The sequence below is a fragment of the Arctopsyche grandis genome, chromosome 7 (genome assembly GCF_051622035.1).
Source record: "Arctopsyche grandis isolate Sample6627 chromosome 7, ASM5162203v2, whole genome shotgun sequence".
In the NCBI taxonomy this organism is placed as follows: Eukaryota; Metazoa; Arthropoda; class Insecta; order Trichoptera; family Hydropsychidae; genus Arctopsyche; species Arctopsyche grandis.
In genome coordinates this window covers 29,654,429-29,798,607 of record NC_135361.1, presented here as the reverse complement: position 1 = coordinate 29,798,607, position 144,179 = coordinate 29,654,429, and the positions used below count along the sequence as shown (strand labels likewise).

Sequence of the window (144,179 nt, the reverse complement as noted above, 5' to 3'; positions counted from 1 at the left end):
TACAAGGTATCATGATTCCAAACATGATTATTGGACTTTTATGGTTATTATTGTTAAAACTCATTATAACAATGGTGAAAGTTTGCTGTATGTATAAAATTATGCAGCTAATTATAATTTACAAATTAGTGGAAAAAAACAGCTCATCGAGCAGTAAACTTTTCCAAGATGACGATCCTCCAGAATGATGCACACTACTACTTACTATACATAAAAGAATTTGAGTGGAGGCAGTTGCTATCATCACAACAGTTTGATGACACCCCAAAGTTGGCGATGCCATCAAAATCAAATCCACCAACGAAAATTATGACATTTATTTCATTACTATGGGAAGCAGCCCAACGGAGCATTGAGGAGTTACTGAGAAATCAATAACTGCCGTTTTGAAAACGGCTGTAGGTATTCGTACTCCAAAAGTATAAATTTAGATACTTTTAAAGAAATATACATAGACCTGAAAACTTTCAATGTTTATCATGCTAATCTATGCAATGGCGATGTACTTTATTCATCGAATACAAGGTATCATGATTCCAAACATGATTATTGGACTTTTATGATTATTATTGTTAAAACTCATTATAACAATGGTGAAAGTTTGCTGTATGTATAAAATTATGCAGCTAATTATAATTTACAAATTAGTGGAAAAAAACAGCTCATCGAGCAGTAAACTTTTCCAAGATGACGATCCTCCAGAATGATGCACACTACTACTTACTATACATAAAAGAATTTGAGTGGAGGCAGTTGCTATCATCACAACAGTTTGATGACACCCCAAAGTTGGCGATGCCATCAAAATCAAATCCACCAACGAAAATTATGACATTTATTTCATTACTATGGGAAGCAGCCCAACGGAGCATTGAGGAGTTACTGAGAAATCAATAACTGCCGTTTTGAAAACGGCTGTAGGTATTCGTACTCCAAAAGTATAAATTTAGATACTTTTAAAGAAATATACATAGACCTGAAAACTTTCAATGTTTATCATGCTAATCTATGCAATGGCGATGTACTTTATTCATCGAATACAAGGTATCATGATTCCAAACATGATTATTGGACTTTTATGGTTATTATTGTTAAAACTCATTATAACAATGGTGAAAGTTTGCTGTATGTATAAAATTATGCAGCTAATTATAATTTACAAATTAGTGGAAAAAAACAGCTCATCGAGCAGTAAACTTTTCCAAGATGACGATCCTCCAGAATGATGCACACTACTACTTACTATACATAAAAGAATTTGAGTGGAGGCAGTTGCTATCATCACAACAGTTTGATGACACCCCAAAGTTGGCGATGCCATCAAAATCAAATCCACCAACGAAAATTATGACATTTATTTCATTACTATGGGAAGCAGCCCAACGGAGCATTGAGGAGTTACTGAGAAATCAATAACTGCCGTTTTGAAAACGGCTGTAGGTATTCGTACTCCAAAAGTATAAATTTAGATACTTTTAAAGAAATATACATAGACCTGAAAACTTTCAATGTTTATCATGCTAATCTATGCAATGGCGATGTACTTTATTCATCGAATACAAGGTATCATGATTCCAAACATGATTATTGGACTTTTATGATTATTATTGTTAAAACTCATTATAACAATGGTGAAAGTTTGCTGTATGTATAAAATTATGCAGCTAATTATAATTTACAAATTAGTGGAAAAAAACAGCTCATCGAGCAGTAAACTTTTCCAAGATGACGATCCTCCAGAATGATGCACACTACTACTTACTATACATAAAAGAATTTGAGTGGAGGCAGTTGCTATCATCACAACAGTTTGATGACACCCCAAAGTTGGCGATGCCATCAAAATCAAATCCACCAACGAAAATTATGACATTTATTTCATTACTATGGGAAGCAGCCCAACGGAGCATTGAGGAGTTACTGAGAAATCAATAACTGCCGTTTTGAAAACGGCTGTAGGTATTCGTACTCCAAAAGTATAAATTTAGATACTTTTAAAGAAATATACATAGACCTGAAAACTTTCAATGTTTATCATGCTAATCTATGCAATGGCGATGTACTTTATTCATCGAATACAAGGTATCATGATTCCAAACATGATTATTGGACTTTTATTATTATTAGCTCATTATAACAATGGTGAAAGTTGGCTGTATGTATAAATGTATGCAGCTAATTATAATTTACAAATTAGTGGAAAAAAACAGCTTATCAAGCAGTAAACTTTTCCAAGATGACGATCCTCCAGAATGATGCACACTACTACTTACTATACATAAAAGAATTTGAGTGGAGGCAGTTGCTATCATCACAACAGTTTGATGACACCCCAAAGTTGGCGATGCCATCAAAATCAAATCCACCAACGAAAATTATGACATTTATTTCATTACTATGGGAAGCAGCCCAACGGAGCATTGAGGAGTTACTGAGAAATCAATAACTGCCGTTTTGAAAACGGCTGTAGGTATTCGTACTCCAAAAGTATAAATTTAGATACTTTTAAAGAAATATACATAGACCTGAAAACTTTCAATGTTTATCATGCTAATCTATGCAATGGCGATGTACTTTATTCATCGAATACAAGGTATCATGATTCCAAACATGATTATTGGACTTTTATGATTATTATTGTTAAAACTCATTATAACAATGGTGAAAGTTTGCTATATGTATAAAATTATGCAGCTAATTATAATTTACAAATTAGTGGAAAAAAACAGCTTATCAAGCAGTAAACTTTTCCAAGATGACGATCCTCCAGAATGATGCACACTACTACTTACTATACATAAAAGAATTTGAGTGGAGGCAGTTGCTATCATCACAACAGTTAGATGACACCCCAAAGTTGGCGATGCCATCAAAATCAAATCCACCAACGAAAATTATGACATTTATTTCATTACTATGGGAAGCAGCCCAACGGAGCATTGAGGAGTTACTGAGAAATCAATAACTGCCGTTTTGAAAGCGGCTGTAGGTATTCGTACTCCAAAAGTGTAAATTTAGATACTTTTAAAGAAATATACATAGACCTGAAAACTTTCAATGTTTATCATGCTAATCTATGCAATGGCGATGTACTTTATTCATCGAATACAAGGTATCATGATTCCAAACATGATTATTGGACTTTTATGATTATTATTGTTAAAACTCATTATAACAATGGTGAAAGTTTGCTGTATGTATAAAATTATGCAGCTAATTATAATTTACAAATTAGTGGAAAAAAACAGCTCATCGAGCAGTAAACTTTTCCAAGATGACGATCCTCCAGAATGATGCACACTACTACTTACTATACATAAAAGAATTTGAGTGGAGGCAGTTGCTATCATCACAACAGTTTGATGACACCCCAAAGTTGGCGATGCCATCAAAATCAAATCCACCAACGAAAATTATGACATTTATTTCATTACTATGGGAAGCAGCCCAACGGAGCATTGAGGAGTTACTGAGAAATCAATAACTGCCGTTTTGAAAACGGCTGTAGGTATTCGTACTCCAAAAGTATAAATTTAGATACTTTTAAAGAAATATACATAGACCTGAAAACTTTCAATGTTTATCATGCTAATCTATGCAATGGCGATGTACTTTATTCATCGAATACAAGGTATCATGATTCCAAACATGATTATTGGACTTTTATGATTATTATTGTTAAAACTCATTATAACAATGGTGAAAGTTTGCTGTATGTATAAAATTATGCAGCGAATTATAATCTACTAGTAAGTGAAAAAAAACAGCTTATCAAGCAGTAAACTTTTCCAAGATGACGATCCTCCAGAATGATGCACACTACTACTTACTATACATAAAAGAATTTGAGTGGAGGCAGTTGCTATCATCACAACAGTTTGATGACACCCCAAAGTTGGCGATGCCATCAAAATCAAATCCACCAACGAAAATTATGACATTTATTTCATTACTATGGGAAGCAGCCCAACGGAGCATTGAGGAGTTACTGAGAAATCAATAACTGCCGTTTTGAAAACGGCTGTAGGTATTCGTACTCCAAAAGTATAAATTTAGATACTTTTAAAGAAATATACATAGACCTGAAAACTTTCAATGTTTATCATGCTAATCTATGCAATGGCGATGTACTCTATTCATCGAATACAAGGTATCATGATTCCAAACATGATTATTGGACTTTTATTATTATTAGCTCATTATAACAATGGTGAAAGTTTGCTGTATGTATAAATGTATGCAGCGAATTTTAACGATCCTCAGGAATGATGCACACTACTACTTCCTATTCATAAAAGAATTTGAATGGTGGCTGTTGCTATCATCACAACAGTTTGATGACACCACTAAAGATTGCAATGCCATTATAATCAATACTACGTTGTCCATTTCACCACCTTGATGAAGGCAGTTACATAAAGTAATACAATAGAGATATACTATGTTGCATCTTCATCAGGCAGTTGTAAACGATATTGGCATAAAGAAACACCACGTCTTCGAAAAATAAGATACGCGATGTAGTCCTGCCAAAGTAAAGGTGATACCCAGCAACTCTGGGGTCACTCACATGTGCATACATTTGCACTGGTTACAGAACTAACCGCCCAACCAAAGTGAATATATGCCATGAATAATACTAGTGGCTTGCAATGGAATTATAATGAGGATAAAATGCAAAGGACACCATTGGACTACAAATGTCCAAAAGCGCGCACATGTAAAAGTAAGTGAACGAATTCGATAATTTATGGTTTAATAGTTTCAACACGCAAGATAACTATTGGACTTTTATTACTGCTGTTCTTTGTTCAGCATGCGATAAAAATGTTGAAAGTTAGCTGGTTGGAAGACGGTCTGGATGGCTGTCACTATCATTGTCACAGTTTGACGACACCACAAAATTAGTGATACCATCAAAATCAAATCTCCTGACGACAATTGTGTCATTTATATCACCACTATGGGAAGTAACCCAATAGTGCATCGAAGAGTTACTGAGAAATCAATGACTCTGCCGTTTTGAAAACGGGTGTAGGTATTCATACTCCAAAAGCATATACTTTTGAAGAAATATACTCAGACCTGAAAACTCCCAATGTTTAGGAGAGTTGATTTAGTCATTGTATATTTAAAAGTGAGTAAAATTCAGAATTTAGTATCCTTTTATTAGACCAGAAAAATGAATGAAAGTTCAGTACCGATTTTTATACATATTTGTAGAGTTGTAATTGAACGAGAAGCTGATGTATGGGTTATGGCTGAGAAAGAGTATGTTATGAGGATGATGACTGATTGTGAGGAGGGGATGAAAGTAGCAAAGAATGAAAGCAGCAGTGGCAATAGGACCTGCAATCGATACTTTTCACCGAATAGTATTGTTACAATAAACGATTTGATTGAAAACCGAACGTGTTTGGTCTTCATCTCACCCACCAAATCTCAACCGAGGTGCTGGGCGGCGCTATGCCATAAGAAGTAAAACAATTATTAAGTATAAGATTGTCGATTCAACCTTCACAAACTTTATGTGAAGGTTTATCCTTTATCTTGGCAAGATTCAATCCAAGAAAATCCTATCAGAAAAGATGTACAAATGTGCATTGTCAAAAAAAAAAAAAAAAAAAAACAATTAAAGCCAAATATATACATACATACATATATAAAGTATTTTCCAAACTTTGATGCGGTTTCTCGAATGTACGCTCAGTCGTACTATGCACTTAGTGACTGTAGGGTACGTACGCTTAGTATCTGTACGTGTGTAGCGGCACTCGCTTATATGTACTACTAACAAACCACATTAAAGTTTGAAAAAAAATATGTATGTGTATATATATAATTATATTTCCGATTCGAAAATTTCAATAACTAGATAAATACAATTTTTCATCTAAGACACAGTTAACTTCAATAACCTAAAAATACAGATTTACAAACTAATATTAACAGTATTCATATTTACAATATGCTTTAACCAATTAAAACGATAATACAACTTATCGTATTGGCATTTTTGTGAATTAAATGTTATTTATATTTTTATAATTCAAACTCTGTATTTTTTTAAGAAACGATAAGCAAATAATTAAAATAAAATACGTTGAACATTCAGCTGATTGACAGATGAAAAAGAAAGCTTCGATATTTCAAGACATATATCAAGTATAAAGATCGAAGTCGAATTAATGCTGTAAAATCAATGTTGAATCCCAGGGAATACATGGGCAGATCAAGTGGGAAAGACGCAAACATAAGTAAGCCAAAATACCAATTATGGTCAGAAGCATGAAAGGGAAGAGGCATATCAGACACTGTATTTAATATAAACTCTCCATTAAATACAGACTGCCCACCTTATGAAGATGAAGGACAGGTTCTAAAAGATGCCACTGAAAGATATATATGAACCATTTGGATTGTTATAAAACAGATTGTAAATAAAAACAGAAAAATCCAGAATACAGATATATACATATGATATATAAACAACACATTCACAACTTAACTCAATACAGTTCATCATAAGCTACATATATACAAATTATACTAATATAATACAGGTAAAGGTTGATTACACTTTCGTTATTGCAACGGATTTCGACCACGTGTAAGAGTTGCACATAAAACTGACATTTCGAGCTCGTTCGATGGAAGCCTATGTTAAAATAACCCCAATCAAGTTTCCGCAAACTGAACATTTTCAACTCATACAAGGATCCATCTCGAGCGATCGTTAACTCTTAATAGAACACAAAGTCAGAATCAACCTTTTTTGGGTTTACTCAATTTTTTCGATTGCCTTTGCGCCGCATGTTGTTCAGACATTGAGGGCAGTACCACTTGCCCTTTGGAGGGGCTGTCACGCCGACGCAAGGATAATGAAACCACTCGTACGGACACTGAAATACACACATGTATTCAAATGAAAATTTGAGATGTGAAAGAATTATAATATACGCAAAAAAAGCAGTTCGGAGCGAAGGTTTACCTCTTCGTTATCGCAGGCGACCATGTCGCCATAGGAAACCTGGTTGCAAACGCAATAACGAGGCTCGTTCGGATCGAGAGCCCAATCGCCGTCCACCATGGATTCTTCCAAAGGCATTGAAGTTATCGGAGCCGCATTCGAAACTCCAACATTTCCCACACTGAAAGCCGAATCGAATAATGATGGTGAGGCTAAAATTAATTGTTATAAAGAACTAACAAATTTTTTTATCGTTCCATTCAATTGAATATTTTGCTTATATATAAATGAGCAGACCTATTCTTGGAACTGTAAGTCTAAATTAGATGATAAATCGAACCTTCAGTCAGTATGGAAGAATTCATTATAGTGAACTATGATTGAAAACCATTGGACTCGTAACATCCCCATACATTTGAAATACCATATGATCAACAATCAATTATTGAAATTTGGTTTATATAACATTAAAATCTACCTTTGAAGAAAATCTATTCTAATTTCTAATAGCTTCATGGTTTTTTTTTTCAATTTCATATTTTTTCCCCATTTACCACATAATCAGGAACCTAGTATGTATATCCTATAAACATTACCTTTGCGTAGGCGATGACGATCTACTAACTGAAGATGCTAGAGTCTGCTGTGATTGAATCATACTACTGCTTCCAGTTGACGAGCCTCCATAACTAGATTTCCTGAAAGAAAGACAACAATAACTATAACATTGTACTACACACAATGCAAAATCCAACATGAAACACTCCATACTTTTTATGCCTCCTGTTCGAGGAAGACGATGACCCTTGTGAATGGGAGTGTGAGTGCGTAGCCGGCGATGCCACTGAGGGAAGAGAAGATATGCTATCATGATGTTGAACAGCCTGCAGCGCTTGCTGAGCAGCTCCGGCCAAATCTCTTCCCAACTGCAGCTCACCGGGTCCGAGCACGGCTGCGCTAATTCCGACTCCGACACCAGCATTACCAGCATGTATAGCCTCGTAAGATGCCTTCAAAGACGCAGTTCGGCGACCCTGTTGCATCTGCAATTGCCACGATCATAAACACAAATGCGGCAGACTTTGCATCAGCGACTCGGCAAATATTGTACCTGTTGAGTGGCGACAATGGCTTGACTGGCAGCGGCAGCGATGGCGGTCCCAGCTCCCATGTGCCCCAAAGAATACGTGCCCGGTGTATTACTTTCGATTACGGCCCGACCGACAGCAGCCTAATCAAATCCGTTAATGTATCACAATGTACGGGTATCGAACCACAACCTCACCGACTGCCGCTTTACCTGTATCGCTAGATCGGTTCTCGACAGTGCTAAAGGTGCGGTGGCTGCAACCAAAGTGCGTCCTTCTCCGCTGCGAGTGCTGCCCCCGCCTCCACAGCCAACCATGCCAGATTCGCTAGTTCTGTTATTACTGTTGCCGGTCATGGAGCTTACACTTCCGGCCCAACTGTCTCTGCGCTTCTCTGGACGCACCCGATATCTGATTCACAAATTCAATCTTTATTGCTAGAAAATTACACGTAACACCAAGCGTATCGATGCTGATCGACAGCAGTTAGTGCACCTGCTATCTTTGTTCTGGTGAGAAGTCGGCGTAGTCGGAACTATAGTTTGCGGGGCGTCCAATTCGAGCGATCTCTTTTCAAGCACTTCCGTTATACCCTTATTGTCGGCTTCTAATTCGCACTTAAATTTATAAAGCTCAGTATCTGAAATCAAATTAATTCCTTCGTTACATACTGAATTCTTTTTACATAATATACGTATAAAATTAAAGCAAAAACCCAATACCTAATCTTCGTACATAACGTTCAACTAAGTCGTGCAATTCGTTGGCGATTTGCACCTTCTCGTCAGCATCTTCAAGTGTTTTACTGTAACCACGACGAATTTCAGCAAACTCAGCATTGGCTTGGTCTGTCGATACGTCGTTTCTTCTACACGCGCCAAAAAGCACTCTGACTCTCTTTTCTAAAGCGTCCATATTATCTAAAATACATACATATGTTTATATTAAAATGATATTAAAATAAAATACGCAAATTTTGATTAGTTTGTGTATATTGCAGGCATACTTTGAACAGACAGATCTAGTTCCCTGATTTCCGTAGAACGATCACGAAACTCTTGAGGCAGATGTTCGATCACTGCAATTGAATAAAAATTTTTATATTAGTTACATATACATACATACATATATGTATATATCAATCATATATATATAATATCGCTATTCTGTGTGTCTGTCTGAGATAACGCTCGCCGTACTATAATAATCATTTCAATTCGACATACATACATATACGTCACAACTAAACCACTGCCAAAATGTATATACGAATACGATAACAACAGAAAACATAGATAAAGTAAAAACTTCTATATATACTATTTGCTAGAATTTACCGCCATCTATTGAAAATTTGGTTAAGTAATTATTTTTTCTATGTGTGTTATGTTGTTTACATGTAGGTAGGTAGTTTTTACCCAAAGAAATGTTATAATAATAGAAGCGCCCTTTTGAATACATTTCTTATTTCAATAAACGCGAACCGTTTCCATAACTACGCAATATTGTACGCGTATACGTATGCTATTGCCGAATGCTAGCTGTCGCCATGACGCTTTCATGAAAACTGTCTAACTACGATGGGCGCTGGGGGCGAAGGCCCCGGGGCATCGGAGGCGCTGGGGGCATAGGCCCCGGGGCGCCGGGGCCCTAGGGGCGAAGGCCCGGGGTGCCGAAGGCATCGGGGGCGCTGGAGGCGAAGGCCCCGGGGCGTCGGAGGCGCTGAGGGCATAGGACCCGGGGCGTCGGGGGCGCTAGGGGCGAAGGCGTCAGGGCGTTGGCGATGCACAAAACGTAATTCATAATTCGTAATCACTTCGTGATTTGTAATTTGTAATTTCTAATTCGTGCATCAATTTCTTTTCGAAACCAGTCGTTTCGATGTCTTTAACTTTATTTTTATTCGTGTTTCAATTCCTTTTCGAAACCACCCGTTGAAATCAACGGGCATAACACTAGTACATTATATATGGACGAATATGAATGCGTGAATGCGCATGCGCTAAAGGAATATATGAATGTGTATATATGTATGAACATACCCCAAATTTATATGTATTAATTTATCAGTTTTTTACTTCATTTATGTTCGACGAGCGTTATTGGCAAACACACTCTGGGGGATGCAATATACCGGTAAACGGGACACCAGGAAAACGATGTTAATAGTCGTAAAAAATACTGTTAATTCATTTTCATTAACATTTTATTCATTTTTGACCTTTAACACTGAATACAAACATATTCCAGACTACTTAAACCACAATACGCTATTTGCATGGCGTAGCGACAAAGCCGCGCAACCGTAAGCGCGCCGCGCCGTCATTGGCGCGCATAAATAATAAAATAAATTTAATATTTAATAATATTTTAGATTTCAGTACCAGGTGCGTACGTCGGTAACTGAGGTTAAGCTATCCTGGACGCAGTTAGTAAGTGGATGGGTCACCACAGAACTACCACAAACGACACTTGGTGACTTGTATATAACGAACAGGGCGTTATTAATAAATCGAATTAAAATAAAAAAAAAATCATATAGCTATTATATAGTAGCGCGGAAGTGGGGGGGGAGGTGTGGCGCGTCATGTGACGTCGGGCTGAGCGACGGATGACACACACACACACTTCATCATTTAGAACGGGCTCGATTGGTGAACGTGCAATACGCGCACTTTTTATTACGATTAATATTACTTGCGCGCGCGCCTATAAATTACCTTACACTACATTTATACACAGTGGCGGACTGGCCATACAAGCGAACATGCCCGATGGCATGTGGGCCCCACTATCTGTTAGAAAATATGGGCCCTCAGAAAAATTAAATAACTTTGTAACTATTTCATGTGTGTAAAAATTTATAAGATATTGCACTTTGGGACCTAAAGTTTGGGTATTTCAACAAAACAAATTTCTTACGATATACACAAACAACTAATACCTGCTTTAATAGCCCAAGGATCGGTTAACTTTTTTTATTAGGCTCGAAATGGATGTTTCTACATTTGCGTGGGCCCTTTTGCCGGGCCCATTTCCAACCTCAAGATTATGTATATACCAATACCTATGTATCAACTACCTACTGAAATAAAAATGGGAATAAACAAATTTCCGTGAATAATATAAACTGAATTGCTTAAAACAATTTTGATAGGACGATTCATCATCAACCAGCGATTTAAATTTACTTCATACTTTCAAAATAACATTTGATTATACTTCGACGATATAGTAAGATTTAAATACACAATTTTAAAAAGTTTCCGAATATAAAATCTATTCCTAATCTAAACTATCTATATAGAAATATAGGATAGGGGCCCCCTCCCCAAAATCACGATTTTCGATTAATATTAATTGAAAATATTAAGAGGGCTGGACAGCAGCGCCTTGTCCATACAAACGTACTATACTTCTACCTTCCTCAATTATGGCACTAGAGAAATTATTTTTTAATATGCTATGGATATCCACCATTGGGGTGCATCTATCGTTTTATTTTTTTGATTAATTATTTTTTATATGAGCTAGGAGCCGCCAAACATCTATAAAATCGCCTCTTTTTTACACCCACGAAACGATTCCAGCGTGCTTATTTAAGTCGATTTTAAAAAAAATACGCCGATAGATGCACAGAAAGTATCTTTCTCATAACGATGATGAATTTTTTTTGGGATTTTCCTGTAAGGCCTTCCTGGTATATATGTAAAATAAAAAAATAAAATAAATAATAAAAATTTATCGAAGAAAGGAACGGTAACAAAATTAAGGTTTCAGGTGTACAGCCCTCTTAAGCATTGTTTTCAGGGACGTCATTTGGGGGGGGGGCGTAGGGGGACGCTCGCCTCCCTAAATTAAGGTATAGTGTGAATTTATAAAATATTATGAATTTAATGATTAATGAGATACTATGGATCTATGAATGCTACGTTTATTTCTTATGTATGTAACTAATAAAATAATTTGGCTAACTAATAAAATAATGGCTGCTATGTGCTTTGAAAACAAAATATTTTATTATTTCGAAGCAAGTATATTTTGGTTTTTAAGTGGTATGCCTTGGGTAAAATTCTTAGAAATTGTTCATCCAATGGAGCGAATCGTTAGAAAGGTCCCCTTTACTTTATTTTGTCTCAAAAACGAAAACGGTGTTCACGAAATTTTATATATAACTTGGCATTAGGTTTATAATTCTAGATATGAAATGTCAGTTCGATACGCCGAAAAGTTTCCGAGAAAAACATAAATATACCTCGATCTTATAGGCTAAAAGTACTACTTCCGATAAAAATAATTTGATATATACATATATAAAAATAATAAAAAGACACACAGAAACAGTGGCGTAGCCAGGATTTTGTCAAGGGGGGGGTTTTGACAGGAAAAAAGGCAAGACAATTTATATTTAATTAATATAAAATCACAACATATAAAAATAAAGTAAATACGTAATAAACATATGGTATGAACAAAATTCAAATAAAATAAAAATAATGAATACTTTAAAAAAGTACGAAATTCACAGATCCAATCTTCGCGTATTTATCTAATATTTTTTCTGCACTAAAATTTATATCCCTATGAATATCTAATAAAGCAGGTCCATTTAGTCGATTTTCCGACATCGTATTTTTTAAATATGTTTTTAGTCATCGTAATGTGGAAAAGCTCCGTTCACTTGTGTCTGTTGTCACCGGAAGTGTAGCTAGAATTTTTAGAAGTATGTAAATATTGAAGGATTGCAAATTGCAATTGCAGCTAGTGCATTTTTTGGTCGATTTTCACTAGTACTTATATATTGCCACCACATTTCCAACTCTCCAGTTAGAATGCAAGGCCCATAAAATATATCTTGGTTGTAAATTTTCCCCGAAGTCTTTATCTTATTTTTTAAAACACTTGATGGTTGAGAGCTTTTTCCATCAGGAAGCAAACATTGGAAATTTTCAAGTACATACATATATGTATGTTTACGTCCTAAAAATCTGTCATGGATTTGGGATAGAAAACTATCCAAAAATGGTACAAACGATCAATTGCGACAGGAGTGGGATATTTTGCTGCCGACTGCACTCCGCCAAGGGGGGGGTCCAGACCCCCTGGACCCCCCCCCCTTCGCTACGCCACTGCACAGAAACACACACAGAGCCACACACATTTTTCTATGTTATGTAAACGTGATCAGCGATAGATTCTGAGTTCGAATTTCCGCATGATCACAAAACTTTATTTATTGTCATTACGTTACATATGTTCATAGATAAAGTGAAAAGATAGTCGGTAGAAATTAAGTTAATTGATAGTTTTTTTGTGACACAGTTTGATGGTGGATTTTCGTTGATCATGTGAAGATTTTTGGAAAAAAAAAATTTCATATTTTATAACTCAATAAGATGTATGCAAAGAATATTTTCCAATTTTATTCCGATATAAAAGATTTTTTGAAAAAAAATTCAATTTGACCAATCTGAATCTTTTTCTTCAATTTGACCAAAGAAAAAGCTGAAATGACGTGAAATGATAGTTTTCTACCGAGAGCTAAAGCCGCTTTTATGCCGCATTATTTTATGATACATTCTATTTACCTAGAACAAGGGTTAATACGAAATATATGTGCAATGTAATTTATGGATTTATTTTGCTTTTGCCATTTTTCTTGTACCTAAATTTGTTTATTCCCGTTTTTGAAAATTTTATTAATTTTTTACCCTTGATTTTTAGCGTGATGGAAAGAAGAAAATTTTGTTATATGAGGGGGGGGGGACATTTTTTTTAACCCTGGGTAGGCCCCCTTTGACTCCTGGCATGCACTGATTTCAGTCCCAGTCCGCCACTGTTTATACATATATAACTACGCTGATCATACGTCTTTTATTTAAGAGGACAGTCCTTTATTTCACTGCTCTATTCTTTAGATTAATTTATATTCTAACATTGCCCTTTTGTCATTTATTTTATATCTATCGTTAAAATATCAACGCCAAAATATTTAAAGATGCAATTTATAAATCTTATCAAACTTGTATTGACTACACTGAGCAACAAATACAAATAACGGAAGCGGAGATTAATCAATACTTATCAAGTTTAAACTACTGAATTCGAATATGAAAATGATTTTTGTTGGTTCCTTTTTGTTTCTGAGATTTGAGCGTTTTTGAGAATTTTTACAGTTTTACAGTATTTAACTCAAAATCTAGTATTGCTACGCCAAAAGTGAGTATTGAAATGAGTCAGATGTTTTCCTATTGATTGTAAATTTTCGATGCTTTAAAATATTTATAATTGGTTATCTAGCAAATTTCAGAAGTCAAAAATATAATCCAAAACTCTGTTACAAAATTTAAAAACCAAAGCCGACAGTCCAATTAAAAGTTTTGGCGATGAGCAGTTCTGTGAAATCAAATAAAAATAAAAAAGCTTATTCTTTCATTATTTTCCAGTTTGGTTTTGCGCGCTTATGTCGAGATATCCTACTGCGCGCTTAGTGTTACGCGCCTACGTCGGCGCGCTTAGGTCGGGGTGCCCATTTGCATCGATTTTTAATATTACAAGGTTCCTTTTATTTGTTTCACTTCACAAACTATTGAGCTGAAATTCCTACAATCTTCCGATCGTTTTGAAACTTTGCCATTTTGAGCGAGTTACGATCCGCCCCAAGTGATCGTCACACAATCAGCGTAAATCCCACGCATTTCTTATCTCGAATGTATTCTAATAAATGCAGTGACCAGTGATTATACATGTGAATCCGGCACTGCGTACGCCCCACGTACTTCCCACACATCGCATATCCCAAGGGTATTCCCAAATGTGCAAGAGATTAGTGATTGTGCATGTACACTGCCAAAAGATAAACATTTCGAACACCCCGTTACTCTGGGAACAATACATCCCATTATTCCCAATGAAAAATTGTTTTAAAAAAAAATACTACTTCCGGTTTACAAATTCTGACCAAAACGTTACCAAATCTAAGTTAGTACATAAAGAATACAAATATAATTTTTCAGCTTAATACGTTCAGGGGTGTGGACAGGATCCAGGCGACAACATTTTTGACATTTCTAAGAGGAGAAAAATCCACTTCCGGTTCATTAAATTTGGTGATTTTATTTTTTATTTTTACTTAAAATCACTATCTTTATTATACACAATTAATATCACGGCGCTTAAATTAATTTTAAAGGTCAAAATAAAATAATGAAAAAATAATTAAATATTGTTTTAAAAAAAAATACTACTTCCGGTTTACGAATTCTGACCAAAACGTTACCAAATCTAAGTTAGTACATAAAGAATACAAATATAATTTTTCAGCTTAATACGTTCGGGGGTGTGGACAGGATCCAGGCGACAACATTTTTGACCTTTCTATAGAGATATAATCCCACTTCCGGTTCATTAAATTTGATGATTTTATTTTTTATTACTTTATCTATGTACCTAGTAACAATAGATGAAGTTTTGTGATCATGCGAAAATTCGAACTCGAGATTTTGACTGATTCGAACTCAAAATCGATTACTGATTCAATTTGTATCGAAGCGCTCAATTTGTATCGAAAATGCTGTCATAGTTATTAGTATTTGATAATTTGTCTGTACGGTTCAATATCGAATTTTGTTTAGTAACTTTCTTATATTCCTCAAATACATAGATAAAGTCATGGGTTGGTCACACCCGAATTTTTTTTTAGGTTTATACGAGTATATAATAATTTTATACCCATGCGATGATGTTTCATCGGGCTATTCACTAGTGGTATAATATTCATCGACTATCTTAACACTTTACTGTCCGCTCACGCGTATATGCGTGAATAAAAACTTTGCATAAACGTCCGCTCACGCGTATATACGTGAATAAAATTAGCTTGCACTTTGTGTACATACACGCACACAAAAGCAAATTCCCATACATATATGTATGCATACATATCTATATGTGTATATGTATATCTATATGTATTTATTTTAACGCTGAGATGATCATCTGAAAATCTTGATTTACATTTTTTATATAATAAAATTTTTGAATTGAGAGAAATTTTTTTTAAATATTCTCATCATCTAAACGATATAATTAATTGCAAAATTTAAAATGCAATATTTTTTTGTACCAGGGTAACCATCCTTTTTTTATAGAAAAAATTTTTTGAAGTGGGAAAAAAAAATCTAAAAATATAGCATCGTCTTTTAGCTATAAATAATTGTAAAAATTAAAATAAAATAATTTTTTGGACTGGGGTGACCAAACTTTTTTTATACAACAAAATCAGATGAAGTCAGAAAAAAAGAAAAATATTAAAATCATTTTTGGGCTATAAATGATTGCAAAATTTTTAATATAATAATATTTTGACTAGGGTAACCAGCCTTTTTTTATTCAAAAAATTTCTTCAAGTTGAAAATTAAATTTAAAAATATTCCTATAGTTTTAATGCTATAAATGATGACAAAATTTAAAATAAAATAGTTTTTTGGAGTAGGGTAACCAAACATTTTATATAACTTTTTTTTTAAAGCTAGAAAACATCTAAAAATATTACCATCATCTCTGTGATATAAATTATTGCAAAATTAAAAATAAGATAATTTTTTGACTAGGGTAACCAGGCTTTTTATACAAAAAAATTTTTTGAGTTGGAAATAAAATTTAAAAGTCTTAATGCTATAAATATTGCAAGCTTAAAATATTATTTTTGAGACAAGGCTTACCAATCATTTCATACAACAATTTTTAATGTAAAAAAACAATCAATATAATATGTAAGTAATGTTTAATGACAATTTATTATTATTTTAATTTAAAAAATAAATAAACTTAATTTAAATTTTAAAATTTGTATATCGTTGTTAAAAAATTATTTTTTAAAAAATTTGAATATTTAATAATTTTAAAATAAAATTAGATCAAATCAAGATACAGTTAATAATGTATGTATGTTTAACTTTAAGCGAGAAAAAATCCAAAAATATTCCCATCGTTTAAATGCTTTCAATTATTCTAAAATATAAAATAAAAAAATAAAATACTATAATTTTTTGACTACAGTAACCAGCCTTTTTTATACAACTAAAAAAATATTTAAATATTCCCACCGTTCTTATACAAAATTTAAAATAAAATAGATTTTCAAAATAAATTAGATTATTTTGTCAATTAAAAAAATTCGTTGTATAAAAAAAGCTGGTTACCCTAATAAAATTTATAGTATATTAAATTTTAATCATAAAGATGGGAATATTTTGAGATGTTTTCTACCTTAAAAAAAAATTGTTGTATAACAAGGTTGGTTGCCCTAGTCAAAAAATCTATTTTATTTTAAATTTTGCATAGGGACGATGGGAATATTTTTCGATTTTAATCTCATTACAAAAATTTTGCTGTATAAAAAAGCCTGGTTACCCTAATCAAAATTTATAGTATTTTAAATTTTAATCATAAAGAAGATGGGAATATTTGTAGATGTTTTCTCGCTTAAAAAAAAATGTTGTATAAAAAGGATGGTTACCTTAGTCCAAAAAATTATTTTATTTTAAATTTTGTCATCATTCATAGGCCATAGCATAAAAACAATGAGAATATTTTTAGATTTTATTTACAACTTGAAAATATTGTTGCGTAGGGGTGGGTGGAGTAAAAGGCCAAAGTCGTTTCACAGCATTTATTGGTGATTAAGGAGATACACGCACTGGCAGTGATCCGTCCAGAATGTCTTGATATCGCCTTATAACGGATAGGTCTCTCAGGGCATCTTCAACGTCCGATTTGCTTGCCTATTGTTATGGACACGTACTAGATGTCCCACACTACCGCTGTGGGTTCTGAGAACTCTACCGGAATGCGATCCCGAGTTACCGCTACTCTCGCTAAGTGCATTCGGGGGAGATAATCCTCGAAACCAATTATAACGGTCACACAGTCTCTGGGATGCTACTCGGCCTAATCCGATTGCACTTACTCGCCCTAATCCGAGTGTACGTAACAATATTTTTTGTATAAAAAAAGGCTGGTTACCCTAGTCAATATTTAATCATATTTTAAATATTGCAACTTCTTCAGTGGGATTCATCTTTGTTGAGTATGAATGTAAGTGATTAAAAATATGGTTTGTACGTTCAACCAGCTCACTCACTTCTGGGGTATGCTGGTATCACTTCTGGGGTATGGTGGATGCTGGTGTTGTCTAACACTAACCATACTTTTTCAAGATTCTTGAACTTTCGCAATTTACAAAAAAAAATAAAATGTCGTCTCGTAATTATTAATGGCAAAAGAGTATTTTTTAAATAAAAAAGTTAGAGAATCACCGAATCAAAATTGTTAATGTATTTACATAAAAAATGCAGTTTGAGAATAATTCTTGGAAAATAAATTTTATGACCTCTTAAAAATAGTTGCCTTTTTTAAAACCAAAATATCGCTTAACAAAAATGCAAGTTAAAGAAACACTGGATCTTTAAAAAATTTAAAACACAGATGATACTGTTCTCAAGGATTCACTAGTTGATTTTGGATACTAAAAAAATATACTTATACTTTACAGTTAATTTAAATTAAACCCAAATATCCTATTTAAACATTATTCTAAGCAATTATTTTTCCGAAGTTATCACAAATTGTCTCATTTTCAAATGTGTGAAAAATGATTTTATTCTTCACATTTTTGGAATTTTGATTTACCATGATCTGTCTATTACTGTCCACTACTACAAACTTCAGTTTTATGCTATTTTTATATTCAAAGGCTATTCGGATGACATTTACGTAATTTATTATTTTTTAACATTAATTCGCGTACTCCAGTTTAAAATCCCTGGTTTTAATTTTTAGATGTTTGCAGAGTGATATAATGAACACTGTTTCAAAATATCACTACAATACGATCATTATTCTAGAAGTAATCAAATGCACAAAAAAGGCTTTTTTTCTATTGAAACTGAAATCGGCCCGGATTCTGGTGAAAAAAGTCGCGCACATTTCCGGACATGGGTGAAAACAATCCACGCGTCAAAGCGGATGGTAAGGTGTTAAAAAGGGAAAAACCATAAATAGCGACTATTACGTAGCGTTATTGGAGCGTTTGAAGGACGAAATCGCGGAAAAACGGCTCCATTTGAAGAAGAAGAAAGTGATGTTTCATCAAGACAATGCACCGTGTCACAAATCAATGAAAACGATGGCAAAATTGCATGAATTGGCCTTCGAATTGCTTCTGCATCCACCGTATTTTTCCTGTTCTCAGACCTCAAGAGGATGCTTGCTGGACAGAAATTTTGCGCCGATGAAAAGGTAATCGTCGAAACTGAAGCCTATTTTGAGGCTAAAGACAAATCGTACTATAAAAATAGTATCGAAAAATTGTATGACCGCTATAATCGTTGTATCGCCCTCGAAGGCAACTATATATACTATATATAAAAACGGACTGTCGCTAAATATATATATTTGTATGTGACGGACGATCAACCGTCAACCAGTATGGGGAACAATTTTTTTTTTCTTCATATTTTCCATTTTTGTGCTACGGGCGCCGGAGGCGTCCGGAGCACTGGGGGCGAAGGCCCCGGGGTTCCGGAGGCATCGGGGGTGCTGGGGACTCCGGGGGCGAAGCCCCCAGGGTGCCAAAGGTATCGGGGGCGCCGGAGGCGTCGGCGGCGCTGGGGGGCGAAGCCCCCGGGGTGCCGAAGGCATCGCGGGCGATGGGGGCGAAGCCCCCGGGGTGCCGAAGGTATCGGGGGCGCCGGAGGCGTCGGGGGCGAAGTCCCCGGGGTGATCGGGGGCGATAGGGGGCGCTGGAGGCGTCAGCGGCGCTGAGGCCGAAGGCATCGGGGGCGCTGGGGGCGCTGGGGGCGCCAAAGGCGTCGGCGGTGCTGGGGGCGAAGGCCCCGGGGTGCCGAAGGCATCGGGGGCGCTGGGTGCGCTGCGGGCGCCGGAGGCGTCGGCGGCGCTGGGGCCGAAGGCCCCGGAGCGACGGAAGCGCCGGGGGCGAAGGCCCCGGGGTGCCGGAGGCATCGGGGGCAAAGGCGTCGGGGCGTCGGCGATGCACAAAACGTAATTCGTAATCACTTCGTAATTTGTCATTCGTAATTCGTGCATCAATTTCTTTCCGAAACCAGTCGATTCAATATCTTTAACTTTATATTTATTCGAGATTCAATTCCTTTTCGATACCACCCGTTGAAATCAACGGGCCGAACACTAGTCTAATATATAATTTGGAAAGAGACTTTGTATGTATGTATGTATCCTTCGTTCGTCGTCGTCGTCCGTAGATCGCTGACGTCACCGAACACGTGATTCGATTTTTTTTTTTTCGATCCATAGGCGCCGAATTATTTTTTTCGATTCAAGGGATTCACCCCCGCGGGGGCGCAAGGCGAGTAGTCTCATGGGGCCCCGCCAGGGGCGCCATAAGGGGCGCAGCCGCGTGGGGCCCCGAAGGGGCCGCAGCCTAATGGGGCGCAGCCGCATGGGGCCCCGAAGGAGGCGCAGCCCCATGGGGCCCCAAAGGGGGCGCAGCCTTATGGGGCGCTGCCTTATGGAGCTCAGCCGCATGGGGCCCCGAAGGGGGCGCAGCCCCATGGGGACCCAAAAGGGGCGCAGCTTTATGGGGCGCAGTCTTATTGGGCGCAGCCTTATGGGGCGCAGCATTATGGGGCCCAAAAGGGGGCGCAGCTTTATGGGGCGCAGCCTTATGGGGCGAAGCCCTAAAAGGCATTAGCTAAGGTGGGCGAAGCCCTAAACGGCATTTAATCATGGGGGCTGCGGAGGGGCGACGCCCCAAAAGGCATTAGCTAAGGGAGGCGAAGCCCTAAACGGCATTTAATCATGGGGGCGCGGAGGGGCGAAGCCCTAAAAAGCATTAACTAAGGGGGGCGAAGCCCTAAACGGCAATTAATCATGGGGGTGCGGAGGGGCGAAGCCCTAAAAGGCAACTGATCATGGGGGCGAAGCCCTAGACGGCATTCAATCATGGGGGCGCGGAGAGGCGAAGCCCTAAAAGGCATCAGCTAAGGGGGGCGAAGCCCTAAACGGCAATTGCTCATGGGGGCGTGGAGGGGCGAAGCCCTAGAAGGCAAAGGCTCAGGGGGGCGCCGAGGGCGAAGCCCTAGAAGGCAAAAAAATGTTTGTTTTTTTTTATTTATTTATTTTTTTTTTAATAAAATGTTTACTATTAGATTAGTCATGTTTAAGTGGTTTATATTATAAATACTGAGCGAAGCTGGGTAATACAGCTAGTTGAATAATAAAATCAAATTCTAAAAAAAAAAGATTTTTTCTATGCTAGCCTACGAACTTTTCAGACCAACTGTTATATATGTACTAATGGCCTGAGTGCACACACTTGTGCATTCGGTCAAAGATCGCAATTCGGATCAACGAAAGCCGCCATTTGATCGGGCGACATAAACAAAATAATTACTAATTATAAAAATGATATTATATTTCTAACGCAAACACAAATCCACCACCGTTCCCGCTACCCTCTTTCTTCTACCCGCTGCCCTAAGTGACAGCGGCATCGCGCATGCGCAAGCCCACCCTTATGCCGCGTCTTTTTCCACGATTCCAAGGGGAGAAAGAGAGACGGAGCATGCGTGAATACCGAACGAAGCCGGGTAAAAACACTAGTTTTAAATAAAGAAAAGAAAAAAGGAAAAAAAGTACAATAAAATACAAATAAAGTTAGTTATATATCCACATTATCTACATTTGTATATAATATGCACTTCGGCAGCTGAAGGACAACATAAGGCAGCTGAAGGACAACTGAAAGACAACAAAAGGCAGCTGAAGGACAACTGAAAGACACCAAAAGGCAGCTGAAGGACAACTGAAGGACAGCAGAAGTGCGCAGAAACCGAAAACGCTAAACGTTAAGTATAGGGGACACGATTGTGCGAGACAGAAAATGGACGCCCATTTGCATGACATAATAAATGCATTTCGCTAGCTGAAGGGCAAAATTTGCGCAGAAACCTTGCTTGCAACGTAACGTAAACGTAAGCTTGCAAATGGACGCCATTTGCAAGCATACGTTTAATTTAATACTAAAATATTAAAAACAAAAATTATTCAATATTACAACGCCTTCGTGATATTTGTACATTATGTACAGCGTAAATGTGAAAAAGAATGGATTTATTGTTCAATTTAACCCTTGACGATTTTGCAAGCTACGATTCGAAGATCAGGGATATGAATTTCAACAGGGTGTATAAATCACTGAAATCGATGCATTACCAAATTATTATTTTGATGAAAAGTCAAAACACCATCTCAGATGGGCACGACTTAATCCAAAAAATTATCCAACATATGTACCTATGTCAGTATCATCTGTAATGCGAGACCTAAATCTAATATTTTAATTTATTCGGAATAGTGTATTCAGATTTTTCATCTAGTCTTTGTTAATTGTAAATATGTATTTATATTAATGGATGAGTAAAGCTTTATACTACTACTGCTGAAACAAAAAAAAATTCCAGCTGAAACAAAATGGCGACCCTTTGTTCTATCATGTGGCGTAAAATGAAATTAAAGAAAATTGAAAGCTGAAACTATGTACTATGTGCAATAATTTTATTACGTAGTAATAATTTAACCAATATGCTGCCAATTGAAAGTAAATAGTACATGGGTGTGGCCTGAAAATATACATATGTAGGTATGTTAAGTTGAAACAAAATGGCGTCCCCGTTCCAGGTTCCGTTTCGTTATATAATTAGAACTACGAGTTATCGATTACGGGCTGGGTGAATTATTAAAACCGGGCCAACGACAAATCTATATTCATTAATAATTCAACATTATTGATTAATGATGTAATACATATGTCAACCTGAAATATATCGACCTTGGAAAATAGTCGTAGTCTATCCGTCGCCATTTTGATTATTCATCCGATGGTGAAAATCTTATCCGTCTATAATTGCATTTAAAATATTTTTACTTTATCTACATAATATACATATACGAAGAATAAATTAAGTATTGATATATTTTCAGAGACACATAAAACAGGTTCCGCCCAAGACGTCTTTGTTAGAACAAAGACTTGCGCATGCGCGAACAGATTTTCATCACAGGATGAAGAATCAAAATGGCGACGGATAGTCTACAGCTATTTTCAGAAATTTATATGTAATAAAAATTAAAGATAAATATCTCAAAATAACTGTAGTCTATCTGTCGCAATTAAGATTCTTCATCCGATGATGAAAATTTTATCCGTCCTATAATTGCATTTAAAATATTTTTACTTTATCTACCTACACAATATACATATAAGGACAATAAATTGAGTATTGATTTATTTTCAGAGACACAGAAAACAGATTCCGCCCAAGATTCAGTCGTCTTTGTTAGAACAGACTTGCGCATGCGCGAACAGATTTTCATCACCGGATGAAGAATCAAAATGGCGACGAATAGACTACAGCTATTTTCATAAATTTATATGTAATCAGAATTACAGATAAATATTTCAAAATAGCTGTCACCATTTTGATTCTTCATCCGGTGATGAAAATCTTATCCGTTCATAATATTTTTACTTTATCTACATAATATACGTATAAGAAGAATAAATTGACTATTGATTTATTTTCAGAGATACAGAAAACGGGTGATGGCAAGATTCAGTCTTTGTTCAAGTTTTATCAAGTCTTCGTTCTAATTACAGATAAATTTCTGAAAATAGGTGTAGTCTATCCGTCGCCATTTTGAATCTTCATCTAGTGATGAAAATCTTATCCGTCCATAATTGGATTAAAATATTTTACTTTAACATACGTATGTATATACGAAGGATAAATTAAGTATTGATTTATTTTCAGAGATACAGCAAACATGTTACGCCCAAGATTCAGTCAAGTATTTGTCAGAACAAAGACTTGCGCATGCGCGAACAGATTTTCATCACCGGATGAAAATTTCAAAATGGCGACGGATAGACTACAGCAATTTTCAGAAATTTATCTGTAATTAAATTTACAGATAAATATTTTACGACCAAGATTCAGTCAAGTCTTTGTTCTAATTACAGATAAATTTCTGAAAATAGCTATATGTAGTCTATCCGTCGCCATTTTGATTATTCATCTAGTGATGAAAATCTTCTAGAATACATATGTTCCATAATGGCTAATGAGAGTAATCATAATTTGAATTTAATTAATTTATAAATGTAGCCCAACAAGCTTTGTAAATTATATTGATGACCAAAATGAGCAATATGGATCGGATAAGAGGCAAATTTTTTTCAGAATTGTAATCGTAAGTGATACATAAAAGAGTTTTGTAAAAAAATAGATCGCATTTTAATAACAAAAAAAAAACTGGCAAAGATTTGGTCCCAGATGGTGAACGGTTTTTTATTAAATATTAAAAGTGTATACGAAAAAGTATAAACGTAGGGGGAATTAAAATATTTGTATGTGTGGAATATGGTGAAACGGTCATGGGCGACGTTATCGACGTTGGGGCCGTGCGCGCGCAGTCGACGCGTCAGACGCAGAAAGAGCCGGGTTGTTTCGCATACTCACTTTCGAGGTAATCTTCCAGGTACAGCATTTTGGCGGCCGGTTCCGGTTGACTGTCAGTGTCGGTGTCGGTGTCGGTGTCGGAGTCAGTGTCGGTGTCAGTGTCAGAGTCAGAGTCAGTGCAGTGGAGTTTCAGCTATCGAAGTAGTTGCGGTGACCGGTCGTCGAGCTCCGAACGCGAGAACCGCCAGACAACGAGTGCTCTCTTCCGACCCCTTCGGTGGAAGAGCCCCGGGTCGGCCCTTCATTCGTACCAACTGCGTTGCGCGTTCGCAACCGACCCATCTCTCGTGTTCGCCAACACCTTTCTATACTACAAGCATAATATAACACATACAAAATTGATATTTCATTTTAATTCTGCATGCCTTTTGATAATATCAACACACTATAATGTTTTTAATACTTTTCACAAGCAAAGCTGAATTTAAAAATTCTTTTTGCGTCGGAAGCCTTATACTTATACTTAAGAGGGCTGGACAGCAGCGCCTTGTCCATACAAACGTACTATACTTCTCCCTACCTCAATTATGGCACTAGAGAAATTATTGTTTAATATGCTATGGATATCCACCATTGGGGTGCATCTATCGTTTTATTTTTTTGATTAATTATTTTTTATAGGAGCTAGGAGCCGCCAAACATCTATAAAATCGCCTCTTTTTTACACCCACGAAAAGAGTCTAGCGTGGTTATTTAACGGTCGATTTTAAAAAAAATACGCCGATAGATGCACAGAAAATATCTTTCTCATACCGATGATGAGATTTTTTTAAAAATTGGTCCAGTTTTGGAGGAGAAAATAGTTGAATACGAAACCTCGATTTTGTCAATTTAAAACACGTTTTATCTGGTCGAAGCGCAACTGTCGCATTCACTCAATATATATATTGATATATATTGTCACATTCACTCAATATATACATAACAAAATTAAGGTTTCGGGTGTACAGGCCTCTTAATGGCCGCTTTAGAATGCCTCCCCGTACTACTTCACCTTTTTATTATTATTATTACTAACCTCTTATACGTTTCACATGGTTTTCGTGTAAGCGGTAATTTTTTATATCCCTTATCTCTTATCCGATCGTTTTCATACTTTGCCATATTGCTCATTTTGGTCATCAATATAAGTTAAGGTATCATCCGCAATTACGATGGTAAAAAAATATCGTATCGGGACGTTTATCTGTCACATTCATCATTCACATCGGTAGTTTAATTACTTCTCGCCCTGCCATCTCGCTGTCAAATTTTAATTATTTAAACGCCTATAACTTTTTCTTTTTTCACTCTATATTTTATTTATATATGTACATACTAGCTGAAATCGTTGCGTGCTGGCATGCGTTGCAATGCCAGAATAAGGCACGCAATTCCCGTTCCCGTTTCAAGTTATGGTTGGAGATCAAATAACGTATCTTCAAAGCCTTGTCGTCATAAACCAACTGGTAACGTGGTTACCAACGAACACATTTCCTTGACTACACAATGGCGCTTCAAACTTTCGCGTCGGTAAAATTTGCAATTACGAATATTATTATTAGGAGGTTTTTTTTTCACAGTAAGCTTCCCGGACATGCTATTATGCTTAAACTTCTAGATAAACTTTCAGTGTAATAAACCAAAAGGTTTCTGAGAAAAACATAAAAAACCTCGATTCTCTAGAGTAAAAGTACTACTTCTGGTTCAGATAAAAATATTTAAAAATATAAAGGTTATTATTTCTAGTACATGTAAAAAAAATTCAGTCCGATTCAGTTAACAGCTTGGGAGATAATTGAATTCAAAAACTTAAAAAAAAAGAGGACATCTATAAGGGGAGGTACCATTTCCAGTCAACTTAAAAATTTGAAAAAAATTTACGTCGTGTCGATAAGAATTTCAGTAACCGATACTACGTTTCAGTTCGATAGGACTAACGGTATTCAAAAAATCCCCAAAATACACAGACATACACACACATTTTTTCTAAACCACGAAAACGTGATCAGTAATCGATTCTGAGTTCGAATCAGTCAAAATCTCGTGTTCGAATTTTCGCATGAACACAAAACTTCATCTATTGTTACTAAGTATGTACATAGATAAAGTCAAAATTTGAAGTACAAGCTTTTACAAGCTGTACAAGGTTTTACAAGCTTTTTATTAGCTTCGCTCGGTTATTTACCAGTACTGAGATTGGGGGTTCAAATATGATGTTTATGAGTATGTCTATCGCTGCTGGAAAGATCTGAATGATTTTTAAATGGATCATCTCTGTTAGAGTTTTCCCATTTTATTTAACTTACTAATTGTGAACGGTACCAATGAAATAAATACCATATATTTTTAGAAATTGTATATTCCGTATATAATTCTAATATCATTAATATTATACTGGATCGTATCGACAGATCGATACATCGCGAAGGTCCCTTCCTCACAAGGTTTGCCGGCCAGTAAGCTCCACTGGCATTTCAAATTGTACTTATCCTTGACAATATACTATACGGAAATACAAACTCACTTCGATCAGAGACTAACTTTTGATTTATTTAAACGAGAATGTTATTTTATTGGTTCATTTGAGTGATTATATAAGAGTTCTAAAGATTGTGGGATTTCTCAACGCTATCTACCTACAATATAGAAACTCGCAGCTCGGCCGTGTTCGGAAACTTCTATTCGTCTGATAAAATCAATAATATCCGGTGCTAACAGTGCTGCAAACGCAAGCTAGAATATATTGTCTATTATTAGAATTTATTGTCTAGGTATTATTTTAGAATATACTACGTCTTATATGTGTTTTTAAAAATTAGCATTTCATCTAAAGTATTATTCAAATCATATTCATTGCTTTTATTTTTTTGTAGTCTTAAAGAATATATTATATAGTACAATGTTATTTTTTTTTCTTTCAGATAAAGGAATATGATTCGTCGACCGATTACAGTTATTGACTTGAAGTTGGACGATCTGCAAGAATACGATGCGATGAAAAGAGAACAAGCTAACATGAGCCAATCTGGTCAAGATCCGAATAATACGTCCCTGCATAAGCCGCCCACTTGGAATATAGGAAAAAAATCAACAAAAGAAATCCGTGATCGAATAGGACTAACGCAGCAAGGAAAACGAAGCAATTGAATATATTATATATTTTTTTTATTTTAATTTTTATTATGTAATCAAATAAATCGTGAATGTCATTCCTTTATCTTGTCGTTTTTTTTTTACAAATACTCATTGCCTAATGCCCAAATCGTCAATATTCAAAAGGGCCACTTCGTCCCTTTGATAATAAATATTGGTCACGGTAAAATGTGTACCAAATTCATTTCACGTACATATGTACATACATACGTACTAGATAAAATATATATATATATACATATGTACCTAATAGACAACAGCATAATTACAATTATATATATTAAGTATGACAGATCAAATGTGGCGATATACGTTTTAATTATGCAAATTCTTTTTATAATTGGCTTACATAACGGTTTAATCTCGGAGGTATGATTAGTACCCAGTAAAGATAACTATAATTGTCTCAGCAATGTAGCATTATCGAGTTGAAACTCGTAAAATTTTTTTTTCATAAACGCATAAAAATAAATTAATTTTCTTTCAAGCTTAATTTAAAATAAAGTATGCAAATTGTAAACTTTTCATTTGACTCTAAATTTTATAAGTATAGATGAGTCAAATATTTTTGAATTATTTATAAATTTTTTGCACATTTCTACGATTAAATTTCGTGAATCATTCGAATAAACCTCATTTTCCAACCGTATCTGAAAAATTTTACATTGACATACAGAGCTCTACAACTAGACATAAAATCCACGAATTGTTTTAGCCCGCATATTGTATTTTTATCTCGAAACACAATTTATTTTAAATATAAAAGGGTTACGATGTCCTGCATCTATCATTCATTGCACAATTATTAGTGTTGAAACATTAGCTTTGCAATGAACGCTTTAACGACTGCTTTTCTGCTGGGCGAATTACTTTTATTAGTAAATGGTGAGTTTCCAACCACTTATTTAGTTTTCAACTGCAACCTCAAACGCAGCACAATCACCACAGATGGTTATATTTTGTATTTTAGGTGGGTTTGTTAATAGATTTCAAGATAATAAAATTGTGGGTGGATGGGAGGCTGAGCCCCATTCACATCCATATATAGTCTCGCTCCAGAACAAATATCTGTGGATGCACCGTCACACCTGTGCTGGGTCTATTTTGAACGAATATTGGGTAGGTTCTAATCAAACTCATCGATTTGTGTATCCTTTTGCTTCCCTTCATAGTATATTTTGAATCATAGATCCTAACAGCTGCTCATTGCGTCAGAGACAATGATTCCTTCTGGAACTATATCATACCTATGGATATCGTTGCTGGTATTCATTCTGTGAAAGGAAAGGAATCTTCAGCTCAAACGATACGAGTCGTAGAAAGGATCATACATCCTGATTATGAGGGGTAAATATATTAAATAAAGTTTAATTATGAACTAATGATGAAATGGTTTCTGATTTTGTGATTTTTACTTTATTGATCTAGGGGAGTGAATCCTAACGATATTGCCTTGCTGAGACTAGCAAAACCAATTTTTTTCAATAGTAGAGTTCAACCGATTCGTTTAGCTGAACAGGACACGACTCCAATTGGAGAGTCCAGGTTGGCTGGTTGGGGTCTTCTGAAATCGGCACCAAATAGCAAAGCTCCAGAAAAACTTCAAGAGATCGACCTGCCTATATTGACTTTCAAAGGTACCTAATTGTTGAAAAATTATCAGAACATGTAATGTAAATGATTGATTGAAACATTTAATTTTGTTTTAGAATGCAACGACTCCGTCGAATCGTTCAGAGACAGTGAGGAGGATAGAAATCCTCTGGATGAAAGGTCCAATGTTTGCACTGGTCCTCTTACTGGTGGTAAATCTGCTTGCAATGGTGATTCCGGAGGCCCTTTGGTTCAAATTGAAAACAATAAAACTGTTCAGGTTGCGTTTGGTTTTTGATCGTGAAATATGTCTGAATTAAGAGCGAAAGATTAAATTAAAATTATTTTTCACAGATTGGAATCGTATCTTGGGGCTACAATCCTTGTGGAACAAAAGGAGCTCCATCCGTGTACACTAAGGTGTCGTCCTTTGTCGATTTTATCACGGAGCATCTTGATTTAGACGATGACTATTTCAACGTAGATTATTGATTTTTGCTGTAATACATATATGCGGCCATTTTAAATAAAATATGAATGTGATTAAACTGTTGTCTGATTCACCATCCATCTATGTACAAACATATCTGCTTTTACATACATACATATGTATGTAGTTCGCAATAAAATCAATACTTTCAATCTCGAAATAATGTTCTCATCACTCTACGTCGAAATCGAACACTTTCATTTACACATTGACATTTTCTGTTCGCTATCTTTTCAATTTATATTTAATTAGTAAAAAAGATAAACCCGAAGTAAAACAAAATACTAACGATAGTAATAAATATTATATATTGCCAATCAATAAATATGGAACAGCAGCACAAAACGTTTTAAATATTTTAAATATCAAGTGGCCTATAAATTTGCACTGGCCAACAACAATAGCAGTTCCGCTCTTTGCAATTAGATAAACGATATTTATAGTTTGTGCGTAAATTCGCAGTGATAATTTAAGATAACGGGTAGCATATTGTTTGTATTTGTAATTATACAAATGCAGGGCATTTTATTTTAGAATAAGAAGGCGATAAAAGAGGAGGGATCAAAAACATTCACTCTACCCAGAGACTCATCTATGTACATACTTCTTATTATGTTATAATTAGTCACCGGACCAAGAAGGTGCCACGTATTGTTCAAAGGTTGTAAATGCATTGTTAAAGGTTTGCCGAACCTTTTTTACAAAGGATTTACAACAATGGAACAATGGATAGCACTGTGACTATCCTACCTCTAGTTATAATAATTATTACTAAGGATGAGCGCTCGAATGCTATTTCCCAGGAAAGAGAGGTTGCTTATTGTAAATTTCTATTGTCAACATTTTATTATTCTCTCTAGCTTTGTAGGACAATAGAAATTGACTAACGGCAACCTCTGTTTCCTGGGGAATAGCACTCGGCAGCGTTCGGATGATGCTTCATACATAAAAAAATGGTTTACTATTGTCAACCATGTTTTTTTACTCTCTTGCTTTGTATGACAATGGAAAGGTCTATTGTTATTTAACGAGCACTAAGCCAACGTCTAAGTCTGGTTATTGTTCAATGGGATCAGGGAGTAATTACTTAATACTAACAAGTAGGTACATTTGGAATTCCAAAAATTGAGACAAAAAAATAACCCCTTCAAAAGCAAAGGCGATAACCAGAGATAGGGGTTGGCTCGATGCTTTTCGCACAAAAAATGGTTCACTATCGTCAATTTCTTAGAAAAACCACGATTTTTTGCTTTCTTACTTTGAATACTAATGGAGAGGTGTATTTTTATTTGAAAAGCATCAAGCCAACAACTAACACTGGTGATAACTTACTATCTGGATAATGCAATGGAAGACGATCGAACACCTTCGAAACCGATCGCAAAATATCGTAACCGTGGAACGCTGATCCAAATTTTTGTATGGAAATATATGTATCTGTTTCACGTGTCGAGAACACTTGAATATTCTCTTTATCTTTCTGACATTTTGTATGGAGAATTTTTCAATGGGAGTGCCAAGCAAAATGCACTAAACGAAATATGTAGGTCGTTGACGCACCAAATTCCATGCGAACAATCATATAACATAAATATACTATTGTCCCACCATATGTTTCATCAGTATATAATACGCATGCCTTCCTGGAATATACCCACTCATTTTTTTTTACTTTATCTATGTACGTAGTAACAATAAATGAAGTTTTGTGATCATGCGAAAATTCGAACTCAAGATTTTGACTGATTCGAACTCAGAATCGATTACTGATCACGTTTTCATGATTTAGAAAAAAAATGTGTGTGTGTCTGTGTATTTTGGGGATTTTTTTATTTTACTGCTAGCATATTCATATAAATTTAATGATTTTGACTGGGGAGTTCAACGCACCAGCGCTCCTTAGAACGAGCCATTTAAAGACTTGTAAGAAAGAGGAAGCCTTTCAGGAGGTTAACACTGCCTATGCGTTATTTTTAGAAACTACTTAACAGTCAACAGAAAAGTGGTCTCTAAATATTATGTGAGAGAATTAAAAATATTTCAGATTACAAAAACAATCCAATGGGTGAAATCAGGAGCAACAGTTTCAAGCATCGATGATTTCTCAAACACATATTTTGTCCGGCTGGCGGAAAAACTATCAAGGGGGAAGATATAGACAATAATCAGAATAAGAATACTGGAATAATTTCGAATAATTTTAAAAATAAATTATTCAAAGTGTGGATAGCCAGGCTTTGGAAGATTGACCAAGTGATCGGTGCACCTGTCCAAAATATTTGTTTAAAGTAATAATTAATCGAGTTATGAGCAGATATCGGCGAAAAAGTTGCTTTTGCCCACAAAAAATGGTTCACTATTGTCCTACAAAGCAAGAGAGCAAAAAAAAAAGGCTAAAAGTAGTGAACCATTCTTTGTATGCAAAAGCAACCAGTCCGCCGATCTCTGATTATGAGTCTATTATTTATTTATTTATTTTTCAGCGAAATTCAGTAAATATATATCCGATCCCGTGATTTGGCCTCGATTTAAAAGAATTTATTCTGAGTAATGCTAATGGTCAACTTGGATATTTGTGACTCCAGGTCAATGGTTTCCTATCAGAGTTTGTCAATTTTTCTGATGTCATTGTTGAAACGGTTCCTCGATTAAATTGGCTAAATAACTTCCTACCTACTATGCCACCGCTGTTTGCTTATGATTAACGTACAGTAAAATGTATCTATAAGCAGTGGTGTCGCCCCAATTTTTTTTTAATTTATATATATATGTACATACATCTTTTCTCTTTAACTGCTATGTAGTCGACTGCGACCTTTTCGAAGTTGTAACCGTCAACAACAATTTTCAAGGTATGTATAATTTTGGACAAAAATTATATGAATTTTAAGATTTCTAACGGGTTTCCGGAAACTTTTAATTTTTAACAACGGGTTTCCGGAAACCCATGGAAACCATTAGGGTGACACCACTGAAATTCATAGATGTCTCGTAATTCGGCGACTTGGGTAATAAAAATGCTGCATTATTTGTAATTGACCAGGAAGGCGCATTGGGGTTTTGGCACATCTGTATTTAAAAAAGAAAATAAATAAATGAATTCAATTTGTTGGGGTGTGGAATTAGCGGTAAACGGACTACTAGTCATTTATTTATTTAATAGTTTTGGACCATTGTGGCATTACAGGAAGAACCTAATGCGCCATAATGGCCTACATTTGAAAAATATATAAAAACATGATATAAAAACAAGTAAACTGTAAATAAAGGAAAAAAGCAAAAGCAGAAAACATGGTAAAATAAAATAATAAAAAAAAAGTAACAAAAGGAAAATAATACATCATTCAGAGAGAAAAAAAATAATAAAAGTGTAAAAATTAAAAATAAAATCCATAAATCCCATTCTTTGTTTACACTGAACAAAATTAAAATAGTATATAAAAATATACAAAGGAGAAAGAAAAAGTAAAATAAAATAAAACAAAATATAAATAAAAATAAAATCACAGCGAGGCCCAAATGGAAGAGAGTAGATTAAGATTCCACTCATTCATCACATTCAAATTAAGAAAGTAATTATGAGCGCAGGTTACCAGATAAATATGTTAAAATAATATCCGATAATCTACGCTCCCCAAGGTGGAAAATATCACATTCAGGGACAGCAGCAACGATTTCATTGAGAAGTCGAATAGCTCTTGGAATAGGAGCCATTCGAAAAGGAACTGTGCGAGCAGCAGGTACAACCATCAAATGATGATGTCTACCACGCACATAATTATTAGGGACATAAAATCCCAACTGTTCCAGCAACAACGGGCATGACGTATTACCACGCAATAGCTGGAGAACGAAACGAATTAACGAGAAGTTTCTCCGAAGTTCAAGGGAATTATATCCAAGCATGCCCAAAAGGAAAGGAGTAGGATAGAGATATGGATAGTACCCATACTCTTTCTAGTCATATTTAAACCAGTCACAGGACTGGTCACACCTGAAAACTGGTCACAAGAAAACTGGTCACACCCTAAAATCGATCACGAGAAAACTGATTGACCAAATTTAGGATGTGACCAGTTTTATTGTGACGGGTGATCACGTGTGACCGATCTAGAGCGACTGGTTGTCTTGTGACCGGTTCACATGTGACTAGTAATCACCGAACCGGAATTAGCATCGTACATTCGAGTGTTACGACCAGCGTTGAAATATTCAAACGTCAAATTGACAGGTGTGTGTTCGCGAATCCGTTGCCTTCGTTGAATCTGTGTTGTTTGCGGTCGCATGGTGGAGCGCGGGTGTGGGTTCCCATGGCAGCGGCGGCCGCCGTAGTGGACAGGGGGCGCAGTCCCTCCACCGACGCCTCCGCCCGCTCCATGCAACACTTCCTCGTACAGGAGAGCTTCTGCGCGGCCTCCACCAACCACACCGACACCGACATCGCCGACTTGCTGCAGGAGATTTCGCGTCTCCAAGCCGACGGGAACCACTCCGAACACAACACTGACAGAGACATCGAAGACATTATCTCCGAGGCCGAGACCCTCGTATCAGAGCGCTCCAACAAGATTGATCTCGCCCCCGCTTCCACTTCCACGTCCACCTCTTCCAGTCTCGTCAAAAGGGACACTTATCTTCCATACCGCACCTTATTGAGGCACAACACGAATCTGAAGAAAGCAAAGCAGTCTCATAGTAAATCGGGCCCGGATACCAAACGAGAAATGCCAAAACAGAACGATGTACTACCAAATCAAGTAAGTGATGTTTACATATTTTAATATATTAGCAGGGCGTGTGCACTAAAAATAATATACACTACGCCAACTCCGATTTTAAAATATTAAAAATGTAAAATTCAATATTTTTCTCGAGTACTAATACAAGGTTCCACATACATATACAGTGCCGGTCACTGAAATTGCAACCCCTTACAAAAACACGAAGAGACCATTTTACGCGTTTATTTAGATTTAAAGTCACGCCCAAATGATTTAAAATGATGGTAAATATCATTTTAGTTATTTGTGGGTTAATATTGTTGCGTATGGGTGGGTGGAGGATCCAAGTAAAAGGCCAACAGTCGTTTCACAGCATTTATTGATGATTAAGGAGATACACGCAGTGTCACGGCTAAGTCCAGAATGAATTATATCGCCTACGTACCGCCTTATAAAGGGTAGATCTCTCAGGACGCCTAATCTGTTTACCTGTTGTATAGTCACGTATTCGGATATGTATTTCCAAGACATTGGGTCTTCCCATACCGATTCTGAGAAATAACTAATAACGGTCATTGTTTAGCCTAAATGCACTTAGAGTCCAGATATAATCTTTGGAAGTAAGTGCATGCATTTAGTTAATCCGATAACAGATATCCCTTGGTCTAAGTGCAATTCGCTCAATCCGCGGCGTACGTAACAATATGTATGTTAGAAAAATGTAATAAAAACGAACTACGACAAATTAAGCGTGAAGGATATTTTACGTCCAATGTCTTCTTCACGCATTATTGCTGTAGAAAATAAAGCCCAACACTTTTTTTTAATTGAATAACAACGTATAGACACATAAGAATAAGATAATAAAATATTTAAAAATTAGTTGCTCCCCCTTTTGTTTTAATGATTGCGACAATTCCCCAAAGCATGGAATTTACGAATTCCTCGAGGATTTGTAATGGAAATTTCTCAAATCATATTTTTTGGATAGTATTTTGTAATGATTGAAGGTTTGGAATGATGTTTTTGCTGATTTTTTGTTTAATTATACTCCATAGATTCTTAATGGGGTTCAAATCGGGGCTTTTTCCAGGCCAAGTTAATGTTGGTACTCGTGAGTTGTTGTAAATAAGTCTTCTCCTTTGAAAAACTTATTAAAATATCACATCTTTTTTATTTATTATTATTGTACACATTCAAATGCATAAAATAAAGAAAAAAAATTGGCGATTTTGCACTATGGGAAGGTGCATAATCGTCTTGAAATATGACGTCATGACACCTAGAAAAGTGTTTTTCTATTGATAGTATGAGATGATCTTTTAAAATATTTTTGTAAATTTCAACATTCACGAACCCTTTCAAAAATGTAATTCTTCCAACTCCATAATAAAAAAACATCCCCAGATGATTATACTCTGAGGGTGCTTTGCTGTATTCCGGGTGCAATTTTTCTTGTAGCGTTCTCAACATTTACGCCGGAAATTCTGCAACCCACCCGAGCCAACCATGTTGAATTTGGATTCATTCGAGAATATGACTCTTCGCCAATCCATTTCAATCCAAATTTTGTGTGTTTTGGCCCATTCCAAGCGTGCACGCATCATTTTCTTCATGAGGAGCGGTTTATTCGTCGGTCTCCTTGCGAAAAGTCCACTATCTATAAAGTGTCAACGTATAGTTTCCACACTAATGTCGTTTGAAAACCTTTCAGGAGCATCTCGTCTAATTTCTGTAGCAGTTTTGAACCTGTCGTGTAATGATTCGCTTGTCAATAAACAATTCTTTCCTCCTAGATGCCTGTCGTTTCGATCCAGTTCCCTTTTTTCGTTGTAACGTTCCAAATTCCCGTTCTTTCTTCAAGATTCTGAAGACAGTGGATTTGGAACATCCTACTCTAGCGGAAATTTCTCCAAATGATAAAAGCAAATTTATCACCATATTCGATATAATTAGCTGCACTTCGTATGTGTTTTTCTGTTCTGCGGCATGTTTCTTCAAATTATATTGTTTCCACTCCGAAACCACACACGAAAATGAGCTCAAATCGAAGAAAGGTTGTGTATTTAAATAACTAAGTAGTAAAAAATCCTAATATATAACGATTATAGGTTTTATTACCCGAAAATCGTAAAATTTAAGGGGTTGCGATTTCAGTGACCGGCACTGTATAGTTAGTTGATGTAAATCATTAACTTTTTGTCTTTTAATATTTTGTATTTTTTATTTATGAATGATACTGATAACATGTACTCATTTGGCGTAGCAAATTTGTCAAATATCGGAGGTTTCCTTAACATGACCTAAATTTGAGAAAAAGATAAAGATATTTTTGAAACGCTGTGTCTCAAATCTGTACATGTTGGGTATTGGTGAGTTACTCTTAGTTAGTAATTCAATATTCATATACATTATTAATTAAAAAGTAAATGCGATTTAAAATCAAAGTAAAGTATAGCTCGTGCAGCGTAAGCTGGCACGTACCAATACAAACACGTATATTGTGTCCGTGAAGATATGAATAAGATTGTTTGTATCTGTTTTCTAGGACAATCAGTTGGTCCCTTTCATACGCACCCACTTTCCGAGCATGACAGAAACGACAATTATTTTTTGTATTGCTCAAAGTGTGCACTACAGGTTGATTTTTTCCAGTTTCACTGGTCAGTCACCGATCAACCCCCACAAACTGACGTAACGCGTTCTTATATTGTTTGCGAATTGGTTAATTGGAGTTAGTTCATTAGAATTAGTGGATATATGATAGTAAAATGCTTTGTAATAAAATTGGATCTGGGAAAACACTAACGGGACAATCTTGCGAAATTGTATATAATGTTTTCAACTATTTCATGCATCGTATGGTGAATAGTGAAAGTGACGAAAGAAATAGTTTTATGAAAAATTTATATACTTCAACTGCGGAAGCGACTGGTGTTTCTAAAAAAAGTGTTCAGCGAATTGTTTGTGAAGTACGAAATCAATTTGTGGTGGCTAATAAACCGCCAACATCGTAACCTTCAATATCGGAGCCATCAACGACACAACCTTTATCATCAGAGTCATCAGATCCAGCAGCATCCACATCTTCATCGACTGTGCGAGTTGTTTTAAGGACTTTTATTTATGACAAGTTCTGACTTGGCCAAGAAATTCTGAAGCTGACAATCAATTCTATGCAAAATAATGAAAAAATATTTTGGTCTAGGCACCCAACAGTAAAAAAATTTGAAGTCAGCAAATAAACAACAAAGTGTAGCGCTTTCTTTGCGAATTTATTTTATTATCTTTGTAACGGTCGGGACTTAATACTAGCCGACAAAGAAGAATGTCTATACATAATAATGAAAAGGACTGCATTATTATCAAAATTCGAACACTTTTAAAATCACTTATTTCCTGTTTAATATAATTTATATCCTATATTTTTTTCTCATTTTTTAATTCGTATTAATTTTTGCATACGTACGTTTGTTTTACTTACATATAATTAAAAAAAAATGCTATTTATCATTTTATTCGTGGCACGTATTCAAATATTAAATAAATCTGCCATCCAAATTATATCATAGATCTTAAAAACATTACACGATCGGTTGAAATAAAATTTATAAATATTAGCGTGTTTCTTTCAACAGCCTGTATATGAAAAATGCATTTGTGTGAGTACTGTGCACGCGCCTTCTGTAGCTAATATACCTATAAAAGTTGTTATTATATGTATTATACATATATCTAGTATGAAAGCATTGAAAAACTTTTCCTAATGAAATTAAGACACGTTAATAATACAAAAAAGATTTACAAATTTGTATAAAATTATAATAATCAGGTCTTTGCTACGATACAAATAAAAACGAGTTCGAATTTTCGCATGATCACAAAACTTCATCTATTGTTACGACGTACATAGATAAAGTAAAAATAGTCGACTGCGATTCAAAGATAGATATGTGCCATGGTAATTTGAAACATTGCTTGGTCTTCCAGGTACTCTTTAAAGAGCTTTAAAGTACAAACAAATAGTTGTATTATTTAACTATTTTGCTTCTCTTTATATCGTCATAATCTATGTACAGCCACTCAACCATCCACTTCTGGATGAAGGCCTCTCTGACAAGCTTCTACTCGTCTCTCTTGTTTTGCGCAACTCTCATCCATCTCATCCCACACATTTTCTTAATTTCATCTACACATCTTCCCTGCGGTCTTCCTTTTACCCTTTTGCATTCTCTCAGGCACCACTTCTACTTCTACATTCACATTCTAGCACTTCTTTTGTCCACCTTTCGTCCATTCTTCTAGCCACGTGGCCCGCCTATTGCCATTTCAATCTCTTTACTCTATCCACTATATCCACTACCATTGTCATACTTCTCACCTATGTATTCCGGTTCCTGTCCTTCCTCGTTATGCCAAGCATACAAAGCATTGGGCTTTGAATAGCATCTTTGCGTTCAATGTCCAAGTTTCACATCCGTACGTCATTATTGGCAAAATGCATTGATCAAATATCTTTTTCTTCAGGCAGAGTGGCATTTTTGATTTAAAAAACAACATTCGTCCAAATGCACTCCATCTTAATTTCATACGTCTCTTTATTTCTTCTTCTTTACTACCGGACCTGTCTATTGTTTTACCTAAATGTAAATAATCATTTACTACTTCTATTTCTTTTTATATATGTATTTATACAAAATGATGATGTGTTATGTACCGGTCTCCATGACGAGCCGGAATGTGAAATTACCGAAAACGCAAATATCGGAATGCAAAGATCAAAAAAAAAAAGAGTGCATGGTAAACGGTACATACTCACTTAATTTGCGCGAGCAGGATACAACAGGAACAAGAGGAGCAGGCTTTTCCTCCCGTATTAATGTGCGCGCGCAGAATACGGGAGGAAAAGCCTGTTCCTCTTGTTCCTGTTGTATCCTGCTCGCGCAAATTAAGTGAGTATGTACCGTTTACCATGCACCCTTTTTTTTTGATCTTTCGACTTAAGATCTTTCGATTTTCGATCTTTGCCTTCCGATATTTGCATTTTCGGTAATTTCACATTCTGGCCCGTGAGGTAGACTCGTTATGTACATATTATATATGGTAGTTGTCTATTTTTTAGTCTTAAGAAATTAGGAAATTTATCTTGTATGGGTAATCTTTTATGAAGCATTTTTTTAACCGGAATATTTCCATGGAATCGTTCGTATCAAATCTAAATTCAATTCACACATGAGGTTTGTAATAGTTTATTATAATAAATATATAGTATTTTAAATCTTATATAGTCATATTACATATCACGCAGCGTTGGCAGCGCTTGCCATAACTCTCAGCGCAGCCAATGACTCCTTCGCCACCTTTATAATGTAATTGGCCGGCAATATGAAGCCGTACCGTCCCGTGTCACTGAGCTCTATCGTGTACGAATACTTGATCTTTCCCACGGCCTTAGCCCAGTCGTCTGATCCACCGGCGGCCGGATACAAGACGATGCTGGAAGCACCGACTTTGTACGGAGTCCCGCCGGTCTTTTGTATCGCCTGAGCGGCCTGCTTGCCCACCAAATCCAAGTCTGCGTGATCCGGAGGCACCACTTTATCATAGCCCCATGGATACAGGATGTACTGTCCGTAACTGTGGTACGATACGTACAATTTGAAGTTCGCCGACGAGGTCATGATGAAGTTCTGCAATGGCATAATCAATTTTTACTCTCAGTTTGAATTGTTGTTGCCATTTGAGATTGGTTTTGTACTTACGGCTATGGCTTTGCTTTCTGGTTCGGAAAACGCGCTACTGCCGGCGTATACTTCGCTGCATGGATTTTTCGAGGTGCCCTGTCCTCCCCAATGGTGTCTAAAATCACATGTGTATTTGTAAAAAAAATGATGGATTGTTTATCGTTATACATATTTACGAATGATTTTGTAAATTTACCCAAAGTTTCTGTTGAGGTCTACCCCGGAACATGAACCTTTTCCTTTTCTGTTCTTCCTCCAAAGACGGTCGATCGTGTGTGTGTATTCATACCCGTCAGGATTCACTACTGGTAGGAAATACCTGAAATTTATTGGTTTGTGTCAAATTACTACATTATTATTAGTCATGTTTAGCCAGCAGTATGGCCCAGTGGTAGCCTGGATGTTTAGCACCAAGTGATTATTGGGTTCGATCCCTCTATACTTGGATATTTGTGACTCCAAATCGATCGTTTCTTGTCAGAGTTTGCCAATTTTATCTGATCAATGTTGAAATGGTTCCTCAAAATTGGCAAAAAAATCATCCTACCTGCTGTCACAAATCTTCTGTATTTAATGTAAAAATTATGTACAAAACTAAAATGCATAGATGTCTCAATGGATTAATCAATTAATTTTTAATTTCGTGTTCTTCAACTTCTCGAAATACAGTGATTTACGTAATAAAAATGCTGCATTGTTTGCAATTAATTGTCCAAGAAGGCGCATTGGAGTCTTCCTGTCAAGCCTTCCTGGTATATGTATATCTATGTAAAATAAAAAATGTTAATAAATGCAATCAATCTCGTGTATAGGGTTGTTAGATTTCTTGCAATTCAAACCAGGACAACAATATTAGAGCACTTAATTTTTAATTTATATTAAATAAAATATAAATTATAAATGTAAATAGGAAAAAAGCAGTCATTGCTAAAACTAAAAATTAATTAAATAATATTTAATAAATTTTAAATATATTATAGCGTAAGGTAGAGGTAGTTAGACATCGACATTTTATTTATAAATGCTAACATATTTTTAAACTATGAGTTATACGTTGGTGGGTATCTAAAAAGTGGTATATCGGGACTTTAGGGCGTCCCAAAAGGTTTATTCTAGACACGAGACTTGAAAATTGGGACAATTTCGATTAATCGGGACGTCTAACAACCCCACTCGTGTCATTTAATTTGTAACTTTTTTGGTCCATGGAATCTTTAGCATACTCTGTGTAGAAAAAGCTTCAATGTAGCTGATCATCCTGGTCTTCAGCATAAAGCAATACTTACTTTTAAGTTCATACATATGTATTTTATTTTATTTTTACATAAATATATATACCAGGAAAGTCTAACAGGTAAACCCAATGCGTCTTCCTAGCCAATTACAAATATCGCAGCATTTTTATTACATAAATCGCTGAATTTCGAGATACTGAAGAACACGAAATTAACTATTAATTTATCCATAGAAACATCTATAGATTTAGACTTGTACATATTATTTAACATATTGTACATACATCTAATTCAGATATTGGTGACATAGTAAGTAGGAATGTTTTTGCCAATTTGATGTAGGAACCGTTTCAACAATGAAATCATATAAATTTGCAAACTCTGATAGGAAACAATCGACTTGGAGTCACAAATATCCAAGTCTGAGCATTAAAAATTAGCATGAGATCGAACCCAGTGACCTCTCGGTACTTAACATAAACGCAACCACCGTGCCGCCATACTGCTATGTCTAGAACTGGTAGTTCATAACAAACGTTTTTTTTTTGTTTTTTGGCATTTTATGTCTTAATTGCATGTTTAAAAAGGAAAACCAAAATGAATAAGCAAGGGGGGGGGGGGGTTGATAAGGTTTTTGGTTAGAATTCGTAAGCCGGAAGTAGTATTTTTTTTTAAAACAATATTTCATTATTTTTTGACCTTTTAAATTATTTTAATCTTCTTGATATTTATTGTGTATAATACTGATAGTGATTTTAAGTAATAGAAAAAAATTGAACAAAATCCGATAACCGGAAAGTAGAACTTTTGTCTTGTGCAAGTTTCCATACATTTGTGTCGAAAATGCTGTCATAGCTATTAGTATTTCATAATGCTGCCGGTTCAATATCGAATTTTGTTTTGTGACCTTATATTCCTCAAATACATAGATAAAGTCATGGGTTGGTCACACCCAAAACTTTTTGTAACTAAAATAAGACATTTTTATATGTATATTGAAAAAACCCTGCTAGACGGTCGTCAAAAAGTGAACGTGGGATAACTTACCAGTCAATATTGCGTATTAAGTCTGATTCGTTGTCATAATCTTCGACGAACTGATTGATGATGTACGTGACGGTTGCGGGACTAATCCATTCACGGGCATGTATTCCACCGTCGATCCACGCAGCCTTGTTATTTCCTCCGTTAGATATCCTCAGAACCTGACGAGTACCAAACAGTTTAAAAATTCAGTCTTATGACGTACAATATATATAGTTTGTATGAAATTCAACGGGGACCTTCAACGGTCTGCCTTCGTGAGACGTTCCGATGGTGTGAACGCTGCATATCGAAGGGTATGTGGTCGCCAAGTAGTCTAAGAATCCATGTATATCCGACACTCGATGGTACTGCTTCCACGTCAAACGGTGTCCTGGATTGGTAATGGTGAATTTAAACCGTGTTTTGTTTTGTAATATACATATGTACATGCACTGTATTATGTACACGTGTTGCGTTGAATATTTTACAAAGTTTGTTGTATTTTTCATGCTGTTATACATATATATATTATATATATTATTATACATAAACGGTGACATGCATTTTTGCTTAGGATCTTGTAGTGTGTGTGTGTGTGTGTGTGTGTGTGTGTGTGTGTGTGTGTGTGTGTTATCTACAGCGGTTCCCAAATTTTATTTGCACATATTATAGGATTGGTCTTGTCAGATTTTGGTGTGTGTTAAGCGACATATATTTTCAAGATTTAGTAGTAGTTGTGTGCACTGTTATTATGTACAGGTGGGAATGAAGGTACTCTCTGATTTAAATTATTATTTTTTTCAGTTATAATGTACTGGGGGTATATTGTATAATTTTTAATTTAATATTTCGACTCAACTTCGTATGCAAATATATTCAATTTGATCTTTTTGATGCTCCCAGTTCATCATTGTATTTTTCCGTTGATTTTCAGTGCTTTAGAATTTCTCTAACGTTTAAAGTTGTTTTTAATATTTACTATCCTTCCCAAAAAAAAAAAAATGCTCTACAATACAAGGTCAAAAATATTTAATACACTTAAAGCAATATCTTATATTCTTTTAGAAAATTATTACCGCATGTTTTATTGCTGTTTTTAATTTAAATAAAAACAAAACGTGATCTGGGATCGTCGCTGATTACATATTGATCAAAATTTCAAGGTCAAATTTCTTCCTTTGGTCACAAAAGTTCATCTATTGATACTTCGTATACATGTTACAATGAATCTTTATTTCCCAGTGAAATTATACATTCATTAATTAAATTATACTCAGTCGGTCAAAGTATCACACAAACCAGCACATTAAAATCATGCTGTATACTTGAATGCTAGATTATAACAGCACCAATTGGACGAAAGAACTGTGGAATGTTCAAATTATGAAAAAAAGGCATTCGTTTCAGGAATTAAACGGTCTCCATATGAAATACTATTGGGACAAACTGCAAAAGTTGGTCTGACATCATCAATTTGCCTTCAGATGTAATTAAATATTTATACACTGACGAATATATCGTAAATTTTAAGTATTGACTATGAACGCCAGTCAAAGTATACTTTCATTGCTAGTATGAAATCACTGTAACACATAGATAAAGGTTTTTATTTCCAGGTCAAACACATTTGTTTGATAATCATATATTTTTTAGGAACGAATCATATGTTTTACTGCCATAATTTAAATAAAATTGCGAATGACTGTAACTCTTTGAGCCTCCCCTTGCTAAATATTGGAATCATAGCAAGCAGATTAAATTAAATTACACGCAATATGCTATTTTTTACCTAAAGGTTCTGTTCAGTACTGTTTAAGAAATGGTCAGTAAACTGCTATTTACTGTTGGTATATTTTTGAAAAATTCAAATCAAGCAAGTTACTGACCGACTCAATATACATAATTTGAGGACTTTAATTGTATAAAGGTACGTATATACTGTATCTATTTCACAATGTTCATTATTCTTTAACCAATCAAAAAGTTGAAAATAAGATGTCTAAAAATCAGAAAGCGACTTCGGTTCCACACATTGGTTCAAAGTGAAAATTTTTAACGAACGCCATTGACACCACATAAGCCGTTCATTTTTTGTGTGTTGTGTTTTAAAATCATGCATTGGTCCTGTGACAAACCCCAATTGGCCGCGGGCCAGTATTCCATGTGCTCGTCGAGGGAATTGTAGCCCATGTACGCACCGAGCATCGCCATTCTACGGCTAGCCGGCTTTACCACGGGCATGGCGGTGTGGCCCTTGATTCTGTAACTGTTCCAAAATTTGTAAGCCCTCGCTGCAAATTAAAACATTCAGTGCTGATGCGATCGTGTCGACGACGTACTCTCTGTGGTCGTGTTTTTTTGTTTTTGTTATGCCTTCGATTTGACACGGGCTGTTTGTACGAGTGTGTGAGTACCTTAAAACGGTGACAAGTCATTTACATATGTTTTGACTTGATCAGTATCGATTCTTACATACATATGAATGTATTTTAGTATTTTTTTCTAGTGTTATATGTGTAGTAGTATGACGGTTGAAATTAATAAAGGTTCGATGAGCTATTAGATGTCATATATTACATATGTATGAATTTGTAAATTATTGTTTGGTGATTAGGAGTTATCTATAATATATGATCAAAGCTTTTTTAATTTATCAAATGTCATTTGGTTTGGGTATGCTAGATTTTTTGTTCCTTCATTACATTTTTCGTTATAATTTAAACAGTGGTACATATGTACATACATGGCGTTCAACTTTTAATCGATTTTTATCCCCTGAGACTCATATAATGGCTTGTATTTTATTCATATATACCATACATGGCCATGGGAGCCGTGTACTTTTTTATTTCGACCAATAAAGGACGAATACCGGTCGAAAAATTGGGCGAACGGAATAATGCACTCGATATAGTTGCACTTTCGTGACATCCAAACTTTCAAAGATGCTCAAGGAGTACTAACGCAATAGAATTCCACAAAAAAGCGTCAAGGGATATTTGTATGCTATACGAGGGAGCTAACCTTTTGGGAACAATTTAAACTTCCATTCCAAAAAAAGTTTCTGTACATTGCAAAAAAAATTGTGCGCATTTTTAAATGACGGATACAGATTGTATTAGAAACTTTGCTTTGATCGTTGAAAAAAATAGTTGCTATTTAAAAAGCGGATGAAATGTGTATAAAATGACAGATGAACTCTATCGGCAATGTCGCGAATTCCAAAATATGAACCGACATCGACCAACGCTTCTCTCTAGTGGATTCCTTATGTTTTACTCTTCGGCTTGCGACCTTCGACACCTACGAGCTTGGCTTCGACTCTGCGACCTGACCATCATTCATATTCATACGTAATACGTAAACAAAAGTAAACACTTTTGACAGTTGACAGTTGTCAATAGCAACGCAACTGCAACATTGCCACTTTTTGTATCTATTCTAATGCTAAAATCTATTTTTTTTAATTATCGTTTCATATTTTTTAATCCGTGCCGGCCTTACACTCTATGGCGCCCTCGGGAAATTTGATCTAAGCGGCCCTAGAAAATTGTGACAAATTATTTTGTGACATTGTAGACCGGAGATAAGTTTCAATTTCAAATAATCAATTTAAGTTTCGCCTTTGGCATTCTGATCTAAAAATTTTTAGGGTCTTTGGCGCCCTAATTTTAAATTTTAAAGCGCCTTCGGTGCATGGAGTAGCGCCCCAACATACTAAGCGCCCTTGGGCGCCGCCCGACACAGCCCCCCCTTAAAACCGGCACTGTTTTTAATGTTCACTTTATAATGCCAAAATATTTTATTATATACGAAATTTTTTAATGCACAAACATTTTTTTTAAGAAAAAGTATTTTTCTCAATGTACAGTTAAATCGCACCCTAACCTTTTTAGTGGAATTCTATTGCGTCAGTTCTTTTTGAGCGCCTTTGAAAATTAGCATTTCTCGAAACTGCGCTACTATTCAGTGCAATTTAGTGCATTTTTCCGGGAGCTAAAAAATTGATATTGTTCTCTCATTCTTTTCAAAGGATGGAAAGGAAAGGAAAAAAAAACCTTGTAAAAAAAAGGTTCACGCCCAAAAATTTACCATCGAATATATATTTTATATACATACATATGTATATTGCAATTTCTTTTCAAAATATACCACTTGTAGAAATATCAATGGGCCAAATACTGATTTATATATATGTATAATATATTGTAACATGGGAACATTATGGGGATTATCTGCTGTCTGGGTGCATTCGGGGGTTAACAATGGAGACCCCCGAATTGACCTAACGGGACGCAGTAAGTGGCCGGTAGAATTCTCAGAACGTGAGAGCGTGAGACTCACTTAAAACTGTACGCGCTTAAACAGTGGGTAAATAAATAGATCGGGGAAGCTGTGGTGGGCAACTTGCCCTTTACAAGGAAGTACACTTGGTACAGTGATTATACTTGAGCGAGCGCTGGCTTTGGATCATTCAATAAATGCTGTGAAGCGACTTTGGCCTTTCATTTGGGTCCTCAATCAACCCCTACGCAACAGTATTATGAGAAATGCTGCAGATTTCGGCCTAGGTACATATGTGTAGTTATTGGCCACTTGACGTCACATTTTAAGGGAGGGGTCTTATGTATATTATCTATGGTCTTATGTATAGTATCTTACGTATTTGGTTTAAAATGAACTATAGTGGATTTTACTCCGGACAAACATACATACAGCCAACTTCTAACTCGACTATTATAGACTTTTAGAAACTTTTAGCTCGATATTACACTCTCGTGCTCATTTTCGATTCCCGTAAACGTTATATTATGTAATTATTCAATAAAATTTCCATTAGTGTATACCTTTTCGTTCTTGCAATTCAGTCTCTTCGTCGCTGAGTGGTGGATTTTCATTGTCTATGTACTGCTGTAGATCTGGAATGACAATACTGTACGGTATATTGTTGTTCCGCAGCACCTTCGACACTCTGTCCAATTTGTGCGGCTTGATCATGAAGTCGACTGCATCGTGATCACCGCCCCAAGCTGCCACTTCTGAAATTCCATATCACAAACTGTGTACATGTGTGCATAATTAGCTTAATAATATATGTTAATGGTCGATTGCTATACCTCGATATCTGGTCAAGTTACCGACGATGCGTAGCCTATCGTTGCTATCGACGGCCACATTCCACACTTGAGCACCTTCGTATGTCACTCGTCCTTGTGCTTCGATGTCCGCTTCATAGTTTGAGTATTCATCGGCTTTTGTCAACTGCTCGTCGTTTAATTTCGCTGGAAATAATGCAAACGTTGGCGAATTAGTTGGTCTGTCAGTCTTTTTTTATAATATTTGTTCTTTATGATTGTATTCAAATCAACGTTGAAATCGCACTACGTATGCGTGTATGCTAATGATATATTTTTCGTACGTTTATTTCAATTCAACGGCTGATAAAATCATTATTTGGTCGATTATGGTGTTTATTATGGCGGTGAAAAGTTCATATACGTAATATGGTTTTTTTCTAAATGGCCTTATGATAATTTTGTGACTATTCATTTAACGAGTTATCTTTGAAAAGCATATTTATTCTCGTTTGAATGATATGTTGAAAAATGATGACTGTTTATTTTACTTCAGAACGGGTGTTTAGTTTATAATAATTAGCACGTTATCGTTTGTTTATAATAATTAGTGGTTATACAAGATTTTCCAGTATTTTTCAACGGAATAACACAGGCTGTTGAGAATTGTATATTTTATGTAAACTAATTTTAGTGTTAAAGCTGTTATGGATATGTTGAAGGCTCAGAACGCATCTTCGGAATGGAAAATAAAAAAAAATTTATCAATTTTCTGATTGCATTATTATTATAATTATATATTTTCATATAACTACTTTTTTTTTGAATTTTTCTAGTGTTAACGGTTTTTTTTTAAATTTATACGTGTTTATTGACTATTGAAAGAAAAAAAGACATATATTTCACACATTAATGCTTTCTTTAGAACAATATCTAACAGATACAAAACGGAACTGTATATGAGCCGTTTGTTTTGAAAGTGGGGTCAGTCCACTTTCCAAAAGGAAAACAAAATATGCGAGCATGCACTGTATAATGTAATATTTTCATATTAAAAATTGATAGATATCCATTCTGTCAAATAATGCATGCGAAAGGCCAGATTGCTTTTTAATATTTTTAAAAGCTTTTACTTATGTAAATAGTTTGAAATCCAACTTTTTAAAATATACAGAAAGGGTCTAATGATTTTTTCTTATTTATATTTACATACATAGTATGTATGTAGATTTTTTTAGGGGGGACTGAAACTCAGGCGCACCCCCACCCTAAGCGTTTTTTCAAAAGAAAAAATACTTTTTATAAGCTTTTTTCCAAAATTATCAAATTAATTAATCATGCTAATTTTTCGAAAAAAATTTCTCCCGCGGCGCATTAATTTCACCCAAAACGTTGAATTAAAATAAAAATTTGTAAATTTGATTTTATGTTTATTATTCTAAATATGTAATATATATATTTTTTAATTTAGTGGGTTTGGCGCTCCCATACCATAGCCCCCTCTGACCGGCCTCGATGTACCTAATATGCTTTAATTTATCACCAGGAAATTATTATTTTAATTTCAGTTTATAGAGAAAATATTTATATACGATTTTTTGAATTGAAAAATATTCGTAAAGAGGAGCATGTAAATATATTCACGGTAAAATACTGGAAGTTTCTTCATTAAAAAAATCGGTTTGGTTGAGGTACTGCAGTACCTCAGTTTCCATGCACGAACCGTGTCTGGTTATCGAATGAAAAATAGTTGCCTATTTTTTAAACTCAATAAATATTATTAGGTTATTAGCGGTAGAGCATCTAGAGGGGGGGGGGGGAGAAGGCGCTTCTCTTGGACTGCAGTACCTCAGTTCCGATTCAAGAACCAGATATTTTCACTGTGACATATATTATATATGGCAGAACGTGGGGACAGTTTGGGGATTTCGATTTTAACAAATAACAAATTTTAGAATACCAGGAGCATATTTTCAGTTCCGGATACCGATCCCTGTTTTAGTTCCGATTCCCGATTAATTATTACTATACGTATTGTAACTTTATTTTAAATCACGTATTAATTTGTTTCCGAAACCACCCATTGATATTTCAACGGGCACAACACTAGTATTTAATAAAAATATCAGAATTTTTTTCAAAACTGCTGTTTTATACAAAACCCAGGCTTCCAAAAATTTTTTTTTTCCACTTTCGATTAAAAATAGTACCTACTATTTATCAATAAGCACATGCTTGAGTGTAAAAGAAACACAACGTCATAATCTTATTACTATTTTTGCAGTAACTAAAATCTTCCATTGTTTCAAGTTATCTAAAACTAATTTAATTTCAATACAACAGGCAAATTTTTCAAAACCACCACGTATCGTTGCTCGATTCACTGAACCATTTTTTTTTTCACACAAATTTCGCACGTATGAGAGCACATCACTAATGTCCCATACAACAATGTATCGATCGCACACATATTATATCGATATATCATAATCTACATATTATGAGGGGTGGTTGTTCGCGTCGTACGTGTTCTGTTCGGCTGGTCGTCGTCCAGGAAGACCACCTTGTCGAGGTATCCGGGACCGAAACTGGGCGACGCCGGTCGATCTGGCGCACCCTGGGCTACGGCTATCACCAGCGCCACGACTGAACACCACGAGGAGTGCATGTCGACTGGTTCCAGTGGCGTCGCCAATAATCGTTTTATACTCACTAACCGAATCAACGGTACTGGCAAAGTTCTCACTTTTAAAATTCGACTTGGGAAGTGTTGAATAAATGGACTCATCATCGCCAGCATCCACAGCCTGGTGAAGGTCTTCGTTTCATGTGTGTTTTTATCTTGGGTACCACTCGAGCACCGATTATGCTTCTATAATCCATGCTAGTAGTACTCTTTCGATCTACTATACATACTCTACATACTGGCTTTTTAGAACACGAAGTTAAATTACATTGATCTTAAGGAAAAAGCCTACTACATATAATTACAGCTTAGTGCCCTTGATAGAAGCTTTGCATCGTCTTGTTAACCCTTTGAGTGCTGACGTCTTTTCTGTTGAATGCTCGCCACGCTGAAAATTTCGCCAACATTTCCAACTAGAAATATTTAGAAATCCAATAGAATGCATGTATAAAAATTTAAGCTAATCCAAACAAACCCTAGATAACTACCGCCGAGGATTTCGAGTTTTGTAAAGGTGTGTTTAGACTCTAATATATCTTGCAACAATAAACAATAAACAAAAGAAGTCTATTAATTAATGTATTTTTCCAAAACTAATTTCATCGTCTTCATTGTTGCTAAAGTGTAATGCTCACAATCTAAATGCCAAGCCACAATCTAAAATACTCAGCAGCTAGGGATTTATGTTGAGAAATTCTGCTATGGTTATAAATTCAGAAATTCCGGTGTAAACCAGTCTTTATAAACGTTGACAAATTAATGGCACGCATTACACGACCCATGTTCAATGTATTTTTATTAATTTATCTATGTTTTTCAATGCTACCTGGAAAGGCTTAGCTGGTAGTATTCTTGTTTACTTTGTACATGCTCAAAATACAACGCCTATCGGCGTTTTTCAGGCCCATGGTTTCGTTGGCAAATCGCCGATCGGCGTTGGTCAGCATTCAAAGGGTTAAGGAAGCTGTATAAGTTTTATACTCTTTTGAAATACAAAGCATATACGAACCGGGATTTTCAACTAAGTAACTATAAAAAAAAAAAAAAAGGTTGAGCATGACATGCGTGTTGCCTTATCGAATTTTTAATTTATATTTTACCATGATGCCATTACGGGTTTTATCCCCGAGTGAAACATGTCAATATATATGTACATTTATAGGTTATAAATTTGAAATCATATTAAAAATTTTAATGAGGAACCGTTTCAATAATGAAATAAAATAAATTGGCAAGCTCTGATAGGAAGCGACCGACTTGGAACTTGAATATCTAAGTCTTACCCGCAGCACTGCAGAAATACTCGAGGTCAACGTTGGGCTTGAACCCGGGAACCTTTCGGTGGTTAGCATTAACGCAGGGCCGCGCCTAGGAGTTCGACCGCCTTCGTGAAAACTTAAATCGGTCGCTCTTTAATTTCAACAGCATTTGTATAAATCATATTAATAAAAAAAATTAATTGCATGCGAGTAGTGCAAAAATATAAACTTGTGATATATTGTATATTGTGTGAGAAATATAGTGTTGAAAATTATAATCACAATAAAAATTAACCAGGAAAACGGATAAAAACCAAAACGTTTAGTTCTGAACAGGACCAGACGACAAGAGAGAGTGTTTTTACCCCCAATCCCACATATAGAACATTGTTCTTTCGATGACCAACCAATACTCAACATCCTTGAAAAAATGGCAGTTGCAAAGATAATAGAACATAACCAGCAGCGTGGTCTGGTGGTTAGCATCGTATACTTTTGTGCTGGGTGTCACGGGTTCGACTCCCACTAGAGTATTGTTGTCGGCCAGACCTTGATTTGTCAAGGTCGATTGTTTCTTATTAGAATTTGTCAATTTTTATGATCTTCACTGAAACGGTTTCTGTAAAAATTGGCATTCCCTCCCCAATTTCTATCGCAAACCTTGAGCTGTTGTGTCTCATGGTTTGCCGATTGTATACAAAAATGCTGCTTTTTTTCTCCATAGATGTCTCTGTGGATGATTAATGTACAAAAATATTCGTACTGTATTAAAATGCTTATTTATCGTATTATATAATTAAAAAAAAATGTTTGCAATGTTTGACCATAGATGTCGTCTACAAAAATGTAAGAAAGTATATAATGGTTATGTATTATATGTAATTTGATATGTTTCTTGATCTGTAAAAAGTTCACTCGTTGCTTTGGATGCAATCTGTTAGACGAGTGTACATGATTAATTGAATAAATAAAAATAAAAATGAAATACCTAGCTCTATGCGGACCGAAGCTATACCTGCTGTCCCGTATTTCCCTGAATTATAGTTCGGGTGTGTTATAAGTAGAGGTAGGACCGGAAGCGTGCTTTTTCCAGGAAACAGGGCAAACTACAAAGTTAGAGAGCATAAAAAAAGGTTCATCATAAAAATGAACAAAGCACAGCGAACAATGAACAATGAACGGCGCAAAGTTGGTCCGCTCTTTAGTTATAAGTTGTAACTTGCAACAGCAATCCACAACAACAACAACAAGATAACCTAATGCAATTTAAAAAGTACGATGTCTTTTTTCGTATTTCTTAAGGATTATAATTTTTTCGACTGTCATTTCTTTCGGCCGCCTATGTGCGTTGCTCACAACAACCGAGCTATAATGTAAAAATTAAACACATCACACTTTAATGTTCTTATTCAAGATAAACAACAACAACATAATTTTTTGTAAATTTATTTTAACGAAATCGGTTTTGTGATTTTTTTTATGCATTTAATAAAATCATTCTGAGAAGGCTTCTGTGGTTTGCATTTAATTGGAAAAGATTTTCATAGAACACTAAAAGGTTAAGATTTCCTAGTTTTAAAAAAAAAAACTGATAAACTTTGAAGTTTCCTCATTATTACAATTAAGTAAATAATAATAATGCTCATAAATAATAAATTGCTTATACATTTAATGATATTGTGTTTTGTCACATATAAAATACTAGTGGTTTTACCCGGCTTCGCTCAGTATTTGTAATATAAACCGCTTAAACATGACTAATCTTAAAATAATCAGTTTATTAAATTTATTTGAATAGCTTTATTTTTATAAATTTATTTTAATATTATTTTTTTTTTATTAAATTGACTGTCACGAACAAACAAACATATATACTAAGTCTCTTTCAAAATTATACGTATACCAGAATCCGGCGCCTTTGCCCCCGGGGACTTCGAATCCTTTGAATCGAAAAAAATCGAATTGGCGCCTATGAATCGAAAACAAAATAAATCGAATGTGTTGTTTACGAACCAACCAACCAAGGCTACATATACAATATATACAAAGTCTCTTTCCAAATTATATATTATAATTATTAAGTTTGATTTATATGCATTTAGTCGAGTGAAAATACGTATGTAATAACTGGCTAACGCACTCGACTAAAATGCGCCGTATATACGCGTTTAGTTGCTCTACGAGTTGGTTATTTAGTTTGTCTTTCAATTGAATTATTATATATGTACATATGTATGTATGTATGCAAGTCGACTAAATCTCGATTGGTATTTTTGCGATACTCGACTAAATGACTGGCTTTTTGAAAATAATTTGAAAAATAATTACCACATCTAATTTAAATACAAAGTGTAAGTATAGTAGAATGAACTGTAAAATTTGACCTCTGTTAGACAAACGACGATTCCAACAGTCGTGAAAATTCACAATCAAGAATGACTTTCGTTCGCTTGTACGATTCGTTTTGTTTACAATGACGATTGCATGATAATTTCATTCCACTTTCCGAGAATCGATTATTTTTGCATATGATAGCTGTGTGCATAATTTCAGCCGCTTGCCAAGTCGACTTGGCAATGTTTTTTTATTATTATTTATGTACTTAGATAATATATGCTTGTATCAGTTTCGATATGATTCAATACTACATCTTCATGTTGTGTTTTAAATTCTCGGTACATACTAGTTCGCGAGTATTGGAATGTCTAATGTCCGATTATGTCTTATCAATATGAAGATCTAAGTACTTACTTACATACGTACCGATTTGATGATTTCGTCGCCTGTTGCCAGGGGCATTAACCTCCTCAACCAGATTTCTATTAACTTGGATTCGTTTGATCTGAAATATGCTGATTTGGTTGAGGGATTGTTTAATTTGAGATGTTAACGTGTATTATTGTTGTTTTTTTTATATTTATACTAGTTTTTTTAATTCATTTTATTTGCATCTTATTGTATAATTTTTCGATTTTTCTTCCACTATTTTATTCGACCCCTTAAACGTGTGATCTTCACGAATTTTTTTTCCTCTTAGAAAGGTCAAAAATGTTGTCGCCACTACTCTGTCCACACCACTGAATATATCAATCTGAAACTTTATATTTGTATTCTTTGTGTACTAACTTAGAGCTGATAAGATTTTGGTCAGAATTCGTAAACCGCAAGTAGTATTTTTTTTTAAATATTATTTCATTATTTTTTTTTGATTTTTTAAATTATTTTTATTTTCTTGATATTTAATGTGTATAATACTGATAGTGATTTTAATTAATAAGAAAAAAATGAACAAAATCCGACAACCGGAAGTAGAACTTTTGTCTTGTGTAAGTTTCCCTACATTTGCGCTCAATTTGTATCGAAAATGCTGTCATAGCTACTAGTATCTCATAATGCTGCCGGTATGTGTGAATGTGTCTGTACGGTTCAATATTGTTTTGTGACCTTCTTATATTCCTCAAATATATAGATAGAGTCATGGGTTGGTCACATCCGAATTTTTTTACAAGGCTCTTATATGTTTCACTTTTATTACAAATAAATTTCCTACAGTCTTCCGATTGTTTTGAAACTTTGCCATTTTGCGTGGTTTGGTCAACGATGTAAATTTCAATCGATTTTTATAGTTCGATAGTGAAAAATAATCGTAATAGACGTTTAAAAATGCCAAAATTTTGGACATCTTTATGTTTAGTGGTCATTAACCTTATCTTATTTTATATGTTTGACTGTCTGCCACCCAATCGTCTTGTCAGATTTTAATTGTTTAAACGGCTATAACGTTTTCTTTTTCACACTATATAACGTTTAGCCATATTGATGACTTGGAACTACTTTGTAATGTCATTATGGCAAAATTGTAATAAATAAATATGTATGTATGTATGTACTTGAAATTAAATATATATCTACGTATAGTAAACGTGAGAATTTAACTTTAGAGGGGGAGCAGAATATTGCAAGTGATGAAATTTTTCATTTCAAAATCATTTTCCACCTTGTTTAATGATTTTGAATATGTTGTGTTATTTTGAATACATTGCGAGTATATTATATTTTAGATTATTGTAAATAGGTTTTTGAGCTCTTTTTCCTATTATGCTGTAGATTAACAATAGAATAATATAATACTATGATTACTAACCAAATTAAATTAAATTGTAAAATAGAAAATGATCAGTAGATCAGTAGCTATTAAAATAGATATATGTAAGATGTATTGTGAACATATTTTCGTAATAATAATAAGCATTTAAAAATCAAAATTATTTTAGACATCGTTAATATAATATGAAACTTTCCGTACTTAAAATTAAGCATTCTACATATTTGAATATGTATTCAAATACATATGTACATATGTGAATCTATTATATTTATTTTTAACATATTAACCACAGTGACATTACAGAGATCTCTAACGCGTCACTGTGGCCAGTCATACAATCATAACCTTAATCATCATAATAACAACCTTTTATATTTATTTTGACCTTATTTGATATTCAATAAAATTTTATTATAAAAAAAATAAAGTATTGGGATTCGTATTAAAATAATTCGAACGTTTATATTTGGGTTTCGCGTTTAATCGTGCGTTCATCTCTCTCCGCTGCGGAAAATTGCTCGCAATACAATTATTGAAATAATAGCTTTTCTATACAAATTGAAGCGCAATTTGGGCAATTTCCGTTTAATTGCTCTGTACTTTATTTTTTAGAATACTATTTCAGTGCAATGTAGTTATTTTTATGGCGCTATCACTCGTATAAAAAGCGTACGTGTCGATCCGCTCGAAGGCAACTACAATAGATTAAAAATAGTTCAGACGGAGCTTTCTTTTCGGATCGAGAATATATTAATCGCCGATTCCATTAACGATAACTTAAATTTGCTCGTTATGTGAATCGGTGTTTCAAACGGTCGTTTCTACTGTTTTAATTCCGTGCGGAAACATACTTATTTTGCTTTGTTCATTGTTGTCGTCTTCGTTCAAAATTGTATCAACACGTAAATATGTATGTGCTTCTTCTTTGGTTTCTTCGAGGATTGTGTGCGTTTGAATGGGTGCAATTCAGCAAACGGATACGAGGAACTCGTTCTCCATCCGTGTGCATCATTCGTTCTTATCTCTTCAGAAGATAGTAGTCCCTGTACGACTGGTTCTATGGCTTTCAAAAGTAGTTCACACCGTTTGATACGTCTCTTCATATCGTTGTGTTTCAAATGATAATGATTTCTATTATTGAATCGCATCGCTTTCTCTTCCTGCTTTACGTCCTTATCTCTACTTTGCTCTCCTAAAATCTGATCGGCAAGAAACTTGGTCAATTAATCTGAAACGCGATGAAAAAATGTCTCAAGCTTTTCTTCTTGTATTGATGTATTGTATGTAGGTATATATTGATACTTCAGTATTATTTATCGAGCTGATAGTGTATAATATCAATTATTTTGGTTTTTATGTGTGTTGTCAAATTAAATTTGATTTATTGTAGCTTGTAACTTGTTTTGATTTGTTCATTTTTTCTATCATTGCCACTACATATGTATGATGTAATAGTTTTCCGAATTAATGTTTAACATTATCTAGTTAATATCAAAATGTATTCAAATTTGATCAATTCATATATTTTCCGGAGGTCATATTTTAATTTTATAGATTTGTACATATGTATGAACGTTGTTACCAATCAATATAAAAATAAATTCTATTAAGCGAAAATGAGAAGTGTCGTATCATTGTCTTCTAGAGAAAATGATCCCAGTAGAGGCTTTAGGACTTTAGGCCAAAGATATTTATTTTACATAGATATAATCCAGGAAGGTCTGACAGGTAGACCCTAATGCGCCTTCCTAGACAATTAATTACAAAAATTGTATCATTTTTATTACACAAATCACTATTTCGAGAGACTGAAGAACACAAAATTAACAATGAATTAATTCATGAATCCATTGAGACATCTATGGATTTAGACTTGTACATACATTTTTACATATTGTGCATAAATCAAATTCAGATATTTGTGTCAGCGGGTAGGATGATTTTTGCCAATTTGAGGAACCGTCTCAACAATGAAAATCAAATAAATTGGCAAACTCTGATAAGAAACGATCGACTTGGAGTCATAAATATCTAAGTCTAACCAGCAGTATTAAAAATTAGCACAGGATCGAACCCAGTAATCTCTCGGTGCTCTCTGTGTCATACTGTTGGCTTTATTATATTGTACATATGAGCAAATCTTTTGATAGCTTATCGTTATCTACAGTACAAATACTGTTCTGTGTGCGAGTCCTATTAGATGCCTGTTAAGATGGATTCGTTAGAGTTTGGTCGAACAGTTAGGGCCGGGCCGCACCGTGCAACTTTGTCGGCCGACTTGTTGCGCGACACGAAGAAATGTATGGAAATGTATGCGACAAACAAGTTGACGAGTGTGGCATGTCCCATCTACCTGCATGCATTGGTCTGGTCGCCCTCAACCAAGTTGTTCGCGAGTTGAGCGGTGCGGCCCGGCCCTTAGTGAGATCACAATTGCTGTAAATTTAGTCATAATATGCTACCCTTCAACTCCCCCAATACACATATGACTTTGGGTCAATGGATTAGAAGTGAATTGTATTTTATTTTTCACATATTGATATCTAATATATAATTTCGAAATAGTCTGTATAATATATATATATATATATATATATATATATATATATATATATATATATATATATATTCCTTTTTTGTTTCGGATCCCGATTCTTTTTTCAGTTTTGTATCTGAAATCCTTTTTCAGTTCCGGTTCCAGAATCCTTTTTCAGTTCCGGATCCCGATTCCTTTTTCAGTTCCGGATACTGATTCCCTTTTCAGTTCCGATTCCGGATTCCTTCGTCAGTTCCGGATCCGGATTCCTGTTTCAGTTCCGGATCAGGATTATTTTTTTAGTTCCGGTTCACTTATACATACATATTTATATAAAAAAAACCATTGGCTGTCATTAAATATTATTTTTTTTCGATTTAAATAAATTTAATAAAAAAACAAAAGAATGTTTACTATAAGATTTACCATGTTTAAACGGTTTATATTATAAATACCGAGTGAAGCCGGGTAAAACCACAAGTATACATATAATTTTATATTGGATTAGTCATGGGTACTGCATTTGACCAATGTGTTTTTCGATTCCATACAAAATACATGCTGTATAAATCTTCGGAGGGGGAGAGAGGCTATCTCGTTGGCCCATCTAGTGAAGATGAAACACGAAGCGAAAACAAGATGAATCAAAAGAAGAAAAAAAAGTGAAAAAGAGCAAAGTGACCCGAGACGGTGACTGTGCAGTGGTTCGATAGTAAAATTACAAAGCCATAACCGGAGCAAGAAACAAAAGCAAACGAGCGGTTTCACATGATTGGGTATTCAGCGCAAGAGGAGACGTGTAACGGGACATTGTTTGCTCGCACTTGGGAGCCCAGGCCACTTATCGAGGACACTTTTACACGTCGACTGTCTTCTGTGAATGTTAAATGACGACAATCGATAGCGAATTTCGTTTGGAGCCTTGTTCTTAATTGTAATTTGTTTTGATTGATTGATTGTTCATTGGAAATGGAAATGATCGAATCCTCTGTGTGGAAATTTTTGCGGTTTTGAATACTTATTTTGAAGGTCTTACCTCTTATATAATTTAATATGTAAATACGTTTTTTTTGAGGAGCATTTTATGATGATTTGCCTTGTATATTTCGATCCTTGGCATTTAATTCAAATTGACTTGTATGGTTGCTGTTTTAGTTTTAGGGGTTAGCTAAGTGTTGCTTGGGTGTCGGTTTGATGATTGATCTCACTAAAAAAACGTTTTCCTACAAGCTATATAGGAGGGGAAATTTGTCCATATAGCTAGTAGCATGCTTCAGTGGTTGCGTTCATACTAAGCACTGAGAGGTCGTCGGGTTCGATCCCGTGAGCAGGCCGCGATTGAAAATAATTTATTCTGCGTATAATATGTAATGCTGCTGGTCAGACTTGGATATTTGTGACTCCAAGTCGATCGTTTCCTATTAGAGTTTGCCAATTTATCTGATTGCATTGTTGAAGCAGTTCCTTTATCAAATTGACAAAAACCATCTTACTCACTATGTCACCACTATTTGAATATGATTTAAATTTTTTTTTATCTGTAACATAGATGCCTCCCTAATTTTCTTATATATAGTATTTGTATTACACTTATATGTATGTATGGTCACAGTGACGCGTTAGATAATATGTAAATAAATAAATTAATTATATGTACATACATATACCTACATACATAGTATATACCTATGTACTAGTTGTAAAATAAAAAGTATTTAAACAGTATTTTATGCTTCTGTGAAGAATTCGATTTGAAAATATAACCAGTAAATTTCATTAGAAAATATGTACACGTGTGCCATCATATTTAATCAAGCAAAAAATCTGCCATGACCAAGAATTTTTGGAAAAGTAATGAGAAAGATCTTGGTTTTTTTTTTGTTTCAATGGTATTATACTTTTCACGTCTTCATTTAGATTGAAAACAATAAAATTAAAAAGCACAGTTTCAAGTAAAGAAAATTAAAATACGAATTTAATAAAATGTGCATTTTTGACACAATGGTTTCGGAATGTATGTACATATGTATAGGTAGTACCCAGGGAATACAGAATCTATATTTAGAAGATGTATGTTCTTTGGGTATGGGAATTGTACTTGAACAAAGGATTCGAGGGGTTCAAAAGTGCAATAACTTTCAGCTGGCTTCAGTCACGTAACTCGATACAAAATTTTATCTACAACTGCGTTTTTAAAATGCACTTAATAATATTTTACAATTTGAAAAATATCAAATAACCCAAATCGTGAGTAAACGTCTCGGAATCTTCAGACCAAATACATATGTATGTATCTAGAGTTCAATACTCTCAAAAAACTTGCGACTCTAATGTATAGATATAAGACAGTATGTATAATTGTTGACCGGTTATTCGCATAAATTATTAATCAGTCTTTTTTCTTTGACCCTATTCAAAAACCTGTATCTTAAGCGTAAACAAGGAAAATATTTTGTTTATACTTTTTTATTTATGAATTGCATTTATGGTAGATGCTTCAATATTAATGATAGATTGCTACGTGGAAATATTTGTGTAATTTATTGATTGCTGCTTTTTGTTAATATTGAAAATCATTTAATTGTTCCAGGTAAAGTCTGCAGATGCTGTCAGTTCAGATGATATTGATGTAAAGGCTATATTGGCCAATAAGATTCCGAGTAGGGAGAGCTTGAACGTTTCTGATGAAAGATTTGCGTCGTCATTTTTACAAATTAACGAGGTGTCAAATTCAGCAGAGCCTGTTCAATCGTCTAAGCCCAAACAACCAGATGCTGTGCAAAAGAAGCTGAATGTGGTACTCGACGAGTTGAAAGATGCTAAGGAGAAGCTCAAGAGTGTTCAAGTTCAGTGTGAACTCGCCACGGGTTCTTGTAAAGAGCTCAAAAAGTCAAATGAAGACTTCTCGAGGGAGAAAAAAGCTTTAGAATTGAAGACTTTGGAGAAAGACAATATTATTGTGAAGCTGCGAAAAGATTTAGAACTGTCCAAGTCTAAATCGTCTAAGTTTGAAGAAGACGTGACTCGTTTAAAGGACGATGCTGCTCGTTTGAAAGATGAAAAGCAAAATCTCACTGCTCAAGTCAATAAAGATAAAGCTACTATTCAAGACTTGCAAAGGCAGTGCAAGGAAATGGACGGTATTCTGACGAGGAAACATCCTGATTCAGTTTCAGCACTCATTGGTAACTTTCTTAATGTATTTATATAGCTGTAAACTCAAATTGAGATAATGATTTTAAATGAAATGGAATCTATTGTTTAAATTAATTCATGAGAGGCTTTCATCGATTCTGCTTAATATTCTTCTTACGCATTCATTGTCCCTTTCTTTTATCCTTTCTATCCCCTCCAGAAGGCATTGATATACCAGCTTAGAATTTCTAATTTGTAATTAAATCACTATGACGGTAAAAGTGTTATACTTAAAGTATGATGCTTTACGAAGAATGTTGTATTGTCTTTATTAGAAAGTAAGAATTAATTATGTATGTATGTAGTTTTTATTTTAAATTGATTTTTCAGTTGCATCTAAACAGCCCTCGTTTGAGCTTGAAACGAAAAAACTCTTGGAAAAACGCATATCAGAGTTGGAAAATGATCTGAAAATGGAAGAGGAGCGATATCAAAAGACGCTATCGAACATTCAAGGAAAAGTGAACTCTATGAAAGAAAATTACGAGACTCACATAGGCGATTTAGAGAAGCAGGTGATCAATCTTCAACTGATAAACTCTGAGATAAAGGAAAAAATCAAACACAGAGATTTTAACGAGCTGTCTACGCAAACGGGTACCAATAATATTTCGGTAGCCGTTCAAACGTTGAACGCCAGGCCGACTTCGGGTAAGGCAAAGAATCAAAATGCCGCCACGTCTAATTCAAACGTTCACGCTAAAGATGACAGTCATCTGATGGCTACGGTGAGAGGCCTCAACTCCGAGCTGGTGCTGAAAGAGAAGCACGTCTCCAAATTGAACAAGGAATTGGACGAAGCTAAGAGACTCGTTCAAAAATTACAAAAGACTAAAGATTCAGGTAGTTTTACATGTGGAGTATATTCCTCGGTGTTTTGTGGGTTTTTTTTATTTCGTTTTTGTTATATTTTAGGTGCAGTTGCTAAAGTACAAACTGTGGAGAAGCCTAATGTTCGCAAATCGAGACCCGCAAGCGTCAAGGTCATGAGAATATCAACCGACGTGTTGAATAACAATTCGGCGCCCAATAAGCAAGAAAAGGATAAGGTCAATTCTAAAACTGAAATGGCAGCGCTTCAAAAAGATTTTGAGAATTTGAAAAAGAAAAGAATCGACGATGTAAGAGTATGATCGATTTTTTAAAAGTTTTAATGACGTTTTATGTTATTTTTGATACTCAGATTGTTTGTGTCTGATTTTAGTTGGTGGAACTACAGACGAGTCATGAAAAGGAGTTGATGAGTTTGAATTTGAAGGTTTTGCCATTGCAGCATGACGTCGAATCTCTCAATTCCACTGTGGAAACTCTTCGGAGTCAGATCAAATTGATGGACGAGCAGCTGTCGACTATAATGACCGAAAGGGATCATTTCAAATGTCGCGCCGAGCAGTTGAACTCCAAGTTGGGTCAAACGAATAATGTGGACAGTAACCGTTTGGGTAAAGTCAACATCAAAACCAACGATAGAGACTACGACGATTTGAGAATAAAGGTATCTAAGTAAACTGATTGAAATTTTTATGTGTGACTTGTTCAGCGTAGTTCTCACGCGTGTATTTTGACTGCAGGTTATGGAATTGGAGAAACGTTACGAAGGGAGAGAAGTGAGGTTGAAGTCGCTCATCAACTCGTTGGCAAAGATCAGGGACGCTCACACCGGCAGCTCTATTTTGGATTCTGGACATTGTACTGAAGGATCCGCACCGTCTCAGACATATCGCTCTTGTTGATCCGACTATCGAACTGTGCTTTATATTATAGATAGTAATTCATTTTCATTTGTCTCTCTATGTGTGTATGTCTTAGCGGCTAGATAAAGGGGTTGTGTCACTCTTAGAAATGAGTTAGGGTTGTATGCGATCGTACATCATACATATGTACTATATGGCAAATGTGAATATACAATATTTAAGAGAATCTACACACTGGTGCTGTAATCCAATAGTTTAAAGAAGATAATGTTGTTTGTATCCTGTCATGATTGAATTTGTATTGAAGAGGAATATGAACACTTTTGGAAGAGTGTTCACATATTATTTGCTTGAGGTATCATATTGGGAAACTAAAGAGGATTGAACTGAAGCCATTCAGGTGACCGAGTAATTTTACCTAGTTAAGGACAGGTGGTTCTAATTGGGATAAGGTTACATTTAGCATGAAGAAGACAACGATAGATAGATGTAGAAGATCTAATTTGATGTATAAATAAAAGTTTAGGCGATCTTTAGTATTGATTTGTGACTTCTTCGGGATAAAAAAATGGACAGGCGTTCATTGGAGCAAGTATTATATATTGTCACGTTGCAGAGGTTGTTTGTATTTTTAAATACATTGATTAGAATGATGACGATTCAGTCAATCAATATTTATTTAAAGTTTTAAATTTATTAATAAAATAGATTCTTAAATACTGAATGCTTATATTACATTTTGAAAGATACACTTTTAATAATCACTGATATTTTCGAAGAACACTTTAATATTGGAACGATGAACTTGAGAGATGCGTAGAACTGTTTATAATTTACTGCACTGGTTGTTAAGAGCTTATGTTCATGCTGGTTGAATCGATGTATTGACTATACTGTCGGGGTCTGATGTTCTGACTGTCTCTCGTATTAAGGTACGGTTTATATGTATACTGAATCTGATGATAACAGTGTTTATTTTATCGCTTTTATGGTTTTATATTCCCCATGTACGATTTATGTATTATGTATATTTATTTACAATTAGATCAAGGCAGGCTATAGCGGCATGGGATACGTAACAATGTGTATAATACATAAATGCTCTCATGAATTGGAAGAATATATAGTTAAAATAAATATTAGAAGAGAAGAATTTTCCTATATTAGGAAGAAGTGGACTAGATTTGAGTTGGTGCAAATGTTTTGACTATTCACTTTATTCATTTTAAGAAACCACTACCAATTTTTTACTAATTGTGACTTCAAGGCTATTTTTAGAATCATCAACTTGTATGTATGTTCATATAATTTAAGCTGAACAATCAATAGATATATTTCAGTAGTGCGTATTTGAATCTGTATTCCAAAATTCAATTTAGAAATTATTTGAATGTGTTACACTCATATGGAAGTATGTAAATAGGAAAGATACTGTATGGTGTTTCACGTAAGTTGAAAAGCTTCAAGTGCCATATTTTTCGATTCGATGAACTGAAAGATGTGATTTTAAATGAACATAGTAACTGTTTCGAGCTGTGCTTTAGTCAAGTTGCAAATAAAGAAGCATATGAATTGGCCTTTGTCTGGCTTTTATGTGAGAGAGAGCTCTTGTTACATATGTATGTTTGTATGTATGTATATTCACATTTGTCGTATGAAGTACATAAAATATGAAGTCGATCGCAATAAGCCTTATTGGATATTGAAGTGATTGCCTTTCTAAATGTGAACTTGGTATTGAGACTGGATGTTTGAATCATTGTAGTAATAATACGAGTAGTTTCAATTTTTCATCATCTAGTGTGTTTTAAAAAAATCTACTATTGAATTTCATCGGTTTAGATCGAATTTTGCATTCGTAAATATTTTATATGTATTTTTACAATTGTTAAATAAATGATAGTTATATTTCAGACTTGTCTCGGGCGTTTTTTGATTAGATTTTTTGGAATTTATAAGTGTAATTATTAATCCTAACGAAACATATCTCTTCCATAACGCGATTCCTTGCTCACGTTTAATATTGCCAACGTAATCTTATTTTAAGTCAACGTATTTATATAAAAATAAGCTTCGTAATATTTATTTTTATGGAAGAAAACTGAAACGAATAGATAGATATTATATTATATTTTCAACGAAAGATCTTTATTTTCTAGTCAATTATGATATATTATGTAAGATTGAGCTTTTATGGTTTGTGTGCTTGTAGGTGCCTTAAAATAAAAATATTTAATGTTGTATTGAAATCTATATCATATTTTATATCCGTATTGACAGCTATATATATATATATATATTTTTAATTAAACTGAATTACAATTTATGATTATTCTTGCTGCTTTATTGTTATTATTTTCTAATTAATTACTTTTTACATCTTTTATAATTTTGGGACCATTTTATCGTTTTATTGCATTCCATATTTGATCTATGAATATTATTGAAATTGAAATAAATTATATTTAAATATAAAATGAAAGTGTGTGTATTTTTTTAAACATTAATTATATTTTTATTCACATTTACATTTCAACTACAATATGTTTGTTTTTAAAATTTTAAAATTTTCTATTATATTATACAATGATGGCGAGAAAATTTTTTGTCTTTTTTATAAATGGTGAGTAACAAAATAAATTAAATTCGTTATTGTTGAATATACAATAGTTGATGCTAACATTTTTCTTTTTTTTTAAATCTAATTCTAATTACATTTTCTAATCTCTACCTTAAAACTACAAATATAAGATTTGTTTACATTTATCACTTCTTGAAATTTGGTCATGCCTGTTTTGTATGTCGACAGTTGATCAGGAGAAGAGGGAATTTAGTTGTGCTTGACTTTTATCATAGGCACGATGCTTTGGAGACGATTGAAGAATCTGAAAATGAAGAAAATTGGAGTCATACAAATGTACCTACATACATATTATATGGTGTGCTATGAATAAAGTTTAAATAATTTTTTTACCCGATTTTTCCCTTGGAGCTTTTGCCATATTCAGCGATTTGAAGCAGCAAAGAGCACATGCAGATCGTTTGAACCAACTGCACCACCAAGCTGCCGAAATTGAAGGTCGACTTGTCTTCCAAGGCATATTCGAGAGCTGGGATCTCTTCAGATTTTTCCACTGAACGAGCTGAAGGAAGTGTTATTGAAAAGCGTCGCTCGTCTCCTTTGAGGTATTGGTTAGTGGCTCTGGATTTGTCCACACGTTCGGAGACAAATCTCACGTTTCGTCTTTCAGCATCCATACGACGATCTGCTGACCTGGTTTCCCTGGCCATTCTGTCGACGGATTCTCGCTGGAATCTTCTAGTGGTGTCTTCAGCTGCTCTTCGGGAGTTGTCTGTCAGTCTTGAAATTTCACGACTGTTTGTTGATCGGCGTTCTTCAGATTGTCGCCTTTCTACTGATCGACGTTCCTCAGATAATCGTCTTTCTGATTGTCGCTCTTCCGATAGACGCCTGTTTACCAAACGATTTTCCGCAGATAAGCGCCTTTCCGATTGACGCTCTTCTGATGATCGGCGCTCCTCAGATTGTCGTCGTTCTAAAGATAGTCGTCTTTCTGATTGACGCTCATCGGCTGATCGTTTCTCAACTGATCTTCGCTCTTCAGATTGTTGTCGTTCTGATTGACGCTCTTCTGTCAATCGTCGTTCTGCTGATAGACGTCTTTCAGATTGCCGGTCTTCAGACAGTCGTCGTTCACCAGATAAACGTATCTCCGATTGACGTTCCTCTGGTAATCGCCTATCTGCCTTTTGACGTACTCCAGCCAGTCGTCGTTCTTCAGTTGCACGCCTTTCTGATTGACGTTGTTCTGATAATCGTCTTTCTACCGTGAGACGTTTCTCAGATAGTCGTCTTTCGGCTACTCGTCTTTCTGATTGACGTTCTTCTGGTAATCGTCTTTCGACTGATCGTCGTTCTTCAGACAAACGCCCTTCAGACAGTCGTCTGTCAATTGTAAGACGTTCCTCGGATGACCGTCTCTCAGCTACTCGTCGTTCACCAGCTACTCGTCTTTCCGATTGACGTTCTTCTGGTAATCGTATTTCGACTGATCGTCGTTCTTCAGACAAACGCCCCTCAGACAGTCGTCTGTCAATTGTAAGCCGTTCCTCGGATGACCGTCTCTCAGCTACTCGTCGTTCACCAGCTACTCGTCTTTCCGATTGACGTTCTTCTGGTAATCGTCTTTCGACTGATCGTCGTTCTTCAGACAAACGCCCTTCAGACAGTCGCCTGTCAATTAGACGTTCTTCTGGTAGTCGCCTTTCGACAACTCGTCGTTCACCAGCAACTCGTCGTTCTGATTGCCGTTCTTCTGGCAGTCGCCTTTCGACAACTCGACGTTCATCAGCTAAACGTCTTTCTGATTGACGTTCTTCTGGTAGTCGTCTTTCAGTCGTCAAGCGTTCTTCAGATACTCGTCGTTCACCAGTTAATCGCCTTTCTGTTACGCGTTGCTCTGATAATCGTCTTTCGACTGTTAAACGTTCTTCGGCTTGTCGTCTCTCAGTTACTCGTCTTCCTGATTGACGTTCTTCGGGCAATCGTCTCTCAGCCGTTATACGTTTTTCGCCAAGGAGTCGTTCACCAACTAATCGCCGTTCAGATTGACGTTCTTCTGATACTCGTCTGTCGGCAACTAGTCGTTCACCAGCTAGTCGTCGTTCGGATTGACGTTCTTCTGATACTCGTCTTTCGACAACTCCAGATAAACGTCTTTCCAATTGACGTTCTTCTGGTAATCGTCTTTCGACAGTTAGACGTTCTTTAGATTGTCGTTTCTCAGATTCACGCCGTTCATCAGCAACTCGTCTTTCCGGTTGATGTTGTTCTGACAATCGTCTTTCAACTGTTAGACGTTCTTCAGAAAATCGTCTCTCAGCTACTCGTCTCTCTGATTGACGTTCTTCTGGTAGACGTGTGTTGACAGCTCGACGTTCAGCAGCTAGACGCCTTTCTGGTTGACGATTTTCTGATACTCGTCGTTCACCAGCAACTCGTCTTTCAGATTGACGCTCTTCCAGTAATCGTCTTTCGACTGTTAGACGGTCTTCAGATACTCGTCTTTCAGCTACTCGTCGCTCACCAGTTACTCGCCTTTCGGACTGACGTACTTCTGGTAGTCGCCTGTCGACTGTTAGACGTTCTTCAGACAACCTTCTTTCGGCTACTCGTCGTTCTGATTGACGTTCTTCGGGTAGTCTTCTGTCGACAGTTAGTCGTTCTTCAGACAACCTTCTTTCGGCTACTCGTCGTTCTGATTGGCGTTCTTCAGGTAGTCGTCTTTCTGATTGACGTTCTTCTGGTAGTCGTCTGTCGACTGTTAGACGTTCTTCAGACAGTCTTCTCTCGACTACTCGTCGTTCCGTTTGACGTTCTTCAGGTAGTCGTCTGTCAACTAGACATCGTTCTGATTGACGCTCTATTAATCGTCGTTCACCAGCCAATCGTCTTTCAACTTGACGTTCTTCTGGCAATCGTCTTTCCACAGACCGTCGTTCTACAGAAATTCGGCGTTCTTCAGACAGTCGCCTGTCAGCAGATTGGCGTTCTTCTGGCACTCGACTATCCACTGATCGTGCTCGTCTCTCCAAAAGCGTCATCCTGGAGCGATTCAGTACGTTTCTAGTAGAATCGCGCTGAGCTGCTACTCTTCGTTCACCTTGGAAACGTCTATTATTGTCGATTTCTCGTCTTTCTTCGACCAAGTTGCGACTTTGCCTCATTTCCCGGCCGGGTAGAGACCTTGCAATCCTGGAGAAGATGTTGCGTCGATTCTCAGCAATGGTTGTCATGCGCCTGTTGTCAGAGGTAATGAGCCGGCCGGAAGCTTCCTTGCCGGAACTTCTCTCGCGGTAGATTCTGCTGTTCTCAGTGCCGAGATGGTATCTGGATAGTGCAACTCGAGTTTCGGTTAGGCCTATGTTGTTCCTGACTGCGTTTTCCTTAGCTTGGATGATGATGTCGTTGGAATTGTCGCTCTTGCCGTTGCTATGGCAGAATTGACCGTTCGGCTGGTGGCCACTGCAAGCGTTCTCCACAAAACTCCTCGAAGGATGCACCGCAAGCAGCAACACCACTCCGAGAACCATCAGTGTTTCTTTACCCATGGCGATGGGTCTCCTGTGTCTTCGTAGCTGGGGGTTCTGGAGCTCGGATTGGAGCTGAGACTGCCCGGTTCGAAGTGAATCTACAATCCGATGCGAGGGTCTTATATACCTCGAAGGATCCGATGGGGAGTGGTTTAATCGTGGGGTGGGTGGGGGAGGTTTTCAATTTTCACCCACGCCAATGGGCCATTATCTGCGTATCCCAGGGACGATGCTGCTGGTGCGGTTATACGAACAATTTGTCGCGTTTGTGGTTAGCGAAATGGGATTTTCACGGTTCTCGGGACTAGATTGGAATTGAATTTATGTTCTCGTTCGTCCCCGTTTGAAGTATTGCCGTCTAAATCTGTCGGTTAATGCAATTTGTACGAAGCAGCGCACGCGAACCTTGGCTAGGGTGGTAACCAAACAATGTCGTTCGATATGAATGAAAAATATTTGAATTTCATATTGTCGAAGGTAGGAGAAACTTTACATATGTGCCACTCGATTTACGAAGGTAACGGATTATGTAATTGTATGCAGAAAGTGGAAGGCTATCGCCCAAGTTTAAAAATAGCACAGTGTCAAGGTCATTTGCAATGGCTTACAAAATGTTAAATTATGTACATATTTATGTGAGATCTAATTGTAAGTTAATTTGTTGATTCGAGGTAAAATCAATCATATCTAATTTAAAACCCAAATAATAATCAGATTCAGTCGTGATCTCGGAAAACTATTCAATAGATATGCAGGAACTATTTGGTTTTTCTTTTTGATATATATTTCATTTTTGTACCTATTTCATTATCATATTAAAAAAAATGAAAACCCGGAATCGCCCAGTCAAAAAAATTTGCTAATTCTTCCTTTTCTATTTTACATGTGTACATTTTTATAAGAAACTAATTGAACCCGACATGCGTTGCAATGCCAGAATAAGGCATGCAATTCCCGTTCCCGCTGCGTTCCCGTTCCCGCTCCCATTCCCGTTTCAAGTGATGGTTGGAGATCGAATAACGTATCTTCAAAGCCGTGTCGTCATAAACCAACTGGTAAAGCGGTTACTAACGAACACATTTCCTTGACTACACAATGGCGCTTCAAACATTCGCGTCGGTTAAAACTTATTTACGAATATTATTATTAAGACTTTTTTTCCCCGTTTTTTTTCACAGTAATCTTCCCGGACGTGCATACAACAAATCCTGAAAGTTCAATCGTAAACGGTTGAGTGGTTTAGGAGCCAATTCGAGACAGACAAACTAACAGACATTTAATTTTATATATATAGATTATTAAGGTTTATGATATTGATGGTCTTTCTGTTTTCAATTGTGTAATATTTTGAGGATTAATGAATATATGTATGTATGTATATAAATCTAAACTTCGAAAGCCAGAATGCTGCATAAGGTCCAGTGCACTCGAATAAGTATGGAACGTTGTATCCTTGCCATAACTAGGAAAAAACGGAATACTTGGGTTAGAAGTATGACAAAGGTAGTGGTTGTAATGGTGAGGGTAAAGAGATTGCAATGGCAGTGGGTGGGTCAGGTAATCAGAAGAAGTGCTCGAATGGTACCCGAGAGAATGTAAAAGGGTGCCCAGGAAGACCACAGGGGAGATTGGTTAGTGAAATCAGAAAAATGTGTGTGATGGGATGGATGAGAGTTGCCCAAAACAGCATGTTGTAGAGGCCTCATTTAGCAGTGGATAGCAACTGGTTACGAATGATGCTGTATATTTTTTCTAGAATCACCGTATTATTAAATTTTCATTTATTTATTGGAATCATGTCAAATGAACGAAAACAATTGTTAAGAATTATAGGTCCATATGCAGTGGCGGCTCGTCCATACGCACTGCGGTACTGCAGCACCCCCAAGGAAATTGAGAAAAATTTAATATTATTATATACATAAATGTATGTATATTATATGAAAATATCAATACTATTTAAGCGTGTATAAAGCTCGCCCGCACACCGATACATCCAATAATGATCATACATCGCGGTACTAATATCAGAAAGTGAGGCATCGTTTATGATTTTGTGCAGTACGGTTTTCGATGGAATTGCTCGAGTGGGTGAAGGAGGGGCGCGGGGGCAGCTAGAAGCTTGGTCCGTACTGCACTCCCAACAGTGCTATACACATTTCTTGTTGCTATCGTGTGCGCGCCACGCCGCACGCTCGACACGTTCCTCACTTTTCGTCATTTCTTCTGCACCTTTTGTCTTTCTTTATACACCACTTACACTTTCTACCTTTCTACACTTCCTTCTACACGTCACTCTAAGTATTTAAGATGGTATAAAAATCAAGAGAAGCCGAGTCAATGTTTTCAAGAACTTAAATATTCTTCCGAAAATACTGATAAAACAATAACAGATTCTACCAATTTATTGAATACAATTTTTTATTTTAGTCAGAACTTTTTCACAAGTTAATGCCGCATGTAGAAATTATTTACAACCAAAGGCAATCTAGTAATATCGATGCATTTTCAATTAAAGAAAACTTAAAAAGTTTTACTAATGTCATTATACAAATACGAGAAAAAATAGAAGCCAAAAATATGTGATGCATATATTATCGCACATATTATAGAAGCCAAAAATATGTGCGATGTTATTATTAAGGATATAAAAGAAAGATATACTTTTTCTAATCAAATAAAAAGCTGTTAAATTATTTAATAAAGAAAATTTTGAAAAGTACTGAAAGAAAATGCCAATGAAAGATCTACTACTAACCGTTGAATCATATCCAATGCTAGATAAAGAAAAACTTCAAACTGAATTAGAAGTGTTTTACTCAAGGAAAGAAATGCATAGTATTAACGATTTATTAATATTTTTAAAACTTATTTTTGCAATCAATTTTATGCAAAGTACGTGTGCAAATAGCAAAACTTATTCTAATTCTACTTACAACTTCAAATACCTCTGAGCCAGAACGGTGTTTTTCATCAATAAATAGAATAAAGACATACATATACGAGTATAAGAAACACAATGGTTCAGGAAAAATTGACGGTTTTGTCTATGCTGTCAATTGAAAAAAAATGATTATGAACAGTAAAAATTTTAACGAAAAGGTGATAGATCTTTTTTCAAGGAAAAAAGACAGAAGAATCAATTTTATAATGAAATAAAATACATATAATGTTTAATTTTGATAATATTGATGTTAATAGTAAAATATAATCCAAATAAACATTTATTTTTATTTTTAATCAACCGCAGCACCCCCAGATATCTTATCCACGAGCCGCCACTGTCCATATGTACATATAACTTAAAATATCTAGGGCTTAAAAATATTTGATAGAAAAATAACAAAAGTTGTAAACTTATACATATAATTTCCTTGATAGTTTTTCATTAATCCAAAAATAATTTGAAACATTCATTGCTTCTTCTGTGTATTTTTTAATTTATCTATAAAATACCGTTAGATGAAGCAAAATTTCAATCTCTTAATATTTCAATATTGAAGCAATATTTCAATTTTGACTGCTTGGTATACAGAATTGATCTTTGGTCTTCTTTTTATTCAATTCATACATAATTAATCGAAATATACATATATAAAAGACTAGTGTTGTACCCAATGACATATCCAAATTATTAAATAATAAAAAAAGTGTTTTCAAATACCTTTAAAATATATTTAATTTAATATTTATATTTAATTGTTTAATATAAAAAAATGGTAAAAATTACGTACCTACCTACATACTTACATATAAACAATATAGAAACCCGACAGAAAAATTGATTAATTAATTCAATAAATTTTCAATAGATGGCGGTAAATTCTCTGCCAAGCCGAAACATTAGTTGCTATCAGTATATATAGAAGTTTTTTACTTTATCTATGTACGCAGTAACAATAGATGAAGTTTTGTGATCACGCGAAAATTCGAACTCAAGATTTTGACTGATTCGAACTTAGAATCGATTACCGATCACGTTTTCATGATCTAGAAAAAATGTGTGTGTGCCTGTGTGTCTGTATTTTGGGGATTTTTTGAACGCCGTTAGTCCTATCGAACTGAAACTTAGTATCGGTTACTAAAATTCTTATCGACACGACGTACATTTTTTTAAAATTTTTAAGTTGACCGGAAATGGTACCTCCCCTTATAAGTGTCCTTTTTTTAAGTTTTTGAATTCAATTATCTCCCAAACCGCTAGCTGAATTGGACTGAATTTTTTTTCCATGTAATATAAATAATAATCTGTATAACCTTATATTTTTTAATTCTTTTGTTATTGTATTCGTATATATATACGTTTTGTTGGCATTGTTTTAACTATGACTCATCGATATTATATGTATATATGATTCATGGCGATGAAGCAACGACGTTCAATATACCTTTTAAAAATGTTTTTCCGTGATGAAAATCCACATTTCCCACAGTTTGGGAGCCGGTGTCGCCTTGCTGGTCGCATGTGGCTGCTTGTTGCTGATAAATTTGGTTATGTCTCGGTTGGCAATCTGCTCCAACAGGTTCGCCGATGACGTCAATCCATTCATCAGGATGTGGGAGGGTGGGGTGGGGACCTACCATGGAGAAGATACAATTTTTTATTGAATATCCATTCGACCTTCTGGCAGAATTACTCGAAATTGCGACGCAATAAGAAATGATTAAAATATTTATACCGTATTTATTTTTGAACTAGGGCCCGTTGATTTCAACGGGTGGTGTCGAAAAAAAATTGAAACTCGAATAAAAATAAAGTTAAAGATATGGAATCGACTGGTTTCGGAAAGACAAAGGCACAAAAAAATGAAAATTATGAAAATAATGAAAAATATGAAAAAAATGAAAAAAGTGAAAAATTTGAAAAAAATGAAAAAAAATGAAAAAAATGGAAATAATGAAAAAGACGAAAAATTTGAAAAAAATTAAAAAACTGAAAATAATAAAAATATGAAAAAAATGAAAAATATGAAAAAAAAAAGATTTGTTCCCCATACTGGTTGATGGTTGATCATAAGAAATCGGAAATCGAAAAAGATTGTCGACGAAAGCCGAAGATACGCGAATGATTGGTTCCCCATACTTCTATAGGATAATCGAATATTAAGTAATTTTAGAGCGTTTTTTCTGTCGAGGCTGTAGTCTAATGGCTAGCGACCTGTTCTGGGCGAGGGGGCCTTAGTTCGATTCCGTGATTTGGAATTAATTTTATTTTTCAAATATCGCTAAAATATAAATTAATTTCAATAATTTCAATTAAAAATATATATTTAATGGTTCAAAACCTCGCTAAATGAAATTATTAAAATTACGTATTTTTATATGGCGAGAAGGAATATTTCAATTAATGTTTAAAAAAAAAGGCGAAATGAAAAATTGGATTTGGCGTGATGTCCGAGACCATTAGCTCAATTTATATCCATATTCAGGCTATTTGGGGTGATCGGTTCGAGTCGCGACAAAGTCGTCTCGTCGAAAAATGAATTAATCGATTTTTATCGATTCGTTCATTATGTTCGGCGAGAGTTAGGACACACACACACACACACACACACACACACACAGATTACCGTCTTTATATATATGATAGTAGGTAATTCTGGAAATTCTTCTGTCTGTGTTCATTTCATAAAATTGACTGAAAGCTCAAAAGACAACTATCAAAATTATTACGTATAAATTGCGTCCTCTTAAAATGGATTTGTCTTGGTTTCTCTTTTACAATCAGAGCATTTCCGATTATACTTAGAACTGTTATATTAATTTTATGTAAAAGAACAGTTTCCTACAAACATGTATCCAGGGGGTCTACCTCACGGCACCGAAAGTGAAATGGTCGAAAAAGCAAATATCGGAAGGCATAGATCAAAAATCGATAGATCTTAAGTCGAAAGATAAAAAAAGGGTGCATGGTAAACGGTACTATGTATTTTTTTGTCGTCTTGTTTAATGTGCGCGCGCAGGATACGGGAGGAAAAGCCTGTTCCTCTTGTTCCTGTTGTATCCTGCTCGCGCGAATTAAGTGAGGATGTACGTGTTATGTTGTGAATATCTTACAACCTATGTATGTACTTATATTACTCTTTATTCCCGCTTGTTATCTTGATCATTTGAACGCACGCTTAATTGATATTTTCCTTTAATGTTATCTATGAGACTTCCATAATCTTTATTGTTTTAGTTGCATTTTTCTCATGACTCAATGCTATCTACGTGACAAATTGTGTTTCTCACAAATATCATTATCCTTCTTAATCTGCACAACGAATTGTGTGTATCTACCCTCAAGGGATACATATGCAAACACTAAAATATTGTCTTTAATTAATTTTACCAGCATTTTTCACACGACTTGACTCGAGTCGTGTTCCCTCAAAATCCCTTTTAAATCTGCGTAACTAATTTCGTGTGTATCCACGAAATCATTTCTCGATACACCCAAGGGTCAAAATATTAAAGTCTTAAAATATTGTTTTTAATTAACTTTATTGCATTTCTGCATTTTCCCACGAGTCGAGTTCCCCCCCCAAAATATTATTTTCTCACGAGTTATGATTGGTTCAAATTGTTACCCTTATTGAATATATACTGATGTTAAACATATGGAAGATCACTTGCCATCAAACAGTCTTACAAGGCACTTGTGATTAAACTGCCTAACTAGTAACTACTAACTAGTAACGTGTAATACAAACTTGTACATTAATCTCGTGTATACTTACTACTATTAAAGAATAAAATCATCTTATAAAAAAAACTGTGACTATAATATTTTACACCATCTCCTACTCGTCCCCGTAACATACGACGGGGGGAAAGAGGCTTTACCGCACGCCACTGATATATTTTATTTTATTGTTACAAATCAATATACACTCGCCATTACAGATTTGCTCCAATGCGACGGGTGTACGTTAACGAAATACAGAATACATAAACAATCAGAAATCAGAAATACAGTAATACATACATATACAAGCAGAATATATAGCATATAACAATTAATCATAAATAATAATCATAGAGACATCTATGGATTATTTTTAGATTTTTTTTTGTATACAATTTTTATACATATAATAAATACGAAATTATAGAGATGTCTATAGAGATATCTATAGATTTCAGATTACTGTGTATAATTATTACAAATTATACACAGGCAGATTTTGTGACAACAGGATTAGATCTAATACCATTTTTCAGGAACCGTTTCAGCAATGATCAGATAAAATTGGCAAACTCTGATAGAGAAACGATCGATTTGGAGTCACAAAACCCCCAAATCTAACCAGCAGTGGCGAGGACTCGAACCTTTGACCTCAGTGGTGCTAAATATATACGCTACCACTAAACCAAACTGCTGGCTATATATGAAGTCAGTACTTTAATTAAATGGTCAGTAAATAAAATAACATACATATGAACCAGTAGACAAAGACAGTATTTTATATATAATATTACGGTCAGCATATACATATATATATATATGTATTATGTACAATTTTTATACATATAATAAATACGAAATTATAGAGATGTCTATAGAGATATCTATAGATTTCAGGTTACTGTATATAATTATTACAAATTATACACAGACAGATTTTGTGACAACAGGATTAGATCTAATACCAATTTTCAGGAACCGTTTCAGCAATGATCAGATAAAATTGGCAAACTCTGATAGAGAAACGATCGATTTGGAGTCACAAAGCCCCCAAAATCTAACCAGGCGAGGACTCGAACCTTTGACCTCAGTGGTGCTAAATATATACGCTACCACTAAGCCAAACTGCTGGCTATGTATATATACATATGTATATGTATATATACTAACAGTTATTCATATGTATGCATGATAAACGAATATTTTCGACTTTTTCACGGTCACCCGTATCCAGGATAGGGCTACCAGGCGTCCCGGTATTCTGGGATTGTCCCGGTTTCACGCTTCTGATCCCGGCGTCCCGAAAGCACCTTTCGGGACATCCAAATGTCCCGGTTTTTGATAGCTGCATTGACCTTTCATTGTTCAGAAGTACCGATCCTCCCTTAGTTATGGAAATGCAAAAAAAATGCTCGAATCTCAATCTCACCCTAGATCAGTGGCTCTCAGGCGAAATTTTACCGTGGCCGCACAGGTGATAATAGTGGTCCCATGGAAATGTCTGGTGACCACACCAAATTTAATCAAATAAATTAAAGTTACAAAAAAAAGTGGATCAATTTATTCATAAAATATTTTTTTTTTTAACATTTTGGTATCTATTTATTTAAAAATAATGCAAATGGAAATTGCTCAATACTCCTTTCTTCCAATACAAGCCGCATTGCTGCTTCTAAGTTTGTCAGCTGGTTTCTAAATTTGTTTTTAATAAAGTGCATTACACTGAATGATCTTTCGCAATATACGGTAGTGGGAAAAATAGACAATATTAATAAAGCAATTGTTGCCAAATCTGTATATTGGTTTGTTTCATTGTCAACGTATATTTCCGACCAAAATTTTTGATCCGAAATGTTATTAAAATGGTTATTAATAGAGGTAGGATAGCCAAGGTGCCGCTCATTGTTCCATTGTTGTAAATCCTTTGTAAAAAAAGGTTCGGCAAACCTTAAACAATGCATTTACAATATTTGAACAATACGCGGCACCCTCTGGGTCCGGGCTTTAGTTATTAAGTACTTGATCATGACTAATTTCTAATAATGCATATATTACGTTAGCCCAGTTAATTAATCTCAATACTGAAAATGATTTTAATCTATTTTGTAGTACTATGAAATTTTCATTTGTCATCATAATATAAGGGGAAGATACAAAAGAAACAGTTTTTAAAATATTCAATTCTTCGAACCTTTTATCAAGTTCCAGATTCAGAGATTTAAGACACTCTATTATTTTAAGTTTTAATTTTAATTTTGAAGTTATTTCTGTCATCTTATCTATGAAATCACTAACAGAAGATAAAATTGAGAAATTGTCATTTTCAACTTCTGTCACAAGGCTTTTCGCTATAATTTTAGTTTGTCAATGATGAGCATGGTTTCTATAATATTATTGTTAAGTTACTTTTTTGTAATTTTTAAAATATATTTATTTTTTTAAAAATATTCGTATTATTTACTATTAAGTGGCCGCAGTAAAATCCACTAGTGGTCGCACTTGAGAACCACTGCCCTAGATCCACATCCATGGTTGAAAAAACAAGAAAAGCGAGATTTATAAAATATTGTATGTATGTAGTAGTAATAAAGTAGCTGAAATACAATATTATATTTTATTATGATTTTGTGAAATATATTCAAACAATATGAAAGCGCCAAAACATATAGATTTCAAATTTATGTAAGTTCATTTGAACATAATAAATTTAATTCACTTGTTTATTTTTATTCTATTTCAGTCGACAAATAATGGATGAGCCTCACACTAGGCAAAAGTTGTGCGCGAATAATTAAAGTTTAAATTAGTGATAAAAAAATGATAATCAATACAATGATATCAATGAAAAATCATCATTCGCATTGGTTACTAGTGATAATTTGCGTATTGTGACACAAATTGAATTCAGTGCGTGTTTTATTATAGTAATTTGAACTATTTAGTTGTGTTGAAATTTTCCTTCGCGTGTAAAAAAAAATTCAATTGTTTTTCCTGAAGTGAATTTGAATTTTAAAAATAATTAAGCGATATCGAAAATAAATATCAGTGTTTGTTTAAATAATGTGCAATCTTTAAATGTATATCGAAGAAGATGATTGGCAAAGGCGCTTAACTATTGTTATGGAGACTACATATATATGGTACTTTTTACATTGTTTTATTATGCTGTAAAACTAATTAGTATATACCTTCATAATAATATATGGATGTTAATTAAAATATCGTATTAAAATTTTAGGTTGCAGTGAAGGTAGGAGATTTAATTTAACTCACGGAGATAATTCACATGTAAGCATTATTTATTTATAATACCACATGTATAGAAAAATTTACATTTTGATTTGATGACAATTATAAAAAAAATCCAACCCACGACTTAATCTATGTATTTGAGAAATATAATAGGTATAAAAAACAAAATTCGATAATGAAACATACGTTCATACACGTTCACGTGCTGTGAGAGCACTTTCGTACGCACTTTTGTATATGTTTCACAAAAGCATAATAAAAAATTCGGATGTGGCCAACCCATGACTTTATCTATGTATGTATTTGAGGAATATAAAAAGGTCACAATACAAAATTCGATAATTAAACATATGTACATACACGTTCACATATTTTTTTTGATACAAATTGAGCGTAAATGTAGGTAAACTCGCACAAGACAAAAGTTCTACTTCCGGTTGTCGGATTTTGTTCAATTTTTTATTATTAATTAAATTCACTATATATATATATATATTATACACTTTAAATATCAAAAAGATAAATATAATTTAAAAGGTCAAAATAAAATTATGAAATATTGTTTTAAAAAAAATTACTTCTTCCGGTTTACGAATTCTGACCAAATCCTTAAAAACTCTAATTTAGAACACACAGAATAAAATTATAAATGTTCACATTGATACAATATAACACAGAGAAAAAATCCGTAGTATCAGTATTTTAAAACAATAAAAAAATCACAATCAATAGAAAAAACATCTGACTATTGATTCCAATACTCACATTGAGCACGACAATACTAGATTTTGAGTTTTAAAGACCGCAAAAGCCAAAAAACTGTAAAAATCGTGCATTTTTTTAAACGCTCATATCTCGTAAACGATCACTAACCAACAAAAATCATTATCATATTCGAATTCAGTTGGTCAAACTTAGTAAAGATTGGTTAGTCTTCGCTCTGGTAACTCAAAAATGTGATTTTTTGTTGCTCAGTGTAATTACTATTATATGTAAAAATATTGTTTGATTCGGTTAGCGGCTTGGGAGATATTTTAATTCAAAATCTTAAAAAAAAGAGGACACCTATGTATTAAAGGGATGTACCATTTCAGGTCAAATTTAAAAAAATTGAAAGAAATTTACATCGTATCGCAAAGAATTTCGGTAATTTTTAGTTTGATAGGACTAACGGAGTTCAAAAAATCCACAGACACAAACATTTTTTCAAAATAATGAAAACGTGATGAATGATGGATCCTGAGCTTGAATTTTCTTATGATCACAAAACTTCATCTATTGTTACTGCGTACATAGATAAAGTAAAAAGTAAAATTTCATTGTATTTTTAGATTGAGTTGATCTCATATTTAGAAAGTTCATACTAATACGTAAGTATTGAGCATATTATTGTTATAAAATGGTTGTGATATATTTTGAAAATAAATAATTTAAATAATTCGTAAAACAAAAACGTTGTATGTAAATAGACATCTATTGAAACAAAATTAAAGTTTTTAAAACAATTTTTATTGCTCGAGGAAATGCTAAAGAGGCATCTATCGGTGAAGATAAAAAATTTTGATGAAAATTTTTCGACTTTATTTTCATGAAAAGGAACGAAACGTCTGAGTTTATTTTTTTTTATTTAACATCTATGAACGTACATAAAGGGAATTAAATTTGTTTTAATTATCCTAATGGAAATTTTAAGCATATGTTCATAAATATATAATATGTTCCACACATTTATAATAGAATAATTTGTTTCAATTAAACGTCGAGTTTCGGAATATTTTACATACATATACATACATATGTACATATAAAAAGGAATTTTTCCGCTAATTCGTTTGGGGTAGCTTCCAAAATAATATTTCAAATTAAAAATAATTATATTGCGACGTTGTTTGAAATTTATATCAATTATCTTTTCATTTAATTAATTATTACTAATTGAACAAAAGATCAACAGCGAATTCTCATATTTTCATGTTCATAATTGTAATGGAATTTGTAAAAATATAATTTCAATTAAGAAAGAAGCTAACAAACATGGAATAGAATGATAATATTCTACACATTATATATGTATTTATTTGGACGTGATTTTAGCATTTCAAAAGCGAACGTTTTAAAGTTTCGCAGAACAAAAAGCGATACCGAATTTCCCCGCATTCAAAAGTCATACTTCGAGACAGTTGTGTTATTGTTCGAACTTCGATATTAATATCACACAATGGGATAACTATGATAATAATTTCGTTCTTTGCTTATGGGTGTGTGTATCTTCGAAAAGCGGCGTTTTGCGAGACATTAGCATAAGGCTGTTAAAGTTGGCTCGTTAAATTTCAATTCTTCGTTTTTGTTTTTGTTATTTTTTAATGTTTTGTATATATATATTTTTTTTGGTAGCACTCGACGCCTATGGGCCTCAATTATGAATTCAGCTCAGGACCTATAAAATGCCTAAAGCTCTTATTTGTTCTGGAGAAAAACTTCAAAGCTCTCTGACGATACGTACTCATGCCTATGCATACAATAGTGTACGAACTGTGTAATAAAAATAAATACATGGTATTTTCATAGACCGTTAACGACCAAACGGAGCTGGAAAATGGATCTTGAAAGACTCGTCAAGATTTGCATTAAGGTATTTAGAGTGATTAATCCTTTGTTTTGATTAAGGCTTGAAAAAATTCCAATTTACCAACGTTTTTCTAGTATGGGGTGTATAAATATATGTATATATATGAAATAATAAACAGTAGAACCTCGATTATCTGGACTAATTGGTGATGTAGGTAGTCCGAATAGAGAAAAATCAGGATAACGAAAAAATCACGATTGACAGGAAAAGACGTGTACATTCAGTATGAATAATTTATATTTGTATATAATAATATGAAGATCAATTTTAAATTATTCTTTATTAAGATATTCGACTTAGTTAGCTGTTCTTTTTGAAGCTGACAAATTGCGAATACTTTTCATACAATAATGGACCAGATAATGGCTGTCCAGACGATCGTCTTTAAATGAACCACATAAAAATACACTTTGACTTCTTCATATCCTGATTTTTTCATAACCTTATGCTCTGAGCTTCCACTTTCTCACATTAAAGAATCAGTAAACTTCATATTTTTTTCACTTTGTTTTTTATATCCGAGATCGTTGACGTTCCAACACCATATTAATTTGACAAAAAACGACCTAAGACACTGATTTTTAAAGAATTGATTATATCTAATTTGCCTTTTAATGATAATACAACACATTTTCTTTTCTATATTGGTGATATTAAAAATAAATATTTAAATCGCGATGAAATTTCCAATAGACAAACATCATTTGAGTATTGAATTGAAGACAACTGACTCATTTCCGTCTTATTTTCGAATTTTTATAGTATGCATTTCAAAGCAGCAAAATCGTAAAATTTGTTTTTGTTTTTAACAATCCGGATAATCGAGGCTCTACTGTATACAAGAAATAGGTTTTAATAACGAGCATATGTAAGTCTGTACAAAAATTTGTACAGATGTCTCTAGTATTGTTCTTTTTCACGAGCTTTCTCGGCATTATTTTTATTTATTCGAATGTTCTTCAGTTAAATGATAACTTTATTCAGTAGATCGATGCGTATATCTTTGAATTTGACTTTGAATAAAAGTTTTAAAAATGACACCTCATTCAAAACATACAAATATAGTATCATGTCATACAAATGAAATCCGCAAATTGTATACGAATCCTCATTTTTTATGATTCGAAATGTAATCTATTCTTTCAGAAGAAGTTTTAATATACATACATATAAAAAAAGAAGATGTGCAGACGTGTAGCGTAATTGGAATGTAAAAAAATACCTTTGATAAAAACGACTTTCGTGACTCGTATTTCACATTAATGATATATGTTTGTATGTTTGTATTATTTGGGTTTTTGTATGAAGAACAAGAATATGTACGTTTTTATCACAATATATTTGTGCGAGTATAAACATATGTAATTTGATTATATTTTATTAAAATAAGTTAAGCCTAAATAATGTTAATATGACGCAATAAGAAAATTGCAATCTCAAATAATAAGTATTAGTGTAATATTTCCAAATCTAAATTTTCAAGGGTTCTCGTATTCATCGCATTTATTAAATTTTCTCGTATACATACAGATTGTATCTCATCAGGCTTTCAAGCTGATGATATTTTTGTACAAAACATTGGAAGTATTGAAGCTGATCGATCACACGATGAGCGAAGAGTTCTACGCCACCGAACTGAAACATTACACAATGATAAGATGAACCATCAGAAAAAGACCATTCTTTTCGATGGGATTTTCGTATTTTTACCATCAGGGAAAATTGAACGAAACCAAGACTTGAAAATGAGTATTGCTTTATTAAACTTGTATATAGGGTTTGGTGGGAATTAAATACTTAAGTCAATAATTTTAAAAACGTTGTTACTGCTTGAAATACTACACATATTTGGGAAAAATATCGAGTTCAAATAATACAAAATTATCAATTAGCCGAGTCATCTTTCGAATTTGTGTACGCTGTCGAATATTTTTTACGTCGTGTTGGTTCGGAGATGAGCTCGCGTGGGAAGTGAATTTTCCGCAATTTAATATAAATTTTCCGCCTCGATGATATCCACATACTTTGTGAAACTTTTAAAGTGGAAAAACTTTCAATGCCTACATTAGAAATGAGTGCTCGCATGTGTATAAAAGTTAACATATCTTATAACATACATACATACATATACATATGTACATATATAAGATCGCGAAATTTTCTTTTGTTCAGCTGATAAATTAATAATAATAAATAGAACGATATTTGTATATGAACATATATATTTATGAAATGTTATAGAGATTAGTTTGAGTATATGGATTAGGTTGAAATATTTTAAGCTAGATATATATGTATTTAAATAAGGTATTTTCCTAGTAATACAAAAAATATAATTCAACGTAGAGTGAATGCTTGTGGTATTGTTTTCAATGGATATTGGTCATATTATCCTTTTATTATCAAAGATTCATATCTATCTTGCTTTAATCTCCAATTAAAAATATTCCGTTGGAGGATCAAAATATCTTTGAAGTTAACCGCTGGGAAAATTCTTACGGGACGTTCATTAGTGAACGTTTGCTTAAAATTATAAACATGTGAAATTTTCAGTTATTCAAATTATATTAAATTAAAAAATAATTTAATTACCCAGTATTGATAATTTTACTGTATAAAAATAACACTGTTCGACATGAAAAATGGTTCAGAGACGAGATATGACTTTTCTTATAGATCTATTCCCAGTAAATATGTACGAATCTGGTAATAAAAAATGTGATTGGCTTGACATTCGGAGATATATGTGTTTTTTTAATCGCGTGATTTTTCTATATCTTCGTGTTGTTTGGTCGTTGTCTCAAAAATTGTCAATTTCCTGTTCAAAATGAATATTGGAATCTATGGTTGGGTATTTTATATTTCATTTGTAGTACTTTTCTGCTTTCAAATCTCTCTAAGTAGTCGTCCAGTTTAAATCAAAAGTCAAAAGTACGTATTTTCACTTGGGATTTTTTCTCACTGTTAATACTATTTTATATTGAGTATTTTCTACTGAAACATGTTTATTGGGATAGTTTTCTGGTCATACTATTTTTTGTTTCTGTTTAAAAGGGTTAATTGGAAGTGTGCTGAATTTTAAATCGGTAAAATTGCGAGCTAAAAGCTCGTACTAGTATTTACTCGTATTTACACGAATCTGAATTGAATTAATAGGGATAATATATTAAATTTTCTTTATATGAGAATTAAATAAAATTCCACTTAGAAAAATCATATTTCGACTATTCTTGTGGATTAATAACAAAAATTCTTTTATTTTATCGAGGTAAGCCAGTTACCAATAAAAAGTCGTCATTTGTCGAATAGTGTAATTATTGGAATAAGTATTTCTGAAATGCTCTTGAAGACTTTTTTTTATTTGTCGAAATATTTTCTTTTCACAATAAAAAAACATATATGCCGTATATATTCACTATATATATAATACATACATATTTCGAACGAAACTCGATCGTATGGAAAAAAATGTCGACATGTCGAAAGCAAGAATTTTTCCGCTTGTAAGCCTCAAATCCACGCGAAAAATCTCGACATGGTCCCGTCGAACAGGGATGAAACGAACACGTGAAAATAAAGCAAAGAAAAATAACTTGAAATTCAATATCCACCGTACGATGAATAGGTTATGAGTGTGCCGCGAGTTACCAACAGTGAACCGAACCCGTTCGCATAACAGTGCAATGGATGTCGGTAATAAAAATAATAATAGCCGACGTAAGATATTGGAGTGGTTTTCAATTTGTTTCGATGCAACGAACGATTCGTTTTAGTTATGTGAATTTATAGATTGTCGTCAAATTCGACGGCGCTGTAGATGTGAGAGATGCGGACAATTTGTCGGTTGAATGACGTGCCACAATCGTGCGACCAGGGGAAATATTGTCGTGGGGCTGGAAAATTCCGTGTGGAAAAACCAAGTGGCGCGATTCTTCGATTGCGAGCTATCCTCCCGTCTGTCAGCCGGAGCATTACCGGAAACGGAACGTTTTCCCGGGGGGTTTTCCCGACAGGAAAAATCTAGCGTGCAGTCCTAGGGGTTTGGATGGAGTTCATTACATTTCTACATACATATGTAGATATTTCCCCATACAAATTCCATATATGAAAAATTATCATAAACATTAAGTGTAAAATGTAAACTGTATTATGAAAAATTCGGATGTGACCAACCTATGACTTTATCTATGTATTTGAGGAATATAAGAAGGATAATAAACAAAATTCGATAATTTCATATATGATGTACATGCATGTTCAATTATGTGTGAAATCGTTACTACTGAGTCTGAATGTAGTGTTATCAATCTTAGTGAGCGTAAATTGTTGGATATTATTCCAACCTATTTATCTGGTAGTCTGCGCTCATCATTGCTTTCATGATTGATTGTGATTTGTGAGTGGAATTTTGATTTACTCTCATCCATTTGGGCCTCACAGAGATGTTTTTTGTATTTGCAGTTGGATTTTATTTATTGGAACTGGCTGTAGGTGCAAGACATTCCTTATGTTATATTTGATTTTTTTAAGTTATCTGCTTTTTATGATTATGTATAAATTTATTTTTGTCTGTGTAATATATGTAAATATGTTTGTATTTATTTTTCTTTCTCTTTTTTTCTTTTATAATACATTCCCTTCTTTGTTGTTTTTTTTTTTAATTTGAAATTATTATTATTATCCGCTATTATATAGCTTATTATTTTTATGATTGTGTTAAATGTGTTGTTTGTGTATATATATATATATATGTATGTTTTACTTTTGTTATGTCTAATTTCTTTAGTTATTATTTTGTTTCTTTTCTGTTATATTTTTGACCATTGTGGCGCATTAGAAATTCCTGTTGGTCTACAACTTTAAATAAATAGATATAAATATTATCGAATGTTGATCCACGTTCACACTTACAGGCTATGAAAGAATTTTGGATACAAATTTGGCGCAAATGTAAGGAATTTTACATTAAACCAAAGTTACTCCTACTTCCGGTTGTCGGATTTTGTTCAAATTTTTTTATTACTTAAAATCACTATAAATATAATTCACATTAAATATCAAGAAGATAAAAATAATTTCGAATAAAGTAGAAATAAAATAAAGGAATATTGTTTAAAAAAAAATTACTACTTCAAGTTTATGAATTCTGACCAAAACCTCATCAACTCTAAGTTAGTACATAAAGAATACAATTATAAATTTTCAGCTTAATATTTTAATTTTATTTTACAAAATAAATTAATCAAGCACACTCGTCTAACAGATTGCTCCAAAGTGACGAGTGTGCTAAAAAGATTAAGAAGTACAAAAGGAAAAGATACAAATTATATATACAAATATACAAATTAAATAAGGAAAAGATAACTAAATAAAACATGAAATCATAATAAAATCATAATTAAAAACACTCACTCAACCTTTCTAAATGGTCGCGACCTCCATAACTTAGGAAGTGGTGCAGAGAATGAAGAGAGACGTGACAAATGTCAATGGCACCATCCATATGTTAAGGAGTGTGGAAAAGATCGGATGGTCACTATATTTTTGACTTTTCTAAGAGGAATTCAATTTTATTAAACTTAATGATTTTATTTTATTTTCGTCAAATTAATACAAGAATTATTAAATTAATACAAATACTAAATAATTTCGAATGAGTTAAAAATGTTTTAGATATGAAATTTCTGTTCAATAAGCCAAAAGGTTTCTGAGAAAAACATAAGAAATCTCGATTGTCTAGAGTAAGAGTACTACTTCCGGCTGTGGTAAAAATATTTAAAAAATAAAATTAATAATTTATTTCACACATAAAAAATCTTAGCCTGATTCGGTTAGCGGTTTGGGAAATAATTGAATTCAAAAACATAAAAGGGGAGGTATCATTTCCATTGAAAAAATTAACTTCGTATCGATAAGAATTTAAGTAACCGATACTTCAGTTGGATAGAAAAAAAGCCTTTAGAAAAATCCCCAAAATATACAGACACATTTTTTCTAGATCAAGAAAATGTGATCAGTAGATTTTGAGTTTGAATCTCGGGTTTGATTTTTCTCATGATCACAAAACTTCATATATCGTTACTACGTACATAGATAAAGTAAACAAGATTTTATAATAGCTTAATAATATATTTTATATTATACATCGCAGTATTATTATTAAATGATAAGACGACCGTCATAGTATTGTTGATCCGACGAATTTTTGCGTATATTAGACTGATTGGATCGAAGACGCTGTTGAAAAATAATTTTCCTTCTTTTTCATGTTTTTATTTTCCATTAGCTTTTCATTCAAATACGAAATCTGGTTGGGAATCGCCGTCTCGAACGTATGGAGATGGTATCAAGTTTGCTGCAGAGCACAAAAAGGCGCAGAAAAAAATTGCGTAATCGATACAATAACAGGGGGCGGATCATTAGCGATTTGGAAAAGCGGCTATTTTCAGACGCCTTACAATTTTTCGGCGGCTCTTTACTCTAACGGGGCTGTTTTCCTTTTCCCCAGTTATGTTTATCCTGTCTGGCAACAACCCCTCAGACGATAACGAACCCTGCAGAGCTTATTTTTGTGCGCGTTGAAAGGGCCATTAGTGCGAGATTAGCACGTAGCCTTCGAACGTAAGATGTATATTTAATCGCCGCTTTTCATCGACTCAAATTTCACTCCTCGAGGAAAATTCGCAATTTTTCCACAATTAAATACGTGTCCGAATACCTAGGTATGTGGATTACCATAAGCAATATTAACGATGATACTAAACTATCCCCCCTTTTTTTCGTACCTACGATATTTACTATTTTCCATATTGAACTAAATTTTATTTTATCTAAATTTGAGTTTTGATTCTGATTTAACTATTTTTTTAGAATATCTTGGTTATTGAATATATAAAATATAAGAAATAATTTATTTATACTAAATTAATTTGCCTTAGATTGGGTGGGCATCAGCTGTTTCAATTTTGAAACAGCTTATAAAACATCAATTATTTCAACTTTTGAAACAATAAAGGTTGGATCGCGTTTCAAATGTAATTTACTCTGAGGCCATTCTCAACATCAGATAAGCCTCCCTGCGTCATCGTGCCATATCTCGTAAACGAGAGCAAACCAGCAAAAAATGTTGATGAAAAACATATTGTTATAAATAAATAACGTGATTTTTTGTTGCCCAGTGTTATCTAGATTAATTGTTGTGACGGATTCAATAAACCGGTTCAACAAATTTGAGTTTCTAGCATAAATATGCTACCTACATATTATGTAATTTTTTTTCGATTTTTTGATTATACCGAATGTCCATAGATGAATCTATTGTATTGTATATATAATAATAATTGTGGTGTTTAGAATTGTTAATACTTATGTACAAAAAAATCTGACTATAGGTGTCACATTGGGTCAATCTGCCAAGGCACATTTACAATGTACAAAATAAAAATAAAATCAACACATGTTCAATCTTAAAAACACCACACACTATACAAGTTATCAAAAAATCATTTCAAATCATTCGAAATTCAACGATCGCGTAATTTCTAGAAACGGCGAGATCTCCAAGATGGTGGTGGTTCACTTTTTTTGGATTAATTTCAAATTAATAAGTTGTTTATCAATAATTTAAGAACTTTCTAATAGTCAAATTTCACATTGATCGATTTTGTATGGCGAAAAGTTATCGAAAAATTTTGACCTTCGGATTATTGCCTGAAAACGAATTCCATATCATGTCTTACATCAAAATTTCAGATTATAAATCTTCTTCACACGTAAGTTAAATCTATGTACATATATACATACATAAAATTGAATGTCTGTTTGTTTGTCTGTCTGTCTGTCTCGTATAGGCTTCTAAACTTTCAGAATTTGTTGTATGCATGTCCGGGAAGCTTACTGTGAAATAAAAACCTCTTAATAATAATATTCGTAAATACGATTTTACTGACGTGAAAGTTTGAAGCGCCATTGTGTAGTCAAGGAAATGTGTTGTTGGTTTTTGACGACACGGCTTTGAAGAAACGTTAGTAGAGCTCCAACCATCACTTGAAACGGGAAATTTAGCGGGAATTGCATGCCTTATGCACTGCAACGCATACCGGGTTCAGCTAGTGCTATTTATTTATTTACATATATAATTTTAGCTATGTAGCTAATTTAAAAGAACACATTCTTAATTACTAAACTCTAAAATTTTATGTAGAAATTGATATGCACTGTCCTTCACATTTGTGTCTCCTCACACCTCGCAAGAATGTATCCACGGTCTTAGAAGACCTGAAGCACTCAGGGAGGGCATTTTACATGAGCACACCCTGTGAAAAACACCACCAGCTCTCTTATTTTTTCTTACTCTACCTACAACTAAATTGTTCTTATTTCTAGTATAATAACTATGTATATCTCTATTCCTTATTGTATAATCCTTGAAATACTTAGGTAATAACTTATGATCTAACTTACATATATGTATACAAAAGACTAATTCTAATACTCACCCATCCCAATTTATCTAACATGCTTTTAATACTTTTTAATCTACCAACATTCAAAATACCTCTCACATCTTTATTTTGTATTTTTTGTATCTTTCCTAAATCTTGGCTATTAAACATGTTAAGCACAGTGGCACAATAAACCACGTATGGCAATATAATTGTATTGTAGATTAAAATTTTACCGTTTCCACCTTGAAATATTTCTTAACCTAACATATGTACATAAGACACCAACTTTTCTAGTCATTTTTTTACATACCTCCTTTACGTTTCACATGGCTTTCGTGTCAGTAGTCATTTTTATCTCTTATCCGATCGTTTTCATACTTTGCCATATTGCTCATTTAGGTCATCAACACACGTTAATGTATCGTCTGCCATTACGTTGGAGATAAAATATCGTATACAACGCGTTTTAAACACGCGGAAAGTAAATCTTCTAAGCGTTCGTCCCGTATCTTCCAACCTGTTCGCCTTGATATGGCGATATAAGATTTTAATTGTTTAAACGCCTATAATTCACTCTATATTTTATGAAATTTGCTCTATTGGTTCTCGTTATCTCTAATATATAAATATTTATAGTTTTAACTCTCATATGTATATATAAATTTAAAATTTGGCGTGTAGCTTCTTGTAGGGTAATACACGATATATACATATATTGATTTTTGGCCAAATATGTCAGATTTGACATTTCACGGCTAAAAGTATATCTCTTCACTGGGTTTTATCTGCGAGATAAGTATTCAATAATAAGTTATGTTGTATCTAATTGTTAATATATGATTTACAATAAGCTTACATACATTTAGTTTTTTACAATAAGCTTATTAATGATGTATTCAGCGTATTCACCTTAAAAATCAGTCTCGAGTCTATGTGGATTCCTAGATGCTAAATAAAATAATTATTTCGGCACATTATGATACGCTAAGTGGAAGTTTTTTTTATATAAAAGAAAACCATTATATCATTTGCATGTATGTATGTACATATATGAATTCAGTTGCTTCAAAATTTTTAATGGTATATTTTTGTTCAATCCCAATCAATCAATTAAAAATGTCGATTTTCCAAATTTTCACAACCACATCGCATATACGTATGTATGTACTTACACATGTATAGTTATGTGCACGTGTAAAAAAGATGAACACAACTGACACGTGGGTTCAATATATACAAACATACACACACACACACACACACACACGACTGTTAACCGAATGCCGATCCATCACGAGTGCTCTTCAATCCATGGAGCGGTCGATTGGATCCTCGTCTGTCGTCAAGGCCCCTGCCGAGCCCCCGTGGGAATCCGCCCCTCGTGGAAAAATATTGTTTTTTAACCCACTCGTTGCCGTGTTGACGATTCGCTCGTCGAAAACCCTCGCTTCGGCCAAATTTTGACAATTTCGTGTCCTGTTTTAGTGCCCGAGTATTTATACTGGAAATTGTTTTGCACTCCAACCATGAAATTTATTTGCTTGCACTTCAGCCGTGGAATAATTGAGCTAAACTTAATATCATCGAGACTAGGTTGAAGCGTTTGGTTGGGTAAATAAAAATAAACAGAATCGACCGTATATTATACTCTACACCCGGTTTAAGTGACACTTGTTGATGCAAATCTACATGCATGCCGGATAAAATATCGAATCGGTCATCGACTTTAGAGAGTCTTTAATTAATATTATGTATTATATATATTATGAGCATTTATAAGAATTGTAAATAGGTTTTTGAGCTCTTTTTCCTATTACGCTGTACATATTAACATTATAATAATATAATACTATGATTACTAACAAAATTAAATTAAAATTGTAAAATAGAAAATGGCCAGTAGATCAGTAGCTATTAAAATATATATAAGATGTATTGTGAACATAATTTAGTAATAATAAAAAGCATTTAAAAATCAAAAGTGAAACTTGTTGATGCAAATTCACATGCATGCCGGATAAAATACCGAATCGTACGGCACGGCTTGCCTAGGTAGACGCCAACTGTGATGGGCGTTTTATTTATTGCTATGATTATTTTTTTTATTTTCTTTCATCGCACGCATCGAACATGAACACTCGCCTTTACAGATGTAAAATCCCAAAGTGACGACGGCACTTAAACAGATATAATACAATCAATACAATCATTAGCATTTTATACAATGCGAATTCATACAAACATCCAAAGTGACATCTATGTGTGGAGAAATTTTTGCAGCATTTTATAATCAAATTGGCGAACCTCAAGACGCTGAATAACTTGAGATCAATAAGAGAAATGGGAAAGGAGATGCTAATTTTACAGCAACCGTTTCAATGAAAATCAGAAAAATTGATAACGTCGGATAAGATCGACTACCTGGAGTCACAAACACAAAGATGAAAGCATAATATGCTAACCACTAGTCAACGCCGCGTATCCTCATGTCATTGTTAAATTCATACGATTTTATTATTTTGACAAGCTTCTTTTATATTTCTTCAAATATGGGAATAAATCATCATTAGTGATCACTGTATAATCGATGTACGTCAAAACAAGGAAAATATATCACAAAAAACACTTCAGAGGGTGAGTTTCTGGATTGCCATGGCATAGATCAGGCGTGCTAACGTTTTTATCTTAAAAATGCACGTACCGCATACCACTCTGTATGTCTGCGCCCTTAGGATTGTGATCTAATCTGGAACAATTGGAACAGCAGTATGGCTAAATGGTAGCGTGTATGTTTAGCACCAAGTGATCAGTGGGTTCGATCCCCCATACTGCTGGTTAGATTTGGGGGTATTTGTCCCTCCAAATCGATCGTTTCTTATCAGAGTTTGCCAATTTTATCTGATCATTGTTGAAATGGTTCCTCACAATTGGCAAAAATCATCTTTCCTGTTTTCACAAATCTTCTGTATTTATTATATGTACAATTTGTAAAAATTATGTACAAAATCTTAATACATAGATGTCTCAATGGATTAATTCTTTAAATTAATTAATTAATTAATTGTTATTTCGTGCTCTTCAGCTTCTAGAAATACAGTGATTTATATAATAATAAAATGCTGCATTGTTTGTAATTAATTGTCCAGGAAGGCGCGTTAGGGTCTTTCTGTCAAGCCATCCAATGTAAAAAAAAAAAAATGGAAATTATATACATACATACTTATTAATATTATATGTAATTGTTTATAATGTTCATTTTCTTTATACCGGTTTCGAGAATAAAACGAGTGATGGGGTAAAGAAATTCATAATTGATAATTTTCCGCGTTGAATTTTCACTTAGAGTGGGGAAAATTGCAAAGCATAATCGAATTTTCCTAGTACGGTAGAAAACGAACGAATTTCGAGTTTGTTATTATTATTATTGTTATTAAAATATTTTGCAGAGTCATCGGGATGATCAAAAGAACACAAATTTAAATTTTCGAACCGCATTTTCCTACTCTGCCGAATTGAACGTACGCATTATTAAATGACGTAATCATAAAAGAATACCTTCGTAATGTATGTATATGTTACAGTGAAACTGTTATTTTTAGTGAAATTATAATTTCACCGACTCAAGCAGTGGGTACGGATATAACTATAGAATTACAACGTATTTGAATTACTACTACTAATTACTACGTACGTACTAACAACCTAATCTTACAAAAATAAAACCAACGTTAACCTAATCTTAAATAAATAAAACCAATCCTAACTTAACCAAACCTAACCTAAACTTAAATATATGTTGGGTGCTAGGATATTATGATGTGTTTGCTTCCGCATCCAGTTCCACACATGCGGTATCAAAAAAAAGCCAAATCGAAACAAATAGTATACTTAAAATCACAGTTAAAATCAGTATTAAACACATAAAACATCAAGAAGATTAATATAATTTAAAAGGTCATAATAAAATAATTAAATATTGTTTTAAAAAAAAAAACTACTTCCGGCTTACGAATACTGACCAAAACGTTTGCAGCTCTAAGTTAGAACATAAAAAATACTATAAAAATAATATAAATCTTCAGCTTAATACGTTCAGGGGTGTAGACAGAATAAGAGGAAAAAATCCCACTTCCGGTTTATTAAATTTAGTGATTTTTTTATTTTCATTACATTGATACAATAATTATACTTGAATTTTTTCGTGAAGAACACATTTGTAAGGGGTTGAAAAAAATAGTGGAAGAAAAATCAATCAAGAGTTGACGAATGCTTACCAAATTTTATACATAACTTGATATTAAGATTAAACTTCTATATATGAAATTTCAGTTCAATAAACCAACAGGTTTCTGAGAAAAACATAAAAAACCTCGATTCTCTAGAGTAAAAGTACTACTTCCAGTTCAGGTAAAAAATATTGAAAAAATATTTAGTTATAAAATTCATAATTTCTATTGCATGTAAAATAAATTCAGTTCAATTAAGTTAGCAGTTGGGGAGATAATTGAATTCAAAAACTTAAAAAAAGAGGACACCTATAAGGGGAGGTACCATTTCCGGTCAACTTAAAAATTTGATAAAAATTTACGTCGTATCGATAAGAATTTCAGTAAGTTTCAGTTCGATAGAACTAATGGTGATGAATGGACATTTTATGAATTGTCCGTTGATGAAAGAATATTCATTTAATCGGTGAACTGTACTTTGAACATCACTTTCTACATATATCTACACATATACATATACATACATGAAGACTTGATCTATAAATTCTTTTGTTACTTACATTTAAGTAGAATTTATTTCAAATATATATTCATATGTTTGTATATATATATGTACATATATAAGCTAGTAAATACACGAACACTGATTTGAATGGCCGCGAGTACGATGAATAAAGCACATTTAAAATTTTTACATATTGTTAACAAAGTGTGCGGTTGGAAAAACCGCGCGCGGGAAATTCGTTGTATCGCTGTTTGAGCGGAAAACCCGCATTTTGCCGGTTTTGATAAATGAAACCGGATGCTACCCCATCTACTCACCTCCCCGCCCAAAAGAAGCAATCTCGTCTGCATACTTCGAATATTTGTTGCGAACACGGATGGCGGCGGATGAAAAATCCATTTTCGCGGTCGCCGGAAATTCGCCGGTTAGCCTTTGAACCTTTATAGCGAGAATGCTGTATCGAAAATGCCTGTAAGAAACCGCACGCATGCATTTTAACGTTGCTGTATCGAGCTAAGGAGTGGACCAAGTCTCTCTAGTATTAGTGTTGTGCCCGTTGATTACAACGGATGGCTTCGGAATGGAATTGATGTTATATATAAATATGATGAAAGGTAATTAGGCGCGCGCGCATGTATTGATAGAAAAAGTTGAGTGCGCGCATTACACGCTCACCGATCCAACCCGTTCATGTGTGCCTTCGTGGATCTGTGTGAGTGTGTACGCTCCCGCGCAGCGCATCTGACGCTGACGTCGTATCTGTCAATCGGCGCTCAATATCAGGAGCATATCTCAGACGCTCAGGTTCCCACTTCCCCGCTACCCCGCTTCCTCCGTCTCCGCGACACGATCATTGGTCAGAATATATCGTCGTTGCTCTAATTGGTGAAACGATTTAGTCTCCGTGGTGCACTTCACGCTGATTGGTTGTGCGCCTCGTTCGCGTGTATTTATTTTAATAAATATCTCTAGGCACAAAATATACTCCTGGTATTCTAAAATTTGTTTTTTTGAAATTTCCATACTGGTCGATGCGTCCGCCACATACATAAATATAGCACATCGAGTCCGTTTTTATATATTTACATATTATTGTTTCGATAATTGACGACTGTGGCGATATTTGGTAAAAGAAGAGTTATATGTATAGAATTATGGCTAATTTTAGTCAGAAATATCATCGAAAATATCCAACATATTTCTTTGAATTCAATTTAAATTTATACACATTGTTATGATGTAATTTTAAAACCGAGGCATTTTAAGTATAAATATAATATGTATATTTGTAGAAGTACAAAGGCTGAACATTTTGTGGAAATATAATATAAAATTGTATATATATTTTAATTTACATTTGAGTCCATTATAGGGATATAAAATTCAGAAGATAAAATGTTTACGTATAATATTTCTACCTTTTTGTTTTTATTATCATTTTATGATGATAAATTCATTTATTGTTTAAATGAAAAGAATTAAATCATACATATATATTAAACAAACATATATCGTTTGATCAGTATGTTGAATTTAAGGATCAGTTAGATTTCATCAGTTGGTTTGTAATATATTATTTTATTTTATTTTACATAGATATATACCAGAAAGCCTTAACAGGTAAACCCCAATGCCCCTGTTAGACATTTAATTACAAAAATTGCAGCATTTTTTATTACATACATATATTGCTGTATTTTGAGAGGCTTAAGAACACGAAATTAACAATTAATTAATCCATACAGACATCTATGGATTTAGGCTTGTATATAAATTTGATGGAGTAGCCGTTTCAACAATGAAATCAGATAAATTGGCAAATTCTGATAAGAAACGATCGACTTGGAGTCACAAATATCCAAGTCTGACCAGCAGTATTAAAGATTAGCACGGGATCGAACCCGGTAGCCTCTCGGTGCTAAAACTAAACACGCAACCACCAAGCCATACTGCTAGATAATATGAAATTTTTAAAACCAAAAACGCGTACATATATACATATATATATGTACATATACATACTTACTGACCAAATTCGAATGAATGTACATATTTAATTACCATGTAATTTCATAGAAACTGACTTAATGTAATTAAGAAAAAAGAAAAGATATTATTCGCACATAAATAATAAATTATTATTATTTATTTGAACAATTGATAAGTCTTGAAAAGTTTCGTTAAAAAATCTTGACTTTTATGAATGTGTAGATTTCATTGATACAAAAACAGTTGATTAAAATCTGGTATCAATCACAATCACGTTATGCGTAAAACTAAAATAAACACACTGGAATATTTATAGTGGAGGATTTTTGTTGTTTTAAATTAATTAATGCTAGGGTTATAATTTAAAAAATATATTTCAGCGTGAATCGTATCCAATTCAGTATGAAAACCATAATAAATATGATAAAAGTCGGGTGATGGCTACACCAGATTTTTTTATGCAGAGTAGTGGGTGGCCAAATGATAAATGAGCCTACTGTTTATCATCGTTAGCACCGTTTTCGTATAAGATTTTTCCTCTTTTTTATTTTTTTTCTACGTCCCACTTTTCCTGCATAAACGTCCTCAATATGCGTCTCAGCTTTTCATTTTAGTTTTTCGACGAAAAGACTTAAATGTCAACGCCAAAATTCAGACAACCTTTTCAATTTATCCAAAGCTCTACGTGTGATATAACAATATATTGTCGAAGAGAACTTTATTCCAAATCCTTCAATATTGTGTGTGTGTGTTTTTTTTTTGTATAATTTTTTTTATCGAAATACATATGTTATATCGATTATTTTCTTAAAAGAAACGCGACATGTTTGTGTATACTTGTATATATTTTTTAATTTCCCATCGGGGCTATTTATTCCGCTCGCTTTAGCTGGGATGGGGTTCAAAGCGTTAATTAACCCATTAATAACCGGTGACATGAAATCTGGGTAGTTTTCTTTTACACGTTCATAAAAAGAGAGCGAAACGGAGAGAATTAGATCAAATGTTGCTCCGCTTTATGTTGGACGTTTAATAAATCGCATTATATATATTTAACGTGTTCAAGACAATTTTTGAATTCGAATTAGCTGCGATAAAATTTACATCATAATTGCTGGAATTAAGTTAATTTATACGCACAAATGACAAGGGTTAAAAATTACATTTGACAGTTGAACTGCGGGACTTTAAAACGAGTCCGGAAAAAGTTAAGCTTAATTTATTGTGCGTGTATGCGCGACATATTATTGTGTATAAATATGAAATCCGTTTTCAAATTGCGCTGATTTTTTTTTAATTATTCCTGTATCGGGTTTGAATAATGAAAAGAAATAAGAAACAAAAACGGTTTCGTTTTAAATGAAAACGACAAACTTACGCTATGGAAAAATATGCAAAGTCTCCTAATATACGAGTCGACTGGGGCTGAAATTTCTCGATGAAAAATTTAATTCATTTTCCGACGGAGCTTTTACATCGAAAAAATTACATTTCGAGTCGGAAAATGACGTTTGACGATTTTCACAACGCAGTAAATGAATTAAAAACTCAATTTGATAAATGTGAACGTTTGTATGCTATACAAATCGACGGTTTTCAATTTAGAGCTAGCAAATGTATGTATATATATACATATGTATTTTGTTTGACGCTACTGTTGCTCAGAATGCAGATTACATTTTTTATGAATGGTGTTTTTTTGCACCGTCATGGCAATATTTTGCAAGTATGGAGACTTCAAAAAAAAAAAAAATTTAAATACCAGGGGTATATGTTCTTTATGAATAGGCATGTGGCGTGACGAGCGATCGTGTCAAGGAGACGCGGGGAAAAGGGGAAGTGGGGATCTGAGCGTCTGACATGTGCTCCTGATATTGAGCGCCTGACCTGGAACGGGTGAGGTCTGCGTTAGATGCGCGGGAGAGTACATACATACACACATTCATGAAGACACACATGCACATTAATTCATAATTTCGACGCGGGTGAACGGCGAGCGTTTAATGAGCGCTCGGCTTTTACTATTAATATGCGCGGGCGCCTATAAATTACCTAACACTATATTTATATATAAGACATAACTTAATTTTAATTCGTGTATCAATTCCTTTCCGAAACCGCCCGTTGAAATCAACGGACACAACAATTGTTGGTAGCCATTAGAGATAAGACACACCATTGATTTGTGGCACACCCGATTTAATAAGTAGCACCTTTGATTTATAGTACACCTTAAACACTGACTAACCAAAATTGCGCGTGTCTTCAACACTTCGTTGTTTTAAAGAAGAGTATATATATATATATATATATATATATATATATATATATATATATATATATATATATTTTTTTTTTTATAGATATACTAGGAAGGCTTGACAGGAAGACCCCAATGCGCTTTCCTGGACAATTAATTACAAACAATGCAGAATTTTATTATTACATAAATCACTGACTAACCAAAATTGTACGACACGTGTCTTCAACACTTCATTCTTTTAAAGAAGAGTATATAAACTCATTACTGTTAGATTTTAAGTTAGTCAACACTATCAAGACTACGAGAATGGTAGTTATCACCATCGAGACTCCGAGAGTAGCATCAACACATCAACAGAACCAAGTTAAATAGGGAAGCGAAGTTATAGTGAAACAGTTCTACGTATCTCATTTAAATTCTCCGTTCCATAAATAAATTCTATCAATAATATAAATGTAACGTTTTCATAAAAATAATAAAGATATCTTGTTTAGTTAACCAAGTAGTTTTAAAAAAAGAAAATTATTTAATCTTTCTTTGGAACGTGACAATATGTATGTATATTTAAGCCATGCCAAATTTCACAATTTTTTTACACGTTAATAAACACCTGTTATAAACTGTCAAATTATAAGGAGGGGGGGTTTTTGATCATCAGCTGAGTGGAATAAATTGAGCTTAAAACGATGAATGATTGAACATTGGAAAATTAAACGGTTCTACAATGTCCTGCGGTGTCCTATTCATCGATGTTCATCAATCAAAGGTCTGAAAAATTCACTCGAAAAATAAAGAAGGCGAGGGGCGGCCCGTGAGATGAGGCGGCAATAATCGACCGGCGCGGAAAATTCAAATGCTAATTTTCGTCGCGAATTTTCCGGATATCGCACAAGCGGGGAAAATCCCCCGATGATTGATAGCGGTCGTCCACGTGCTTCGGTGCGGATTAAACGGATTAAACGTGTAGTCGGAGTATATTACTGTTTATTAAATTTAAAAAATTATAATACGATATGTATGGTATGTACATATGTATGTAGTCTAATGAAGTGTGCGTGTGTGACGTTAAGTATATGTATATAGGAAAATTTGTGTTTGAAATATGGTTGTTCTTTGGAAATGCGGTCTGATCTGTGGTTCTTAATTTATTAAAGGCCGTGTCGTCATCAATTTTGTTTTGAAAGCCTTTAACGCTTAACGAACAGGGTAAAATAAATTACGGTTTAAGTTTGCTCGGCAATTCTGCGAGTTCACGAAAGGTCAAAACCGAACTACATTATTTCAAACATTTCAATAATACACGTTTAAAAACATCCCTTATTCAGGCCTTGGTTTAGTTTTCGCAGTACGTCTATAACAATTGATGTTTCTTTTGATAAATTGTAATGGATACATAATTTATTTTGTTTCATTTGTTACTAGTAGTTTTATAAGTCTTCGCTCGGTATTTGTAATATTCATAAACCGCTTAAACATGGTTAATCTAATAGTAAATATTTTATTAGATTTATTTGAATAGTTTTATTTTATTTAATTTAAAATTTTTATTCGAATATTAAATTGTTTTTTTATTTAATTTAACGTCACGGATTCTACGAACCAAAACTTACATTCATACATACGAAGTCTCTTTCGAAATTATATATTAGATGTATGAAATTATTTAGGATTATACTCATATAAAATATATGAATGCTTTCATTTATTTTTTTGTCAACTTTCCATTCTGAATGATTAACTTTCATTATGGATTTTAAAAATAGATTTATTTTAATAACTTCTTGAAGGAATGATTCATTTTTGATATCAATGATTGGTAAAAAAAATTCCCATCACCTTTTGCAATATTAAACAGTTGTTCCGCATTTGAAGAACTACTGTACAAAGCGGTGAAAAGTTATACATTTTTGTATCCTAAAATAAATAAGCCTTTGTTCACGAAAGAAACGCTAGAAGTGTTGCAATGAATTAAATAAAATATCGCACAGCTAAATATGAAATTAAAATTCTTCCTCCGTGGAGTTCTAGCTTGAATAAAACGTAAGATATTTTCCTTTGTTTACTCCCCGAAAGAGTTTCGTCTTTGTTTTGTGTGGAAAAGAGCAGATTTCCCTCTTTTCATATTAAGCTAACCTCAGGGTGTTGGAAATTCACGTCGTCGATCGCTTTCACATTTGACAGTTTAATTTAATTTTGTTTCAAGTTAATAAATTTTCCGGTGCGGTACATAGTAAGTGGAAAGGGAAAATTCGATAGGTATTATGGAAGGGAAAAGTTTCATGTTGACATAATAAAATAACACAATGAAAAGATTTTTCTGTCTTATTTTATTATTCTTGGGTATGAATTAAGGCTCAAGCTATTCTCCTTCTTATTATTTTATAATATGGTCGTATTGTAGTACTCGGGAGGAAAGGAAAAAGGGATTCAATTCTTATCAAACAATATCAAATGATTTGGGTATAAATGGAGAAGTAATCATATATAAATAAATGTATTGTATAGAAACCGTATTATTCGATACATATGTACATATTATGGAAAATAGTTTTATATATATATATATATATATATATATATATATATATATATATATATATATATATATATATATATATATATATATATATATATATATATATATATAACAAAGTGTATAACAAATTAGAAAGCATTAATTGATATACATTTATCATATTAATGAATTTCACGAAAATCAAACTAATATGATAATTTCTTTATTCAATATTTTGTTTTATGTATATATATATATATACAAATATATATATATTTGTAAATTATTTAATTTAGGCAATAATTTAGCTTCTTCCAAGTTAATTAAAACGTCATTATTATTATTGAAGTTTTAAATAACATACAAATCCAAAGGATTATTTCAAGCCCAAGAGTCAATGTATGTAATCAAATATCAAAATAAATTTCCAGGCATATTTGTCAGTATCTGAATAATATGTAATAAACAGAGTAAATGTATGTAATAAACAGAGTAAATATCTCTAATAATATTACAAATTGCGTTTTAAGAATGAAATTTGTTCGCTTCAACTTAAATTTTAAATGAATATATGTACATATGTATCTACCTATGATTTTCATCAATCTTGATCTCATACAAGGATACGGGGCAAAAAGGACCCAATCTATTAGCAGAACGGTTAAGTATACCTCTTTTATACATATTGTATATACCTCTATAATACTATACAGATGTATTCAATTTGTTAAAAGAAAGGCGAGTATTTATTGATATTTTCAAGTCTTACAGTGAATGTTTGGATTTTTTTTTATTGTAGGTATTTGAAATAAATATCAATCTTAAATGTATGCTTGAAAATATTTGCTATCATTTTTATATCATAGCAAATATTCTCGACTCACATACGTTAACATATATATGTATATTCATACCAAACGAGTCTAATTAACACATTCGAATATCACATTCACATTCAGTGGTTCGGAATCCACGAAGATGGATCACATTTCAGCTCCGATTTATTTATTAAAAATTAAATTAAACCCCGGAAAATTCAGGCAGCACTTTAAACCTGTCAAGTTTTAAAATTTCGCTTAATAAGCCCGGGCAAAAACTAATCTGTGAACGGAAAATTATTCTTATCAGGTGGCGGTGGGATTTGACGCGCGATGACTAATGGAAAATCCCTGACGCAGGGCACGCGTTTTATTAATAATTAACGTGGCCAATTTTCTCCCCGTGAAGGAGGGTGAGGGGTTGACGGGTTTGCCAGGCTAGGTAAATTTTCTATCCGAGGGTAGCTTAGTGAGGCCTCGGTTGTAAACAGAGTACAAACAGGTGAACAACGAGAGACAACGTTCGTTGTTTGCTCGTCCGTTGTGTTGGGTTAACGCGTGCGGTTAACGAACCGGTTGTGGCCCAGTTGCGATAACGACACTTTATGGTATTTATTTAAATCGGCTGATTAGTAAGTCGTCGGGAAATAGTGCGTTCTGTGCTTTCAGGCGAGTTATTTCTGGGAAATTGTTTAATTATATGGCGAAATTTCGATGGATGGTTTCACTGTTTGTGACTAATGTGCGTGTATGATATGGATAGGTGATAAGTTTTGATGTTGGCCAGTTATTACACTTGGTTATATTATATATAGTTACTTGGTACTATTTTTATAATAACAATAACAATAATATGTGACCAATGTGACCTGACAGGTTGCCCCAAAGTGTCACAAAAAAAGAAAATAACAAAGAAAAAACAATAAAAATTACCAGTCATTTATCTCATTCAAATAGATTTGTGTTGAATCTCATGAAACTGACTAGCTCATCAACGTGACAATTGAACAGGTCCAAATGTTCATATATTACATTAAGGAATCGGAAAGCCTTTACAAGAGACGAGTTATTGAAAGCAGACGTTTTCGCAGGTATAGGTTGGAAAAGTAAATGATGACGCAATGCTCTACCAGATTCAGGCGCTGAAAATTTAAATTCCAATAAAATCGAAAGGTTGTCAATTCTTCTCTCTAATACTCCAAAGAAATATTTGAAAATGTCATTAATTCTTCTCGAAGATAGTGAGTCAAAGCCTAGCAAAGCTAAACGCAGTGGGAAATAAATAGGGGTAATATTTATATTTCCTCATATTATATTATAGTTATTTTTATAATTACATTTGTATATAAAAAATTGAAAGTTTGCTTTGTAAATACTTTTAAGATGAGTATTCGCGTGGCGACGAAAAATCGTTACGATTTGTCTTATGTATGTAATAGTACAATAGAACTGCATATAAAATATTTGTATGGAAATAACTATCAAAATAAGCATTAAATTAATATTATAAAATCGTGTTGCGTATATATGGGTTCATTGTCCAAATAAAAGGCCAAAGTCGTTTCACATAATTTATTCCACGATCCTAGAAGTCCAAACGGAAACATCGCTCTCTCCAGAATAATCTGATCTACCGTGTGTACATCCTTAAAGGATAAGTTGTCCAGCACAGCTTCCCCGATTCATTAAAGTGTCTATTGTCTAGGCATAAAAAGATCTACCCTGGCGAGTCTATTATTTATGCATTACTCGCCCAGGTCTGTGAGAACTGTGGCGTATCCTTTATTCGGGCACTTATTGAGTCCCGTTAGCCTAATCCGGGGGTCTCTATTGTTCACCGACGAATGCACTTAGACAGTGGATACTCTATCTCGTGTTCCCACGTTACAATACTGACCAATTATTATAATTATGACAATATAATAATTTGAGCTATGTATATGTACATATATACGATGTAAATATAACGTTTAAAATAATAAAATGAAATGTCAGTGCTCGCTGCTCAAACGAGAAAGTTTGGTGGAAAACTTAGATTTTTCCAGATAATTAGATATAAATTTGTAATTTTGAATATTTAAGCAGAGTTAAATAAAAATAAAAAGAAGAATTTCAATTGAAATTTGAATAATTTAATTAAAGAAATAGTAAAAATAATATGAATTCCAACTGAAATTGACATAAACACTTAATGCTTTATTTTTCTGTAAAAAAATTGTAATAAAAACTTTCTAGATTAAATATAAGATAAGTACATATACATATGTACGTATTTTTATTTTATTTATTTACATACATATATACAAATATACCAGGAAGGCTTAACAGGTAAGCCCCAAATGTGCCTTCCTGGTCCACATAATTATTACATAGATACATTACAAATATCGTATTAATACGATAAATAACGATGAATAACTTTCATGTAACAATACGAATTTTATATTCGATAAACAACCACAGAGACATCTATGGTGAGCAATATGGCGAAACTTACGATATAACAATAACTAATGGTTCGCAACAGTCAATTTGGAAGGAAACGCCAATTTTACAGGAATCGTTTCAATGTAAATCAGAAAAATTGGCAAATTCTGATAAGAAACGATCAACCTTGACAAATCAAGGTCTTGCCAATAGCGAGACTCAGCGGGAATCGAACTCGTAACATCAAGTACGAGATAATTCAACATTCACCACTAGACCACGCTACTGGTCTAGTGGTGAATGTTGAATTATCTCGTACCTACATATGTATAAGATACATATATGCGTATACATATGTATACTATTCTTGACTGAAATCTTATTGTAGCGTTTGAAATAATATTCATATATTAATTATTCCCAACACGAAATATAATATTTGGCAAACTTGATTAAATTTGATGAAATAAAAAAATGTTAACACTAAAACTTTTGCACGTAAACAAACTCACCTTTCATTTTATAATTTCAATTAAACTTAAAAACGATTTTTCAAACTCCATTATATTGAAATCGTACGATCACGTTATGATGTGATTTTCCGATACAAAATTTATTTAATTAATTTAAAACGGAGTCAAACAAATCGTAACCATTCTACGTATTGTGAATCCAATTTAAACTGGATGTAAAACCCAATTAAACTTTAAAAGCTTTCGGTCCTCTTTTCCGCATACATATGTATGTACATATGTAAATATATAGAAATAAGCGTACTTCTGTATATATACAGACATATATTGGAAAACCTACCTGCTGTTGGTGATTTAGAGAATCTAATCGTATCTGGAAACCCACCGAAGGTTATCTGGCCATAATAATAAGGTGACCGAATGTTGATAATGGCAAGCAATTGCCAGCACGTGTGATGCGTCCTTAAAGGAACTCTGAAAGGGATCGAAAAGGACCCCCTCTAACTTTACCGAAATTATATTTAACTTGGAAAGCGCTTCACGCTATCACTTAAGGCTTTTCGGGGAAAAAAGTTACGTCGCGACCTGACACAATAGACGTCCAATATAATAAAAATAATATTTACATATTCGAAACGAGTCACGGACATGTTTTGTAGGTACATATGTATGTGTTTAGGTAGTATACGAATCGGTTTGAATTTGTCACGTATAGGTACAATATTTTGAAAGTTTTATTTGTATCTGATGGTTTTATGACCTTCGTTACGTCGAATTTCGAATACTGAGAGGTAAAATCTGTGATGTAAACTTTTTAAAAGCTCGTTTTATTTGCTGGAAATGAAATGTTTGCTTAAAATATACGTTCTATGTATGTATGCTACAGTTTCTCTAGCGATTTTTATAGAATGTGAGGATTATACACATAGCCAGTAACACATCTAAAGCTAGGGGAGACAGCGAAAAAGGGAGACCTTTCGAGCTTTTTATCCGCGTTGAAAATTTCGTAATGCGATACGGTTAATTTTAGCCGGCAATAAATTACAGAGTACGCGTTGTTTTCGCACTCGAAACCCTAGTGAGAAAAATACGTTGAAAAAAAATACAAAGATATATTTGTATGTATATACATGTTTAAGGGTACATACATACACTCGGATGTACATATGTATGTGCGATACAGAATCGTCGTGTGACACTATGTTTAAAAAGCGTTTTCCAAAATTATAGTGTTCCTCGTTTTCCGAAGCGGGAAAATAAATCAAAATCATGACATGCGCCGCGCGTTCGGCAAAAAATAATAAAATAATAAAAAAATAGTCCCTTTCGTGTGGACCACTCTCTTTCTTGGCAAAATTGATTTATGGGACGCGTTAAATTTACGCATTTTTTTTCTTCAATATGGTACGTTCTGAGATTTACTATCTCTGTCGATTTGAATCCGGCATACGGATAATCAATTCGATTGGGTTTATTGATTTTTTGTATAAATTTAAAAGTGCATTTTCGAGTAAAATTAATCGTCTCATATGTATGTATATTTCTCATAATGTATTTTTAATTTTTTAATTATTATTTTATTTATTTTATAATTTTTTTGATTTTCATACCAGGAAGGCATTACAGGTAAACCAATGCGCCTTCCTGGCCAATTACAAACAATACAGCATTTTTTTATTATATAAGTCGCTAAATTACGAGACACTGACTTAAACTCGATAATTAACGAGACATCTATGAATTGTACATACATTTTTTATTGTAATATTTACATTAATCATACTCAAATAGTGGTGACATAGTGGGTAGGAAGAATTTTTAGCCAATTTTTAATCGGGAATCGTTTCAACAATGAAATCAAAGAGAATTGGCAAACTCTGATAGGAAACGATCGACCAGGAGTCACAAATCCTAGTCTGACCAGCAGCATTACAGATATACTCAGAAAAATTCTTTTCAATCGAGGTCAGCTCAAGGGATCGAATCCGGCGCCTCTCAGTGTTAAGCAGAATCTTAACGACCGAGCCACGCTGCTGGCTAATTATTATACTAATCTGTCTTGAAATATATTTATTTTATTTTATTTTATTTTAAAAGGATAACCAACGGTCTTAAATCAAAACAGAACAAATAATAAAATACATTACAAAATACCAAATATAGGTTTCCGCTGGTAGTAATAAACTAAAGGGTAAACATACACGTAGTCATACATAAAATTTGGAAATTAATATAAGAAAAAACAGAGAAATTAAATAATTAAATGTGATTATTAAATTTCACAGTTAGTAAGATATATAAAATTTTATATAGGTATATAAAATTGAATGTCTTATAAAATTAGCATTATATGCTTAGGTAAAAGATTTTAGGGGACTCGTTTAGGCCCTCTGGTCCAACGATGGTACGCCACTGGTATGTAAATATGTAGATTTTCACTACTTTTGTATATTTCTATGAAAAAATAAAACAAAAACGGCGATGAGAATACCATAACCAGATATTTATGTTTTTAAGAAAGCCAGCAGTATAGTTCGGTGGCTTCCGTTAATGCCGACTACCGAGAGGTTCCCGGGTTTAAACCCTGAATTATCCCTGATTGAATTTATTAGGAGTATTTCTGCAGTTTGACTGCCAATTTGATGAGGAACTCTGAAGAAATAAAATTAATAAGAATAAAATTTTTAAAAAGAGTTCATATTGGCAAAAACCATTCTATCCACTATTTGTCACCATTATTTAAATATGATTTCGAATTTATATATGTACAAGTTTCATTTCACTCAGGGGTTAAACCCGTAATGGCATCTTAGTAAAGTATAAACTTTTATTAAAATATATAAATAAATTAAGACCAATATGCCGTACCTACCATTCATACGTAAATATATTCCTCTGTATTTTTCTTCATTCAAAAACCATTCTTTAGCTCGTTTAGCTCATTCTTTAGTTTAACTCGTTTTATAGTTTATATCATTTACATAAATACATATACATATTTAGAATTGCTATTTTAAAATATGGGTAAAAATAATATATCATTCTGTACAACTTGAAAAAGTAATTTATTTACCGAACTGAAATGAGCGTATACATTTCAAATTGTTATGCTTGGCAATTATGAAAGCAAACAAACGGTCGAGTGGATTGCTCCATTTCACATTATTACCTATTTATTCGATAAATTAATAAAACGATATTAAAATTTCAACTATAGTAACGATATTATAATACTGTCTAGAGTCTAGACGTTGCGTTGTGCAATATATTTATGTATTACTTAATTTTTAATGGTCCATTGATTATATCTAATTTCAATAGAATGTTTTAGTTTCAATGCACATAAAATATTGTGATGTAGTTTTATAAATATCAAAAGAAATTCATTTGAAAATTTTATTCGACTATTAATAACGTTGATTTTGTCTACGAATTGAATTTGTATTCAAAATACTAACTTTGACAGTCGTTTTTGGTGCAAATAAGGAGTGAAAGCTGCTTTCGTTTTTAGACTGAGAGTGGCTTTTATTTTTGATGTAAACGTTTAATATATGTATGTATGTGTTATGTTACTTTTCTGTGTTGACATTTTATTCTGAAAATGGAAATATATTTTTTGATGCCTTTTGATAAAAAAGTGAAACTATAGAAATTTGCAGTTTCATTTTAGAATATATTGATAGATGAATTTTTAAGATATTTCTTCTCAAATTCGAATCAAGCTCGAGTTTCGTCCGTTTCGAAAGTTCAACAACGACAGACAGATACGATCGAGCGATGATTCTCAAGCCTCACCACCGAAAGCCTCCCCTTCGAAACTTTCCGAAGCTATTCATCACCGACTTATCGTCGACATTGTCGAAAGAAGCTCCAGATTCGGATCTCGGGAACAAGGTGGATGGGGCCGGAAGACTCCCGAGGGCTGAATACGTCATAGCGTCCCTCACAGGACACATATATTGTTACGAGGGGTGGAGAATTATAGGTTACAGTTGACAACAACGCCTCCAGTGTTTGTCTATCCCGAGGATAAAAAATAGGTTCGTCGAACAGGTCCTGCGACCTATTTCGGTACGCGAACTGCGACGAAGATTTATGGTGGACCGACGGACACGGCCATATGAAATTCTGTACGCGATGCGAACATCTGCTGTTTGTCCGCGAGCTTTTCTCCCTTTTTTTTTCTTCCTCTACTTGCCTTTATTTTCGGGACCCGCCGTCCTTTGCTTCACAATGTTTTTCAATTTTTCCCGGACGGACGCTTTAGCTCAGTGGTCAGGAACCTTTTTCAAAGAAAGAGCCAAACGGGGGAAAATTCGCAAGACTGGTAAATTTTGACACAGATGTAATTAGTTTTGAATAACATTTTATATTTTACAAGCTGAACCCGGTATGGGTTGCAATGCTACAATAACGCAAGCAATTCCCGTTCCCGTTCCCGTTCCCATTTGTAGGGAAAAACGCAGGCAGCGAACATATTTGAAATTCTTGCGTTACAATGACACTCATTCCCGTTTTTCCCGTTTCCGTTCCCATGAATGAAAATAAGCTTATTGTAAAAAACTAAATGTATGTAAGCTTATTGTAAATCATATTAACAATTAGAAACAACATAACTCCTTATTGAATACTTATCTCGCAGATAAAACCGACTGAGGAGATATGCAGTGAAATGTCAGATCTGACATATTTGGCCAAAAATCAATATATATCGTGTATTACATTACATGAAGCTAGACGCCAAATTTGAAATTTATATATTCATATGAGAGTTAAAACTATACATATTTAAATATTAGAGATAACGAGAACCTATAGAGCTAATTTTATAAAATATAAAGTGAATTATAGGCGTTTAAACAATTAAAATCTTATATGGCCATATCAAGGCGAACAGGTTGGAAGACACGGGACGAACGCTTATGAAACGTCAGGAAGGTTTACGGGCCCTGTTTTTAAAACGCGTTGTATACGATATTTTATCTCCAACGTAATGGCAGACGATACATTAACGTATATTGATGACCAAAATGAACAATATGGCAAAGTATGAAAACGATCGGATAAGAGATAAGATATATAAAAAATTACCACTAACAAGAAAGCCATGTGAAATGCAAAGGAGGTATGTAATGAATGTCTGTCTGTCTGTGTGTCTCGAATAGGCTCCTAAACCACTGAACCGATTACGATGGAACTTTCAGGATTTGTTGTATGCATATCCGGGACGATAACTGTGAACAAAAAAACGGAAAAAACCTCTTAATAATAATATTCGTAATTACGATTTTACCGACGCGAAAGTTTGAAGTGCCATTGTGTAGTCAAGGGAATGTGTTCGTTGGTAACCACGTTACCAGTTGGCTTATGATGACACGGCGTTGAAGAGACGTTAGTTGAGCTCCAGCTATCACTTGAAACGGGAACAGGAACGGGAACGGGAACGGGAATTGCATGCCTTATTCTGGCATTGCAACGCATGCCGGGTTCAGCTGGTAATTCTATAAAAATAATAAAATATATAAATGGTGATACTTGCGTTCATGAAAATAATTAGAATAGTATAATACGTACTTTTATTTTGAATTTAAGGATCGTTTAATATTTTCAATATTGCTAGCTGTACTTTCCGCAAGAGCCGCATGCGGCTCCGGAGCCGCCGTTTACCGACCACTACTTTATGTAGATGGAAAAAAATATTAAATTCCGTCTGCGGGCAATCACTAGTGGACGTACATACGTTGTTGAATTAAATTATCTATGTATTTGGTCCGAAAAGGGTTCCAATATCGAAATAAATAAGTTCGGCATATCAATATGTAATAAATAATTTAATCTCGATAGATTTGGTTGTCTTCTATGTATAGTTTTCAACTTAAGATTAGTAATCTCATGGCACTTCAAATTTAATTTATTAATTTAAATTTATTTTGACAAATTTGTATAAATAAAACTGTTTATATAAATACATATGTACTATTATTAATGGATAAAATTGTTCACGGGAATTTCTGTCAGAGAAAATTATTTAATAAATCAGTGTAGTCGATCTTAAACATAGCTTATAAAAGTATGAGCCAAATGTAAAAATATGGAAGAGGCTTATAAAAATGCTAAATGCTAAATATAATTTATATACATATACAAATATAAATGCTAAACGGTCTTATATTGAAACGTCATATTCATTTTGTCCACTCAATTACCATTATAAGCAATCAGCTATTTTGTAATTTTTCTTATGCCGAAATACACATGATTTTTATATAAAACCATGTACTATAAGTATTTTAATTTAGAGCGGAAGTTTTCTCTGGCATGCAAATTAATTTTGAATTGCAATGATTTATATAAAAAAGCTGTAAATATATAAAATAAAAAAATGCTTAAAAAATGTCAGTAAAAAAGGTATAAACATTTATTTATTTGGCCGTTGTGTAGATATGTACATATAATGTAATGAATCCTCTCAAGCTTTTTATTAAAAAGGAATACAGAAACACTACAAAATGCTTTTCACTTATATAACATATAAATTAATATGATAAATGATATTAGATTTAAATTTAAATGAGAATAATGTACTTTTATGGCTGTAAGGATTTTTTGTTGTTGTTTTGAATAATAATATTCCGACTTAAACGATGTAAGCTAAGCTTGGTGTTGATTAATTAAAATTAAATATCATTATAATTTTATTTTCTTTCTATTTTTTTAATGTAACCTTTTTTGACAAATATGAAATATGTACATTGCTTTCACATCAACTATGTAAATATGTATATACACCGAATTTTATTTTTAATGAACACATAATAATGAATTACGTTAGATTTATGTACATATACAATATTATTTTTGAATGATATTATATCATTGTTTTTATCGATGATCCAATTCGGAATTATATTACGTACTGTTTTTATTGTAGAATATTACCAAATTCTAACATTCATATTTATATATTTTTTTAAGATATGTGATATATTAAAAAAATTTAGGATGTGACCAACCCATGACTTTATCTATATATTTGAGGAATATAAGAAGTGTAAACAACGAAATTCAATAATAAAATATGTGTAAATATGTACACGTTCACACATACCGGCTATGAGACCATTTTCGATACAAATTGAGCGCAAATGTAGGGAAACTTACACAAGACAAAAGTTCTACTTCTGGTTGTCGGATTTTGTTTAAAATTTTTTTATTAATTAAAATTACTATAGATATTATAGATATAAAATATCAAGAAGATTAAAATCATTTAAAAGGTCAAAATAAAATAATGAAATATTGTTTTAAGAAAATATACTACTTCCGGTTTACGAATACTAGCCAAAATCTTATCAGCTCTAAGTTAGTAGATAAAGAATACAAATATAAATTTTTAGGTTTGGAGAGAATAGGGGCCACAACATTTTTGACCTTTCTAAGAGAAAAATCCAACTTTCGGTTTTTTGAAATTTGATAATCCTTTCTTATTGTCATTAAATTAATACAAAGTTTATACTTGAATTTTCTCGTGAAGAGCACACATATTTTTAAACGGTCGAAAAAATAGTGTTAGAGAAATCGAACAAGAGTAAACTGCAATTTATAGTTGACGACTGTTCACTAAACTTTATATACAATATACATAATATAACTTAGTATTAAGCTCAAACTTCTAGATATGTCATTTCAGTTCATTGCACTAAAAGGTTTCTGACAAAAACATAACATCGATTCTCTAGAGTAAAAGTACCATTTCCGGTCAACTTGAAAATTTGAAAAAAATATACGTCGTATCGGTAAGAATTTCAGTAATCGTTATTCGAATAATTCATCAACTATTCGAATATTATTCGCGTATATAATTTATGCAAAAAAGTTATTTTTTTAAAAGATTTCATAAACATGTAAATTTATATAATATTCGTATACACAAATGTATTTTAATTGTTTGCACAGTATTTAATATCACACATGTACAAATATATTCTTCGATTGAATTCCACGTGCCGACTCTCAGAATTCTTTCCGAAAATATAAACTTGTTGACTAAAAATTAGTCATTTCTACACTGAATGAGCGAACGAACTGCGTTCCAAGTTTCAGTCTACCATCTGTGTTAGAGCTTTGAGCGCGCTTATGTGGTTTTCAGTTAAAATTATAGTATTAAACTCAAAAGTATTTAATTGATAATATTTATTCTAGAGGAATTCTGTTACACCTTTCTAAATAAGAATTTTAATATTATACTATGTACATATATTAATATAATATTTTAGCATGTAGAGATTTTGAATACGCAACCTATTTATAAATTTCATATTATATTTTTAAGAAATATAGGCTGGTTATGTGATTTATGTATTTCTCATAAGCATATATTATCATTTACATAACAATACATATTTTAGTTACCAGTTTTAGTCGAAACGATCACATGTTTGGATTTACATATTTTCAAAGAAAAACTGATTTATCCAGTGCTACGTGTAAAGATTGTGTCAAATTGCAATTTTCTCAATTTTACAGACTAGTTTATATTTTATATGTTTTTTTTAATTTTCTTGATGAATATTCTTAAAATTATCTTTTATTAATTTTACGTTGGAACTTTCAGGATTAGTTGTTTGCATGTCCGGGAAGCTTACTGTGAAAAAAAAACGAGAAACAACCTTTTAATAATAATATTCGTAATAACGATTTTACCGACGCGAAAGTTTGACGCGCCATTGTATAGTCAAGTAAATGTGTTCGTTGGTAACCACGTTACCAGTTGGTTTATGACGACACGGCTTTGAAGAGACGTTACTTGAGCTACAACCATCACTTTAAACGGGAACAGGAATTGCATGCGTTATTGTGGCATTGCAACGCATGTCGGGTTCAGCTAGTGTAGGATATAAAATAAATATGTTGTCAGACCAATGAGCGATGTGAAACATAGAAGAGCCTTGTAATAGATTAAAAATATGTTAGTAGGAAGGAAATAATTTGATTTTTATTATTTATTTATTTAAATTGGCAACATACAGAATAATATATAAACACAAAAGCAGTATAGTGAGACAAAAAAAAAAATAAAATAAAAAAATAATACTCCATGTTCAGTGAGCACCACATGGTAATATAAGAAAACAAAAAAGAAAAATTACAAAAATATATCAAAATTGAAAAAAAAACAATGAATGACAATGAAGGTGAAGAAGCGAATCAACCATAAATTAGCTTCTTCACTTTAACCCTAAACATACTGAAAGAGTCAGCAAAAAGGTCGGGACAATCATATAAACCATTGTAAAGACGGCATATATGTACGTGCGATTGCACTATTAAAATAAATGTTATTACGATAAATTGGTGAACTTGATGAGGACAACACTCCTCCTGTGGTCAAGAGAAGTGTAGCCGACTATACCCATGACGAATTTTGAAGGAAATAAGTATGGGTAAATCCCATATTGCTGCTTATAAAGCAGTCTGAGAAATCGTCTTTGGACAAGTTCAAGCTTCACAGATAGAGACTTAGTGTAAGGATTCCAGATCATAGAGGTGTATTCCAAGATACTCCTAACTAGAGCATTGTACAGCAATCTCAAAACAGCGGGGTTATGGTAGTGTCGAGAATTACAAAAGACAAACCCAAGCATTCGTGAGGCAGAGGAACACACAGAGTCGATATGAACAGAGAAATTTAGGTCACTATGGAATGCAACCCCAAACTTATGGGATAAATGGCGCATAAAACGCTTCTGAATTGTCTCTAAATGATCTATGTATGTGAATTTGGTAGTAAAGAGACCATATAACTGAAGCATACTCCATATTTTTGGTAGAAAATAAATAAAACATTGATTTATTGAAAGCAGATTTTCATTGCCAGTGAATACACATGTATGTATGTTCGTACACAAGTAAGATTTTCCTATAAATTTCCATATGCTGACCAAAGAAAAATAGGAAAAAGGTAATTTCTCCCTGTTCCGTGGGATTGTGAGAATACCCTTGTAATTTTACATGCGCAGGGTGATTCGAGTGGTGGGTGGTACAGTACCAATGTATTATACAAAGGTTTTATTCCGTTTGACATTTGCTACGAATACGCTTCGTAGCACAGGTTTAATTGTTCGCGTAGTTGCGTATACAATAAAAGCGCTCAGACGAAGACGTTTCGCAAAAGGCTTTTCAGACTGCAATGGCGTCTTTAGCCCCTCAACGACCGAGACGTTTTATTTTCATTACGGGTTTCCTCGTACGCATGGCAAAAATTTCGACTATGTATGTATGTGTGTATATATATATGTATGCATACGCGACCAGGTTGTTTTTGATGCGAAAGCATTTTTGTACGTATCGATAATATTTACCATGGACTGTTATAAATAATTCGCAGAATAACGAAACGTGAGATTTACTTTAAGATTTTTCGGTTATATATATTTTATATTATAAAATAAATATAATAAAATATTTTGTTTGGGTTATGTCTGAAATTTAATACAATGATAACATGGATTGTTTGAATTTTTATATGAACAAACATACATATATTGTATAACAAAAATTGTAGCATTTTTTTTGTCTTTGTTTTGATACGAAATATTGTAGTCAACTTTATATTTTTATCAAAATTTGATTTATATATGTATGTATGTGTTATAATATTATATTTACTTATTAATATATACAAATTTTGTACTACATATAGTGTCTATTATAAAATGTCAGAGCAACGCCTGGCATTCCCACTGGTCTTTGTATTTATTTTTTTATTTTATATTTAATTTATATCTGGAAGGCCTAACAGGTAACCCCAATGCGTCTTCCTGGCCAGAAACATTGTAAATTTGATACAAATATTATGAAAAGTAAATCAATTAACACCCACACAGATATCTATTGTCAAATTTTAAAATTTACAGCATTTTCGAACAATTCGGTAAATATGTACATACATATATGTATATATACATATATTTTTATTAATTAATATCCACCGAGATTTAAATGTTCAAGTTTTATACAATTATATAATTACAAGTTATAAGTTTACAATTACAAGTTTTACAATTATAAGTTACATATATACAATTATAAGTTATTTACAATTATAAGTTTTATACAATTATACAAGTTTTATACATTTTTATACAATTAAGTGAAATTCGTGATTGCTGAAAACTCGAGATTTGCGAGAAAATAGGTAAGGTTGTCAATTTGTTGGAACCGTTTCAATGAAAATCAGATAAATTGGCAAACTTTGATTGGAAACGATCGACAAGGAGTCACAAATCCAAGGTCCGGCCAGCAGAGACCAGTGAGATTTGAGCCCGTGACCACTTTATTCAAAGCATTATATGCTGACCACTAGTCTATTTTGCTGGCTAAATAATAATAGTAAATATTTGTACTAATGAATTAATGATCGAAATATGCACATGGTATTGTTGCTTAGGGGCGAGTTCAGGATCCAAATGAAAGGCTTAAGTCGCTTCACAGCATTTATTGAACGATTCAGGAGGTCCACACGTAACCAGCGATCGCTCCAGAATAATCGTGATATAGCGTATGTATGTACCTCCTTATAAAGGACAAGCTGCTCACCACAGCTTCCCCGATCCGTTTATGTATCTATTGTCGCGCCCTCATGTTTTCGGGTTCTGAGAACTCTAGCGGCCAGTTACTGAGACCTGTTGGGCCAATTTGGGGGGGTCACCATTGTTACCCCCCCCGAATGCACTTAGACAGCGAACACTCTCTCTCTCGTGTTCCTACGTTACAATATCTTCATGGTCGATATTAAGAAGTCTCGACAAGTTGCTCACTACAACCTCCCCGATCCATTTATGTATATATTGTCTAGGCACGTACAGTTTTAACTGAGTATCACGCTCTCGCCCGGGTTCTGAGAATTCTAGCGGGTACTTACTGAGTCCCGTTAGGCCAATTTGGGGGTCTTCATCGCTCATAACTGAATGCACTTAGACAGCAGATACTCTTTGTAGTGTTCCTACGTTACAGTATTTACAGTTATAGTTGTTTTTATGAAATTTTGAAGTGTCAATGTCAGACAGTGCAGGGAAATATCATGTAAAAATATAAGCTATAACAATCTAAATTTCGTAAAAAAATATTTAATATAAGATTATTTTCATTTCGATGTGTAATGTTATTTATTATACTATGAAATATATATTTTGAATTCAATTTATATCTTTTTTTGGCAGATTTATATCTTAAAGAATAAGTGAACTGAAAGTTCAAAGTTGGCACTATTCTATGGAAGAAATATACGTAAGTACGATAGTGAAGTGCGTAAATTGTTCCAAAAAAATATATATAATTCGATGGTAGGAAGAAAGAATACTAAGCGAAAGAACATCTGTTGAGATTTATTGCTGTCTCCTTACGCCGGATTCGATTGTTTGAAAATTCATTAATAAATTTGGAATTGAACCGAGGAAAAACTTCACTCTCCAAATGGAAAAGTTTACGAACGGAGGAGAGTGTCGTCGTCGTTTTTAATTAAATTTAAACCCGTACCCAGATACCATTCTCAGATGAAGGCTCTATGAATATTTCAATGCCGAAAAAAATAAAAACATCGTTGAACGATACAATATATATTTCAAAATATTCTGGAAGAAAATGTTAACGCGTAGAAGGAATATGACAATTTATACCGTTGTTAAATAATATTGACTGTGCGATAGGAATACGTTAAGCATTGCATAATGAGAAAGATGTGTGCTGAAGTATGAACAATAAAAATGCGATTTGTGATTCTGTTTTTATAAATATTTTCAATATATGTACATATGTATGTATATAAGTTTTTTTGGTATTTAAAAATATGAAAAATCAGCCAATTTTAGGCTTGAGACATAATTTTTAAATTAATTCTCTATTAATAAAGTAAAAAAAACAAAGCAAGACCACGCTAATGTTCATATAACCTTTTATATTAAATAACATACATAAATGTAAAATATGTATGTTTTAAAAAATTTTACGATTTTTAATATCAAAATAATAGGTATAGCTCATTCGTACTTATATTTACAGGAAACACAAGTATCTTTGGCATTTTTTCAAGCTAAGAACGGTTATTGCTAACGAATTGCTTTTCTTATCAACAATTTATTTCAACTCTACAAATCACAATTTTATTCTGTATATCATGAAAAGAAATGTGGCCGTATTATGCAGAATGATTTACAGTTATGAACCATATTATGAGAGCTCGTAGAAAAGTAGGTCATTTGGAAAAAAATATGTATGTACACTAATTTTAAATGTTTTTTTTTATTTATTGTATATGGTATTATAATAACAACTATTGTAATTATATTTATGTTATACAAATAGCTATAGACACAATAATTTTGGTATTTTAAATGCTTATTTTACGTCCGTGAGTAAAATTCAGATCATGCTATCAAATTTCTCGTACGAAACGAGGGTTATTCATATTTTATGTATGTGGATATCTGCTATCAACAATAATTGCTATTCGTTTACGATAAAATTATCAAATTTACACACCTATGCAAAAGTGGCAAGCAATAACATTGGTAAATACACGGACGTGATTAAACCGGAGTACGTCAGTGTAATTGACGACGATGACTGCAGTACGTGTACCATTGTGCGACACCGTTTGCATTTGTAAATAGATAGATAGAGCACGACTGTGTGCCCATTTTGGATAATCTGGATTCTGGAGAGATTTGATCTTCTCACTGGAGTCTATGGGAATTAATTTTCTCATGATTGATAGAGAAATGAAGTAAGTTAGGATTGGGTGGGAAAGTATTAAGTTGGTTTGAATGTTATCTGGATAATAGAAGACAAAATGAAAGAGTTTCTAAAAACTTGATTATTTTATATGAAGTACCACAGGGTTCTAAATTAGGGCCTCTGTTGTTTATTTTATATATTAATAATTTAGTGAAAGTATTTGATGTATATAAAGTTCATATGGATGATACGTTAGTTTATATGGTAGGTGATGATGTGCAAGTCATGAGTGATATTTTATGTAAATAATCACATTATGTAAGTGATTGGTTATGCGAGAATAAACTGAAAGTGAATTTAAGTAAGACTAAGATGATGTGGATGAAAAATGAAATCATTGTGAGAAATGTGATTATGAATGGGAGAGTGGTAGAAGTAATAGATAATATCAAATATTTAGGCATTTATTTGGATTGTAAATTAAGTTTTAAGGTGCAGACAGATTATATTATTAAAGAAATATCAAAAAAAGTTGCTATACTTTGTAGGTTAAGAAATTTATTAAGTATAAAAAGTAAAATATTAACATAGAATTGTATTGTACGGCCTCATATTTTATATGTTATATTGCGCAACAGTGTTTAATCTATTTAGTGGATTGTGCATTGGTAAACTGCAGAAAGTACAGAATAGGGCATTGCGTGCAATTTTGAATCTGAGGAAACGTAAGAAAGTTAGAAGTATGTTAGATGAATTGAAATGGTTGGACATTAGAATCTGCAGTTGTTTTCCACACAGGTGTTCAAATTTATAATGCCCTTTCTGAGGGCATTAGAGGTGGTAATAACATTGGTGCTTTCTTGAAGGGTGTTAATTGTAGCGGTCTCCGTGACGAGCCAGAATGTTAAATTACAAAAAACGCAAATATCGGAAGGCAAAGATCGAAAATCGGAAGATCTTAAGTCGAAAGACAAAAAAGGAGGCATGGTAAACGGTACATACTCACGTACATACTCACTTAATTTGCGTGAGCAGGATACAACAGGAACAAGAGGAACAGGCTTTTCCTCCCGTATTAATGTGCGCGCGCAGAATACGGGAGGAAAAGCCTGTTCCTCTTGTTCTTGTTGTACCCTGCTCGCGCAAATTAAGTAAGTATGTATGTACGTGAGTATGTACCGTTTACCATGCACCTTTTTTTTTTGATCTTTCGACTTAAGATCTTTCGATTTTCGATCTTTGCCTTCCGATATTTGTGTTTTCTGTAATTTAACATTCTGGCTCGTCACGTAGACCCTAATTGTAGATACCTCTGTGGTAATTGAATAAGTTTAATCAATGCAATGTTTGGCATTATATTATATTATGTTATGGCTACTAATTATAGTTTTGTCAATTGTGTTATATTATAGTTATAATTTTAGTTATTACTTTTGTTATTTGTTACATATTAATCAGCAATTTGCTACTACATAAATAAATAAAATGAACTTACTCCTCGTCCAGTTAGTTAGGCAGTAGGCAAGAAAAATACATGTATATGTATGAATGTATATGTGTATAATTTGAATTTGTACTTATCTGTATATGCAGATGTAGACTTTACAAAGCGATTTTTACTCCAGTTAAATGGATGTAATAATGGTCTAATTTCTCGGAAGATATTCAAATTGTCTTTAAGGGAGGAGGGGGTGGGGGGGGGGTCGTTTTAATAATTGTGATGGGAAAAAGGATCGTCTAAATCGTTCCGTTCTTTGTATAATAATGTGTGTAGGTTTAGTAACGGTGCGCTTAAACGTAATTGTTATCTTGAAAGTTAAAGTTAACCGTTAGTTTAGGTACATTTATTGCCTTTTTAGCGGGTCAACGGTTATCGCCTCAGACATTGTTCCCGTTTTACCGCAAAATCCCGTTTTAGACGTGTAATGTACACTTGTACTTTCTTTTTAGTAATTTTTATATGGCGTCTACGAACGTATATGTACCTATATATGTCGAAGTATACAAGGAAACTTTTTGTTACTATTAGAAATGTTGATGTATATTTTAATTAATTATTTCATACGGAAGAGCTTTTATTTATTTAAAGTAGTGTTGAATTCCAAATTGTTTTTAATTGAGAGGAAACATATCTAGAACTATTTACAAACGTACGTCTGCTAAATTGAAATGGTACATTTGTATATAACCAGCAGTTTGTATTAGTTAGCATATTATGATTTCGATCAGAGTGGTCACGGTGCGATTCCCACTAGTAGCTGCTGGCCAAACCTTGGTTTGTGACTCCAGGTTGCTAGTTTCCTATCAAAGTTTGCCAATTTTTCTGATTTTCGTTGAAAGGACTCCTTTGAATTGGTATCTCCATTCCAATCTCTTTTGCATATCTCGAGTTATTCAGCGTCTTGAGGTTCGCCAATTTGTATAAAAAAATGCTTCAAAAGTTTCACTGTGGATGATGTTTGTATGAATTCGCATTGTATAATGCTAGTATATTGATCGTATTGTAGATGTATTAGTGCAATTGTCGATCTGTAAAGGCGAGTGTATATATTCAATTTATGAAAATATATATTTTTATTTATTTATTTCATATTAAATTTATACCACAGTGACTAAAGAAGGCTGGACACCAGCGCCTTGTCCATACAAACGTATTACACTTCTCCCTTCCTCAATTATGGCACTAGAGAAATTATTTTTTAATATGCTATGGATATTCACCATTGAGATGCATCTATTGTTTTACTTTTTTGATAAGTTATTTTTTATAGGAGTTAGGAGCCGCCAAACATCTATAAAATCGCCTCTTTTTTACACCCACGAAAAGAGTCCAGCGTGCTTAGTTAACGGTCGATTTAAAAAAAAATACGCCGATAGATGCACAGAAAATATCTTTTTCATAACGATGATGATTTTTTTTTTAAATTGGTCTAGTTTTGGAGGAGAAAATAGGAGAATACAAAACCTTGATTTTGTCGATTTAAAATACGTATTATCTGGTCGAAGCGCATCTGTCGCATTCACTCAATATATATATATATATATATATATATTGATATATGTATACTGTCGCATTCCCTCAATATATATATCGATGAAAGGAACGGCAACAAAATTAAGGTTTCGGGTATACAGCCCTCTTAACAGGTTGCTCCAAAGTGTCTCTATACCTGGTAACATGTTAAAAATGTTCATAAAATTACTTAAGAATAAGTAATACAGATTATACTGTGATAGAAATAATACAAAAAATGTATAGCATTTATTATTTATTATTATAACAATTTTTTTTTGTATATGTGTACATATAATCATTAACATCTACGCAATTGTAAATAGGTTTTTGAGCTATTTTTCCTATTATGCTGTACATTAACATTAGAATAATGTAATATTATGATTACTAACCAAATTAAATTAAAATTGTAAAATAGAAAATGATCAGTAGATCAGTAGCTATTAAAATCGATATAAGATGTATTGTGAACATAATTTCGTAATAATAAAAAGCATTTAAAAATTAAAAATCAATCAACGTCTACTCACAGCACATCTTATAAGTACAATGATTGTGGAAGTGTCTTGAAAATTAACACTTGAAAATTGATTTCCAGGAGGAAAATCGAGGAAAACCCTTCAAAAGACAAATTAATTCAAACACTCGAGCTATTTGGCAAACAAAGTCAAAGGTATGGATGTTTGTACTTCACAGCATTTTGTATTCACACTTGAACATTTTCGGCTGTTGTATAAAATTCAAGGTTTTCCATATCAGAAATAGACATATAGCACTTCAACGCGCGCGTGCCACAGTTCAAGCCTTTTTTGCACAACATTCGTAACCTTTTAATTGCTGAGTTTGCCTATTAGTGAGACTATTGTCCATTTCAGGAACATAAAGTGACCGAAATAATAGCAATCGTGCAACTGAGCCATTTCGGTTGTCTCTCTTTAGTGCCACAAAGGATGTGGAAACTTTGATCCAACTTTGTGTCGGACAATGGACGACAGATAGCAAAACAGTACGTGCGAAACTTAGTTGTCCGTGGACCAAGTATTAAATGTTGGTTTCGTGTCCTGTTAGGAAAAACGTCTCTTGAATTTAGCTCTTGTGGATATTAACGTAAATATAGATAAAGACTGTAACATCCAAGAGTTGAAATTGGATAAAAATCTAAAAACTTTTTCGTTTTGCCTTAATTTTTTTCAATGGAGTGGAAACCTCCCCTCCCACAATTTATCTCACAAGCGCTAATATATTTTTTTTACAATGAACATCATTACTTGACTATGTAGTGAGAAATTATTGTATAATTTGTTCAAAAGCAAATATTCGATTTCAAGAGTGTTCATTTTGTGATAGATTTGCGTATTATATATCGTCGAGTTATTTCGAAGGTTTTTTCTACATTTTTTTTTACTTTTAATAAAAATACGATACAATTTAAGTGTCAAGGGTTTCAAGTTTCAATCTGAGGATCAGAGTCTTTTCATTCAAAGGTAAGGTAAAGGTAAAGGCCTTTCCATAACCCGTCTGGGTTCTAAGCTATCAGAAAAATGTTCATATGAGCCGTTTTTTTTTTGAAAGTCCAATTTTCAGTTCCAAAAACAGTATTTCTTTTTGACTTGATTCACAAATTGATATCACTTCTTTTAATTTGATATGATCAGAATCTCGAAAAAGCAGAATAAATGTAATACAGGCCACCGGTATTTTTAAATATTGTTAAACGCAAAACTTACCTAAACACAATCTGCTTTAGATCATCGACTTTAGAGAGTCTTTAATTGATATTATGTATTAGATGTATTATGAGCATTTATAAGAATTCTAAATAGGTTTTTGAGCTCTTTTTCCTATTATGCCGCACATTACATTAGAATAATATGATACTATGATTTATAGCTAAATTAAATCAAAATTGTAAACTAGAAAATGATCAGTAGATCAGTAGCTATTAAACTAGATATAAGATGTATTGTGAACATAATTTTGTAATAATAAAAAGCATTTAAAAATCAAAATCAAACGCAAAACATTATATTTAATGTTTTGCGAGATATTTCTCGAAATGAAGGAAAGCCGACTAATCCCACTTTCAATTACATATAACGGTTCATATATATATAAATTTGATGATACTTAGCCGAAAAATGTAGTGTTGTATAGATTGCTCTTACGTTTTTGTATGAGAGTCCTTCAATCCAAAGCGATTTTTTTTAAGTACTCATTTTCATTTTGGTTTTTTCTTTACCTGGCTTATTGAAAAACGTGTCAGATTTTTTTTTAAAAAAGAAGTACTTCTTCCATCAAATACCAAATAAAATAACGTATTATGAAAATATCGATTTTAACAAGACATTAACGAGACATCTATGATTTTATTGTAAGCTTGTACATACATTTTATTGTACATTAATCATACTCAAATAGTGGTGACATGGTAGATAGGATGGTTTTTATCCAATTTAATGGAGGAACCGTTTCAACAATGAAATCAGAAAAATTGGCAATCTCTGATAGGAAACAATCGATTTGGAGTCACAAATATGTATTTAAAAGGGTTATACGGGTTATAAGAAGTATTTAAAAAATGCCTTGAGGACTTAAATCACTTTCATACGATATTAAATTGTAAAGAATGAATCACTTGGAGACGAGAAGATTGTGAGGCGATCTAATCAATCAAAAATAAAAATAAAATCCACTAAAAATGTCTTATGATTAATCTCCTAACATGTTACAAATACACTCATCAAAAAATTATTACTCTCCGACTCAAAATAAATATTTCTTATAAATTAATTATAGATTATTATTTTTTAAATAGAGTAATTGGAATAGTCTACCAGATGAAATGGTAACTTCATACACGTTGAGAAATTATATTTACAGTGGTGAGGGGTACACACCACACTGTGCATCACGAAAATCTATGCAAACTTTCATTTATGTATGTATGTATGTATGTACGTACATATATAGAAGATGATTAGCCACTTAAATAATGAATACCTAAACTGAAATATATATGTGTATATATTGTCACGTTCTAATGAAAGATTAAATAATTTTTATTTTTTTAAAACTACTTGGTTAACTAACCAAGATTTCTTTATTATTATTAAAACGTTATCTTATTGGTAGATATATTCGAAAAACGACAGATTTAATTATGGAACGGAGAATTTAAATGAGATACGTAGAACTGTTTCGCTTTAACTTTGTTCTGCTGCTGATGTGTTGACTGCTACTCTCGGAGTTTCGATGGTGATGACTAACTTAAATTCTAGCAGTAATGCGTTTATAGCCAGCAGTGTGGCTTAATGGTAGCGTGTATGTTTAGCACCAAGTGATCAGTGGGTTCGATCCGCTATACTATAACCAGCAGCGTGGTCTAGTGGTGAATGTTGAATTATTTCGTACTTGATGTTACGAGTTCGATTCCCCGTTAAGTCTCGTTGTTGGCCAGACCTTGATTTGTCTAGGTCGATCGTTTCTTATCAGAATTTGCCAAATTTTCTGATTTTCATTGAAACGATTCCTGTAAAATTGGCGTTTCCTTCCCAATTTTCTGTTGCGAACCTTTAGTTATTGTTATATCTTAGGTTTCGCCATTTTGCTCACCATAGATGTCTCTGTGGTTGTTTATCGAATATAAAATTCGTATTGTTACATGAAAGTTATTCATCGTTATTTATCGTATTAATACGATGTTTGTAATATATATATACTGACCATATATGTCAGATATTTAGATTTACATGTATCTATGTAATAATTATGTGGACCAGAAAGGCGCATTTGGGGTTTATCTGTTAAGCCTTCCTGGTATATTTGTATATATGTATGTGAAAATATGTATGTAAAATAAAATAAATAAATACTGCTGGTTAGATTTGGGTGTATTTGTGACTCCAAATCAACCGTTTCTTATCAGAGTTTGCCAATTTTATCTCATCATTGTTGAAACGGTTCCTCAAAATTTCCAAAAATCATCTTTCCTGTTGTTACAAATCTTTTGTATTTATTTATTAATCCATAGATGTCTCAATGGATTAATTCTTAAAATTAATTAATTAATTAATTGTTATTTCGTGTTCTTCAGCTTCTGGAAATACAGTAATTTATGTAATAATAAAATTCTGCTTTGTTTGTAATTAATTGTCCAGGAAGGCGCATTGGGGTCTTCCTGTAAAGCCTTCCTGGTATATATATAAAAAATATAAATATAGTCGTATAATTTTGGTTAGTCAGTGTTTGAGGTGTGCTATAAATCAATGGTGTTACTTATTTAATTAGATGTGCCACAAATCAATGGTGCTATTTATTAAATTATGTGTACCACAAATCAATGGTGTATCTTATCCCTACTGTTTAGTCGACTACATTGATAAGCGAGGTACATAACAATATGTACATATGTACAAATAAAATAAGGCTTGAAGCTTTCATCAAAGTTCTTCTTGTAATTTACAACACTAGGCATTCGTAATACATTTAATACATATGTATGTAAATACAAAGACACTAATTTCCACACGACAGCATCAACACCTTGCGAAAACCCACAGTAGAGCGGCTTACACATGCGCTGGCGTAAGTGTGCGCAACGTTTGTCACAAAGCCGTTTATGGGCCGTAACAATCGGCGTGCAGATGTCACCCCGTGTGACATTTCCGAGGTTTTCCAACCCCTCCCAGCCCGATAATGCACGAGAGAGGGGTTGTAAAAAATTTACGACCCTTCCGCCAGGCTCTGGCCGTGTTTTGTATATATTAAGACCGTCGCGTTTACTGCCAAACTTTTGGCGCCGCGTTTCACACACTCGGCCATAATTTCGAATCTATCCAATCTGCGTAGTCCGCGAAGGGGTTGAAATTTGAAAATAGAAAGGATGGGGTTGACGTTTGAATTTGCATAAGTTCTGTTTCGAATGGAAAGTCTTTCCGAATTTCTGATTGTTATTGTTATTAGTGTTAGTTAAACCTTAAGAGTTTCTAAGTACATATTATTGTATTATTATATCGCGTACTTTGAGCACAAAATAAATAACTATATAAATTGAATTAAAAATGAAATCATGTTCTTCGTTTCATGTACATACTATCAAACCACTTAAAATTCGAAGTACGAAAGATATGACTTAAAATTACATATAAATTCTTTTCCAAAATAATTTGTCGAAATGTCAAGGGGTAGAAAAATAGTTTTAAAAAAGTTAAGCAATTAGAAATCGAAATGCTCCACTTTACAAATTATGTAAACCTTGTGGATTTAATATCATTGTGTTCTAAATAGCAAGTTTTGTTTATCTAAATATTCGAACGGCCAAAGTTTATCTGGAATAGTTTGAATTTGAAGCCACAGCGAGATTGTAATGTAAATTATACTTTAATAGTTGTTAAGTTAAGTATTTGTTATTACAATACGTTTCATAAGTTCATAAGAAATTTTAATTATATCGTTGGTACTAGCTAATATGTACATACCTATATTATTGTTTCTACATATGTATTTATATACATATATTGATCATTTATTATATTATATTTATTAATTATGGTTTAGTAACGAATTGCTAGAAATTTGGAAAAAAAAGTTAAATATGAAGTTATGGTCGAAGTGAACGTTCCATGAGACTCTGTATTTATTAAAAATATAATAAACATTCAGTTTAATAAATTTTTCTTATAATGTTTTAATGGATTTAATTAAAAAAGTAACAATTTTTCCTTCACAATCAAACGTTGAAAAATATTCTGCGTTCAAAAGCTGCACGATTCAAATTAAAAGTAAAGGCGTTATTATTCTTTCATTTGTTTCGTTATTTTACATAAACATACATTAATATTTAATTAGTATATATATACTACTAATGTTGATTTATATTTGAATTTGTATATCACCCAAATTTTCCAGCTGATGGTTGACTCTTCGTTTGTATCTGCAGTGAGCGATGATTGGATATATGATAAGCTTAAGTCAGTTTTTCTGATATGCTCAGTTTTTTATTTATTTATTACTAGTTTAATTAACATGTTGAGGCATGCAAGTGGTACTCGGGATATCTGAATCAATGTTTTTTTTGTTAATAAAAATTAATTACTTAAAAAAATACCGAAAGTACCGGTAATATCTGTATCGTTCTTTTTTATTTCGATAATATCGGTATCGGAAATTTCAGTATTTTTGCAATCCCTACTCTTCCACTTCAAAAAGGTTAGCTAAAATCAATCGAGGAAAATTTTGGTGCGTTTGGTACAAAAAACACTGACAATTGTTATAGGACATCTAATGCTAATTATACAGCTACGGTCACTAATGTAATTAGTATTGTGCAAGTAGGGAAATTCCATCTCAATTTGGAGTTTAAAAAGAAGGGATAATTACTTTCCGTGTTTGCGAGATTTGTTCGCGCGTTCACAGCCAGAGGAAATCTACAACCGGGACAAGTCTTTTGTTTCGGGTAACTTTTTGGAAAAGAGGTAAAAAGACTTTTACCATCGGGCCGATACAATATTTAGAGAAAACTTTTGCCTCAGACGAAAGCGATCGTTGTTTATGAAAGTGGCCATTGTTTGAACGCTAAGTCCGTTGTCAACTTTTCCAACAATCATACGAAATTATTATTATTCTTTTTGTAACCCTTTTAATATGTATTATATAATAGAACATCCGGGAAATGAATTCTGGCATTTAGCTCAAAGACCTCTCGAGGCCGAAATTTCATTCGAGATGAACATCTAAAATTCAATATGAGTTATTGTTAAACAAACCCCTGCATAAAGTTTGATTTGTATTTCGTTCGAATCGAAATCAATTCGAATTTTCTCGACGTATTTTAAAACGAAAATACATATATACAAAACTTGTGTATGTACGTTAGCTATAAATATTAAAGTTTTTAGTCGGGAACGTTTTACAGTATCCAAAGGAGTAAACTTACTAAAATATTAACAACGCTAAAGACTTTCATAAATTCTAAACTATATATTATGCATTGGATGGGAAAATGCGCCGTAGAATAAAATTGGCAAACTTTACAAATTTAGCTTCACATCCTATTTTAAATAGTTTAACAACATGCTCAAGCTAAAACAAAACGAACTTTATTTTTATATAATCGAGTCACATTTTCATATATTAGCTGTAAGACCGAGTATTACTTGATAAAACAGGTGCTGAGTTTTTAAAGAATTTCATGTTTTTATATATATATAACAGTCGAAGTGTATTTTAAGTTGTAATAAATTCCAACTGGCATTCACAATCAAATACAATTCAACTAGTAAATGTAACACATATCTCTACAAGCAAAATATCTCACATATAAGCTACTAGTAAAACACATATTACAAGTGCAAATACACTTTAAAAAATAAATAATGCGATAGATCGATAATGTTTCAATGGATTAATTCTGTAATTAATTAATTAATTAATTGTTATTTCGTGTTCTTCCGCTTCTGGAAATACAGTGATTTATGTAATAATAATAATGCTGCATTGTTTGTAATTAATTGTCCAGGAAGGTGCATTGGGGTCTTCCTGTCAAGCCTTCCTGGTGTATATCTATGTAAAAATAAAATAAGAGCAATTCACTACACACACCATCTGTAAAGTATGTTGAATGTTCAATTATGTTTTCATATAAATATTTCCTCAATTATTTTTATCTTATATACAGACCTCTTCACAATCGTTCTCTGGAGCCGTGTCTAAGAACCCCTTTGAGATTTTTTTCAAGTTTTATTGATTTTCTGCCGTCAAAACGAATAATGTGTATCCTGGCGTCATCAATGCGCGCTCACTAATGGCCACCTCCATTAAAATATCATTACGTTTCCGACGGATACGGAAATCAGCATCTCGAGAAGAACACCTAAGCAGGTCCTGGTGATGACACGGTTTTCCACTTCGAAACGTCTACTCGGTACAAGTCTACTTTGCCTCGAATATTGATGGAAATCGGACAATTGAATCGTATATTGGATATATGTACAAATGTGCAAATATATGAAAGATGATTCCATTAGAATGGAACTTGGAATATATTTTGAATGTGTCAGAATGTCAAGTGAGATAATTTGGTCACGGCTACGCTTAAAATCAAATATGTGTGTGTGTGGTGAATTAAAATATTGGCCATGGCTGAACAAGTGTTAATGGTCTGTTTTATTAAATGATTTGTTTGCTTGACCAGCAAACGGTTTCCGTGGTGTAGTGGTTATCACATCCGCCTAACACGCGGAAGGCCCCCGGTTCGATCCCGGGCGGAAACACTCATTTTAAAAAAAAATATTTAACTGTATTTTACTTTTTTTATTGATTGCTGAAGGTGCAAAATGTTATTTTTGCTTCCAATGAAAAAATGAGAATTTTGAAATTAGTGTAACTTTATGAAAATATGTAGCTTATTTTTTATATCTATGTATTGTAGCATATGCTAAAAGGAGCCGCCGTTATAATTGCTTTTCTAGAATTATCTTTAGGCTTAAGTGCTGTCGGCTAACAATGGAGACCCCTGAATGGAATGAAGTGGTCGGTAACGGCATTCGGTCACTTTCCGCTAGAGTTCTCAGAACTGACAGCGCGAGACCGTGGAACTGCATATCTGGTACGTGACTATAACAATAGGTAAACAAACGCGTCGAGGAAGATGCAGTGAGCGACCTGCCCCTTTATAAGCAGGTACTTAGTCCATATGAAGGCATTCTGGATGGAGCACTGGCAGTGCATGGATCACCCAATAAATGCTGTGAAGCGACTTTGGCCTTTTATTTGGATGCTCCACCCACCCCTACGCAACAGTATTATACATATGTTTGTGCCCCATAATATAAAAATACGTCAACCTTTTTACTTTATCTATGTACATAGTAACAATACATGAAGTTTTGTGATCATGCAAAAATTCGAACTCGACATTTTGACTGATTCGAACTTATTTTCCCCATGGTTATCAAACGGAGAAATTCGTATTTTGGACCCCATATCATGTATCCGAGGTACTCCATCTTTCTCCGCTTGATAATGGAAACAAGTTATCTGCCTCTCCCTATCATGCCGAGGACAGCTTCATTTGATTTTTTTTTTGGTCCACGGGATCTTCAGCATACGCCTGTAGACCCACATCTCAAAAACTTCGATGCGGCTGATCATCCTGGTCTTCAGAGTTCACGTTTCACATCTATGTACATATGTAGTAACACTGTCCAGATGCAGCTCTTCACGAATCTGAAGTGCGTACGAAGATTGCGATGCTTGTTTGTAAGCGCCGCCTTCATTTTGATAAATGCTGTTCTAGCCATCTCGATGCTGATTCTTAGATCTTCATCTGGGTCCATCTCTTCATTCAGCCAAGTACCCAGGTATTTGAATCTTTTCACTCTTTTTACATACCTCTTTTACGTTTCACTTACGATTACAATTCAGGAAAAAGTTTGCCTCTTATCCGATCGTTTTCATACTTTGCCACATTGCTCATTTTGGTCATCAATATAAGTAAATGGATCCTCCGCCATTACGATGGTGCAAAAATATCGTGTAAGACGCGTTTGATATCTGCCCGGTGAGATAGTCGGTGACGTTTATCCATCGTTTGTTTATTAGTTTTGAACATAGATGGCGGTAGTAAAATAAAATTATTGTTTTTATTCAAAATAATAATTTTATATACAAATTATAGAAGAGGTGTGTTTTTAAAAAACTTTTTAACACCTCTCCTAGCATATACTAAAATGTGTACCATACATGAGAACGAAAATCAAAAACTCGTGTTATATAAAAAGAATAAGATAAAACTTTTCGAACATTTGCGTCGGAGTAGAGTAATAAAAATGAAATAAAATAGGTAAATCAAAAAGGTTGAAAATAAATGCTTCAAGTCCTTCACGTATTAGCACTACAAACGTCATGTCCAAGCAACTACATATTTACATACATTGTACATCCCATACAGAGCATATATAGACACACATGTAGTCTTGCACGTTTCTAATATTCATAGCGGTAGGCAGGTGGTAGAAAGATGGTATATGGTAGAAGGTATGTACATACATACATACATTGTGAATGGATGTCGTCGAACTGTTGGAATTTTAGTTCACGGACTCGTGCATTTTTCAGCATTATGAAATACGAGCACGAAGCGGAATCGGCGCAATAAAGGGTGTTAGGAGCTCATACCAGAAATCCGACATGTTCTCGAATATATCACACCATGGGTATATACATACATATATAACTATAGTATGCACCCCATGCACCGTTGCATAGAAATGACTTCACCCCTTCATCCCCCTCTTCCTTCCTGGCCTCACTTGCAAAGTATCGTCGTGTATTACATATATTCAGGGAGGGAATTCAAAAATTTCAAGAATTAAGTACTTTAGTTTCCAACATATTTTCCATTTAAGTAAAAAAGTGTCCCACCATTCCAAGCCTTTCCGGTAGAAATCAATGATTTTTTTTTCTATGTAGTCACTGAACTGATCTTGCCAATTTGAAGATTTGCCCTACCTCCTCTTTTCTACTCTAATTTGAAATACATTTTTTTTTTTTTTACATAGATATACATATAGGAAGCCTAAAAGGTAAACCCGAATGCGCCTTCCTAGAAATTTAATGAAAAACATTGCCGCATTTTTTATTACATTGATGGCAGAAGATAACATTTTTACGTATAATATTTGTACCTTTTTGTTTTTATTATCATTTTATGATGATAAATTCATTTATAGTTTGAAAGGAATGAATTAAATCATACATATATACATATGTATATCGTTTGAACAGTATGTTGAATTTAAGGATCAGTTATATTTTATCGGTTGGTTCGTAATATTTTATTTTATTTTATTTTACATACATTTAACCAGCAGCGTGGTGTAGTGGTGAGTTTTGAATTCTTTCGTGCGTTATGTCACGGGTTCGATTCCCACTAGATTCATTGTTGGCCAGACCTTGGTTTGTCGAGGTCAATCGTTTCTTATCTGAATTTGCCAATTTTTCTGATTTTCTTTGAAACGGTTCCAGTAAAATTGGCTTTTTCTTCCCAATTTTCCGTTGCTTGAGTTATTGTTATATCTCAGGTTTCGCCTGATTTCTAACCATATATGTCTCTGTGGTTGTTTATTGAATGTAAAAAATTGTATTGTTACATGAAAAATGTTATTGAACGTAATTATACGCTATTTGTAATATCTGACCATAGATGTCAGTTATTGCTTCGATTTACATGTGTATGTAATTGGCCAGGAAGGCGCATTGGATTTTACCTGTCAGGCCTTCCTGGTAATTTAAATAAAAAAAAATATACCAGGAAGGCCTAACAGGTAGACCCCGATGCGCTTTCCTATACAATTAATTACAAACATTGAAGTATTTTTATTACATTAATCGCTGTATTTCGAGAGGTTTAAGAACACGAGATTAACAATAAATTTATTAATGAATTAATTCATAAAGATATCGATGGATTTAGACTCTTAAATACATTTTTACATAAATCAAATTCAGATATTTGTGACAGCGGGTGGGATGATTTTGATGGAGGAACCGTTTCTAGAATAAATTGGCAAACTTTGAGTCACAAATATCCACGTCTGACCAGCAGTATTAAAGATTAGCCCGGTATCGAACCTGGTAACCTCTCGGTGCTAAACAAAAACGCAATCACCGAGCAATAATGCTGGCTATAATGATTTTACATATGTATGTGCTGGAGGGTTTCCAGCTTCCTGAAGAAGATTCAATCGACTAGATGGGAACCTCCCCAGTCGCGAAGGCGCATGGGGAAACTTTGCATGTTTAATAAAACTCAATAAGATAAAAGTTTGCTTATAAAAAAACTATAATGATTCTACAGTATGGAAGACCCCTACTATAAATCGCAGAGATTCGATTCTATGATTCTCTAATAATTAAGAGTTTAATCCATGAATTAATACTGGCTTTATTTTGAGCATCATCTGTATAAACATCTGCAATGTTCTTAATAATATTATATTTTTCTCAAATTAATTAATTTACTGCTAGATCATACTTTAAATTATGTCAAATCCATGTCTAAAGATGCAAGGAAAATCTTAAACAAACATAACACCATACGTAAATAGTTTGTAGCGTTCTTGCAAACATTTGATTAGACAAGTCTCAAAAAGTTAGCACTCGCATCAATTCATTATAAATGTAGCATTTTGTTAATAAATAATAATGCACTGTAGTTCAATTTTCATATCGAGATAAATCTCGACGGATTCATCTCAATTCTGACGAAATTGTGTAAAGTGACATTATATTAAGCACTTAAACAACTCGGATGAAAAAAGTAGACTTGTCCAAAATGCTGTGTCGGTACGTGGGAGAGCAAGTGCGATACTAAATCATAACAAACCTCATCATTTTCAACTATTTACGAAGGAAACACATTGGGCCAGTGCAAAATGGGTACAGCAACATCCCACATACCTACATACATACATACATGCGATGTATGTAGGCGGGATCGTCCCTCATAAGGGTTCGGGCAACTGACCCATAAATCACGGTAATATAACGTGCCCTAGATTATCCCTGCTAGCTGTTTAACTTCGTATCATTTGCATCGGTGTAAAAATTCCCTAATTAAATAAATACGTCTTTTTCATTTACACCTTAAAATGGATCGAGCTCTGGCGCTTCTATGTACTCACTTTCTATGTACGTGTGCGTTTTCTAGTACCTACACCTTTTTTTTCGGAAATGTGAATTTATTTTGGTTTTAAATTAGAAAATCTTCAGCAAATTCACAGTGAGGAGAGTTACAAACTCTAATACAAAGTTTTGTTTTCTTTTTTTTACTTTTCTGCACCACTCCTTTGATATATTATATCCCTTGGATCGTTACTCCCTAGAAAATAAATGATTTTTCCGTAACGTAGGTATCGTTAAAACAATTTATAAACTAGCGTAGTGCCCGTTGATTTCAACGGGTGGCTTCGGAAAGGCATTGATACATTAAAATAAAATGATGTTATATATATACATATATATGTCACAGTGAAAATATATTTTCACTGTCGTTTCAGTGAAATCAGCACCAGATACATTTTCAGGGTTCGTTTTATTTTTATTTAAGATTAGATTGTTGGGTTGGTATTATTTAAGGGTTAGCATTAGGGTTTCTGACTCGGGTCATTCATTTAAGATTGGGTTGTTAGGGTTAAATTTTTACAGTTAAACGTTGTAAATTCATTGTTTGATACATTTTGACTGCTTGAATTGATGAAAATATATTTTCACTTGAAATATGCTTCCACTGTAACATATGTATATGTCCACTAGTGTTGTACCCGATGAAATATCATCGCATGGGTGTTGGCATATTATGTTATTAAATTAAAAGAAATGTGTCGGTTCTGTGTTCAATCCGCACGTGGTCGAATTTTTTTCAAATACGTTTTAAATATATTTAATTTAATATTTATATTTAATTAAAAAAAAATGGTAAAATCTACCTACCTACCTACCTACATGTAAACAATATAAAACACTAATAAAAAATTAATGAATTAAATAATTTTACAATAGATGGCGGTAAACGCTCAGAGACTTAGTGCCGCCTATTTGTCTAGAGGAAACATTGGTAACAAACAGTATATGTATATATAGAAGTTTTTTTCTTACGCTCCCCGATCGCCCGCGTCGAAATGATGAATAAATTTGTGCGTGCGTGTGGTGGATAAGTGTATGTATTTGTACGCTTCCGCGCATCTGATGCTGCCGCCACCCGTTCCAACTAGTTCAGTATCAGGAGCACATGTCAGACGCTCCACCTCCCCCCTCTTCCCCGCTATCCCGCTTCCACATGTCTCCTTGACATGTTCCGTCGTCACTCCACATACATATATACCTAGGCATAAAATATACTTCTGTTATTCTATTTTTTTTAAATCTCCATAATTGTCGACGCATCCGCCACATACATACATCCCCACAACATCTTCTCAATCATTAAATGAAAAAAAAAATTATACTAGGCATATCTCATATTTCATCCAATTGATTTCAGCTCCAAATGCTCGTATTTTGAAGAGCTTTAACTTATTTGAAAGAAAATATTTCGATATCGTTTTACTTATGCCAGCAGCATAGTTTTGTTGGTTGCGTTAATGACTTTAAGAGATTGCTGGATTCAATCCCGAGGGTTGAACTCGATCGAAAAGAATATATTCCGAGTATTATCTGTAGCGCTGTATCATACTTGGATATTTGTGACTCCAAGTCAATCCTATCATATCTGGCCAATTTATCTGATCTCACTGTTGAAACGTTCCTCATCAAATTGGAAACAAACCACCAACATTTGAATATGATTTCAAAATAATCTATAAAACGTACAAGTTTAATATCACAGATGTCGCTCAGAGTTAACCCGATAATGGCATTATGGAAAATTATAAAATTGGTCGATCGGCTTTGCCTTATTTCTCTCAAATAGTATACATATATAAATTTATGTATATACTTTTTTCCTTAGTTTGTTCATTTTTACAAGCCTCATATCAGCTAGCTTTCGATTGTTTCGTCTATCAATATTTTTCTCATTCTTGTGTCTAAAAAGTTTTTTCTAACCGATTGAAAATATGATTGAAAATATTCTAAATAATATGCGTTTGGCTAAAATCTCAGATTAATGGCTCTGGATATAAAAATACCATCAATAAGTTTCACCAATCGGTTTGGTTTGGGCATTGGTAGTGTGATAATGGTTGGTCCAGGTGAAGTTTAGATGAAATCTGATCGTAGAGGAGGTTCATTTTCAATTAAGGTACAGGGTTTGAAAAATGTGCACAAGCGAAAAAAGTGTCATAGGAGGTGTTTACAAGTGCTTCCGCCTCTCCCTCTCATCCCTAGTTTTCAATCCCCTTGGTGCTGGTACTCCTTAATCAATCAAGACAGGGTGTTCCGACGAGCCGTTCGTCATTAATCAAATTTCCAATTAGGTGCCCACTTTCCCCTCTCAAGGTCCCTTTCTTTACGTTTCTTGCAAAATAATCTGCCATAAGGGGTGAGGGTTGATGGGGTGTGAAGGACTAGTACACCGGATATAACCTCATCAACAGGAACGGGACCCTTACCATACTCCCGACTCGCTCTTTTATGAATATTACCTTCGCTGTAAATTTCGATATGAAGAATATATACGCGTGGTGCAAAAGTGGTCAGTATATTTATGTTAGACATCTAGCGCAATATATGTAGATTTATTGTGATGTGCTTTGCAACCTTTTTCGTATAAATATGACACTTTTCTTTATTAAAGTAGCCCATTTATGGAGAAAGTAGTCGGCAAACAGGTATGCATGTAAAATATTTGGTTAAGAAAGACTCGTTATAAACAACTTGTATGATAAAGGTTTTGTTCACAAGTTGGATAATCGGGTTCACAAAATGTTATGCTGACTTTTAAGGATTCGTTCATCTCTTATTTTTTATTTATTTATTTACATAGTAGCCACAGTGAAATTACATAATACTATAACGCAGTGGTCGACAAACTTATTTAGTCAACAAACCCAAATTTCAACAGTTCAACGATTGAGACTTCTTCTGAGAGCCAAATTTCTTTAAGTTAAACTATGTACATATATATAGGTACATATGTATGTATGTAGGTACATTGTTTATGAAAATTAAAGTTTTATGTCTTAATTTAACCATAGGAACACTGAATAAAAATCGATATCATAATAACAATAATCTTATTTACTAATAAAAATTAAATTGTAAGTAAATTATCAATAAAATTATACCATGAAAATGATTGACAAACACTTAATGTGAACTATGGTCTCTCTTGGAAATTTGTAGTAAGTCAGGTTTATATGTTGCTGTTTTTAATTTTAAGCACGATTCCAGGTTGTCATCAATAAGACGAATTCTAAGTTTGCTTTTGATAAGGTTCCTGCTTGAAAAATATTGTTGAATATGTAGAACCGAAAAGAGAAATAATAGGATCGAACCCAGCGGCCACTTGATGCTTAGTTTCAACGCAACTACTGAGCCAAGCTGCTGGCTAATTAATTAATTTTAGTCATTATGATCTTAAAATTGCATTTGGTAAAGTTAATTTTTGTTTGATAGAAGATTTAGAGTAGTTAATTTTGGATATTTTTTCTCAGTGGCAGAGATTTTAATTTCAAAAGTCAACAAAAACGACAATGGCGACGTTTCACGTTTAATTTAATTTGTTTTAATATACTTTCGGATCTGCTGCAAATATCAAGATTTTTTCCGAGCACTCAAAGCAAACCGTATTTACAAAGCACGTTTTCAGGGAAGCTTAAAAATAATACATGGCTTTATACTTTATAATAGCAAATACATAGATAAAATTGCTGGAAGTAAGCGGTCTACGGTTTTGTTTGATACTGGCTTTTAAAATGATGAAATTTGTAGTGTAGTAAATGTTTATTATTATATAGGAATATGGTTTGATATTATTCCTTACGAACTGAAATATACAATTCTATGACTATTTTCACTTGTTTTTTTTATTATTTGAAAAATTGAAGTATTTAAATATGTATAAATACATCGAGTTGAGGGTTAGTTCTATAACGCAAATATATTGTTATATTAAAACAATTACGGAACAAACAGAACGTGGAATTGTTCGTGTTGTCAAACAGTTGCAGCAATTCGCACAAAATTAATTAAGCAAGTTACCTTTCTATAATACGATATAGCTAAACGTTTCGAGCGACAGAACTGTCGAATGCCGACTAATAAACCCATAAATTTTCCAAATTCAGCGTTCACATATTCAGAATTTGAAGCCTTTCAACCCCCAAGCCTCACCACCCTGAAAACAAAGTTACTAAATTATTCCGAGCAACGTGTGAGATTTAACAGATCCCATTTGTCACATACATACATCAAACTTTCCCTATTACGTTTCGCGGACTAAACTCCAGAATTCAATGTGTCATTTCCGGTCACATTCAAATCAAAACAATGCATGCCATTTTAAATTTGAAAATATTCAGTGGACTCGTCATATTGCTCCCCTTCTGCTATATTAAATTTTGATGCAGAACTAATACGTCTATTCGTTTTGATGCAGACACAACATTCTGTCGTCTATAACCCTACCTCACTGAAGTGGTTTATGCAAGTGTCCCAATTTTTTCATTTTTCGTAATAACTATGTGGTTTTAAAAGCTATACACTCTATATTTCTTGTATTCCTAGAATGAACTACAAGAAATTTATTTTAATAGATTTTTTATGATGTAGAAAAGGGGGTACATCGTAAAAAAATACATTTACATATATATTTCTACGTTCCAAAGTATGATTTAAAGGCAGTAGCGATAAGTCATGTTTTTGACTGTTCGCTTGCATATTCTTGTTGATCGATGAATCAATGCGAGAGAAAGAGACAGCTATATTTTCGTAATCTATTGTTTTCGTCGCTTTTGGCATGTGGCTATTGAGTCATGCAGTCGCCTGTTGGCCTTACCTATGTGCGTTTGCATGTCCATACTTGTCGTTATTTTTTAATACAAAAAATAGTCAAAAATATGCTATAGGACTAAAACTTTTTTATGTTGATGTATAAAATGATTAATAAGATATATATCGAATCCATTTGTATTGAGAAAAGCTGTATTTTGATTAAAAAATACTGGGGTCTTACTCGACTCTGGTTAGAGACACTCGTTCGATCTCAACGCTTCGTCATTCAAAGGTTAAAATTGCTATAAAATTCAAAGATATATATTTTGTACTGCAATGATTCTTATATTATAAAATTAATAAGTATATGGACAATCAGTTCGGATTTATGCTTCAAAGTTATGCGAAAAATATGTATATGAAATCATTGTCCATTATTATAAATCACTAGTGTTGTACCCGTTGACATATCATTGCATGGGTGTTCGCATTAAGTTATTAAATAAAAAAAATAATAAAAGAAATGTATCATCGGTCATGAGTTCGATCCCCGGTCCAATTTTTTTCAAATACTTTTTAAATATATTTAATTTAATATTTATATTAAATTGTTTAATATGAAAAAAAAGGTAAAACTACCGACCTACCTACATATAAACAATATAAAACAACGATAGAAAAATTAATTAATTAAATAACTTTTCAATAGATGCCGGTATATTATTTCTAAATTATTTCGGTCTATATTCCTAGCGGAAACGTTTACAATGAACGGTATACATATATGAAACTTTTTTCTTTTGTTATTGATTATTGAATCGAATTATTTCATTCGCTAATCAATAATAATAAATTTGTTGAGTGATTGAATCGAAACGTCTATTATAGTACAGCGAGCGTTATCTCAGACACACAGGCACACAGACGGAATAGCGAAATTATATATATGTATGATGTAAATGACGCAAAACATTCGTTAATTTTATAATTTTTACAAACCAAATATAATTATCTTGAAACTTAAACACATACCCTAACAACGCAGGTCGCAACGCGAAAACTTTTGAAATTATTGTGTTGTAATGCCACTCATTCCCATTTTTCCCGTTTCCGTTCCCGTTTTTGGGCGATTTTTTTTCACAGTAAACTTCCCGGACATGCATACAACAAATCCTGCAAGTTTCATCTTAATCGGTTGAGTGGTTCAGGAGCCTATACGAGACAGACAGACAGACAAACAGACATTTATTTTCACATACCTCCTTTTAGCTTCATTTTCGATTACAATTCAGGAAAAAATTTGCCTTTTATCCGATCGTTTTCATACTTTGCCATATTGCTCATTTTGGTCATCAATATAAGTATATGTATCCTCCGCCACTACGATAGAGATAAAAATATCGTTTTAGACGCGTTTGAAATTCGAATTTCTGAAAAGTGCCTGACGGTCATCCAGTTTTTAGTTTTAAACATAGATGGCAGTAGTAAAATAAAATAATAATTTTATATACAAATTATAGAAGAGGTATGTTTTTAAAAAACTTTTTTTTATTATACATACATATATGTATGTACATATATACAATTAAAATGTTATTATTATTATTTTTTACTGCTATCATTAGTGCTGCTGTTATCAATATTATTATTACTTATAATTTTGTTGTTGCTATTTTTATTAATGTTTTAACTTTTTTTCTTATCTACATATGTGAACATTTTTATAAATGGTTGGTCTTTTAAATAATTATATTTTATTGAAGCTGTAAAGTTTCTAAAATAAATAAATAAATAACTTCCGGTACCAAAACCATGAGTAGAAAAGATATCAAGCTACAAATGCGAATGGCAAACGAGGCAAAAAGGAACTTCCCGAGGACTAATTGGATGCTTGTAAGTCCCCGAGGGAGGGTTGTTGATGTGCAAATAAGAAACTCGGCTGCGGCTTGGATTTTCCTCTGTGCGAAACGAGTGAGTTCTCTAGCATTTTCTACGTACATACGTACCCTCTCTCTCGCTTTACGTAAGTTTGTCGATGGACCGAATTTCCCGGCTAAGGTCGTATTTTATCCTCGAGGAGTTTTCCTCGTCTGCGCAGATACAGCCTCCAGGCAGCGACGAGAGCAACTGTCGCATACAATGAAGCAATTCAGCTCTGTTGCATCGCATTGTGTGCATGTGTACGGAACTGGTGTATAATGCAAATCTGATTATGTACGAAAATTAACTTTGTGCTAGTCTCTCTCTCTCTCTCTCTCTCTCTCTCGTAAAAGGCATTCGATGAAAGGATCTTCAAAATACGACATGCTTTATAGAAGTTGTTTTATTTACAGCGCATAATACTTAACTATTCAACAAAATTAATTTAACGTTAATGCCCGATTCACCAGATGCACAAATCTTTTTTATCCACCTATTTGTCAAAGCAACACCTCTTTCAATAGTGCAATCGTTCGTATATGCCGTATTTACGATAGCTTAGATGATTGTCCTGACCTCTTTAGAGACTCTTTTAGTATTTTTAGGACAAAGGTGAAGAAAATAATATGTGGTTGATTTGCTTCTTCACCCTTATAGTCTTTCTTTTTCTTTTTTACTTTATCTGTATCTTTTTCTTTATCTGTTTCTTTTCTTTTTTTTTAAATCTTGATGTTTTTGTAATTTTACTTTTTTATATCACCACGTGGTGCTCACTGTAAATGGAATATTATATTTTTATTTATGTTTATTATTATTTTTTGTCTCATTATACAACTTTCTTTTTATATTTTATTCTGTATGTGTGCCTATTTAAATAAAATAAAAATAAAAAATAAAAAAAATAATGTACATAAGTATGTACTTGTGTGTTACAAAAGCCAGAACCAAATATCTTCGTACTATTTAGATGAACTGATATATGTACATATGTACTTCTTTATATTGAAAATTTTCAACAAAATGTCCATACCCTTCAGGTATAAACACAGATTAACTAAACACAATCTGCTTTAGGTCATCGACTTTAGAGAGTCTTTAATTAATATCATGTATTAGATGTATTATGAGCATTTATAACAATTGTAAATAGGTTTTTGGGCTCTTTTTCCTATTATGCTGTACATTAACATCAGAATAATATAATACTATGATTACTAACCAAATTCAATAATTAAAATTGTAAAATAGAAAATTATCAGTAGATCAGTAGCTACTAAAATAGATATTAGATGTATTGTGAACATAATTTCGTAATAATAAAAAGTATAAAAAAATATTGAAAATTTCCAGATTTTTTTGTTTGTATATGCTTAGCTTAAGTTGACTATTTATTTGTTTAATACTATACGGCTATTAAGCATAATATGCAATATAATTTTAGCCATCAGTGATATAGCTCAGTTGTTAGCGTCTCACGCTTTCAACTAAGGAGTCAAGAGTTCATTCCCTGGCCCGGTGTTGCTGGCACGACCTTGGATATTAAAGACTCTAGGTCAATCGTTTCCTATCAGAGTTTGCCAATTTATCTGATTTAATTGTTGAAATGGTTCTAAAAAAGTTATAGCTCGAATTTGTTGATTATGATATAAACATATGCTGCTCACTTTGTGGAAGGCATGTATTTTTCGAAACATAAGTAGTATCGAATTTGTTCATAGATGTCTTTATAAATATTTCTTAATTGATGTTTGTAATTTTTATCATCCCCTCCCCCCTCCCCCCCTCTCGGCCCATCATACGAGATACGAGAGGGGAAGGTTGGGGACGGGTGAGGTAGCGACCAGCGGGCTAAGGAGTGGGGGTCACTACGCTTGCCGGACCGCGCACTAACACAATCACACTGGTGTCGAAACGTAGCCCTTTGCGCATTGAAGCTTCCTGGAAAATTAATAACAAAAAATGCAGCATTTTTTTTATTATTACATAAATTACTGTATTTCCAAAAGCTGAAGAACACGAAATAACAATTAATTAATTAATCTATTGATTTTAGATTTGTACATAATTTTTACAAATTGTACACACAATAAATACAGAAGATTTGTGACAACAGGAAAGATGATTTTTTGCCAATTTTGAGTAACCGTTTCAACAATGATCAGATAAAGTTGGCAAACTCTGATAAGAAACGATCGATTTGGAGTCACAAATACCCCCAAATCTAACCAGCAGTATGGTTAGATTTGGGGGTACCAGCACGATATATATTGATTTTTGGCCAAATATGTAAAATCTGACATTTCACTGTATATCTCCTCAGTCGGTTTTATCTGCGAGATAAGTATTCAATAAGAAGTTATGTTGTATCTAATTGTTAATATGATTTACAATAAGCTTACATACATTTAGTTTTTTACAATAAGCTTACATACATACATCACATACAATTATTTTTAGTTATCAGCCGATTTAATTTATTATTAAAACTACTTGAACCAGGCGGCTAAACGTTTGAAAGAATAAATTATATATGGAACTTTTTCAAAAATAATCACAGCTATTATTATCAATAAACATGTTTACCAAACAAGTAGGTTTTTGTTTTCAATACCAACGTGCCTATAAACGATA

The 144,179-nt window shown here is 33.5% G+C and overlaps 5 protein-coding genes and 1 non-coding gene across 7 annotated transcripts; 3 read left to right on the top strand and 3 right to left on the bottom strand.

Moving 5' to 3' along the window:
- Positions 1-5,150: 5,150 nt before the first annotated feature.
- On the bottom strand, positions 5,151-26,456 carry Ing3 (Inhibitor of growth family, member 3). Of its 2 annotated transcripts, XM_077435444.1 has the most exons (10): positions 24,621-26,456; positions 9,065-9,136; positions 8,781-8,978; positions 8,554-8,698; positions 8,271-8,469; positions 8,082-8,201; positions 7,742-8,013; positions 7,567-7,668; positions 6,992-7,151; positions 5,151-6,902 (listed from the first exon to the last, which is right to left on the bottom strand). In XM_077435444.1, the coding sequence occupies exons 1-10, from the start codon at positions 24,646-24,648 to the stop codon at positions 6,786-6,788; spliced, it is 1,413 nt and encodes a 470-aa protein (XP_077291570.1). In that variant the 5' UTR covers positions 24,649-26,456; the 3' UTR covers positions 5,151-6,785. The 2 variants fall into 2 exon arrangements, with proteins under 2 accessions (XP_077291570.1, XP_077291571.1); XM_077435445.1 differs by lacking the exon at positions 6,992-7,151 and having other exon boundaries at positions 5,641-6,902.
- A 2,129-nt stretch (positions 26,457-28,585) lies between these two features.
- On the top strand, positions 28,586-29,840 carry LOC143914137 (trypsin-1-like). The gene is made up of 6 exons (XM_077434228.1): positions 28,586-28,640; positions 28,726-28,874; positions 28,945-29,102; positions 29,184-29,392; positions 29,465-29,628; positions 29,703-29,840. Exons 1-6 carry the CDS (start codon positions 28,586-28,588, stop codon positions 29,838-29,840), a joined length of 873 nt encoding a protein of 290 aa, XP_077290354.1.
- A 4,194-nt stretch (positions 29,841-34,034) lies between these two features.
- On the top strand, positions 34,035-64,217 carry LOC143914180 (uncharacterized). The gene is made up of 6 exons (XM_077434287.1): positions 34,035-34,595; positions 60,819-61,413; positions 61,754-62,266; positions 62,339-62,544; positions 62,628-62,918; positions 62,995-64,217. Exons 1-6 carry the CDS (start codon positions 34,149-34,151, stop codon positions 63,154-63,156), a joined length of 2,214 nt encoding a protein of 737 aa, XP_077290413.1. The 5' UTR covers positions 34,035-34,148; the 3' UTR covers positions 63,157-64,217.
- Positions 39,795-50,313, bottom strand: LOC143914181 (carboxypeptidase B-like). Its single transcript, XM_077434288.1, has 8 exons — positions 50,166-50,313; positions 47,682-47,846; positions 47,412-47,603; positions 42,822-42,955; positions 42,586-42,743; positions 40,500-40,622; positions 40,322-40,418; positions 39,795-40,249 (listed from the first exon to the last, which is right to left on the bottom strand). Exons 1-8 carry the CDS (start codon positions 50,305-50,307, stop codon positions 39,860-39,862), a joined length of 1,401 nt encoding a protein of 466 aa, XP_077290414.1. The 5' UTR covers positions 50,308-50,313; the 3' UTR covers positions 39,795-39,859.
- Positions 64,218-65,713: 1,496 nt separating the features above from the next.
- On the bottom strand, positions 65,714-69,319 carry LOC143914581 (uncharacterized). Its single transcript, XM_077434845.1, has 2 exons — positions 66,092-69,319; positions 65,714-66,002 (listed from the first exon to the last, which is right to left on the bottom strand). The coding sequence occupies exons 1-2, from the start codon at positions 69,247-69,249 to the stop codon at positions 65,948-65,950; spliced, it is 3,213 nt and encodes a 1,070-aa protein (XP_077290971.1). The 5' UTR covers positions 69,250-69,319; the 3' UTR covers positions 65,714-65,947.
- A 61,073-nt stretch (positions 69,320-130,392) lies between these two features.
- TRNAV-AAC (transfer RNA valine (anticodon AAC)) lies at positions 130,393-130,465 on the top strand. The gene has a single exon. It is a non-coding gene; the product is annotated as a tRNA-Val (tRNA).
- The last annotated feature ends 13,714 nt before the right edge of the window (positions 130,466-144,179 follow it).

Bases quoted from the DNA above. Each gene is read 5' to 3' on its own strand.
- LOC143914137 (XM_077434228.1), top strand. From the start codon at position 28,586: ATGAACGCTTTAACGACTGCTTTTCTGCTGGGCGAATTACTTTTATTA. The intron at 28,641-28,725 runs GTGAGTTTCCAA...TTTGTATTTTAG, and splicing joins ATTACTTTTATTAGTAAATG to GTGGGTTTGTTAATAGATTT. The intron at 29,103-29,183 runs GTAAATATATTA...TTATTGATCTAG, and splicing joins ATACATCCTGATTATGAGGG to GGGAGTGAATCCTAACGATA.
- LOC143914181 (XM_077434288.1), bottom strand. From the start codon at position 50,307: ATGCACTCCTCGTGGTGTTCAGTCGTGGCGCTGGTGATAGCCGTAGCC. The intron at 40,419-40,499 runs GTAAATTTACAA...ATGTGATTTTAG, and splicing joins GACCTCAACAGAAACTTTGG to ACACCATTGGGGAGGACAGG. The intron at 40,250-40,321 runs GTAAGTACAAAA...ATGCCATTGCAG, and splicing joins CAGAAAGCAAAGCCATAGCC to AACTTCATCATGACCTCGTC.
- LOC143914581 (XM_077434845.1), bottom strand. From the start codon at position 69,249: ATGGGTAAAGAAACACTGATGGTTCTCGGAGTGGTGTTGCTGCTTGCG. The intron at 66,003-66,091 runs GTAAAAAAATTA...CTTCATTTTCAG, and splicing joins AGCTCCAAGGGAAAAATCGG to ATTCTTCAATCGTCTCCAAA.
- LOC143914180 (XM_077434287.1), top strand. From the start codon at position 34,149: ATGGCAGCGGCGGCCGCCGTAGTGGACAGGGGGCGCAGTCCCTCCACC. The intron at 62,545-62,627 runs GTAAGAGTATGA...GTCTGATTTTAG, and splicing joins AAAAGAAAAGAATCGACGAT to TTGGTGGAACTACAGACGAG. The intron at 62,919-62,994 runs GTATCTAAGTAA...TTTTGACTGCAG, and splicing joins ACGACGATTTGAGAATAAAG to GTTATGGAATTGGAGAAACG.
- Ing3 (XM_077435444.1), bottom strand. From the start codon at position 24,648: ATGCTGTACCTGGAAGATTACCTCGAAA. The intron at 8,979-9,064 runs GTATGCCTGCAA...TATGTATTTTAG, and splicing joins ACTAGATCTGTCTGTTCAAA to ATAATATGGACGCTTTAGAA. The intron at 8,014-8,081 runs GTACAATATTTG...TGGCAATTGCAG, and splicing joins CCATTGTCGCCACTCAACAG to ATGCAACAGGGTCGCCGAAC.